General features: G+C 35.4%; 1 protein-coding gene across 1 annotated transcript; it reads left to right on the top strand.

Annotated features, from left to right (window-relative positions):
- The first annotated feature begins 78,636 nt into the window (after nucleotides 1-78,636).
- On the top strand, nucleotides 78,637-121,222 carry LOC105441859. Its single transcript, XM_011673409.2, has 5 exons — nucleotides 78,637-78,816; nucleotides 80,654-80,985; nucleotides 81,390-81,662; nucleotides 83,097-84,983; nucleotides 120,901-121,222. The coding sequence occupies exons 1-5, from the start codon at nucleotides 78,703-78,705 to the stop codon at nucleotides 121,220-121,222; spliced, it is 2,928 nt and encodes a 975-aa protein (XP_011671711.2). The 5' UTR covers nucleotides 78,637-78,702.
- Nucleotides 121,223-144,179: the final 22,957 nt, after the last annotated feature.

The following is a 144,179-nucleotide window of genomic DNA, read 5'->3' as shown; positions in this document are numbered from 1 at the left end:
AATACTCATAAGTATAAAACAGGAAGAAATTTGAATAAATTTGATAACGAAGCATTTAGAAGAGATATGAATAATATTGACTTTGATCCCGTGTACGAAATGCATGATCCAGAAGTAGCTTGCTTAGTTTTCCTCTCATTAATAATGAAGGTGGTTGATAAACAAGCACCTCTCAGAAAAACTAGAATTAAACAAAAAGTATCCCCTTGGATGACACCAAATATATCAAAATTGATTCGTTGCAGAGATCGCTCGAAAAGAAAGGCCAAAAGATCAAAAGAAATGGACGATTGGAATAATTATAAACAAGCTCGTAACGGCGTTACAGCTGAAATTCGTAGAGCGAAGCGTAATTTTATTTCAACAAAAATTGAATCAGCTGTACGAGATGTGAAAATGATTTGGAAGACATTGCACTATTTAATACCCGAAAAGAAAACTAAATCGCGAGCTACTTCCATAAAAGTAAATGATCGCTTTATTTGTGGACAAGAATTATCTAACTCTTTTAATGATTATTTTTCAACAATTGGTAAAACTTTACATGATACTTTTGTAAATAATGGGAATAATGCCAATCCAGTGACTCCCACTCCTAATGTAACTTCATTTGTATTTAATGATGTATCGACCATTGAAATTGAAAAAAATACTTCAGGCTCTCTCTGAAAATAAGGCAACTGGCCCGGATAACCTACCAGCAAAGCTCCTCAAATCCGTAGCTACTATTATTGCTTCCCCAGTAGCACACATACTTAATCAGTCTTTGCGTACGGACACTATACCCGGTCAATGGAAATGTGCACGAGTTACCCCTATATATAAAGGAGGTGAGAAGACATGCATGGAGAACTATCGACCGATTTCTGTCATACCTATCCTAGCCAAAATAATGGAAAGGGTAGCTTATAATCAATTATTTGAATATTTAACGGAAAATAATATATTATCTGATTGTCAATCGGGTTTTAGACCCATGCATTCTACACAAACGACCCTTTTGAACGTAACAGATAAATGGTTAAATGCAATAGATAAAGGCAATATTGTTGGTTTAGTTATGATCGATCTCAAAAAGGCGTTCGATACGGTCGATCATAGTATTTTAATAGAAAAATTAAAAATGTATAACTTTGGTCAATGCACTTTAAAATGGTTCACAAACTATTTTGATAGGAGAAAACAATTTACATCTGTAAACGGCTATACTTCCGATGAAAGGGAAATTACATGCGGGGTACCCCAAGGCTCGTTATTGGGCCCTCTATTATTCTCAATATTTGTAAATGATATGCCCCATAATGTGCACTCATGTGATATAGCATTATATGCCGACGACACATGTATTTTTACGTCATCAAAAAACCCAGTCGAAATTTGTAGCAAACTAAATGAAGATATTTCAAGTTTATCATGCTGGTTAAAAGATAATAAATTAATGGTTAACCCAAACAAATGTGAAGTAATGTTTATAGGCACTCAGCAGCGTTTGAAGAGATTACACGATATTATTGATGATTGTTATATGTATATAGATAATAACGAAATTAAAAGGGTCCAGTCATGTAAATATCTAGGTGTTGTCATTGATCAAAATATGTTATGAAAAAATCAAGTTGATCATGTAAAGAAAAAAGTAATTAAATGTATATATCTCTTAAAAAGATTGCGTCCATACATTAATCAGATCACTGCTTTGACCTTTTATAAATCAATTATTCAATGTCATTTTGATATTGTAGCGCAGTCTGGTCAAATGCTTTAAAGACTCACCTCAGTCAATTGCAAGTATTAAAAAATAGATCACTTCGTATTGTTATGAATGTTGATTATATGTATCCTTCAAATAATGTATATGATACCTTGAAATTAGATCGCTTAAATATACGATGGTCCAAACAATTAGCATGTGCTATGTATCGCTCTGTTCATAACATGTGTCAACCTTATCTTAGCAGTATCTTTGTAATTCTGGAATCAGTATATTGTACAAGGTCCGGTCCGCATCAATTAAGACTCACTCAACCGAAGACCAATTACGGGAAAAGATCTCTCTCTTATCGGGGGCCAAGATTTGGAATGAGCTGAATTACCCTATTTCCACCACTGTATCAATTGAAGCCTTTAAGCGTCACATAAATAGTAACCCCATCATCCTGACCATTCTTATATAGCAGACAGACTTAACTCCTATATTTAACAAATTAAGCTAAAAATACAAGAACCCCGGTTTTCTTTCTTTTCTTCTTATTCGTATTTTTTTTTTTTTTTTTTACTCCCTTATCCGTTTTTACCATGTAAGGACACGTTCCCCCTTTTGAAGTTGCTTTCCCCCATAGTGATGTTATTTTTGTTGTTGTAGATTTACTTTTTATATTATGTAAATTATATTTTGTGTGTATTCATTTGTCTATTCTTATGAGTAGCCCATATACATGTATTGATTATTTTGATTGTATGTTTTATCTTGGCCTGGACCCCTTTGAAAAACAGCTTGTAGCTGACAAGGGCAATCCATCCCATGAGTGGAGAATAAATAAATAAAAATAAAAAATGAAAAAACTCGGGGGTAGGATTTTTACGCCACGTGTTCGTGTAGTCCCATATACATCTTTCTGTGTACAATGTTTGTAACTTTACCAAGACCTGGCCAAATTTCTTATCATTTTGATGATTTCAGAACCTTGCAATACACTGAAATTCGTATATGCTAGATGATCAACCTTTTCTGGTCGATTCCACAACGTTTCTTTCACAATGCAATCGCATGACCAGAACTCAACTTCATCTTTAAGTTAAATCACTACGAGGTATTATGTCCGGGAGTTTTATTGGTATTGTCGTCGTTGTTGTTGTAATTGCCGTAGCTTTTCATTATCTTACCAAATCATAGAAACGTCATTACTGACATTTACTCTGAACAGTAGAGAAGATCTGTTCATTTTATATCTGAAAAGTACTCGTATGGAAAGCTTACAAATATATATATATATATATAAAAACTTACATATGTATATATATATATATATATACATATATATATATATTTATTTATGTCTTATAGTAGAGACGACGGCTTGAAGTAAATTAATCCTTCCTGGATAGGAATAATTAAAGTGGAAAGTTGGTAATAAATTCCCTTTAAAACCTTATTACTAAGGTTCCCATACTTTTGTGTTGTAAATACGGGATACATTTGGATTGGCTGTACATGCTTTTATAAATTACTATAAGAAGAACAAAAAGAACAAGAATACAAAGAGAAGAATTATGCAAATAATAAGAAGAACAAGAACTAGAAAAGAAAAGGAATAACAAGAAGAAAAAGAAGAAGAAGAAAAAAAAGAACAACAATAGAAAAAAGCAGAAGAAAAATAAAAAAGGTAAAGAAGAAGAAAAGGAAAATAATAATAAGAAGAAGAACAAAAAAAAAGAACAAGAAGAGAAAGAAGCAGAAGAAAAATAAGAAGGTGAAGAAAAGTTTTTTTTTTTTTTTACAACAATGTATCCCTAACCGTAGTTACAGTACAAGTAGTCGTAATTCTTAGAGGCTTCAATATTATTATGGATTTGGTTTTACACAAAAGCTTAGATGAGGTAATTGTTAATAAATATTTGTATGAAACCAAAGCTTGTCTACTGAATTACGTGTTACTTTCGAGTCTCCAAAAAGCAGTCGTAATTCTGATGAGCTTTCAATATTACTATGACAGGGATTTTACACGTAGGCCGGCTAGGTATGGATCTGAAGTGTTTAAAAAAAAATACATGTATGTATGAAACCGAAGCTTAGATGAGGTAATTGCTAATAAATATTTGTTTATGAAACCAAAGCTTGTCGATCTACTAAAAATCGTGTTACGTTCGAGCCTCCAAAATGTCTAGCTATTAGAAACGAATGAACTTTGTACTTGTTAACATTGCACAACATAATCTAGTTGAATTAGCACAAATCATAAACTGAACCCAATGAATAATGGCTTAGTAATGCAATCAAAACATGTTCGAACATACAAATAATCTTACTTGAACAGTAATCGAGCCTGGATCAACTATATTTATACGTTATGTTAGCATAATGCAATTATCCATTCTAAAATGGTAAGAACATGTTATTCAAAACAATAATACAATATACTTAAAGATGCAGTTGAGTTCTGGTCATGCGATTGCATTGTGAAGGAAACAGTTTGGAATAAATCAGAAAAGGTTGATCATGTGGTTTATAAGTATTGGTGTGTACTGCAAGGTCTTGGGGTCATCAAAATGATAGGAAATTCGGCCCAGTCTTGGTTAAGTTACAAGCACGTGCTGTACACATAAATATGTATATGGGACTACAAGAACATGTAGCATAAAAATCCGTCCCGATTTGTATGCTGTTACATGCCTTATTTAGAATATTTAGGCATTTGAAGAGCCTTGCTTTTCTGGGAACGTTTTTTTCTTCTGATGTTCTTCTACACTTGCATGAAATCAATGATAACGTTCACAAATTATATGTCACCTCTCCCCAGAACTCAAAATATTTTTTTGTAAGGTATTGAAAAAATGAGTGTCAAATTTGAAAGAACATAAGAATTAAATGACAAAATCATCTTTGTGTGATCAAAATCGGTTTAGAGACGGCTGAAATATAATGATTCCTAATACTTGTGTACCACCACAAATGAAAAATTTGAAAAAAACCGTTGACAAAAACGAAATTACGCCTTTTACGTCGTATTTCAGTCAATGCCGATGTTGGGTTTTTTGTTACCATTTTCGTGTTGCTTATATTACCTACAATTAGCCAGCTAATGTATTGTTATTTTTAATTCAAAAAATAATTAACGGTCACCGTGTTTTTTTGAAAGTGGAGCTGAATTGGTATGATCGGATTGGCAAAATTTCACACATTCTGGGGTCTAAAATTACCTTTATAGCAATTGTAGGTTCTAAAAGGGCACTATAAATGTCATAGATAAGAATAAGAACAATAATCATGCACTTTGAAGGCATTTGCGGTCTGAAAACAGGACTCAACTATCCCTTTAATGTTATGAACGTGACATACACATAGGATAGTGGTGCAGGTCTGATTATCATATTAAAGTAAATAAAAACAATCATTCCAGGTCCTAAATTTTTAAAGGGCTCAACATATTGATTGGTTTTCTTCAAATTAGAAATGATATTTTTTCTTTCTCTTAAAAATAAAATAAAGTTCTGGTCATGCGATTGCATTTTAAAACAAACGGTGTGGAATCGATCAGTAAAAGTTTATCATGTAGCATATACGTCTTGGTGTGTACTGCAAGGTTCTGGATTCATCAAAATGATAAGGAATTTCGCCCAGTCTTGATAAATTAACAAGCACTGTACACAGACGGATGTATATGGGAATACACGAACATCTGGTATAAATATGAGGCCCGATTTTCAAGCTGTCAGTTACATGTCATATTTAGAATGTGAAGGCATTTGAATAGTCATGCTTTTTAGGGAACATTTTTCTCTGATGTTCTTACACAGTTGCATGATAAAAATGAAAACGTCCACAAATTTATTTTCACCTCCCCCCTGAACTCAACCTACTCTTTCATTTCATCTAATGAAATGTAATCGCCCTGGAAACAAAACACAAAGGTTGGATCTTCGTCGATAATTCGTGGAAGAAATATTCCATATTTTCATCAGAAAACGGTGATTTTAAATCTCTAAACGCAATACCAAATTGAATACATGTTTGTTAAACCTTATTATCCCTCTTTTAAAACCCTTTCCAAAAGGCATTTACTTTTGATGAAAACAAAATAGACAGAGTTTGTAAAAAAAATGTTGCCCTTCCTACTTATGCATCTGGTATAGTATTAGTGTCTCTGAGTCTGGATCTCATAGTCAGGCGCGGATCCAGGATTTCTTAGGGGAGGGGGCCCAAATTTTTTTTTTATTTTGCTCCCGGAAATTTGAAAATCGCGCCGGCCGAAATGTCGCTCAGTGGGGGGGGGGGGGGGGGGGGGGGGGGGGGGGTACAGAGCACAATTTTTTTTTTTTTTTTTTTTTTGCTCCCGAAAATTTGAAAAACGCGCCGGCCAAAAATTCGCTCAGTGGGGGGGGGGGGGGGGGGGGGGGGGGGTAGTGAGCACATTTTTTTTTTTGATCCTCAAAAAATTTTCAATTTGCACCCCCCCCTTGAGCGCCAGGGGGGGGGCCCAACCCCAAAAAAGGTAAAAATCACGTGATTTTGCATGATTTTTTTCTCAAGGGGGGGGGGGGGCCGGGCCCCCCGGGCCCCCCCCCCCCTGGATCCGCCACTGCTCATAGTTCGCGGCACTGATGTCTTTTGGTTAGACATCTATCTCTATTTGACGTGTTTGCCACCTTCGATCTAGGTGAGGTAAATGGGTACCTTGCAGGAATTAATTTACTTGAATGCTAAACCGCCATAATAGCAGCAATCCTAAAGCCGGGGTAATAATTGTGGAGCGCCCGGAGTTTGACTGACATACAAGAACCCACTACCTTTAGTGTTTGTTCCCTCTCTCTTTCTTTCTCTTCACTTCTCTCTTTCTTTTTCTCCTCCCCTTCTTTTATAATTTCGGGTGTGTGTGTATATATATACATATATTTATTCACTTTGTTACAAATTGGTATGAAATGCATGTAAATTATTAATGTATATATAAGATGGTATTGTATATTACCTTTCAATACTTAGCACGAAGCATTTACATACAAAAAATCTTTCAATCATTCTATCAATCAAATTCATTTCCTAAATAATTGCAGAGCCCTCAGGAGCATTAGTATTAGTGCTCAGCATGTGTTAACAACAGTTAACTAAGACTAAATTATAAAATCATATTATTACTACACTGTAGCCCATGAAGTTGAACAAAGTTTTCTTTTACCTCTTTTCATGACATGATTGTGACAATATAATGTTTTCTCCTTAGATAAAGGTTTTATCTGCTCATAACTTTGTTGATCACTCGAAAGAGTCAAAGAGATTGCTTAAAAAAGTTGTGTGAAGAAAAATCTTGATGAATCAAGTATCAACCACCATTCTCGCAATCAACTTTTGAAAAGAGGAAAGAAACATTTTTCCAACGTATTATTATTAAACAAATTAATATGGATTTGTGTGTGTGATATATCCATAGGTCGGAAAGGGAACTCCTGAAACTGGCAGGTTACCTTCATGCAGACTCCTACACACGCAGGTCGTCATTAACGTAGAGGTTGGGTATATCGAACACGACAACATCAGAAGGCAACAAAAAAAATCATCATTTAAATATGCTAATTTCAAAATGTTAATGAAATGGAAAAGCAAAGAATATGGTAAAAAAAGTGAGAGACATTACATTTACAAATATATTCCAATCTCATCTCAAAAGCAATAACTGGGTTATTTTGAAAAGCAATGTGCATTGATGTTTTCCTCTGGAAAGCCCTTAAATTTCAATTAATGTAAAAAAGGTTATGACTGATCAGGTTTCGGGCAATTTCATGCCTAATTTGCATAAGTGTAATGTTTTAGCATAACCACCATTTTCTTCGGAACTGAGGTGAAGACGTTAGGCCTACAAATTGCCCGGCACTTAATTTGATTTATAATTACGCTTATGGATGATCTTTTATTTTATTTTAGCAAAGTCCATTTTGGGCGTATAGATTAAAGGAAATGCGGTATCACTCAACCCAGGTGATATAAACGGGTACCTGGCAGGAACTAATTCCTTGAAATACTGGAGCGCTGTATAAACGGCAGCTAGGCTAAAGCCGGGGTCATAATAAATGCGCCTCGGAATAGAATTATTCAGATAGACGGCGCTATAGAAATGCCTATTATTATTATTATCATTATTATCATACAATGATCGAATACAATTGCTGTTATTGAATATCCATGGGAAATATACAATCATTGTTGTAACTTGTTCATCCATTTTAAACTAAAGCTTTCAGTATACAAATAATGCACTGTTGCGGGTGTGTTAGGGTAGTTCCAGCGCACGAAGTTTAGTCAGTGCCCATAGTGACAGTGCACTGACTGGCTGGGTGTACTGGAACTGCCCTAACACACGAGCAATACATGTTAACAATATAGTCTAAATCTACAGTATTATATTTGACATCTAGATCTAAGTTAGATCTAACTAGATCTAGGCCTAGAATATTCTAACGTTATTATTATTATTATTATTACAACTATGGACAAATAAAAGTAGGCTCATTACGCAAAAGCTATATCGAAATTGTACGGTGGAAAAAATGAATGCACGCCCACGTGATGTCAATTGACCAATCGGATTGCTTAGATTCTAGAACCCGTTTCATAATACACATTGCCGTATTGCAAAGTGATTCAGTGAACAATAGCAGGACATTTTTATTTCTAGAGCATATCACGCGATGAGCTAAGAGACGCTCCGACCTTCACATGTCAGTGAAAAGACACAAAGGCCCGAATTCATATGACGAACGTGACACCTCCTTTGTGAATTCGGGCAATCTCGTTTGGTGCATTGGACCCTATAGCCGATGAAGAAAAAAAACAACGAAATTACAATTTACGAACTTGATTGTCTCTGCATACCGTGCAAATATAATACACTTCACTAAATTAAATCCTCTCTTTCTCGTCAATTTTCTTTCTCTAATTTTGTTTGCACACATTATTATTCTCTCTTTCTCTTCCTCTCTCTATCTTGTCTTTCTTTTCCTATCATGCTTGCTTTCTTCGTTTCTTCTTTTAACTTTACCTGTCTACTAATTATTCTTCTTCTCCTTCCTTTATCTCAATTTTTCTCATTTTCAACCTTAGTTTCCTTTTTTCTCTTTCTTTCCCGACAAATGTCTTTTGGCAAGACATTTGCCATGCTTGCCACACTTTACCCACGTGTCAGCTAAATGGGTACCTGGCAGGAATCGATTCCTTAAATGTTTAACCGCCATAATGGCAGCCATATGCTCAAGCTGGTATTAAAATGATAGTAAACCATACCTAACATCCTATACAAAATTCAATTCAATTCAATTTATTACAACCATAACAATATACGTATACAATAATTCATGAAAATATGAAAACTTGGGGTTAGGAGCCCCTAAAGAAGTTTGCATACAAACCTGTGGTTGGGAGCACCAACCATGACATATACATCGAGAAATTAACTAAAACAACATTAACGGGAAAACAAATATATACAAGAAAAAGATTACGAAGACCTATATGAGCATACGAAATTTACAGCAAAGCACCAGCAATAAACGCACATAGGACACGGCGTCGAGCGACACTCTGTCCCCATATGCGCCCATTGCTGGTGCTTATTGCTTTGCAGTATTACAAAACATAACAAAACATATGGAGCAAATTATTCACTATTTAATTGGACGAGGTTTTTATACTGCAAGAAAATTTCATTCTTCAAGAGTTTTTTAAATTTATCAAGAGATTTTACTTAGTTTAATATCATTGTCTAGGTCATTCCATAATTTAATTCCATTACAACGTAAGGAATTTTGACTAATTGTAGTTTTGGGAAGAAATTGATGAAGATCTGCGTATTGACGGGTGAAATATGAGTGATAGGAGGCATTTGTGCTAAAAAGATCATTGCAAATATCAGGCAAGGCGTTCGTATGATAATGATACATAGATATATAAGTATACATACGTACAAGGTCAGATAATTTCAATGTTATACATTCAAGGAATAAATTGCTCGTATGACTATTAAATGGTGCATTAAAAACTGTTCTTATTTTTTTCTTCTAAAGACCAAAAAGTCTATTCAAGTGTGTTTAAAATGTACCCCCCCCCCAAATCATACAACAGTAAGTAAGATGAGGCAAAAATCAAAGGGTTATATAATAAAATCATAACATGGTTAGGTAAAGTAAATTTAAATCTGCGGAGGACACCAGTAATTCTACATAAACGAGTACATAGATCATCAATATGTGGTTTCCAAGATACGAATTCATTTATTTTGACACCTAAGAAGTTGATATTAGATATTTGGGTAATAATCTTGTCATCCATAATGACTTGTGGAATATCTTTACCAGCCTTCTTTTGTTGGTGTTTTTAAAGAAAACATATTTAATTTTTTTCAAAATGTTAAGACAGTTTATTGCATTTCAACCAGGTAACAACATTTTGGAGTATCTCATTTAGCAGGTGAATTAATGTGCTGATTTCGGGGTTAGCAATAGTAATACTGGTGTCATCCGCAAAAAGTATGAAATTAAGAATAGAAGAACAATTTATAAAAATCATTAATATATAACACGAATAATAACAGGCGGAGAACAGACCCTTGCGGAACTCAGTATATCATGAAACTATTCAAAAGCATGACCTCTGATTCCATAATGTTCCATTTTAAAAAGTTTGTCATGGTCAACGGTGTCGAATACCTTTGAGAGATTTACAAATATACCAACAGTAAAATTACCCTTATCTATTTCTTGCATTAAGCGATCATACATAATGAAATATTGGCATGTATGTAGAGCATTTGTTACGAAAACCAAACATGACAATGGGGTTTAAAGATATAAAAAAACAGAAATCAATAACAATAGAAGGTACAGTAAACGACTAACACGAGTCAGAAATAAGTCCCAATCCCCCAACAAAAATGTGGAGGGACAAACAAAAGCAAAAGTCCGTTATACCTCAGAGATTAGCGGATGATGTGAACACACTCAAAAAACCTTACACGCATATGAACACACATACACGAAGAAAGTGCATACTACGAATATTTCATCAAGTGGTGTAAGACTTGAACACTTTAGTTTTATATTTGTTATATCTCGACAGAGAAAGGCAACTATTTATTTCAGATTTGAGGCTATTCCACAACCATGGACCACTTAATGTAAATGTGGTACGAGGAAGTTTATATGCTAATATGACTGGACTGCCTAGTACAGTATGGAACAAAATAACGATTTTCATGAAACAATCATCTACAAACTTAGACAGCAAATGCTTTATTTGCAGATGAAATTTTGAACACATTATGAGTGGGGAAAAAATTACAAATGTATTGAATGCAGGACGAGAATAAACATGATCCTCCTTCGCAATGCAACACAGGCGCTTTGTGTGTGTGTGTGTGTGTGGGGGGGGGGGGGCTGTGTTCCAAGTGCTGGAAAGTGTTGCGTGAGTTGCAACGCGATAATTCCCAATTACGGTGATATCTATTGTAAACTTTTTGCGCCTCTAAGGGAGGTTTTGTAATCATGTCCTAGTATTGAAATGATGGGTTTTCCCCAATTCTAAAAGTATATCATTTGTCCTAGTTATTACTTGATTTAGAGTTATAAAATGCTGAAAACCTACATCACTATGTGACAATAAAGATCAAATTTGCATACACATTATGATAATTATATTGATCCAGATTTGTTTTAAAGTTGAAATTTGTCTGCAGTGGCCTAACAAATGTTAACAGCATTGTAAAAACGATATATACGTACATTCAACATTATTATCATAAGTACAAAATTAAAGTTAGCGAATGAAATGGGAGAGAGGAAAACGGGAAAGAGAGCAGTAGGGAAGAGAGGAAGAGGGAATGATATGGACGGGGAACGCAGGAATATAAGCAGGGTGCCAGAAATATCCACATAGGTGGAAAGAGAGACAAAAGAAGAACTAGATTGCAGTTCAAAGCGAGAAAGAGTACATACCAACGTTTTAAGAAGAATTATAATAATTGAATAAAGTATAATCCATATTCCAATGTTTCCTTTTTCTGTGGACAATATTTTAGCAAGGAGTTGAGAGTATTAGTAGACATCTTGAATTATAACACAGCAATAAAACCTGGGTACATATGGTGTAAAAGGTAATTACAATAACAATAAAATGATTACAAAATAATAAGGATCGTAAGTTAAAAAAGGTGTGGAATTAAATCTTGTTGGCGATATATTCATTTGCAACAGTCAAGATGAAATTCAGTACCCTTTTGACACTTTAATAAAGACCATTTTTACATTATTGAAGCCAAACAAAACGCTCACTCTGGCACATACCCCCAAATGAAAATTAAGCTCTCTTAAAAAGAAAAAAAGAAATTGTTTTGCAATAATAATATGTAATACAATAATGATACTAATTCTCATTTTAATATAATGATTATACAAACAATGATAGTTATTGTTGTTTTAATAATAACAATAATAATGAAAGTAATAGACCAATCGCTACTAAACCGTCTGTAAAATATTATCCCTTCTTATTCCAAAAATAAAAATATATACATTTATGTATGATTGACATAAAAAAACATTCACACAAATACTCTACGCTAGAGAGACTAGGGATATACAGGAACGATTTAAAAACACCAAATAATTTAACTTTAAGAAAAAAATGAAACCTATTAGTCAATGTAAATTTTTTTTTTTACTATGGTAACAACATATCAAATAACAGAGCATTGACCCACCCGCCCTCTTTCTAGAACCGTAACTGATTCTTGCCATGCTTGATGTATTACTCACTGGAAGGAAAGAGATCATCAGCAAGACCAGTTTGTCCAGATTGCTCCAAAGCAGTCTTCAAAGCAATCTTCAAATCTTCTAGCTTGTTAGATGTCGTTGGATTCTTTCGCCAATCCCGGAGCATTTCCAAAGTTCCATTATATGTTATATTCTGGGTTTTGTGATTAGTTGCTATGTAATCAGAAATATCGTCCGGAGTAAATCCAAGTTTTTTTCCTAAGTTGTCGATCTCCAAGGTCTTGCGGACTCTCTTTGCAACTTCCTTTAACACGTCGTCGAAATCTTTGGTGTTCCTCGGAAGACCTGGTGACGGAAAATACATGAAATATCAAGAAAAAACAAAAATATAATTCATAAGTATATTTCTCTTCAGGTGACTATACTGTGAAAGAAAAGAACTGCCTGGAAATAATTGGGAAAGGATTGTGTAAAACATGAGAAGTGGTGTAAATTGTGAGACTTTGAAATCATTATAAATGATGAGAAATTTACTTGCTTAAAGTCTTACACACAGAACATTTCAAGAACAATTATTTTGCAAGGGGACGATTGTTCTATGACATTCTTCTCTTCTACTGGTTTCGAAGAAACGAAAACATGCTTCTCTTAGGAACCTTTTGCGGTCGATTTGATTTGAATTGATTTGATTATTTTTTCCCACTCAAATATTCACAATTTAAAATGACATATAAAATCCATACAATTTTACAATATATAAAATTGAACGAATGAATTATACAAGTAACGAAAAACTGATAGAAATACTGAAGTATGTACGTAAACAAATACGATTTCAGAGTCCATTTAAGTTTGAGAATAAGACAAAATATTTGTTATCGCTTGATTTAACTGAGAGGGGTAAACAAGGTAATCTCAGAACAGCTAGGCTTGTTGAGTGAGATTGCCATTATAATTAAGTACTAGACCATCGTCAGCGTGCATCAAATCCTGCACATGTCTGCTCCCAGATAGACCAAAGACGCGCTAACTCATCCACCCACGCCAGATCTCTGGGTCTCCCCGCCAAGTCCCATTCCGCATACATCTGTCTGCCGTTGCCAGGTCAAACACGCTCTAGATTTGTCCGACCTGGCATCCAGCAACATAAAGTTTTGTACACCGAACAAGCTCCAACAAAAGAAACACATAGGCGACCGAACCCGCGTGTGCGAAGACTCTCCGGGAACAAACACGCAGAAACCAGAAAACAAGCTGAAAATGGTCCAATGTAATTTTGTACAATCGTATAGCATTATGAGCGATAGAAAAACGAAACAGATGAAAAGAAAAGAAAAGAAAAGAAAAGAAATGGGAAAGCAGGATAGGGCTACATAACGGGTGATCTATTTGTAATTTCTTAGCGATGAAGAAAAAAACATAATCACTGAGAGGAATCGGAAGGCATAAGTAAAATAACAAGATAGAATGAGAAAGCAAATCTGTGCTTCGTGATAGATTTGCGTAATGAAGTTTGTTTGTGCATACTTAATTTATTTTGCGCAGATTGACGACTTAGGGTTGGAGCCCAGTTTGATTTCACTTGAAAAGAGTGAGATCTAGGGATCTCTTGACACAACAGATACTTGGGTGTTGTTTTAGGGGGGCAATTATCAATACAGCCTCAATAATTGAGGAAAGATGTTCTATTGCTAATAGATCTAGAACTTATATCAATAGGAATAAGGTCAGAAATACTTGATATCTTCTTCAGGGGCAACTTGGCATTCAACATTCTCTCCTCTTTTTGTTATTAATTCTATTGCAATGAAACAAATGTAAATTGTTATTCCCTCTCTTATTCTGGGCACCATAGATGCATTGATGAAAGTCGGTATTGAATTCCCTTTGAAACCCAATTACAAAAGTCCGGAATCCACTTCACTCTAAATACAAGAACATTTTTTTAAAGGCTGTACAGCCATTTAAAGGTTACTAAAAGGAGAAGAAAAGGAAAAACAAAAAATAAGAACAAAAAGAAAGAAAAAGAAAATGAGGAGGAACAAGAAGAAAGAAATGAGAAGAAGAAAAAGAAGAAGTAGAATTATATACTCAAAAGCATATTTACGTTCTTGTAATCAACATAGTGAATATTGAACTCACCTGCCATTAGAAATGGATGATGCCAACGGAATTACTTGGTAGAATCAATAGGCCCTGTAATAATAGAGAAAACCATTGTAGGCTACATTTCCAAATTGTAAATACCGGTTTGTGAATAGCGTTTTACATTGATTCGAAATTGATTCATTCACATATTAATTGTATTTGATAATAGTAGAAAGTAAAACGTTACGATGAATATAATTGGTGACTGTTTATTTGTATAGGTAACGCCAACAAAAATAGAAAACAAAAAATCATAGCCTTTAACATACCCTATTATTGAATGAAAACTGTTATCATGAAGGTCATGACAAGTGAATAATATATTACTAAGTTATCAATATTATGTATGTTCTATAGCTTACATGTTGTACAAACGTACATGCAACGATCCTATTCATATACAAGCATTACCGGATGAGGTAATGTAGACTACTAGAGATAGGACAAGTAAAAAAAAGGACAATATATCACAAATTCACAACTAAATTATGAAAATAATTTGATTTAAAGTCATTATCACTTACCGTAGTCACAGTTAAAGTAGTCGTATTTTTGATGAGCCTTCAATATTACTATAGCAGGAGTTTTACACGTAGGCCGGCTAGGTATGGATCCGAAGTTTTTTTTGTATAGCTATATGTATGTACTGAAGCGAAGCTTGTCTACTGAATCACGTGGTTCGTTCGAGCCGCTAAAAATTGCTACCTTTGTTAAACGTATGTACTTTGAACATGATGGAAATGCATAACAGCATTAAAGAGAAGGTTGAGTTCTGGGAAGAGGTGCAAAATAATTTGTGAGCGTCATCATTCTTATTATGCAAGTGTGAAGAACATCAGATAAGACATGTTCCCTGAAAAGCATGGCTCTTCAAATGCCTTTATATTCTAAATATGTCATGTAACATCGTAAAACTCGGGGGTAGGATTTTTACGCCACGTGTTCGTGTAGTCCCATATACATCTTTCTGTGTACAGTGTTTGTAACTTTACCAAGACCTGGCCAAATTTCTTATCATTTTGATGATTTCAGAACCTTGCAATACACACAAATTCGTATATGCTAGATGATCAACCTTTTCTGGTCGATTCCACACCGTTTCTTTCACAATGCAATCGCATGACCAGAACTCAACTTCATCTTTAAGTTAAATCACCACGAGGTATTATGTCCGGGAGTTTTATTGGTATTGTCGTCGTTGTTGTTGTAATTGCCGTAGCTTTTCATTATCTTACCAAATGATAGAAACGTCATTACTGACATATACTCTGAGTAGTAGAGTAGATCTGTTCATTTTATATCTGAAAAGTACTCGTATGGAAAGCTTATATATATATATATATATAAAACTCACATATGTGCATATATATATTCATGTCTTATAGTAGAGACGACGGCTTGAAGTAAATTAATCCTTCCTGGACAGGAATAATTAAAGTGGAAAGTTGGTAATAAATTCCCTTTAAAACCTTATTACTAAGGTTCCAATACTTTTTTGTTGTAAATACGGGATAAATTTGGATTGGCTGTACATGCCTTAATAAATTACTATAAGAAGAACAAGAAGAACAATAATAATACGAAGAGAAGAATTATACAACTAATAAGAAGAACAACTAGAAAAGAAAAGGAATAACTAGAAGAAAAAGAAGAAGAAGAAAAAAAGAACAACAATAGAAAGAAGCAGAAGAAAAATAAAAAGGTAAAGAAGAAGAAGAGGAAAATAATAATAATAAGAAGAACAAAAAAAGAACAAGAAGAGAAAGAAGCAGAAAAAAAATAAGAAGGTGAAGAAAAAGTGTTTTTTTTTTTTTTTTTTTACAACAATGTATCCCTAACCGTAGTTACAGTACAAGTAGTCGTAATTCTAAGAGGCTTCAATGTTATTATGGATTGGGTTTTACACGAAAGCTTAGATGAGGTAATTGTTAATAAATGTTTGTATGAAACCAAAGCTTGTCTACTGAATTACGTGTTACTTTCGAGTCTCCAAAAAGCAGTCGTAATTCTGATGAGCTTTCAATAGTACTATGACAGGGATTTTACACGTAGGCCGGCTAGGTATGGATCTGAAGTGGTTAAAAAAAATACATGTATGTATGAAACCGAAGCTTAGATGAGGTAATTGCTAATAAATATTTGTTTATGAAACCAAAGCTTGTCGATCTACTAAATCACGTGTTACGTTCGAGCCTCCAAAATGTCTAGCTATTAGAAACGAATGAACTTTGTACTTGGTAACATTGCACAACATAATCTAGTTGAATTAGCACAAATCATAAACTGAACCCAATGAATAATGGTTTAGTAATGCAATCAAAACATGTTCGAACATACAAATAATCTTACTTGAACAGCAATCGAACCTGGATCAACTATATTTATACGTTATGTTAGCATAATGCAATTATCCATTCTAAAAAGGTAAGAACATGTTATTAACAAAAATAATACAATATACTTAAAGATGAAGTTGAGTTCTGGTCATGCGATTGCATTGTGAAGGAAACAGTTTGGAATAAATCAGAAAAGGTTGATCATGTGGCATATAAGTATTAATGTGTACTGCAAGGTCTTGGAGTCATCAAAATGATAGGAAATTCGGCCCAGTCTTGGTAAAGTTACAAGCACGTGCTGTACACATAAATATGTATATGGGACTACAAGAACATGTGGCATAAAAATCCGTCCCGATTTGTATGCTGTTACATGCCTTATTTAGAATATTTAGGCATTTGAAGAGCCTTGCTTTTCAGGGAACGTTTTTTTTTCTTCTGATGTTCTTCTACACTTGCATAAAATCAATGATAACGTTCACAAATTATAGTCACCTCTCCCCAGAACTCAAAATTTGTTTTTGTGAGATAATGAAAAAATGAGTGTCAAATTTGAAAGAACATACCATTTAAATGACAAATTCATCTTTGTGTAATCAAAATCGGTTCTGGGACGGCTGTAATATAATGATTTCTAATACTTGTGTACCACCACAAATGAAAAATTTGAAAAAAACCGTTGACAAAAACGAAATTACGCCTTTTACGTCGTATTTCAGTCAATGCCGATGTTGGGTTTTGTGTTAGCATTTTCGTGTTGCTTATAATTAGCCAGCTAATGTATTGTTATTTTTAATAAAAAAATGAATTACCGGTCACCGTGTTTTTCGAAAGTGGATCTGAATTGGTATGATCGGATTGGCAAAAATTCACACATTCTGGGGTCTAAAATTACCTTTATAGCAATTATAGGTTCTAAAAGGGCACTATAAATGTCATAGATAAGAATAAGAACAATAATCATGCACTTTGAAGGCATTTGTGGTCTGAAAACAGGACTCAACTATCCCTTTAATGTTATGAACGTGACATACACATAGGATAGTGGTGCAGGTCTGATTATCATATTAAAACAAATAAAAACAATCATTCCAGGTCCTACATTTTTAAAGGGCTCAACATATTGATTGGTTTTCTTCAAATTAGAAATGATATTTTTTCTTTCTCTTAAAAATAAAATAAAGTTCTGGTCATGCGATTGCATTTTAAAACAAACGGTGTGGAATCGATCAGTAAAAGTTTATCATGTAGCACTGGCATATACGTCTTGGTGTGTACTGCAAGGTTCTGGATTCATCAAAATGATAAGGAATTTCGCCCAGTCTTGATAAATTAACAAGCACTGTACACAGACGGATGTATATGGGAATACACAAACATGTGGTATAAAAATGAGGCCCGATTTTCAAGCTGTCAGTTACATGTCATATTTAGAATGTGAAGGCATTTGAATAGTCATGCTTTTTAGGGAACGTTTTTCTCTGATATTCTTACACAGTTGCATGATAAAAATGAAAACGTCCATACATTTATTTTCACCTCCCCCCTGAACTCAGCCTACTCTTTCATTTCATCTAATGAAATGTAATCGCCCTGGAAACAAAACACAAAGGTTGGATCTTCGTCGATAATTCGTGGAAGAAATATCCCATATTTTCATCAGAAAACGGTGATTTTAAATCTCTAAATGCAAAACCAAATTGAATACATGTTCGTTAAACCTTATTACCCCTCTTTTAAAACCCTTTCCAAAAGGCATTTACTTTTGATGAAAACAAAATAGACAGAGTTTGTGAAAAACATTTTGCCCTTCCTACTTATGCATCTGGTATATTATTAGTGTCTCTGAGTCTGGATCTCATAGTTCGCGGCACTGATGTCTTTTGGTTAGACATCTATCTCTATTTGACGTGTTTGCCACCTTCGATCTAGGTGAGGTAAATGGGTACCTTGCAGGAATTAATTTACTTGAATGCTAAACCACCATAATAGCAGCAATGCTAAAGCTGGGGTAATAATTGTGGAGCGCCCGGAGTTTGACTGACATACAAGAACCCACTACCTTTAGTATTTGTTCCCTCTCTCTTTCTTTCTCTTCTCTTCTCTCTTCCTTTTTCCCCTCCCCTTCTTTTATAAATTCGGCTGTGTGTATATATATATATATATATATATATATATATATATATATATATATAATAATATACATATATTTATTCACTTTGTTACAAATTGGTATGAAATGCATGTAAATTATTAATGTATATATAAGATGGTATTGTATATTACCTTTCATTACTTAGCACGAAGCATTAACATAAAAAAATCTTTCAATCAATCTATCAATCAAATTCATTGCCTAAATAATTGCAGGGCCCTCAGGAGCATTAGTATTAGTGCTCAGCATGTGTTAACAACAGTTAACTAAGACTAAATTATAAAATCATATTATTACTACACTGTAGCCCATGAAGTTGAACAAAGTTTTCTTTTACCTCTTTTCATGACATGATTGTGACAATATAATGTTTTCTCCTTAGATAAAGGTTTTATCTGCTCATAACTTTGTTGATCACTCGAAAGAGTCAAAGAGATTTTTCAAAAAAGTTGTGTGAAGAAACAACTTTATCAATCAAGTATCAACCACCATTCTCGCAATCAACTTTTGAAAAGAGGAAAGAAACATTTTTCCAACGTATTATTATTAAACAAATTAATATGGATTTGTGTGTGTGATATATCCATAGGTCGGAAAGAGAACTCCTGAAACTGGCAGGTTACCTTCATGCAGACTCCTACACACGCAGGTCGTCATTAACTTAGAGGTTGGGTATATCAAACACGACAACATCAGAAGGGAAAAAAAAATCATCATTTAAATATGCTAATTTCAAAATGTTAATGAAATGGAAACGCAAAGAGGATGGTGAAAAAGTGAGAGACATTACATTTACAAATATATTCCAATCTCATCTCAAAAGCAATAACTGGGTTATTTTGAAAAGCAATGTGCATTAATGTTTTCCTCTGGAAAGCCCTTAAACTTCAATTAATGTAAAAAAAGGTTATGACTGATCAGGTTTCGGGCAATTTCATGCCTAATTTGCATTTGTGTAATGTTTTAGCATAACCACCATTTTCTTCAGAACTGAGGTGAAGACGCCTAAGTTAGGCCTACAAATTGCCCGGCACTTAATTGGATTTATAATTACGCTCATGGATGATCTTTTATTTTATTTTAGCAAAGTCCATTTTTGGGCGTATAGATTAAAGGAAATGCGGTATCACTCAACCCAGGTGATATAAACGGGTACCTGGCAGGAATTAATTCCTTGAAATACTGGAGCGCTGTATAAACGGCAGCTAGGCTAAAGCCGGGGTCATAATAAATGCGCCTCGGAATAGAATTATTCAGATAGACGGCGCTATAGAAATGCCTATTATTATTATTATCATTGTTATTATACAATGATCGAATACAATTGCTGTTATTGAATATCCATGGGTAATATACAATCATTGTTGTAACTTGTTCATCCATTTTAAACTAAAGCTCTCAGTATACAAATAATGCACTGTTGCGAGTGTGTTAGGGCAGTTCCAGCGCACGAAGTTTAGTCAGTGCCCATAGTGACAGTGCACTGACTAACCTAGGTGCACTGGAACTGCCCTAACACACGAACAATACATGTTAACAATATAGTCTAGATCTACAGTATAGATATATATGACATCTAGATCTAAGTTAGACCTAACTAGATCTAGGCCTAGAATATTCTAACGTTATTATTATTATTATTATTACAACTATGGACAAATTAAAGTAGGCTCATTACGCAAAAGCTATATCGGCGGAAATCGAGCATGTATTATTCATTTTTGATGGGAAATTGTACGGTGGAAAAAATGAATGCACGCCCACGTGATGTCAATTGACCAATCGGATTGCTTTGATTCTAGAACCCGTTTTATAATACACATTGCCGAATTGCAAAGTGATTCAGTGAACAATATCAGGACATTTTTATTTCTAAAGCATATCACGCGATGAGCTAAGAGACGCTCCGACCTTCACATGTCAGTGAAAAGACACAAAGGCCCAAATTCATATGACGAACGTGACACCTCCTTTGTGCATTCGGGCCATCTCGTTTGGTGCATTGGACCCTATAGCCGATGAAGAAAAAAAAATAACGAAATTACAATTTACGAACTTGATTGTCTCTGCATACCGTGCAAATATAATACACTTCACTAAATTAAATCCTCTCTTTCTCGTCAATTTTCTTTCTCCAATTTTGTTTGCAAACATTATTATTCTCTCTTTCTCTTCCTCTCTCTATCTTGTCTTTCTTTTCCTATCATGCTTGCTTTCTTCGTTTCTTCTGTTAACTTTACCTGTCTAGTAATTATTCTTCTTCTCCTTCCTTTATCTCAATTTTTCGCATTTTCAACCTTAGTTTCCTTTTTTCTCTTTCTTTCCCGACAAATGTCTTTTGGCAAGACATTTGCCGTGCTTACCACACTTTACCCACGCGTAAGCTTAATGGGTACCTGGCAGGAATCGATTCCTTGAATGCTTAACCGCCATAATGGCAGCCATATGCTCAAGCTGGTATTAAAATGATAGTAAACCATACCTAACAACCTATAAAAAATTCAATTCAATTCAATTTATTACAATTACAATATACGTGTACAATAATTCATGAAAATATGAAAACATGGGGTAATCAGCCCCTGAAGAAGTTTGCATACAAACCTGTGGTTGGGAGCATCAACCATGACATATATATCGAGAAATTAACTAAAACAACATTAACGGGAAAACAAATATATACAAGAAAAAGATTACGAAGACCTATATGAGCATACGAAATTTACAGCAAAGCACCAGCAATGAACGCACAAAAGACACGGCGTCGAGCGACACTTTGTCCCCATATTGGCCCGTTGCTGGTGCTTATTGCTTTGCAGTATTACAAAACATAACAAAACATATGGAGCAAATTATTCACTATTTAATTGGGAGAAAGGAGAAAGGAGACAAGCTGGATCCATCCAACTACAGAGCTATAACTCTACTCTCAATACCCGGGAAAGTTTTCTGTAGAATGGTCCTCATGAGAATCCAAGGAACTATCGAGAATCATCTGACGGAGGAACAATGTGGATTCAGAAGTCTTAGGGGCACCACAGATGCTGTGTTTGTCGTCAGACAGATCATCGAAAAGGCCAGAGAAAGAAGGATACCAATCCACCTGAACTTTGTTGACTTTAAAGCAGCATTTGATACCATATGGCGAGAAGCTCTTTGGAAATGTCTGCGTTCCATTGGAGTGGACAAGCCCTTAGTTGACCTCATAGAGAGCATGTACAAACAAACCAAATGCTCTGTTATGGTGAATGGAAAGATAACTGAATGGTTTGATGTCATAACTGGGGTAAGACAAGGCTGCCTCCTCTCTCCAAGTCTCTTCAACCTATTCCTGGAATATGTGATGAAGGACATCCAACAACTAGAAAGTGGAATACAGATGGGTGACATGCGTATCAACAACATCAGATATGCAGATGACACCACCCTGATGGAACTCATATTTGAAAACCTCCAAATCTCAACAAATGAACTGGAGAAGGCTTGTAGAAGATGGGGTATGAAAATCAATGCAACAAAATGCAAAGTCATGACAGAGGATCATCAAGATATTTCACTTAACAACACCAACATTGAGAAAGTGGAAAAATTTGTCTTTCTCGGCAGCACAGTTCCATCCATAGAAGAGGACGTGAAGAGACGTACACGACTGGCTGCTTGGGCATTCGGAAGACTGAAAAGTGCCATCTGGTCCAACCAAGATATTTCTAGGAGTCTCAAAGTCAGGATCTACAGAGCACTTATCCTCCCTATTGCCACATATGGAGCAGAATCCTGGACTCTCCGAAAATCTGATAGAAATAAGCTTGAAGTATTTGAAATGAGGTGTCTCCGGACCATCCTTGGAGTTCACCTAATGGACAAGATTAGGAACGAAGAGATCAGGCAGAGACTGAACATCCCAAGCACCATATGCGAGGAAATAACCAAACGTTGCTTGAAATGGTTTGGCCATGTTTTACGCATGCCGCATCACCGCCTACCATACCAAGCATTCCAAAATGACTTTAATGGACGCAGACCTCGGGGACGCCCTCCAAAGAGATGGAAGGACCAGGTTCAATACGATGTGGGATTATCCACACAAGAGGCAGAGCAACGAGCCCAGGACAGATCAGACTGGAACATGATTTCTCGTAGGGGAGCAAGGGGACACACCGTCCTATGCACCTAAGTCAAGTAAGTCAAGTAATTGGACAAGGTTTTTATACTGCAAGAAAATTTCATTCTTCAAGAGTTTTTTAAATTTATCAAGAGATTTTACTTAGTTTAAATATCATTGTCTAGGTCATTCCATAACTTAATTCCATTACAACGTAAGGAATTTTGATTAATTGTAGTTTTGGGAAGAAATTGATGAAGATCTGCGTATTGACGGGTGAAATATGAGTGATAGGAGGCATTTGTGCTAAAAAGATCATTGCAAATATCAGGCAAGGCGTTCGTATGATAATGATACATAGATATATAAGTATACTTACGTACAAGGTCAGAGAATTTCAATGTTATACATTCAAGGAATAAATTGCTCATATGACTATTAAATGGTGCATTAAAAACTGTTCTTATTTTTTTTCTGAGGAATAAAAAGTCTATTCAAGTGTGTTTAAAATGTACCCCCCCCCAATCATACAACAGTAAGTGAGATGAGGCAAAAATCAAAGGGTTATATAATGAAATCATAACATGGCTAGGTAAAGTAAATTTAAATCTGCGGAGGACACCAGTAATTCTACATAAACGAGTATATAGATCATTAATATGTGGTTTCCAAGATACGAATTCCTTTATTTTGACAGCTAAGAAGTTGATATTAGATATTTGGGTAATAATCTTGTCATCCATAATGACTTGTGGAATATCTTTACCAGCCTTCTTTTGTTGGTGTTTTTAAAGAGAACATATTTAATTTTTTCTAAATGTTAAGACAGTTTATTGCATTTCAACCAGGTAACAACATTATGGAGTATCTCATTTAATAGGTGAATTAATGTGCTGATTTTTCGGTTAGCAATAGTAATACTGGTATCATTCGCAAAAAGTATGAAATTAAGAATTGAAGAACAATTTATAAAAATCATTAATATATAACACGAATAATAACAGGCGGAGAACAGACCCTTGCGGAACTCGGTATATCATGAAACTAGTCAAAAACATGACCTCTGATTCCATAATGTTCCATTTGTTAAGAAGTATGTCATTTTCAACGGTGTCGAATCCCTGTGAGAGATTTAAAAATATACCAAACATGACAATGGGGTTTAAAGATATAAAAAACAGAAATCAATAACAATAGAAGGTACAGTAAACGACTAACAAGAGTCAGAAATGAGTCCCCATCCCCCAACAAAAATGTGGAGGGACAAACAAAGGCAAAAGTCCGTTATACCTCAGAGATTAACGGACGATGAGAACAAACTTAAACAACCTTACACGCATATAAACACACACACACAAAGAAAGTGCATACTACGAATATTTCATGAAGTGGTGTAAGAATTGAACACTTTAGTTTTATATTTTTTATATCTCGACAGAGAAAGGTAACTATTTATTTCAGATTTGAGGCTATTCCACAACCATGGACCACTTAATGTAATATGACTGGACTGCCTGGTACAGTATGGAACAAAATAACGATTTTCATGAAGCAATCAACTACAAACTTAGATAGCAAATGCTTTATTTGCAGATGAAATTTTGAACACATTATGAGTGGGGAAAAAATTACAAATGTATTGAATGCAGGACGAGAATAAACATGATCCTCATTCGCAATGCAACACAGGCGCTTTGTGTGTGTGTGTGTGTGTGTGGGGAGGGGGGGGGGCTGTGTTCCGAGTGCTGGAAAGTGTTGCGTGAGTTGCAACTCGATAATTCACAATTACTGTGATATCTATTGTACACTTTTTGCGCCTCTAAGGGAGGTTTTGTAATCATGTCCTAGTATTGAAATGATGGGTTTTCCCCAATTCTAAAAGTATATCATTTGTCCTAGTTATTACTTGATGTAGAGAAACAAAATGCTGAAAACCTACATCACTATGTGACAATAAAGATCAAATTGCATACACATTATGATAATTATATTGGTCCAGATTTGTTTTAAAGTTGAAATTTGTCTGCAGTGGCCTAACAAATGTTAACAGCATTGTAATAACGATATATACGTACATTCAACATTATTATCATAAGTACAAAATTAAAGTTAGCGAATGAAATGGGAGAAAGGAAAACGGGAAAGAGAGAAGTAGGGAAGAGAGGAAGAGGGAATGATATGGACGGGGAACGCAGGAATATAAGCAGGGTGCCAGAAATATCCACTTGGGTGGAAAGAGAGACAAAAGAAGAACTAGATTGCAGTTCAAAGCGAGAAAGAGTACATACCAACGTTTTAAGAAGAATGATAATAATTGAATAAAGAATAATCCATATTCTAATGTTTCCTTTTTTCTGTGGACAATATTTTAGCAAGGAGTTGAGAGTATTAGTAGACATCTTGGATTATAACACAGCAATAAAACCTGGGTACATATGGTGTAAAAGGTAATTACAATAACAATAAAATGATTACAAAATAATGAGGATCGTAAGTTAAAAAAGGCGTGTAATTAAATCTTGTTGGCGATATATTCATTTGCAACAGTCAAGATGAAATTCAGTACCCTTTTGACACTTTAATAAAGACCATTTTTACATTATTGAAGCCAAACAAAACGCTCACTCTGGCACATACCCCCAAATGAAAATTAAGCTCTCTTAAAAAGAAAGAAAGAAATTGTTTTGCAATAATAATATGTAATACAATAATGATACTAATTCTCATTTTAATATAATGATTATACAAACAATGATAGTCATTGTTGGTTTAATAATAACAATAATAATGAAAGTAATAGACCAATCGCTACTAAACCGTCTGTAAAATATTATCCCTTCTTATTCCAAAAATAAAAATATATACATTTATGTATGATTGACATAAAAAAACATTCACACAAATACTCTACGCTAGAGAGACTAGGGATATACAGGAACGATTTAAAAACACCAAATAATTTAACTTTAAGAAAAAAATGAAACCTATTAGTCAATGTAAAAAAAAACATTTACTATGGTAACAACATATCAAATAACAGAGCATTGACCCACCCGCCCTCTTTCTAGAACCGTAACTGATTCTTGCCATGCTTGATGTATTACTCACTGGAAGGAAAGAGATCATCAGCAAGACCAGTTTGTCCAGATTGCTCCAAAGCAGTCTTCAAAGCAATCTTCAAATCTTCTAGCTTGTTAGATGTCGTTGGATTCTTTCGCCAATCCCGGAGCATTTCCAAAGTTCCATTATATGTTATATTCTGGGTTTTGTGATTAGTTGCTATGTAATCAGAAATATCGTCCGGAGTAAATCCAAGTTTTTTTCCTAAGTTGTCGATCTCCAAGGTCTTGCGGACTCTCTTTGCAACTTCCTTTAACACGTCGTCGAAATCTTTGGTGTTCCTCGGAAGACCTGGTGACGGAAAATACATGAAATATCAAGAAAAAACAAAAATATAATTCATAAGTATATTTCTCTTCAGGTGACTATACTGTGAAAGAAAAGAACTGCCTGGAAATAATTGGGAAAGGATTGTGTAAAACATGAGAAGTGGTGTAAATTGTGAGACTTTGAAATCATTATAAATGATGAGAAATTTACTTGCTTAAAGTCTTACACACAGAACATTTCAAGAACAATTATTTTGCAAGGGGACGATTGTTCTATGACATTCTTCTCTTCTACTGGTTTCGAAGAAACGAAAACATGCTTCTCTTAGGAACCTTTTGCGGTCGATTTGATTTGAATTGATTTGATTATTTTTTCCCACTCAAATATTCACAATTTAAAATGACATATAAAATCCATACAATTTTACAATATATAAAATTGAACGAATGAATTATACAAGTAACGAAATACTGATAGAAATACTGAAGTATGTACGTAAACAAATACGATTTCAGAGTCCATTTAAGTTTGAGAATAAGACAAAATATTTGTTATCGCTTGATTTAACTGAGAGGGGTAAACAAGGTAATCTCAGAACAGCTAGGCTTGTTGAGTGAGATTGCCATTATAATTAAGTACTAGACCATCGTCAGCGTGCATCAAATCCTGCACATGTCTGCTCACAGATAGACCAAAGACGCGCTAACTCATCCACCCACGCCAGATCTCTGGGTCTCCCCGCCAAGTCCCATTCCGCATACATCTGTCTGCCGTTGCCAGGTCAAACACGCTCTAGGTTTGTCCGACCTAGCAACCAGCAACATAAAGTTTTGTACACCGAACAAGCTCCAACAAAAGAAACACATAGGCGACCGAACCCGCGTGTGCGAAGACTCTCCGGGAACAAACACGCAGAAACCAGAAAACAAGCTGAAAATGGTCCAATGTAATTTTGTACAATCGTATAGCATTATGAGCGATAGAAAAACGAAACAGATGAAAAGAAAAGAAAAGAAAAGAAAAGAAATGGGAAAGCAGGATAGGGCTACATAATGGGTGATCTATTTGTAATTTCTTAGCGATGAAGAAAAACAAAATCACTGAGAGGAATCGGAAGGCATAAGTAAAATAACCAGATATAATGAGAAAGCAAATCTGTGCTTCGTGATAGATTTGCGTAATGAAGTTTGTTTTTGCATACTTAATTTATTTTGCGCAGATTGACGACTTAGGGTTGGAGCCCAGTTTGACTTCACTTGAAAAGAGTGAGATCTAGGGATTTCTGGACACAACAGATACTTGGGTGTTGTTTTAGGGGGGGGGGGGCAATTATCAATACAGCCTCAATAATTGAGGAAAGATGTTCTATTGCTAATAGATCTAGAACTTATATCAATAGGAATAAGGTCAGAAATACTTGATGTCTTCTTCAGGGGCAACTTGGCATTCAACATTCTCTCCTCTTTTTGTTATTAATTCTATTGCAATGAAACAAATGTAAATTGTTATTCCCTCTCTTATTCTGGGCACCATAGATGCATTGATGAAAGTCGGTATTGAATTCCCTTTGAAACCCAATTACAAAAGTCCGGAATCCACTTCGCTCTAAATACAAGAACATTTTTTTAAAGGCTGTACAGCCATTTAAAGGTTACTAAAAGGAGAAGAAAAGGAAAAACAAAAAAATAAGAACAAAAAGAAAGAAAAAGAAAATGAGGAGGAACAAGAAGAAAGAAATGAGAAGAAGAAAAAGAAGAAGTAGAATTATATACTCAAAAGCATATTTACGTTCTTGTAATCAACATAGTGAATATTGAACTCACCTGCCATTAGAAATGGATGATGCCAACGGAATTACTTGGTAGAATCAATAGGCCCTGTAATAATAGAGAAAACCATTGTAGGCTACATTTCCAAATTGTAAATACCGGTTTGTGAATAGCGTTTTACATTGATTCGAAATTGATTCATTCACATATTAATTGTATTTGATAATAGTAGAAAGTAAAACGTTACGATGAATATAATTGGTGACTGTTTATTTGTATAGGTAACGCCAACAAAAATAGAAAACAAAAAATCATAGCCTTTAACATACCCTATTATTGAATGAAAACTGTTATCATGAAGGTCATGACTAGTGAATAATATATTACTAAGTTATCAATATTATGTATGTTCTATAGCTTACATGTTGTACAAACGTACATGCAACGATCCTATTCATATACAAGCATTACCGGATGAGGTAATGTAGACTACTAGAGATAGGACAAGTAAAAAAAAGGACAATATATCACAAATTCAACTAAATTATGAAAATAATTTGATTTAGAATCATTATCACTTACCGTAGTCACAGTCAAAGTAGACGTATTTTTGATGAGCCTTCAATATTACTATGGCAGGAGTTTTACACGTAGGCCGGCTAGGTATGGATCCGAAGTTTTTTGTGTATAGCTATATGTATGTACTGAAGCGAAGCTTGTCTACTGAATCACGTGGTTCGTTCGAGCCGCTAAAAATTGCTACCTTTGTTAAACGTATGTACTTTGAACATGATGGAAATGCATAACAGCATTAAAGAGAAGGTTGAGTTCTGGGAAGAGGTGCAAAATAATTTGTGAGCGTCATCATTCTTATTATGCAAGTGTGAAGAACATCAGATAAGACATGTTCCCTGAAAAGCATGGCTCTTCAAATGCCTTTATATTCTAAATATGTCATGTAACATCGTAAAACTCGGGGGTAGGATTTTTACGCCACGTGTTCGTGTAGTCCCATATACATCTTTCTGTGTACAGTGTTTGTAACTTTACCAAGACCTGGCCAAATTTCTTATCATTTTGATGATTTCAGAACCTTGCAATACACACAAATTCGTATATGCTAGATGATCAACCTTTTCTGGTCGATTCCACACCGTTTCTTTTACAATGCAATCGCATGACCAGAACTCAACTTCATCTTTAAGTTAAATCACCACGAGGTATTATGTCCGGGAGTTTTATTGGTATTGTCGTCGTTGTTGTTGTAATTGCCGTAGCTTTTCATTATCTTACCAAATGATAGAAACGTCATTACTGACATATACTCTGAGTAGTAGAGTAGATCTGTTCATTTTATATCTGAAAAGTACTCGTATGGAAAGCTTATATATATATATATATATATATAAAACTCACATATGTGCATATATATATTCATGTCTTATAGTAGAGACGACGGCTTGAAGTAAATTAATCCTTCCTGGACAGGAATAATTAAAGTGGAAAGTTGGTAATAAATTCCCTTTAAAACCTTATTACTAAGGTTCCAATACTTTTTGTTGTAAATACGGGATAAATTTGGATTGGCTGTACATGCCTTAATAAATTACTATAAGAAGAACAAGAAGAACAATAATAATACGAAGAGAAGAATTATACAACTAATAAGAAGAACAACTAGAAAAGAAAAGGAATAACTAGAAGAAAAAGAAGAAGAAGAAAAAAAGAACAACAATAGAAAGAAGCAGAAGAAAAATAAAAAGGTAAAGAAGAAGAAGAGGAAAATAATAATAATAAGAAGAACAAAAAAAGAACAAGAAGAGAAAGAAGCAGAAGAAAAATAAGAAGGTGAAGAAAAAGTGTTTTTTTTTTTTTTTTTTTACAACAATGTATCCCTAACCGTAGTTACAGTACAAGTAGTCGTAATTCTAAGAGGCTTCAATGTTATTATGGATTGGGTTTTACACGAAAGCTTAGATGAGGTAATTGTTAATAAATGTTTGTATGAAACCAAAGCTTGTCTACTGAATTACGTGTTACTTTCGAGTCTCCAAAAAGCAGTCGTAATTCTGATGAGCTTTCAATAGTACTATGACAGGGATTTTACACGTAGGCCGGCTAGGTATGGATCTGAAGTGGTTAAAAAAAAATACATGTATGTATGAAACCGAAGCTTAGATGAGGTAATTGCTAATAAATATTTGTTTATGAAACCAAAGCTTGTCGATCTACTAAATCACGTGTTACGTTCGAGCCTCCAAAATGTCTAGCTATTAGAAACGAATGAACTTTGTACTTGGTAACATTGCACAACATAATCTAGTTGAATTAGCACAAATCATAAACTGAACCCAATGAATAATGGTTTAGTAATGCAATCAAAACATGTTCGAACATACAAATAATCTTACTTGAACAGCAATCGAACCTGGATCAACTATATTTATACGTTATGTTAGCATAATGCAATTATCCATTCTAAAAAGGTAAGAACATGTTATTAACAAAAATAATACAATATACTTAAAGATGAAGTTGAGTTCTGGTCATGCGATTGCATTGTGAAGGAAACAGTTTGGAATAAATCAGAAAAGGTTGATCATGTGGCATATAAGTATTAATGTGTACTGCAAGGTCTTGGAGTCATCAAAATGATAGGAAATTCGGCCCAGTCTTGGTAAAGTTACAAGCACGTGCTGTACACATAAATATGTATATGGGACTACAAGAACATGTGGCATAAAAATCCGTCCCGATTTGTATGCTGTTACATGCCTTATTTAGAATATTTAGGCATTTGAAGAGCCTTGCTTTTCAGGGAACGTTTTTTTTTCTTCTGATGTTCTTCTACACTTGCATAAAATCAATGATAACGTTCACAAATTATAGTCACCTCTCCCCAGAACTCAAAATTTGTTTTGTGAGATAATGAAAAAATGAGTGTCAAATTTGAAAGAACATACCATTTAAATGACAAATTCATCTTTGTGTAATCAAAATCGGTTCTGAGACGGCTGTAATATAATGATTTCTAATACTTGTGTACCACCACAAATGAAAAATTTGAAAAAAACCGTTGACAAAAACGAAATTACGCCTTTTACGTCGTATTTCAGTCAATGCCGATGTTGGGTTTTGTGTTAGCATTTTCGTGTTGCTTATAATTAGCCAGCTAATGTATTGTTATTTTTAATAAAAAAATGAATTACCGGTCACCGTGTTTTTCGAAAGTGGATCTGAATTGGTATGATCGGATTGGCAAAATTTCACACATTCTGGGGTCTAAAATTACCTTTATAGCAAGTATAGGTTCTAAAAGGGCACTATAAATGTCATAGATAAGAATAAGAACAATAATCATGCACTTTGAAGGCATTTGTGGTCTGAAAACAGGACTCAACTATCCCTTTAATGTTATGAACGTGACATACACATAGGATAGTGGTGCAGGTCTGATTATCATATTAAAACAAATAAAAACAATCATTCCAGGTCCTACATTTTTAAAGGGCTCAACATATTGATTGGTTTTCTTCAAATTAGAAATGATATTTTTTCTTTCTCTTAAAAATAAAATAAAGTTCTGGTCATGCGATTGCATTTTAAAACAAACGGTGTGGAATCGATCAGTAAAAGTTTTTCATGTAGCACTGGCATATACGTCTTGGTGTGTACTGCAAGGTTCTGGATTCATCAAAATGATAAGGAATTTCGCCCAGTCTTGATAAATTAACAAGCACTGTACACAGACGGATGTATATGGGAATACACAAACATGTGGTATAAAAATGAGGCCCGATTTTCAAGCTGTCAGTTACATGTCATATTTAGAATGTGAAGGCATTTGAATAGTCATGCTTTTTAGGGAACGTTTTTCTCTGATGTTCTTACACAGTTGCATGATAAAAATGAAAACGTCCATACATTTATTTTCACCTCCCCCCTGAACTCAGCCTACTCTTTCATTTCATCTAATGAAATGTAATCGCCCTGGAAACAAAACACAAAGGTTGGATCTTCGTCGATAATTCGTGGAAGAAATATCCCATATTTTCATCAGAAAACGGTGATTTTAAATCTCTAAATGCAAAACCAAATTGAATACATGTTCGTTAAACCTTATTACCCCTCCTCTAAAACCCTTTCCAAAAGGCATTTACTTTTGATGAAAACAAAATAGACAGAGTTTGTGAAAAACATTTTGCCCTTCCTACTTATGCATCTGGTATATTATTAGTGTCTCTGAGTCTGGATCTCATAGTTCGCGGCACTGATGTCTTTTGGTTAGACATCTATCTCTATTTGACGTGTTTGCCACCTTCGATCTAGGTGAGGTAAATGGGTACCTTGCAGGAATTAATTTACTTGAATGCTAAACCACCATAATAGCAGCAATGCTAAAGCTGGGGTAATAATTGTGGAGCGCCCGGAGTTTGACTGACATACAAGAACCCACTACCTTTAGTATTTGTTCCCTCTCTCTTTCTTTCTCTTCTCTTCTCTCTTCCTTTTTCCCCTCCCCTTCTTTTATAAATTCGGCTGTGTGTATATATATAATAATATACATATATTTATTCACTTTGTTACAAATTGGTATGAAATGCATGTAAATTATTAATGTATATATAAGATGGTATTGTATATTACCTTTCATTACTTAGCACGAAGCATTAACATAAAAAAATCTTTCAATCAATCTATCAATCAAATTCATTGCCTAAATAATTGCAGGGCCCTCAGGAGCATTAGTATTAATGCTCAGCATGTGTTAACAACAGTTAACTAAGAATAAATTATAAAATCATATTATTACTACACTGTTGCCCATGAAGTTGAACAAAGATTTCTTTTACCTCTGTTCATGACATGATTGTGACAATATAATGTTTTCTCCTTAGATAAAGGTTTTATCTGCTCATAACTTTGTTGATCACTCGAAAGAGTCAAAGAGATTGCTTAAAAAAGTTGTGTGAAGAAAAATCTTGATGAATCAAGTATCAACCACCATTCTCGCAATCAACTTTTGAAAAGAGGAAAGAAACATTTTTCCAACGTATTATTATTAAACAAAATTAATATGGATTTGTGTGTGTGATATATCCATAGGTCGGAAAGGAAACTCCTGAAACTGGCAGGTTACCTTCATGCAGACTCCTACACACGCAGGTCGTCATTAACTTAGAGGTTGGGTGTATCAAACACGACAACATCAGAAGGCAAAAAAAAAATCATTATTTAAATATGCTAATTTCAAAATGTTAATGAAATGGAAACGCAAAGAGGATGGTAAAAAAGTGAGAGACATTACATTTACAAATATACTCCAATCTCATCTCAAAAGCAATAACTGGGTTATTTTGAAAAGCAATGTGCATTGATGTTTTCCTCTGGAAAGCCCTTAAACTTCAATTAATGTAAAAAAGGTTATGACTGATCAGGTTTCGGGCAATTTCATGCCTAATTTGCATAAGTGTAATGTTTTAGCATAACCACCATTTTCTTCGGAACTGAGGTGAAGACGCCTAAGTTAGGCCTAAAAATTGCCCGGCAGTTAATTGGATTTATAATTACGCTCATGGATGATCTTTTATTTTATTTTAGCAAAGTCCATTTTGGGTGTATAGATTAAAGGAAATGCGGTATCACTCAACCCAGGTGATATAAACGGGTACCTGGCAGGAACTAATTCCTTGAAATACTGGAGCGCTGTATAAACGGCAGCTAGGCTAAAGCCGGGGTCATAATAAATGCGCCTCGGAATAGAATTATTCAGATAGACGGCGCTATAGAAATGCCTATTATTATTATTATCATTATTATCATACAATGATCGAATACAATTGCTGTTATTGAATATCCATGGGAAATATACAATCATTGTTGTAACTTGTTCATCCATTTTAAACTAAAGCTTTCAGTATACAAATAATGCACTGTTGCGGGTGTGTTAGGGTAGTTCCAGCGCACGAAGTTTAGTCAGTGCCCATAGTGACAGTGCACTGACTAACCTGGGTGCACTGGAACTGCCCTAACACACGAGCAATACATGTTAACAATATAGTCTAGATCTACAGTATAGATATAATATATTATATGACATCTTGATCTAAGTTAGATCTAACTAGATCTAGGCCTAGAATATTCTAACGTTATTATTATTATTATTATTATTACAACTATGGACAAATTAAAGTAGGCTCATTACGCAAAAGCTATATCGGCGGAAATCGAGCATGTATTATTAATTTTTGATGGGAAATTGTACGGTGGAAAAAAATGAATGCACGCCCACGTGATGTCAATTGACCAATCGGATTGCTTAGATTCTAGAACCCGTTTTATAATACACATTGCCGAATTGCAAAGTGATTCAGTGAACAATAGCAGGACATTTGTATTTATAGAGCATATCACGCGATGAGCTAAGAGACGCTCCGACCTTCATATGTCAGTGAAAAGACACAAAGGCCCGAATTCATATGACGAACGTGACACCTCCTTTGTGAATTCGGGCCATCTCGTTTGGTGCATTGGACCCTATAGCCGATGAAGAAAAAAAAACAACGAAATTACAATTTACGAACTTGATTGTCTCTGCATACCGTGCAAATATAATACACTTCACTAAATTAAATCCTCTCTTTCTCGTCAATTTTCTTTCTCCAATTTTGTTTGCACACATTATTATTCTCTCTTTCTCTTCCTCTCTCTATCTTGTCTTTCTTTTCCTATCATGCTTGCTTTCTTCGTTTCTTCTGTTAACTTTACCTGTCTACTAATTATTCTTCTTCTCCTTCCTTTATCTCAATTTTTCGCATTTTCAACCTTAGTTTCCTTTTTTCTCTTTCTTTCCCGACAAATGTCTTTTGGCAAGACATTTGCCATGCTTGCCAATATGCTCAAGCTGGTATTAAAATGATAGTAAACCATACCTAACAACCTATAAAAAATTCAATTCAATTCAATTTATTACAACCATTACAATATACGTATACAATAATTCATGAAAATATGAAAACATGGGGTTATGAGCCCCTGAAGAAGTTTGCATACAAACCTGTGGTTTGGAGCATCAACCATGACATATATATCAAGAAATTAACTAAAACAACATTAACGGGAAAACAAATATATACAAGAAAAAGATTACGAAGACCTATATGAGCATACGAAATTTACAGCAAAGCACCAGCAATGAACGCACAAAGGACACGGCGTCGAGCGACACTCTGTCCCCATATGCGCCCGTTGCTGGTGCTTATTGCTTTGCAGTATTACAAAACATAACAAAACATATGGAGCAAATTATTCACTATTTAATTGGACGAGGTTTTTATACTGCAAGAACATTTCATTCTCCAAGAGTTTTTTAAATTTATCAAGAGATTTTACTTAGTTTAATATCATTGTCTAGGTCATTCCATAACTTAATTCCATTACAACGTAAGGAATTTTGACTAATTGTAGTTTTGGGTAGAAATTGATGAAGATCTGCGTATTGACGGGTGAAATATGAGTGATAGGAGGCATTTGTGCTAAAAAGATCATTGCAAATATCAGGCAAGGCGTTCGTATGATAATACATACGTACAAGGTCAGAGAATTTTAATGTTATACATTCAAGGAATAAATTGCTCGTATGACTATTAAATGGTGCATTAAAAACTGTTCTTATTTTTTTTCTTCTGAGGACCAAAAAGTCTATTTAAGTGTGTTTAAAATGTACCCCCCCAAAAAAAATCATACAACAGTAAGTGAGGCAAAAATCAAAGGGTTATATAATGAAATCATAACATGGCTAGGTAAAGTAAATTTAAATCTGCGGAGGACACCAGTAATTTTACATAAACGAGTACATAGATCATCAATATGTGGTTTCCAAGAAACGAATTCCTTTATTTTGACACCTAAGACGTTGATATTAGATATTTGGGTAATAATCTTGTCATCAATAATGACTTGTGGAATATCTTTACCAGCCTTCTTTTGTTGGTGTTTTTAAAGAGAACATATTTAATTTTTTCAAAATGTTAAGACAGTTTATTGCATTTCAACCAGGTAACAACATTATGGAGTATCTCATTTAACAGGTGAATTAATGTGCTGATTTTTGGGTTACCAATAGTAATACTGGTGTCATCCGCAAAAAGTATGAAATTAAGAATTGAAGAACAATTTATAAAAATCATTAATATATAACACGAATAATAACAGGAGGAGAACAGACCCTTGCGGAACTCAGTATATCATGAAACTAGTCAAAAGCATGACCTCTGATTCCATAATGTTCCATTTTTAAAGAAGTTTGTCATGGTCAATGGTGTCGATTACCTTTGAGAGATTTACAAATATACCAACAGTAAAATTACCCTTATCTATTTCTTGCATTAAGCGATCATACATAATGAAATATGTATGTAGAGCATTTGTTACGAAAACCAAACATGACAATGGGGTTTAAAGATATAAAAAAAACAGAAATCAATAACAATAGAAGGTACAGTAAACGACTAACAAGAGTCAGAAATGAGTCCCCATCCCCCAACAAAAATGTGGAGGGACAAACAAAGGCAAAAGTCCGTTATACCTCAGAGATTAGCGGATGATGTGAACACACTCAAACAACCTTACACGCATATAAACACACATACACGAAGAAAGTGCATACTACGAATATTTCATCAAGTGGTGTAAGACTTGAACACTTTAGTTTTATATTTTTTATATCTCGACAGAGAAAGTCAACTATTTATTTCAGATTTGAGGCTATTCCACAACCATGGACCACTTAATGTAATTGTGGTACGAGAAAGTTTATATGCTAATATGACTGGACTGCCTGGTACAGTATGGAACAAAATAACGATTTTCATGAAACAATCATCTACAAACTTAGACAGCAAATGCTTTATTTGCAGATGAAATTTTGAACACATTATGAGCGGGGAAAAAAATACAAATGTATTGAATGCAGGACGAGAATAAACATGATCCTCATTCGCAATGCAACACAGGCGCTTTGTGTGTGTGTGTTTGTGTGTGTGTGTGTGTGTGGGGGGGGGGGGGAGCTGTGTTCCGAGTGCTGGAAAGTGTTGCGTGAGTTGCAACGCGATAATTCCCTATTACTGTGATATCTATTGTAAACTTTTTGCGCCTCTAAGGGAGGTTTTGTAATCATGTCCTAGTATTGAAATGGTAGGTTTTCCCCAATTCTAAAAGTATATCATTTGTCCTAGTTATTACTTGATGTAGAGAAATAAAATGCTGAAAACCTACATCACTATGTGACAATAAAGATCAAATTTGCATACACATTATGATAATTATATTGGTCCAGATTTGTTTTAAAGTTGAAATTTGTCTGCAGTGGCCCAACAAATGTTAACAGCATTGTAATAACGATATACACGTACATTCAACATTATTATCATAAGTACAAAATTAAAGTTAGCGAATGGAATGGGAGAGAGGAAAACGGGAAAGAGAGAATTAGGGAAGAGAGGAAGAGGGAATGATATGGACGGGGAACGCAGGAATATAAGCAGGGTGCCAGAAATATCCACATGGGTGGAAAGAGAGACAAAAGAAGAACTAGATTGCAGTTCAAAGCGAGAAAGAGTACATACCAACGTTTTAAGAAGAATGATAATAATTGAATAAAGTATAATCCATATTCCAATGTTTCCTTTTTTATGTGGACAATATTTTAGCAAGGAGTTGAGAGTATTAGTAGACATCTTGGATAATAACACAGCAATAAAACCTGGGTACATATGGTGTAAAAGGTAATTACAATAACAATAAAATGATTACAAAATAATAAGAATCGTAAGTTAAAAAAGGTGTGGAATTAAATCTTGTTGGCGATATATTCATTTGTAAAAGTCAAGATGAAATTCAGTACCCTTTTGACACTTTAATAAAGACCATTTTTACATTATTGAAGCCAAACAAAACGCTCACTCTTGCACATACTCCCAAATGAAAATTAAGCTCTCTTAAAAAGAAAAAAAGATTTTTTTTTGCAATAAAAATATGTACTACAATAATGATACTAATTCTCATTTTAATATAATGATTATAAAACAATGATAGTTATTGTTGTTTTAATAATAACAATAACAATGAAAGTAATAGCCCAATCAGTACTAAACCGTCTGTAAAATGATATCCCTTCTTATTCCAAAAATGAAAATATATACATTTATGTATAATTGACATAAAAAAAAAACATTCACACAAATACTCTACGCTAGAGAGACTAGGGATATACAGGAACGATTTAAAAACACCAAATAATTGAACTTTAAGAAAAAAATGAAACCTATTAGTCAATGTAAACAAAAACATTTACTATGGTAACAACATATCAAATAACAGAGGATTGACCAACCCGCCCTCTTTCTAGAACCGTAACTGATTCTTGCCATGCTTTATGTACTACTCACTGGAAGAAAAGAGATCATCGGCAAGACGAGTTTGTCCAGATTGCTCCAAAGCAGTCTTCAAAGCAATCTTCAAATCTTCTAGCTTGTTAGATGTCGTTGGATTCTTTCGCCAATCCCGGAGCATTTCCAAAGTTCCATTATATGTTATATTCTGGGTTTTGTGATTAGTTGCTATGTAATCAGAAATATCGTCCGGAGTAAATCCAAGTTTTCTTCCTAAGTCGTCGATCTCCAAGGTCTTGCGGACTCTCTTTGCAACTTTCGTCAAAATGTCGTCGAAATTTTCGGTGTTCTTCGGAAGACCTGGTGACGGAAAATACATGAAATATCAAGAAAAAAACAAAAAAATAATTCCTAAGGAAAATTCTCTTCAGTTCATATATCGTGGAAAAAAAGAGGTGCCTGGAATTAATTGGGAAAGAATTGTGTAAAACAATTCCTTTCAGGGAACAATTCTTCTATGACATTCTTCTCTTTTAGATAAACTGGTTCCTTAGAAACGAAGGCGTGTTTCTTTTAGGAACCTTTTGTGGTTCAGCAAGTATCAGTACAAGTTTGAACGCAAAAGGACTCTTAGTGCATGGTTCTCCTACGAACCTCAACAATAAGGAAATAAATAGATCTAGAAATAATATTAGTACTTAAGGGCAGAAATACTTGATATCTTCTTTAGGGGCAACTTGGCATTCAACATTCTCCCCTCTTTTTGTTATTAATTCTATCGCAATGAAACAAATGTCAGTGTTTATTCCCTCTCTTATTCTGCGCATCATAGAGGTATTGGTGAACGTCGGTGGTGAATTCCCTTTAAAACCCAATTACAAAGGTCCGTAATCCACTCCGCTCTAAATACTGTACAAGAACATTTTTTAATAGGCTGTACAGGCATTTAGAGCTTACTAAAAGAAGAAGAAAAGGAAAAACAAAAGAGAAGAAAAAAAAGGAAGAAAAAGAAAATGAGGAAGAAGAAAAAAAAATGAGAAGAAGAAAAAGAAGAAGTAGAATTATATACTCAAAAGTATATTTACGTTCTCGTATACAGCATAATGAATATTGAACTCACCTGCCATTAGAAATGGATGATGCCAACGGAATTACTTGGTAGAATCAATAGGCCCTGTAATAATAGAGAAAACCATGTTAGTCTACATTTCCAGATTGTAAATACCGGTTTGTGAAAAGCGTTTCACGTTGATTCGAAACATATTATTTCACGTATTATTTGAATTTGATAATGCTTCAAATTGGAAAGTAAAATGGTACCATAAATCTAATGTCTGACTCGTTATCTGTTTTGCTTATGCCAACGAAAAATTGAAAAAAAATAATCATAGATTTTAAGATTATCAAAAGAATTATTAGTAAAAGAAATATTTTATCATGAAGGCCATGCCAAGTGAATAATCTATTACTAAGTTACCAATATTAAGTATGTTCTTCTTTTTTTTTTGATTGAGAAAGCATATAGCTCTCATTTATTTCTTCCAATATGTACAATTAAAAAACAAACAAGTTAACAGTATGTCATGCATAATTTCATGTTTCCATCAAGATAACAGAGTAATACCTACATAACAGCTAGTAATACAAATAAATGAAAGAAAAGGGTGTCCCGAAAAAAAGCCTCAGGGGCTTGTAAGGAGGGGATCACCAGAGTAAAAAAAAAAAAAAAAAAAAAAAAAAAAAAAAGCTTACATGTACAGGACGGACATGCAACGAACCTATTCATATACACGCATTACCCGATGCCGTAATGTAGGCAACCGGAGATAACACAAGGCAACACAGGAACAATCTTTTCATGGATTCACGACTATATTATGAAAATAGCTTGATTTACAATCAATATCACTTACCGTAGTCACAGTAAAAGTAGTCGTAATTCTGATGATCCTTCAATATTACTATGAAAGGGATTGTGCACGTACAGACCGGCTAGGTATGGATTCGAAATGTTCTTTTTATAGATACATGTATGTACTGAAGCAAAGCTTGTCTTCTGAATCACGTGGTTCGTTCGAGCCGCTAAAAATTGCTACCTTTGTTAAACGTATGCACTTTGAACATGATGAAAATGCATAACTTAATTAAGTTAATTCACCATGAGATATTATGTCCCGGAATTGTATTATTATCGTTTTCGTTGTAATTGTTGTTATTTGTTTATAATTTCCTAACAAATCATATCAACATCATAAACTGACATTATACTCTGAATAGTAGAGTAGGTCTGTTCATTATATCTGAAAAGTACTCGTATGGAAAGCTTACATAAATATTAATGTCTTATGGTAAAGACGACGGCTTGAATTAAATTAATCCTTCCTGGACAGGAATAATTAGAGTGCTTAGTAGAACGTTGGTAATAAATTCCCTTTAAAACCTCATTACATAGGTTCAGGAGCGGCGATCCCGGGGGGACGGGGGTACACGTCCCCCTTTCAACTTTTTAAGGGGGGGGGGTCGTCCCCCCCTGGAAATTTAAAAAAGTGCAAAACAAATTGTATATCATATACTGAATAATGACTGCAACACACTTTTAGGCTCCGGAGGGCCAAAGAGTGCAGCGTTTAGACTAATAAAATTGCACACAAAAAAATCGCTCGGTGGCAATGCTCCCTCGCATAACATCCTTGTAAAAAAAAAAAATCGCATTTCCTCCCCCCCCCCCCCGGTCATTAACAGAAATCGCCGCCCCTGCATAGGTTCCATTATTTTTGGGTTGTAAATACGGGACAAATTTTGGATTGGCTGTACATGCCTTTAGAGATTACTAGAAGAAAGGAAGAACAAGAATAAGAACATTAAACAAATGGAATGATAATAATAATGATAATCAGAAGAAGAAGAAGTAGAAGATGAAGAAGAAAAAGAAGAAAAAGAAGGGAAAGAAGAAGAAAAAATAAGAAGGTGAAGAAGAAGATAAAAAGAAGAAGAAAATAATTTGTTTTCAATCATTTTTCACTTACCGTAGTTATAATACAAGTATTCGTAATTATTATGAGCCTTCAATATTATATACAATGAACTAAACGAAAGCTTAGATGAGGTAATTGTCAATATATATATATATGCAACCAATGCTCGCCTACTGAATCACGTGCTGTGTTCAAGACTCCAAAAATTGCTGCCTATTATAAACGAATGAACTTTGAACTTGGTAAGAATGCACAGCATAATTTATTTCAAATTAGCATGACTCATCAACTCAAACCAATCTATAATGATTTATTGATGCAATCAAAACGTGTTCGAACGTACAAATAATCGTACATGAACAGCAGCCAAACCAGAATAGACTTTGTTTATATGTAATGTTGGCATAATACAATTATCCATTTAAAAAAAAACTGTATTAAAAACAAAAATACGTTATACTTAAAACGATTATAAAATGGCATTCCAAAGTTTTGTGGAAAGCCAAATTATTAAACAGTAATCTGATTAAGAATAAATTGCATTTTCACTAGTTTAAAAACTTATCAGTAGGGACTTAAATTGACAAATGTACAAGACGAAAAGACTATGACTATGACAGAAAACTAGTTTCATTCTCTTAATGATTAAAAGAGCAGAATCATTCAACTGTGATGACCTAAATTGATCAGGTAAGGTCTGGGCTTTTTGGGGAAGTGGTTATTCTTGTATTTGAATTGGTATTAGGTTGGAACATGGCGTAATGGTATTTTGATTTGTTTTGTAGGAGGAAGTCAGGTCTGGCAATCAGGGTGATTTATGAAAGATTCTGAAATGTTTCTTCATAGATTAACAATTATGTCCTCTAGGGGGAGTAAGTTGCTTACTGGACAAGCCTTTGAATGTGAAATGAAATTATGTTCTGAAATATTTCTGCACAATCTACGTTGTATCCTTTCGAGAATGTACGACTCAGGTACAATGAGCTATTACTGTTCCAAAATTCTATTTTGATTGGTGTTGTTGTTATCGTCGATATTGTTGATTTTGTTGTTGCTGTAGTTTATGATTATCTTAATCAATCATATTAATGTCATGAACGTGGCATACACTTACGACAGTAGTGTAGGTCTGTTAATTAAATAAAAAATACACATGGTTCAGCACATGCATATTAACTAATGGCTTTTTTAGTTACTGACGGCCTACTTTAAAACAATCTTTCCAGGACCTGGATTTTTGTATTCTTCAAAATAGAAATAATTGTATTTTTCTTTCTTAATGTCATCTTGTTCTAATGAAATGTAATCGCCCTGGAAACAATGTACATGGATTGCCTATTCGTCGACAATTCAAACAAGAAAAAAGCTCATATTTTCAACGAAAACTGGTCATTTTAAATGTCTCAACGCAATACCAATTAAATACATGTATGTTAAACCTTATATTCCCTTTTAAAACCCCTATCACAAGACATTTAATTTCATGCAACAAAAATGGACAGAGTTTGTGCACAACCATTTTGCCCTTTCTTCTTATGCATCTGGTATATTATTAATGTCTCTGAGTCTGGATCACATAGTTCGCGGCACTGATGTCTTTTGTTTAGACATCTATCTCTATTTGACATGTTTGTCACACTCGACCTAGGTGAGGTAAATGGTTATCTAGCAGGAATTGATTTCCTAGAATGCTAAGCTCCCATAAGGCCTAAAAAACATGTGGTATTGCCCTTTAGGTGCCAAAATATGGGTCTCTCGGTCGGAACTATTGTATACACCAGTCTTGTTCAGACGGGGTATTGCTAGTCGGTGTAAGTTAATCCCGGCATCATTAAATATCTAATGTATATTTCACTTACACCAATAGTTGACCACACGTTTTAGTACTCGGACCAATTTGAAACGAGTAACTTACTCAGAGACAGATACACAAACAAAATGGTATAAAAAGGACATTTGTATACAAAATAATGCATTAGCACCAATACCCAGAGTCACCCGGTTAAAACAACAGAATGTACGTCGTGCTGTGACCCGGTGAAACCAAATTGGCAAAACTCAGTGTATGGATGGCTCGTGAAAGGTCAGATATACTACTAGGTGTAAGTTGAGAGCATCCACACGGTCAACTTAAGCTAGGAGTAAAATAGGTCGGGGGTAAAGGTAGCTACACGTAGGTGTAGCTAACACGATCATCGTTCAGACGGTCACTACCCCCAACATTTACACCAACCTCGGCATATTTACCCCGAATAGCTAGCTCTTAACACGACCTTTACCCAATAGGGTAAATTACCTTCGTCTGAACAAGACTATTGTCTTTACTGCAAATTTATAATAGGGAACAATAGCGGGGAATTCCAATTTCTACTACATATCACGCTATGAGTAGTAGACAAGATTCTTGTCAAATTTATCGCTTTGATACAGCTTTAATAATCGCGCGTCCCAGCCCATTAGTAGCATGTAATAGAAGCACGCGCGTGTAATAATGTATGCATGTATTGTGTGTATGGCAAGCCGTTTTATCATTTATTCATATTTCTTGATATCAAGAAATCAATGCTTGATATCACGAAATTGAATTCTTGATATCAAGAAATAAATTCTTGATATCACGAATTGTCAAAGTGAATGATTTCGAACGCAAAAGTATTGCACGAATTCATCATGAGCGCGCCGTTTTAATATTTATTCCTGTTCCCTGATTTCGAAGGCAAAAGTTGTGCAGGAATTCATCCCGACCGCGCCGTTTGAACATTTATTCCTTTTTCTGATTTTGTGCTCAAAAGTTGTGCAAGAAATCATTACGAGATGTGTTGCGAACGCAAAAGTTGTGCAGGAATTCATCCTGACCGCGCACTTTTAATATTTATTCCTTTTTCTGATCTCGTGCTCAAAAGTTGTGCGATAAATCATTACGAGATGTGTTGCGAAGGCATATTTTTTGTTTTAAATGATATTTTATTTCCTTCCTCATAATTTCATATAACAAGAAATTCACATAACAAGAAATTATCAAAATAAGCAATATAAAACAAGATCTTTGATACAAGACATATCATGAGTTACATCAATCAATGAACATAGAACAAAATCTCAGATTCTACATGATTCTACATTTTTTTCTTGCATGTAACAGTGTATAATCAAAATAATAACACTCTCATACCAACAAACTCATGACACCCTCCCCCTCTAGCCCACCCACACAACACCCCCTTTCACACACACAAACACAAACACACACACAACACACACACACTGCATGCAACCTGTTTCGGAAATGTCCTTCCTCATACAATTCAAAAGAATCATCACAGTATGTTATAAAAAGCAAGATCTACGTACGATACAAAAACATTTCATGAATTAAAATGAACATAGAAAAATCTCAGATCATACATGTTTGTACATTTGTTCTTTCATGTAACAGTTAATAATATAGCTCCGGTTAGTCTCATTTGAGAACGCCCCCTATCGTCAGAGTCCAGCAGCCTTTAAACATGTTAGCCTATGGACTTTTACCGGAAAAAAAAAAATCGTTAAAAATTCACGAAAAGCACATCCACCCCGACGTACATGCACGTTGACACTAGCCCTTTCATTGGAACCCTCATGTCCCATTGAATTTTGCAAGTTCACCCACCGTACCTTGATCAAAATAGGTCGCAAGCTCGCCATTGAGTATATAACGCATGTGTAACAAGTCGAACTTTGGACGCAATTTACCACGCGAATGTAAGATTATAGGTCAGGCACACGAAGGATATGAAGCATGAATTATCATAGATCAGTTCTGCTTGGTTCATTATGTCCAACCCCCCACTGGAATTTTTTTCATTTAGTATAGGCAAATATTTTGCCGAGGTAAGCAAAAACATGAATATTCATGACACACCTTGGACTATTCGATTATTAACAGAGAGGTTTAATTGTGCACCACATCAAACTCCCCTACTTCCAGTCAAGTATTTCATTGTATTATGTAGTTTGGTAGGTTAATTTTAATAACTGTTTAATTATCAGATATCAATGATATTTTAAAGATATGGAAAAGGTTCTTGTATTTTATATTTAGCAAAGCAATCTCACATACAGAATCATTATCAAGTGTCGTCTGATCCGCCGTTTGCCGTCTGCTATATACGTTCTATAGACGGCGAACTAGCTACGTTTGTGCTGGCGAAAATGAGACAACCGGAGCAATATGGCAACAGTTGTGCAGGAATTCATCCTGACCGCGCCGTTTTTTTAAACATTTATTCCTATTCTGACTTCGTGCTCAAAAGTTGTGCAGGAAATCATTACGAGATGATTGCCAGTTTGAAGTGCATTAAATGTCTATGTGAATTTCCTTGTAGAAAATAGTTCTTTAGTACCGTTTAGACATGTTTTTAGTAAACAATGTTCTCATGCTGAAATTAAAAAAACAGGCATGTTTGTTTCTAGTTCAATTACTTGTAATGCATTATAATAAAAACGCATCTTTAAAAGATGTTAAACGGCAACATATCACGAAATCATTTCGTGATATGTTGCCATTTTACGTTTTTGAAAGACGCGTTTTTTGTATGTTTTATAGCAAGTAATTAAACTGGAAAAAATCACAACCAAGATTTTTATGGTAACATTACCCAATGATCTAAATAAACAGATCTTTAAACAGTATGAATTAAACAAATTCCACGAGGAGTATCACAGAGACAGTAAATGCACTGCAAACTGGTAACATGAATTCTTGCATTAGTTGAATTCTCGCGATAAACTAGTACGGAGGTAGATTTTCACCTTCGCCGTGATTGCAAACGATGGGATACAGGATACGCTATTCTGCAGTGATTTTCTTTCAATCCAGTATCATTTGTACGGTAAGAAACCAAAGTTTGTGATTGTGTATTTTTATGACGATCCTTCAAAAGATAAAGCTGATAATACGATGTAAAGTGGGGTAATGTTTAATGAGAGTTGTTCTTTTAGTGTGCATTTTGCGTCGACGGATTGCCTTTTTAAGCTGTTAAACACACAGCTGCATTATTATCCTGGCTGTGTATTAAAAGCTGTGCCATTGATTCTCAACATTTTACACCACTGTACTAAACTGAAGTGATATCCAATCAGTACTTTAGTGACAATTGATGACACCTAAATAGCAGTAAAATACAATTTTTTCAACTTACCGATGTTCTAAAGAATAATTTAAAAATTCAAATTTCAAGTCTACTGTCAAACCATGGACCTATTACGGATTGACATTCGTCGTTTTCTTAACGAATTCATTGTGATATCCTCCGTCAATGTCGTCTCAAAAATATTCCGTACATGTTTCTTCACTTTGATCTCACGAGGTCCAACGCCGAAAAGCCGGGACAGAATCAAGAGAGCGATTTTACACATGTTAATCTACATGCGCAGAAGATAATAACTCGCTCAAATCATGGAAAATCGATGTGCAGTTCTGGTTTATAATCGGAAATTGTTGTTCCGTCTACTGTATTTTATTTTGAAAAACATGTTGATATTACCAGATAGAGGTTACATTTGGATTTGTTGTGATTTAAAATCCCGTTTCCGCCAATTTCCTCATAATATTTCAAAGTTACAACGCACATATCTTATAAAGATCATGGCCTTATTATTGTTTTATAAGGTCATGGGTGTGAATCAGTAATAATACGTCACCAAAATCGTCTGCTTTTCAACTTTGCTGCTCGGCCGTCAGATGGTAAAACGGTCTAACTCGAAATTTTGACTTTTTGAGGTAAATTCACTTTCCGGGTAATGTGAGGGCGCTATTTCCAATGGTGCTATCGAGAAAATCCCATCATGTCTTCTCTTAGAGATAATTCCCGCTATCTTGGTACTTTTTTGTATTTTTCCTTCAGATTTGATGGTAAAACAGTCTATCTCTGAGTTAGCCAATTGCCGGTAATATCGTTTGGGGGTAAAACGATCTTTTACATAAACCTTTTAACCTTCTGAATTGAGATTTTTTAATCATCGCTGTCAGATGGTAAAAAGGTCTATCTTCGATTTAGTAGTATGGCAATAGTGTTTATGGTCTTTCTAGAAGATAGACTATTTTACCATTTTATGATGTGTAGTGGGAGTGTATTCATGTGCTGTGGTTAAACAGTCTATCTGCACAAAAATCTCGTTTATTTTATAATTAAAACCCCAAATAAGCACAAAATTCTTCAGTTAAAAATGGATTATACCCATCTCCTAAAAAAGCTGAAACCTCTAAACTTCAAAGTCATTTTTCTCAGAACAGCGATTTTCGAGTTAGACCGTTTTACCATCTGACGGCCGTGCTCCCCATTAAGGATGTGTTTATTTAAGACACACTCTTACGGAGCACACCATCCAAACAAAACCCAAGAGAGGGAAACTGCTCCTTTAAATTATCAATGACCGAAAATGCTTGAGCAGTCGTTATTGTTAAAACAGCTGAATGTTGTCATTACGATGCACATAATCAGAAGGCGGTGGATCTCATTGGATCAAAGAAAGAATCACGTCGAATGTCCATCCGTAATAGGTCCATGGTCAAACTTGCCGATCAGCCACATCGGCATGATTGTGTTTATGTGTGTATTAAAAGTGTATTGACTATTCATGTATGCAAATGCTGCCTATTAACACGTAGTGCAGTGCTAAAGGTCCATAGCATTAGCATCGACTCTCTATGCTTTGCTGGAGTGCTAAACACTCGTGTTTAGCACTCGGGTAGAAATTAACCACATGTACAGTAAAATTAGATTCATGTCTCAGGATATATGAATAAATACATACTTTATAATGGAATACTACAGGGGGATTCAAAAAAAAATTCCCACTTTTTAAAAGTTGTATTGTTTGAAGTTTGACTATCTAATCAGGGGTTTCATGATATATCTTGATAGAGTTATCCTCCCAGTACATTTAAGTACCATTTTCATTTGAATCTCTTCATGCATGACTGAACATCAGACAATCTTTACAAGACTGCCATATTTCACTTGCGCCAACTTACTGGGTGAGGAACAAAACAGTGCATTGAACAAAGACAGTCAGACAGAGAGACACACACACACACACACACACACAAACGCACACACACACAAAAACACACAGACAACACACACGGTTACAATTGTGTAATAATTTCTCCTTTTCTGATTAAGCATTGATTTTTATCAAGATCCCTGAATGTTTAAGTGGCATTTCCCTGTCAATCTTTCCCTTTAGTACACATTCACTACCCCCATCATATCATCATCATAATCTTAATCTTAATCATCATCTTTAACATCATCATCATCATCGTGAAGTGCACATGAATCCTCTCGACGTCTTGTGGGGGCACTTGAAGTCAAGGATCTTCAGCAGCCCACTTGTGAACATCAAGGAGCTTCGGAGGAGAATCGTGGACAAGACAGACGTGGTACGCCAAGATGGGGACATGATCCGGCGAGTTTTTCAAGGAATGCTTCACCGTGCACAACTGTGCATCAGGAGGAATGGTTGTGTAAGAATGGCATTAAATAGAGGGCCTAAAATACCACTTTTTTGGGCTATTACCCATTTCCACTTCGAAAATGTGTCTTTTTTCACAAGGTGTTACTATGGAATTACACAAGATATGCCATATCTTTTTTTGCCATCTTGTAGTCCTTTTTATCTCCACTCAGTATTTTTTTAAGGCTTAAGAATTGACCCAAGAGTTGCGATACAGTGGTTATTTCTGTGAAGAGAGACAAGCACCTTTTTAAAAAAATAGCTTTGTGCATAATTTTGCTTCTATAATTCATATATTTTAGCTTTATATTAATTGATAATTGGTTATATTTTCTGAGTAACATGTTGTCCTATCATCAGAAACAAAAAGAATCAAACATAGATAGTGATACAAACTTAACAAATATATTTGCCCACATTCCGATCATAAATTTTGTCAGGAATTTCCCGCAGTGTTCATAACGGTGTCTTGCCTGCTTTATAAACATGTTTTCAACGTTCTTATACACTTTGCTTAGTGTAACTACCCCCGGGGACTAGCTGGGGTATAACAATGTTCAGCTATTATACCAGTTTTTTGTGTGCAATTTAATGAATGGCATTTTTAATAGTCAGGTTGCTTAGTAAAATTATCGTTACCGGCCGGTTACAAGCGCCATTTTTGTTACAAGGCTTCCTTACGACCTACTAAATGATATAAGGGTAGGAGCCCCCGGAAAAAATTTCAAATAGGGGTGTGGTGGGCGGGGCCGTCGTCTCGGAGCCCCCAAATAAGAAATAAGGTTAAATAACATTAATTTGTTGTTGTACAAATGTAATTTTGTGTACAGGGCTTCCTAATAATAAGGTTAAATAACATTATTTTTTTGTTGTACAAATGTAATTTTGTGTACAGGGCTTCCTAAGGACTTACAAAACAATATCAAGATAGAAGCCCCCTGTACAAATTGCATGTAAGGGCGTGGTGAGCGGGGGCGTCGTTCCAGAGCCCCCAAATAAGAAATAAGGTAAATTAACATTGATTTGTTGTTGTAAAAATGCAATTTTGAGTACAGGGATTCCTTATGACCTTCTAAACGATGTGAGGGTAGGAGCCACCGGTATTATATTTATATATGTGTGAATGGGGGCGGGGCTTTGTGCCAGAGCCCCTATATTATATATATATAATGTAAGATCACATAGTATGTATTTGTACGACCGTCTGTTTTTGATATCAAGAATTTATTTCTTGATATCAAGAAGTAATTTTACGTTGTGAACCACTGGTAATTCTTGATATCAAGAATTGATTTCTTGATATCGAGAATCATGATTGAATGTTAAAATGGCTTGCCATACGTCCGATCTACATTCGCTCGTATCGCATGGATCATTGCATGTGTACAACAACCCCTACTCAGTGTTATTTAGGGTACGCGTATGCTTATTCCCTCTTTTTGAAAGCATCCCCTATCTGAGGACTGCCAACATTTCCGTAACCCCCTTTCGCGGGCTTTTCGCGGGCTTGTCCTGCCTTGGAGACTCCCCTCAATCCGGAAAAATGCTCATTGTACGTCCCTAAATTTGGAATAATTACTCAGGAGTCCAAAGAGATGAGAGAAAAAAGAAAAAACACCCCCTTTTTAAAGAAATCTCCGGGTGAAAAGTCAAATACCCCCCCTTTTTTTTTTACAATTCTCGGGCCGCACTTTGTCGCACGAAAAGTACCCCTCTACCAGACATTTTGGTAACACGCGCGGTATTCCTCCGTTCTCGGAATGGGGGGGGGGGGGGGGGGGACAACAACTACGAAGTCAGCCAAGGAAGTGAGCTACGATGAGCTAAGAGACGCTCCGACCTTCATATCATGTCAATGAAAAGACACCTTCTCTCGTTTGGTGTATTTGATCCTATTGCCAATGAAAATATAAAAAATATAATTTTCAAACTTTGTCGTCTCTGTAATCCGTGGAGATACACTTAACTAAATCAAATCCTCTCTTTGTCTTCGCTTTTAATTCTTTATCTTATTATTTTACACACAATTAGTATCTCTCTCTCTCTCTCTCTCTCCCTCCCTTCTTTTCTCTCAAACGAATATAACCATCATTACGATAGTGACTGATCATGAGCAGTAGCAAGCCAAATAATCAGCTTCAACGTAGAGGGCAATATTATAATTATGAACAATCATACTTTGATCAAGTCTGCCAAATACATGTACATACAAGAATGAGAATTAGAGATTCAAACTTTGTTAGTTTTGTGTTCTTTATTTCAAGGAAATTGGAAATAAAGAGTCACACCCTAAGGTTAATTATTTATCTGAAAACACAAAAATATTCAAAAACCTATTCTAGACTTTACTGCAGAAACTCAAAAGGATGAATGTTGCCTCGCATCGAACCCAAGCCCGGTATTTTCGGTCAGAAATTGATCAATATTTGCCACTCGATCTCTACCCTTGTGTACTATTATCATGATTATTATTATTATTATTGTCTTCATCATCACGAATATTTTCATCATCGATATTGTTCTTATTACTACATGACTTGTTATCACCAAGATAATGAGGAGATATGTAGAAAACATAACTTGACTTCGGGTTATAAACTAAAAACTCACGTTGTACTCTGCTGCCACTGTATGGCGTACAGGTCAAGTTCGAGTGCTTACTTTGCTTATAAACATGTTTGTTCAGTTGAGTTCCATCTGGTTCTATCCGGAAACAAATGAATCATTCAAATATAACATAGTAAGCTGTGAATTGCTTATGCATACGGTTCTACAGCAGCTTATGATAAAGTACATGTATATAGGCTAAGGAAACAGTTCCTCTATAATATTGCTCTACATGCAATTTCCAAATGTGAGAATTCCCACATTTGTGTGTATAGAAAAAAGTGTACGTTTGGACTTGTATTCTGCGATGCTGCATCGGTGTGTACAAGTTTAAGTTACATGTACGTGATAGAGGGGACGAGGGTAAGGAGGTAGCGAACCTAACCAGTCTCCCCAAAGCCCTTTGTCTTTCCACATGGATTGATTCGATTAATTGAATGGTTCATGCTTTTATTTATATTCCATGCACACACAAAAAGGGAAAACGAATTAGAGAGATAGTAGTAGTATGGAGTGAGATGTAACTAGTATTTTTCTTAAAGACATTCTAGGCATTTATGCGAGATGTTAAGGCGAACAACAATGATTTGTGTGGGTCATTGTTCATACTGCTGGAGAAAATAACGTTTCACTGCATTCCTGAAACAATATAAGCGGGCCTGTCCTTCAAATCATGTTGGCCCTGTTAAAGTGAAAATAATTACTTGCAGGTAAGGTTCTCAGGTTTGAAATGTGATAGGATCCCGCTTACCCAGTGGGGTTGCTGTGTAATTCGGTTTATTGTCTGAACATTGTTAAATCAATTCCGGTGACTCATCCCAACGAAGCTACAACAAAAAAAAATCCCCAAATATGAAATAACTGGTCACGTATCTTAAATTTTGTGTTCAAGTGAAAGAGTGTTTATGTATGTACTCGAAAGCCTGAATGACTTATAATTGATATGGCCCTTTTATGTCTCTGCCCCTTTTTATTAACATGCTGGCACAACTGATCCCAGTCAAAGTATTGAATACTCTTAATGGTAGTGTTGAGGATTCAATCCCCAGCCCCAGCATTAACTACCCATTTTTATCCAGACATTTATTCACATTCGTCACTCTCCACCCAGATGTATAATCATTATTTTTGTTTTTGTTGTTGTTGTAATTGTTGTTACCATTATTGTTATTGTTATCATCACTGTTATTATTATTTGTGTTATTGTTATCATTATTATCATTAACTATTAACGATAAACTGGATCAGAATCCCATATTCATAACTTATTACCCGAACCACAAAACCCCTAACCCAAAATACCACAGACTAAATAAACAACCACCCCTTTAAAAGACACTCTTCTGCTTAGAAAACCATATCATTTCAAATCAAATCAAAAGCTAAACGGAGTAAAATCTGATCTCTCTCTCTCACATACACACACATTATTATTGCTATCATTATCATCATGAATATATTCACCATCATTATTTTTCTAAATATAATCATGTAAAATTAAAAAAAAAGAAGTTGATTTTGAATTTAAACCCAAAATTCACGTTTTAAACTTTGCTGCCACTAAATGGCGTACAAGTCATGAGTGCTTATACTATAAACATGTTTGTCAATTGAGTTAAGGGAAATGTAGCCTTTCACGGTATCACATCAATGAAGACAATTTCACTGCATTACAGCATAATTCCTTGCGATAATTTCTCTTTAGACCACTTAAGTTATACAATTCATGTGGATGAACAAAATCTTTTGTTGTTTAAACAAATATTTCAACATTCTTATTTTGAGTGATATAAGGATTACATTCTTTGAAAGATAAAATATAATTTGTATTTAAAAGAGTCCTAAATGAAACTATATGATTTCAATTCTAGTGTGACAGAAAATCAAAGAAAATGTGTTCCTAATAACTAATATTCTTACAGTGAGCTCATAATTGAAAGAAGCTCCCAACAAATAACTTCAATGCTTGGAATAAAGAAATAAATCAACCCTATTGGTTGTATCATCTAGTATACACATTTCAGTTTTCAGAATTCAAATGCATTATTCAAATTGACATAGTTACGCAGCCTGCAGTCACAGAAATAAAGCATTGGTAGGTTCCAATCTACAAGGGCCTTTGTGTTGATATTATCATGTTTGCTTCGCATGCTCTTTCAGTCGGTTATTGATTGGACTTGAACAATCGTTTGTGAACAAGGAAGCTCTATGTAGCCTTTTGTATATTAAGCGTTACCCCCCACCCCCCCCCCCCCCAGCATGGCGCAGCTGGGGCATTAGTCCTCGTCTACAAGAGGAGGGTTTTCAACGTTATTTTATAGTCACGGCTTTGTATGCTCTTTCAGTCTGTTATTGATTGGACTTGAACAATCGTTTGCGAACAAAGATAGCGATCTATGTAGCCCTAGTGTATATTATGCGTTACTCCGCTCCCCAGTGGCGTAGCCAGGTGGACAAGGTTTATAGTCTAGAAGATGAGGTGTTTTCAACCTTTTTCTTAAAGTCACGACACCCTTTAATGCATTAAATAGCTTCGCGTTACTCCAATCCCAAATTCATTACAGAGGATTCTCTTTCCATCACTCTAGCAGTCATCATTTGCCATGTACAGAGGTATGCGTATTTCTGATTCTAACAAGACATTTTTGATATGGTTAAATATATATTTTGTAATCAAAACAATAGCTAGGATTTGCAATTATGTCTGCTGGCACCTCGCAGAACAATATACATGGATATAAAAAAAATCCTATATTCGGGCACATCGAAACGCGAATATGAGGATATCCGGCCATGTGATTGCCAAAATGTTGCAAGCAAGTGAAGCAAATGAGTGTGGCAAAAATGCAATTTCGATATGAAAGATATAATATATACTTATTTTGGTAACTCGCTGTCAAACAGAATTATTTTCGTTGCCCGCAAAAAGATGTATACATGCATTCTGCAGCCAACCTGTTTCGTAATGTTGTGAGTAAGCAAAGCGAGCGAAGAAGAAAGACCTTGTATTATCTTCTTACTTGCTACTTTCTCGTGAAACCACATACTCTCGTAGTTTCTAACCTTGGGTATTTAATCGTTGTGATTAGGTAAGCCCACCGATAAAGAACCAGTGAGGTATATACTATAACGCCTACGCATGCGGAAATCACCCGTTTTCTTGAAATAATTAAGTACATGTACGTCGTCTGAACAATTAAAAACAAGGTTTCCAATGTATGTATGTATGGGTGTATATGTAAGTGTGTGTTTGTGAGTACACATGTTTAAATATATGACCTACCCTTGACCTACGCCTTCCACATCGTATGGAAGATGTGTAATGGTTTCTCCTTGATCATGACCTCCAGCCAGATCTTCCTCTCTTCACCTCCCTGTTAGTGTTAACGTACACTATCTAACCATTTCTTGGCTAGTCTGCTCCGTAGTCTATCACCATGAATATTTGAAGTCAGTTAGAGTATCTTTTGGCAGCGTGATGGTGTCATCCTGTTAACGTGGCTAAAGAATCGCATATATAAATAAATATGTATATTCACATGTACATGTATACACATATAACTTCCCATCTATCTCTTTATTTTGTATTGATATTTCATGTAGAATGTGTACGTAGTTTGTATGTCTAATATGTCTGTTTTGTTATGGCGAACCTCCAAACCACAAAAGTCACTTTTAGGAATTGTCGCCTCTTTCCTAAATAACATATAGTAAATATATATTTTAGAGTAAAACATCAATACATATTATCTCCGTCTCTTTTCCCGGCTGATATGCATGAAAGATAAGATGACACAACGGAGGAGTGTTTATATGTGTGTGTGTGTGTGTGTGTGTGTGTGTGTGTTAGTGTGATCGTCTGCGAGAGAAAGAGAGAGAGAGAGAGAGAAAGAGAGAGGGAGAGAGGTGGTTAGGTAGTGAGATAGACTACAACACCTTTATATGTGGAATTCCCCAGTTTTCATGAAAAACATGCATTTCGTCTGAAATATGACAAACAAGGTCCCCAAGTCATTTTTGGCGTGGCTTGTTTCATTGTTTGAGAGGCACGATTATTACCAAAAGTGAACATGTAACCGTATTGCGCCCCGAGACCATGGAGATAGCAACGGTTTACGTTTTGTAGTTTGGGACTTTGTATTTAGGGGCACTTTTGATCACACAGCCAAAGTAGTTAGAGTCTGACTAAATTCATTCCATATGCCTCTTTATGTATGGGCACCTTTTTAATCGTTTATCTTACAATTTTTAATGACCCTCTGGGTAGGCAGGACAACCCCTCTCACCATTTCCCACGTAGAAGCCTCCTCGTCCCCAATAAGTCGCTAACTCTGCATTAATTAAAATAATTAATTAGAGTATTGTTCCTCGATATATAGGTCTTGTAATCACACATCTCTGTCTAAACTGTTTACAGCTCTTCTACAAGTTAAGTATGTTTAATTGTTGTACAAGACGGACATTGTGCTATTCAAGAACCCACTATCATTATTGTATGTTCTCTCTCTCTCTCTCTCTCTCTCTCTTTCTCTCTTCTCGTCTCTCTTCCTTTTCCTCCTCCCCTCTCTCTTATCTATTTGGGTGTTCACTATGCATGTTTATATATATTTGTTAATTTTTTTACAATTTGGATATTAAATGCATGTAAATATTAATGTACATACACAATTGTATTGGATTTGATCTTGTTATAACTTTACACGATGCATGTCCATCCTATGTCATTATCTGCGAAGCTGCCATGTTGTTTTTACTAAACAATGCCCTTTCAAGCAATATATCAATCAAGTTGATTGCCATAATGCGTGCGTTATAGTGGGCTAGTCAATTACTAAATGGCAGAGAAAATTAATCGACGTATAACAAATGGAATGCAATATCTATATTAAATATGTTATATTTCCATAACGTTTCCCAATATTGTCTCTCTATATTTCCGCTGATGTCATATACTGTATTTCTTCTTAAGATAAATTAAATATTTTTGAGTTATCAATTAATATGTGAATATCTGATAATTGAAGGTTAATTGTTCATTACATTAATAACATTTATTTAACATTATATAGGATCAACAAAATGTCAAGGTTTGTAAATAAAAGCCGGCTCGATCTGATGTTCTGAAGATTATATCCATACAATTTATTTAACATTATAGGATCAACAAATCCTTGAAATGCTAGAGCGCCGTATGGCAGCCGTGCTAAAGCCAGGGTAATAATCGGGAGCGCCAGAAGGGTCAAATCTGACTGACATGAGCGCTATACAAGAACCTAATGTTATTATCATTTTTAATGTATTTAAATAAAAGCCTTCATAATATTTGTATCAATTTTAAATTCAATTTCATTAAAATTCATTTCAATCCATTTCAGTTTGATTACTATTCAAGTATATTTTTTACACAATTCGATACAAAAAAACAATAAAACCTACCAAACAACCTATAAACATGACAATTTAGTAAAGGTGTAAAAAAAAATCACCAATAATAAAAGATAAAATACACAAAATTGCAATAGATAGAAATACCCCCCCCCCCTTAAAAAAAGAACATACCCATACAAAAAGGTGGGACAAGCAGAGGCCATAGGCATACCGCAGGCTTATCCCCGATTCATATAATACATAACGATACACCTCATAGAATAACGGGTAGTTTAAACACACACAAAAACTTATGCTCGCTCAAACACACAACAAGTACAGGGTATAGTACGAATAGTTCATCAAGCGGTGTAAAACTTGATCACTTAACTCTTGTATTATTTTTGTTAATCTCAACAGAGAAAGGCAACTCCTTATTTCCGACTGAATGCTATATATTCTACAACACTGGACCACCAAATGTGATTGTGGTACGAGAAAATTCGAACTAAAAAAAAAAAAGGGATGCTAAATAGACTCCCTGGTAGAGTATGGAAGAAAAGAATGATTCTCATTAAAATAATAATCTAAAAACGTCGACAGCATGTTTATTATTTGCAGATGACATTTTAAACGCATTATGAGTGCGGAAAAGGTATAACTGTATTAAATGCAGGATGAGCATAAACCTGATCTTCCTTCGCAATACAAAAAAAGGTCCTTTGTGTGTGATTTGTGTGTGCTTTGTGTGCTTTGTGTGTGTGTGTGCTTGTGTTATTGCAAAGTTGCAACGCGGGAATTCCCTATTACTGTGGTATCTATTGTAAACTTTTGGGCCCTCTAATGGAGGTTTTGTAAACATGTCCTAGTTATTGTAGTGGTTGGTTTTCCCAATTCTAAAAATACCCCATTTATCTCAGTTGTTACTTGATGTAAAGAAATATAATTTTGAAAACCTGCAGCAATATCTGACAATAAAGATCGCATTCGCATACACATTAAAATAATTATATTGCTCCAGACTTTAACAGCGTTTATTGAAATTAACCTCCAGTGGTTTAACACATGTAAACAGTATAATTGTAATAACGATATACATCCATTCAAAAATAATTATCAAAAATACCGATGTACCGATAGCGAGAGAAATTGGAGAGAGGAAGAGAGGAAGAGGGGAAGGATCATGGACGCATGAATATATTAGGCTGCCAGAAATGACCACATTTAGGTTGCGAGGGAGAAAAGAATAATAAGGTTGCAGATCAAAGCGAGATACAGTACATGTCATAGTTTTAATAATAACAATAAGTTAAAAAATGTAAATCTATATTCCGCTGTTTCCTTTTGTTTTCTTGAAAATATTTCAGCAAATAACTTAAATTTACAAAACAAATTAAATGAAAATTACGGTTAAACTAAATATGTAATAAGGAACAACAAGAAACGTGAAATGAATATTGCGCTTAATTTGGACGAATTGCTTAACTAACAATGTATAACAATAACATAATAATGAAAAATGAAAATGTAAATACAATAATTAAGTAACATTAATGAAAGTGCACTAATTATGTACGTTGGATAATGAATAAATTACAAGAAGATAGGACATGTGTTTATAAATACGGTATGATGATGGGGAATTACTTTGTGTTGAGTAGATAGGTCTGGCAGCTTTGGTTGCCAGCTGCTTGCGGGGAGCCTAATTCCCTCCTGTAGATTTGCGAGCGGTCTGCTTGGTGCGTGCCATAGTTGCTTGAGAGACAGTAGTTTACGTTTAAAAGTGTCAATAGTTGGGGATTCACGGACAGAGACAGGGAGATTATTTAAGAGGATAATAAGTATAATTATGATAATAAGGATAAAATTAATTTTACAAAGGAAACATAATAAATTAATAAGGGTGAAATCAAATTAATGTCAGTTCGGCATTAGATTCATTTGCAAAACGGTCAAGGTGAAATTCACAACCCTTTTTACACGTTATTAAAGTTACGTTTACGTTTACTTTCTTCTAGGTAAATAATTGCTAACAGTAAACTCTCACTCGGGCACATACCAAACCTTGCTCATTTTTATTTTGTTTAATTTGTTGTGATAATAATTAGTATTACAAAAATAATAATAATAATAATAATTTTGATGATTAAAATGAAAACGAGATAAGAATTCGTCACTGAAGACGAATGAGGTGGTCTGTATTATTTTTCTTTCTCCGAAGGAACTATAGTGTTAACGGTCAGATGAAGAGAGAGAGAGAGAGTAGTGGAGAGATATGGTAGTATATATATATATAGATAGATAAGGAGAGAGAGAGGGAGACGGGATATAGTCATATAAAAAAAATGAGCTAGAAAAGGGGATTAAAGAGGAATCAGAATGCAACTTAAAAGAAGGCAGGACAGTAAAGAAACATGGTAGAAGTGAAATAAGAATACAAGGGGCAAAGGGTAGAGCAAGAGAATAACTGGAAAATATAAACGGCTGGGAAGAAGACTAGCATCATAGAAATGGGACGATTTGCTATTGTAGCCTTTGGACATCTACCATATAGGTATAATACACGACAATGCATCATATTTCCCATAGGGTTGTACCAAACTATTGACATTCCTCTTCCATATAGATATAACACGCAAAAAGGCATTTTATTACATTGTTTGTGATTATATATGATACGTTATAGTACACGAATAAGATGATACAATCAAACAAATCAAATGAAAGCAACAAATAAAAAACAATAGAAAATTTGACCCACCGGGAATCGAACCGGGGTTACCGAAATAGAAGTCGAGTGCTTTAACCAATAGACCAAAATATGTTTCATGGACATTACATGCAAAGCTTTCAAACGGCCTTGGCATAGTCGTAATTTCAACATTTAATCTGATAAAAATGAGACGAATTTGCAATAGCTCATAGTCTCAGCTATAGAATACTAACATTTGGGAGCAAACAGAGTAAGAAACTAGAAATTTAATTCGTCATGGGGACGAATTAGGTGGTCTGTCTTCAATTCCTATGTTCATGCTCATCTTTAATTCAATATTTACTATATTGAAAAAGGGAGAAGTTATATAGACATGTAAACAATGATAATCATGATGATGATGATCTTGATAGTAATGGTGATGACGATGATGATGATCATGGTGATGTTGATGATCATTATCAACAGACCATTGATGACATCTGATTGAAAAAATGAGGGGACATTCAGATAGCGTATAGTCTCAGCTACAACATACTCAAAAATCAACAAAAATCAAGCTGAAATAACGGCGATATTGCTTGCAAAAAACATGAATGTAGAATCCAGATTTGAGAAAAAGTCATCTCCCTTAAGGATTACACGCAAAAAGTAATGGATCAAGTGATAATAGGGTTATAATAAAGTAAATATGGTTGTTTATTACATTATTTGCGATTCTACGTGTTTTAATATTCAAAGGAGTTGGTACAGTGAAAGGTCAAAAAGGAAAAAAAGTGAAGAAAAAAAAAATTGTTGGAGACGCCCGGACTCGAACCAGGGACCTCGAGGTCGGAAGTCAAGTGCGTTACCGATATACCAAAACATTTCCCTTAGAGATTACACGTAAACGGAAAATGGAATGATCAAATCCCACTTTGCAAGTGAGATATGAGCATGATCCCGGCATCTGATCGAAAAATGAAGGGCACATTGGTGATAGCTTATTGTCTCAGCTACAGCATACTCAAAGCTCAGCGTAAACAACGATAAAACGACGGAGATATTGCTCGCGGAAGACGAGAATGTAGAATCCAGTTTTGAGAAAAAGTCATGTCCCATAGAGAATGCACGCAAAATGTGAAAAATTGACATGCCTCCTTTAATCGCAAAAATACGCCATGATATTATTGTCAAAATGAATTATGGTGGTAACTGCATTTGTAGAGAATATTCTAAGGTAGAACATATCAAAATTTGAAAGAAAATTGATTAATATTTACAGAGATACAATCAATTTTCCAAAAATCTGCTGACGTCATAATATGCAAATTGATATTTTGAGTTCGGAGGCCATTATGATGACGTCATGAGTTAATTGAGGGTCAAATGAGACATGAAATCATATCTCCAACTCATGTTATTTCTAACCATGATATAAAAGTTTGGGTCAATGGACTATCTGAAGAGCTATTTTGATTTTTAAAATGGCATGTTTTTGATCAAATTTGCATTATATTGCCCATAGCAGCACGCGCGGATTTTTAACTTTGACGCGCGCTCACGGCCTTATGAAAGGTCAAGAGTAACTGAAATTATTGTAAATTGTCAATTACGGTAAAAGGAATCTAAATCATGTAACAAAAAAAAATTGAATTTGACCTTTTCCGCGCGCCATGAGCGCGCGCAACGCGCGCGGGGACACGTACGGACGGAAAATTTTGAAATGCTTAAAATGACCTGATTCGTACTTTCGTTTAATAGTTAAGTGATTTTGAGCATTTTAAAATTTTGACGCGCGCGTACGTGCGCGTCATGACCTTTATGTGACCTTTGATGACATGACTTGTTGACCCTTGACCTGAAGTATATATGATATTAATATGAATGACCTTTGATAATGCATCATGAAGATATGATGGATAATGTGATTCCACAAAATGGCGCCTGGATGACGTCACGATGACTTGATGACCTTGAAATTGTTCTTGTCACGTTTCATGACAATGACCTATCACTGTGTCAAAATTGAAAGAAATTAACAAAACCAATCTTGAGTTATCCTATGAACAAAAAAGTGTAGGAAATAAATAAAAATAAAGAATAAATAAATAAATAAATAATAATAAAGAAAATTCTGACGAAAACAATAGGTGATCTGTTTTCAACAGACCACCTAAAAAGCGAAATACTGCTAAAAGAACAATGTCATACAGATTCGTGATGTCAACGAGATTCACCTTCCATAGGCATAACACGTAAATTAAGAACATTTTTGACATGTCGCCTTTAATTGAAATTTTCACTATGAAAAAATGAGAAATGGTGACACCCATTCTTGTAGCGAATCGTCTTGGTTACAATGTATTAAAATGTGGAATAAAATCGATCAATCTTTTCAGAGACACAATCAATTTTCCATAAATATGCTGACGTCATAATATGCAAATTCGTTTCTTGAGTTCCAAGGCCATTATGAGGATGTCATGATATACTTATGGCCAAATGAGACATTAAACCCTATCTCAGCCTCATACTTTATCAAAATATGAAAAATTGGGGTCTCTAAGCATCCTAATGAGCTATAATGGATTTTGTATAGGCATGTTTTTTCCCCATATATGCTATGAATGAGAAAAGCTCGCGCGCACGGACATTTATCCTGAACGGACGCTCATTCCGTTATCAATTGTCATAAATAATGGAAATTCTTTTTGCCGAATTGATCGTGAGCCCGGCAGCCACTGAGCAGCGCCAGATCGACGTTGCTCTATCCCTTATTGTTGAACGCCAAACAAGGTAGCAGCAACCTCCCGTCTTTTAACATCTTTTGGTATCAGATTGTATGAAAAAGAATGTGAAATATTATGAAATTGTGAAAAGTAAAACAAATTGCATGCGCACTATCGCGTTTATTGACCTGAAATTGGCCGGACGGATAATGACCTTGATCATGATAAATATGAATGAGAGATATGATCATGAGTTGATTTTCAGAAAATTTGACAAAATATCGCCTGGATGACGTCATGAAGACCTTATGACCTTGATAAGGTTTTCTTTACGTTTCATGCCAATGACTTATGACTGTGCCAAAATTGCAAGATATTGACTAACTTGATCTTGAGTTATCCTCTAAATAAAAAAAGTGCGAAGAAATAAATAAAAAATAAAGAAATAATGAAATGATGATGATGATGAACAGCATTTGTATAGCGCCATTTATCTGCAAAAGCATTCAAAGGCGCCTGGCTCCCTCAATATGTCACATATTATTCGCAATGTTGACGAAATAAATAGGTGATCTGTCTGCCACATTTATCCATACTGTTTTCAAAATAATATCTCTTCTGGGTCCAAATAGACAAATATATATATATTTTTTACTAAATCACATCCACACAAACACTTAAAAAGAACGATTTCAAACACCAAATGATTGAACTTTAAGTAAAAATGAAACCTTTTTAACGATATATCACACAGATGTATTAACACATCACAAAAGGAGAATTATAGTTAAATATTTTCAAACACATGTATATTTGACTAATTCACACCCAAACAAACACATAACTCGTAATTCAACAGTGGTAAAACAAAACGACCAGAAACACCAAATGATTGAACTTTAAGAACAAAAATTAAGCCTATTTATCGGTATATCATATAAATGTATCCTAAAATAAAAAGGAGTATTATAGTACAACATTTTCAAACACCGATGCAGAGAAGAACAGAGGCTGATCTCGCCCTCGACCAGCTTCTACAGCAGCTAACTTTTTGCTATCATATTTTCATGTATTTACTGATTGAAGGTAAGAGCTCACCAGCAAGACGAATTTGTCCAGATTTCTCCAAAGCAGCCTTCAATGCTTCTTGCTGGGAAGATTCATTTGACTTTTTCCCCATAATAATATTAATAATAATAAACATTTATAATGCGCCATGTCTGTCAAAAAGTCCCATTCCCGGAGCATTTAAAGAATTCCTTCCCATGTTGCAATCTGGGTTGTGTGGTACTGCTAGGTTAGCGTATTCTCCTCAATTCGTCGTCGTAATCGTTATCTCCAGCAGACGGTGGAAGACCTGGCGACGGACATATTTGAAATATCAAGAAGTAACAAAACTCAAAATATGAATACTTAGTTCAGTTCTCCTCTTGTGGCTACATTGTGCAATAAAATAAGTGGCTGCCATCAATGGGGAAAAAATCGAGTAGTACATGAAAAAATGGTGTAAACTTCGAGGCTTTGAATTCATCAAAATTAAAGACAAATTGATTTATAATCTTGCTGAACGTCGTATGCATTGCACACAGAAATATATGTATCGGACTACAGGCATGTGTCATTAAACTTTGGTCCACGCAATTCACCTCTTTCTTGTCATATTTCGAATGGAGGAATATCTGAAAAGAAATTCTTTTAAGAGGGCATTTCTTCTTTACTTGAATCAAAATTCTTCTTTTTCAGATAAAACGGCTTCATTAGGGTTCTTGACATTATACATTGGATCTAGACGGAATGCCTTTTATAGAAACTTGTTAAGGTTATGCAAATATAAATAAAGATCAGACGGAAATGGGACTTATTGCTTTGATCAATAACTGATATACATACTTATAGAAAAAAAGACCAAACTACTTGTATATCTTGATATCTTTGTTAGTGGCGACTTATCTTCGAAATCATCTCTTTCTTGTTTTCTTATTCATTATATTAAAATAATGAAAATATGATTGTAGATTCGTATTTCCTATTTATATAGGATTAGAAGAAGTAGTGGTAGCAGTTACTATAGCAGAAGTAGTATTACCAGTATACGTGCTAGTTATAGCATTATGCGATTGCATTAATGGTTCGGTTACATCTGTAACATGATATAGGTTAGGGAATCCTGATTAACATGATTATGTAATTTTGCAAGATAAACCAGAATAGAAATAACGCTAAAAATGTTTCATGAGGGTAGATCTTCGATTCTTTAAATTGAATTTAGATATCATTACCCCGGCTTTAGCCCCGGTTAACCGAAACGCACATTGCATTCAAGGTAATTAATAATGTTCTCCCTGCAATCATATTATTAAGCGAAATATTATCTCCTAATTGTAATGCCTCAAGATGATGCAAATAAGTGTCCATGTTAAGTACTATATTATGATAAGGTTAAGTAATTTGATAATGTGTGTAAAACTGTTCTAAATGTGATCATGAAAATATTGCTTGATTAAAAGATGACAATATATGAAACAAGAGCCCAATATATCGAAAATTGCCCAAAATACACTCTTGTGAATAAGATTTTGACTCTTTGCCGTCAAATTACAGAGGGAAAATAATGGACAAATTGGGTAGATTAAATCATATAAACACAAAGTAATGCATTAATATCGTTATCAAAATCATTCGAAATCTTCTACGGTAAAAAGTTTAAACATATTGAATGCAGGATGATAATATTCCTTATCTTCCTTCGCAAATGCAACAAAGGTGCTTTGTGTGTTCGCTTTGTCTGTGTGTTGGTGTGGAACGGAGCAGTGTACGGTATGCGTCGTGTGTGTTATTGCACAGTTGCAACGCGGGAATTCCCAATTACTGTGGTATCTATTGTACACTTTTGGGCCCTCTAATGGAGGTTTTGTAAACATGTCCTAGTTATTGAAATGGTTGGTTTTCCCAATTCTAAAAATATCCCATTTATCCTATGTGTGGGATTGAGTAACTTTGTCTCAGATTCTGAAACAAAATTCCAGATTTAGCTCATGCTGCAATGATAATTATGAACCTTTAAGTCAATCAGGAACCCCATTACCTTTACAAGCCGATCGTAATTCTGATTATCAAGATATTTATGATTGGAAATCGAAAGAAAAAAAGTCGTTTTCCTAACGGTTTTTATACTAAACAGTACAGTCTACTCGGAGAAATGAGTAGGTTAAAACCGGTTACTCAAAGATTTTTTAATTTTCTTGAGGTACTTCACGGATCATTTTGAAGAGCAATTTTTTAGGGCTTCAATATTACACCATATCACATACACCGATAACACGTAGGGTCATGCATCTAATACAATTTAAAAAACCTGCAACACGATCTGACAACAAAGATAATAGACATGATCCTCATTCGCAATGCAACACAGGCGCTTTGTGTGTGTGTGTGTGTGTTTGTGTGTGTGTGTGTGTGTGTGTGTGTGGGGGGGGGGGGCTGTGTTCCGAGTGCTGGAAAGTGTTGCGTGAGTTGCAACGCGATAATTCCCTATTACTGTGATATCTATTGTAAACTTTTTGCGCCTCTAAGGGAGGTTTTGTAATCATGTCCTAGTATTGAAATGGTGGGTTTTCCCCAATTCTAAAAGTATATCATTTGTCCTAGTTATTACTTGATGTAGAGAAATAAAATGCTGAAAACCTACATCACTATGTGACAATAAAGATCAAATTTGCATACACATTATGATAATTATATTGGTCCAGATTTGTTTTAAAGTTGAAATTTGTCTGCAGTGGCCTAACAAATGTTAACAGCATTGTAATCACGATATATACGTACATTCAACATTATTATCATAAGTACAAAATTAAAGTTAGCGAATGAAATGGGAGAGAGGAAAACGGGAAAGAGAGAAGTAGGGAAGAGAGGAAGAGGGAATGATATGGACGGGGAACGCAGGAATATAAGCAGGGTGCCAGAAATATCCACATGGGTGGAAAGAGAGACAAAAGAAGAACTAGATTGCAGTTCAAAGCGAGAAAGAGTACATACCAACGTTTTAAGAAGAATGATAATAATTGAATAAAGTATAATCCATATTCCAATGTTTCCTTTTTATGTGGACAATATTTTAGCAAGGAGTTGAGAGTATTAGTAGACATCTTGGATAATAACACAGCAATAAAACCTGGGTACATATGGTGTAAAAGGTAATTACAATAACAATAAAATGATTACAAAATAATAAGAATCGTAATTTAAAAAAGGTGTGGAATTAAATCTTGTTGGCGATATATTCATTTGTAACCGTCAAGATGAAATTCAGTACCCTTTTGACACTTTAATAAAGACCATTTTTACATTATTGAAGCCAAACAAAACGCTCACTCTTGCAAATACCCCCAAATGAAAATTAAGCTCTCTTAAAAAGAAAAAAAGAAATTGTTTTGCAAGAAAAATATGTAATACAATAATGATACTAATTCTCATTTTAATATAATGATTATAAAACAATGATAGTTATTGTTGTTTTAATAATAACAATAACAATGAAAGTAATAGCCCAATCAGTACTAAACCGTCTGTAAAATGATATCCCTTCTTATTCCAAAAATGAAAATATATACATTTATGTATAATTGACATAAAAAAAAACATTCACACAAATACTCTACGCTAGAGAGACTAGGGATATACAGGAACGATTTAAAAACACCAAATAATTGAACTTTAAGAAAAAAATGAAACCTATTAGTCAATGTAAACAAAAACATTTACTATGGTAACAACATATCAAATAACAGAGCATTGACCAACCCGCCCTCTTTCTAGAACCGTAACTGATTCTTGCCATGCTTTATGTACTACTCACTGGAAGAAAAGAGATCATCGGCAAGACGAGTTTGTCCAGATTGCTCCAAAGCAGTCTTCAAAGCAATCTTCAAATCTTCTAGCTTGTTAGATGTCGTTGGATTCTTTCGCCAATCCCGGAGCATTTCCAAAGTTCCATTATATGTTATATTCTGGGTTTTGTGATTAGTTGCTATGTAATCAGAAATATCGTCCGGAGTAAATCCAAGTTTTCTTCCTAAGTCGTCGATCTCCAAGGGCTTGCGGACTCTCTTTGCAACTTTCTTCAAAATGTCGTCGAAATCTTCGGTGTTCTTCGGAAGACCTTGTGACGGAAAATACATGAAATATCAAGAAAAAAACAAAAAAATAATTCCTAAGGAAAATTCTCTTCAGTTCATATATCGTGGAAAAAAAGAGGTGCCTGGAATTAATTGGGAAAGAATTGTGTAAAACAATTCCTTTCAGGGAACAATTCTTCTATGACATTCTTCTCTTTTAGATAAACTGGTTCCTTAGAAACGAAGGCGTGTTTCTTTTAGGAACCTTTTGTGGTTCAGCAAGTATCAGTACAAGTTTGAACGCAAAAGGACTCTTAGTGCATGGTTCTCCTACGAACCTCAACAATAAGGAAATAAATAGATCTAGAACTAATATTAGTACTTAAGGGCAGAAATACTTGATATCTTCTTTAGGGGCAACTTGGCATTCAACATTCTCCCCTCTTTTTGTTATTAATTCTATCGCAATGAAACAAATGTCAGTGTTTATTCCCTCTCTTATTCTGCGCACCATAGAGGTATTGGTGAACGTCGGTGGTGAATTCCCTTTAAAACCCAATTACAAAGGTCCGGAATCCACTCCGCTCTAAATACTGTACAAGAACATTTTTTAATAGGCTGTACAGGCATTTAGAGCTTACTAAAAGAAGAAGAAAAGGAAAAACAAAAGAGAAGAAAAAAAAAAGGAAGAAAAAGAAAATGAGGAAGAAGAAAAAAAAATGAGAAGAAGAAAAAGAAGAAGTAGAATTATATACTCAAAAGTATATTTACGTTCTCGTATACAACATAATGAATTTTGAACTCACCTGCCATTAGAAATGGATGATGCCAACGGAATTACTTGGTAGAATCAATAGGCCCTGTAATAATAGAGAAAACCATGTTAGTCTACATTTCCAGATTGTAAATACCGGTTTGTGAAAAGTGTTTCACGTTGATTCGAAACATATTATTTCACGTATTATTTGAATTTGATAATGCTTCAAATTGGAAAGTAAAATGGTACCATAAATCTAATGTCTGACTCGTTATCTGTTTTGCTTATGCCAACGAAAAATTAAAAAAAATAATCATAGATTTTAAGATTATCAAAAGAATTATTAGTAAAAGAAATATTTTATCATGAAGGCCATGCCAAGTGAATAATCTATTACTAAGTTACCAATATTAAGTATGTTCTTCTTTTTTTTTTTGATTGAGAAAGCATATAGCTCTCATTTATTTCTTCCAATATGTACAATTAAAAAACAAACAAGTTAACAGTATGTCATGCATAATTTCATGTTTACATCAAGATAACAGAGTAATACATACATAACAGCTAGTAATACAAATAAATGAAAGAAAAGGGTGTCCCGAAAAAAAGCCTCAGGGGCTTGTAAGGAGGGGATCACCAGAGTAAAAAAAAAAAAAAAAAAAAAAAAGCTTACATGTACAGGACGGACATGCAACGAACCTATTCATATACACGCATTACCCGATGCCGTAATGTAGACAACCGGAGATAACACAAGGCAACACAGGAACAATCTTTTCATGGATTCACGACTATATTATGAAAATAATTTGATTTACAATCAATATCACTTACCGTAGTCACAGTAAAAGTAGTCGTAATTCTGATGATCCTTCAATATTACTATGAAAGGAATTGTGCACGTACAGGCCGGCTAGGTATGGATTCGAAATGTTTTTTTTTATAGATACATGTATGTACTGAAGCAAAGCTTGTCTTCTGAATCACGTGGTTCGTTCGAGCCGCTAAAAATTGCTGCCTTTGTTAAACGTATGCACTTTGAACATGATGAAAATGCATAACTTAATTAAGTTAATTCACCATGAGATATTATGTCCCGGAATTGTATTATTATCATTTTCGTTGTAATTGTTGTTATTCGTTTATAATTTCCTAACAAATCATATCAACATCATGAACTGACATTATACTCTGAATAGTAGAGTAGGTCTGTTCATTATATCTGAAAAGTACTCGTATGGAAAGCTTACATAAATATTAATGTCTTATGGTAAAGACGACGGCTTGAATTAAATTAATCCTTCCTGGACAGGAATAATTAGAGTGCTTAGTAGAACGTTGGTAATAAATTCCCTTTAAAACCTCATTACATAGGTTCAGGAGCGGCGATCCCGGGGGGACGGGGGTACACGTCCCCCTTTCAACTTTTTAAGGGGGGGGGGGGGGGTCGTCCCCCCTGGAAATTTAAAAAAGTGCAAAACAAATTGTATAGCATATACTGAATAATGACTGCAACACACTTTTAGGCTCCGGAGGGCCAAAGAGTGCAGCGTTTAGACTAATAAAATTGCACACAAAAAAATCGCTCGGTGGCTATGCTCCCTCGCATAACATCCTTGTAAAAAAAAAAAATCGCATTTCCTCCCCCCCCCCCCCCCCCGGTCATTAACAGAAATCGCCGCCCCTGCATAGGTTCCATTATTTGTGGGTTGTAAATACGGGACAAATTTTGGATTGGCTGTACATGCCTTTAGAGATTACTAGAAGAAAGGAAGAACAAGAATAAGAACATTAAACAAATGGAATGATAATAATAATGATAATCAGAAGAAGAAGAAGTAGAAGATGAAGAAGAAAAAGAAGAAAAAGAAGGGAAAGAAGAAGAAAAAATAAGAAGGTGAAGAAGAAGATAAAAAGAAGAAGAACAAATTGAAATAAAAAAAAGAAGAAAATAATTTGTTTTCAATCATTTATCACTTACCGTAGTTATAATACAAGTATTTGTAATTATTATGAGCCTTCAATATTATATACAATGAACTAAACGAAAGCTTAGATGAGGTAATTGTCAATATATATATATATATGCAACCAATGCTCGCCTACTGAATCACGTGCTATGTTCAAGACTCCACAAATTGCTGCCTATTATAAACGAATGAACTTTGAACTTGGTAAGAATGCACTGAAATATTTATTTCAAATTAGCATGACTCATCAACTCAAACCAATATATAATGATTTATTGATGCAATCAAAACGTGTTCGAACGTACAAATAATCGTACATGAACAGCAGCCAAACCAGAATAGACTATGTTTATATGTCATGTTGGCATAATACAATTATCCATTTAAAAAAAAAACTGTATTAAAAACAAAAATACGTTATACTTAAAACGATTATAAATTGCATTTTCACTAGTTTAAAAACTTATCAGTACGGACTTAAATTGATATTTGTACAAGACGAAAAGACTATGACTATGACAGAAAACTAGTTTCATTCTCTTAATGATTAAAATAGCAGAACCATTCAGCTGTGATGACCTTAATTGATCAGGTAAGGTCTGGGCTTTTTGGAGAAGTGGTTATTTTTGTATTTTAATAGGTATTAGGTTGGAACATGGCGTAATGGTGTTTTGATTTGTATTGTAGGAGGAAGTCAGGTCTGCCAAACAGGGTGATTTATGAAAGATTCTGAAATGTTTCTTCATAGATTAACAATCATTTCCTCTTGGGGGAGTTAGTTGCTTACTAATTTGTTTATAAACATTACAAAAACGGAACATGCATCATTAATCAACAATTAAGATTAGCATTGAAGAAAAAAGGACTGTGGGGAAGGCAAACAAATTATATTAGATGTAAGAATTTAAAATAAATTTCGGAGCTTGCGTTACAGTTTCAGTTTCAGTTTTATTTTTTATTTCCAACAGAACAGTAATTATGACAAGAAATCAGATATACAATGCAATATTCAATTATTTAATACATTTTACATGGTTTAAAGTTGTGAAATAGAAAGTATACATAATTATCCAATATAATGGGTTTTTTAATTCTTAAAAAAGATAAACCTGTGGAAATGGAGGGATCAACTGCAAAGCAGAGCTTGTAAATGTTGATCCCTCAAAATAATGACAAACATAATTTTTGTAACATGTAAATATAGCGACTTGAAAAAAATATATATACATAGATAACCAAAAAGTGGCAAAATAATAATACAATTATTTGATTTGCTTTGATTTGATTCGGTTTATTGAAATAAAAGAACATGCAGCTGGGAAGCTGAAATAATTCAATTTACAAAGTCAATATACAACACAATAAACGAACAAAATATGAATGACTAAAACGTACGACTATAAATTATGCAAAATGAGAATCAAATATTACATCAAAATCTAAATATATTACAAACATTAAATCAAAATCTAAATATATTACGATTATTACATCAAACTCGAGATATATTACAAGTATTACGATAAAATTCAAATATAATACAAATATTAAAAACATTAAAAACCTTAAAAAACCTTCTGTGTCATCAAAAAAAAAAAAGGGAGAGAGAGAGAGAGAGAAAGAGAAAGAGAAAAACGGAACTAGAAATATATTGTGTGAAGAAAGAAGAAAGAGGAAGAAGGTGATAATAGCTGAGGAAAGGGGTTAAGAAAAGAGAAAGAAAAAAGAAAAAGATGAGGATCTAAGAGAAGAGGAAGGAGAAGGGGTTTCACACAAAGCATGAGTAACATGATAAAGCACGAAATGTAACAACCTAAAAGTACAAGGATAATATTATCAAAAAGATATTGCACGAGGTAAAGTAATATGGGTGTATTACATTGAAGAACAATAAAATCAAAGTTATTAGAGGAAAGGTGCAATATGTCAACAACGTATTAAAGAGAATAATTATACAAGTAAAGAATTGAGAATACACAATAAGGCAATACACTTGCATGTAAACGGATAGTGATACACAGTAAAACTATTTGCTTATAAGGGGGAAGAAAGAAGAAAGAAAGAAAGACAAAAAAAAAGGAAAAAAGAAAATTGTGATGACCCTACTGACATTTCAAGGAATAGAGAAATCATGCATCTTATAAACGATAGAGAGGAAACAGATACGAATAGAAGAAGAGAGGGGAAGAGGGAAGACAAGAAAAAAGGGATTATAGAAAAGTGAAAAATAAGATCAAAGAACAGGGAATATCCATGATAAATAAATTTGCAAATTAAAGTGAACTGCATTATAGATAATCATTGAAGATCATTGCATTTTTACGTGTAATCTCAACAAAGTACCACAGCTATAAACAGTGAGAGAGATAAATAGATAAATAAATAGTTGATATAGCTGCATTACAATGACGAATTCAAAACTAATGGCATTCAAGGAAAAGAAAAATCATGCATCTTATAAACAATAGAGAGGAAACAGATACGAATAGAAGAAGAGAGGAGGAGAGGGAAGACAAGAATAAAGGTAGTGAAGATAGTGTAGAATAAGATCAAAGAACAGGGAATATCCATGATAAATAGGTTTGCATATTAAAATGAACTGTATTATAGATGATCATTGAAGATCATTGCATATTACGTGAAATCTCACAAAAGTAACACAGCTATGAACAGTGAGAAAGATAAATAGATAAATAAATAAGTTGATATACTGCATTACAATGAGGAATTCAAAAGGACTGACAGAGAAGGGATAGTTGATAGCCTATATCTCTGCGTTCTACAAAATGGAATGTCAAGACTTTGAGAGTTCCGAAGTTGTAATCGCGTACGGGACTGTGATTGTCTAGTAGGGGGCAAAAAGTTACGATAACGATCAGACTGGAGCAAACCTTCACCAAAACGAAGGAGAAGCTCATTCCTTCTTAGTTCCAAGGAAGTGAGTCCATACAGGATGAGTTGCTTACTATACGAGAGAACATTGGGGAAAGCTATGCAGCGGAGGACACGTTTTTGAACCCGCTCAAGTTCATCAACCTGAGCCTTGGTGAGACTTGATCCCCAGACAGGTGATCCAAACTCCAACAATGGACGAATATAGGACTTGTAGATGATCAATAAATCCTCTACATTAGCACCATTCTTTTTCAAGACGCTTAGGATGTACAATCTACGTGCAGCACGAGAGACCATGGTCTGGACTTGACGATCCCATTTAAGATTCGCTTGTATCACGATTCCAAGAAGAACTTGTGAGTCGACCCATTCTAAGCGACTTCCGTTGATGGTAAACGGTACTTTCGGTGGAGGATTTCTCAAGAAACTAAATCGCATGACTTTGCATTTCTCTGGTTTGGGCTTCATATCATTCACATTGCACCATTCACTCAGCGCATCGATGTGGGTTTGTAGGGAACTTTCTTGTGATTTATGAACAACTTCCAACATACTGAGGTCATCCACATACTTCCACCTATCCTCAGTAGTAAGGGCCGCATCGTTCACCATAACGAGGAAAATGATCGGACCCAATTTGGTCCCTTGGGGGACGCCGCAAGTGAGGTTCAACGATGTTGAGGTTTTACTCTGGTACCTCACTGTTTGAGAGCGATCGCTGAGAAAGCTGCACACAGTTGGTAGGATAGAGGCGTCTACACCTATTCCAATAAGCTTTTCAATTGCAATTCTGTGATTAACTAGATCAAAAGCCTTCATGAAGTCTACTGTGCAAAGGTTTACATGACATCCCTGTTTGTCAAGATTACTTTGGATGACGTCTAACATACTTATCAAATAATGATTAACAGAGCTACCTTTAATATTTCCGAATTGAGAAGGATCTATGTGGGATTTCAAATCTGACATTATCCAGTCCGCCAAAAAACTCTCAAAGACTCTAGCAAAAACAGAAGTGATGGATATCGGGCGGAGTTGAGAAAATTCAGATGCTCGAGGAACCTTCGGGATTGCACATACTGAGGCATTCTTCCATTTTCGGGGAAAGCATCCGGAGCGTAGACAATGGTTGAAGATCTTGGTAAGGGGCGCGGAAAGTTCTAAGGCAAACTCTTTAACTAAACGGACGGGAATATCATGCGGATGAGCGGCCTTCGAAGCATTGAGACGCTTGAGACGAGCATACACTTCATTATCCCGGATCACAGGGGGTGATGATGGCGCCGGAAGGTACGCAGGTAAAGTTGACAAATTCAAAGGAGGTAACTGCGTACATATACCAGTGAAATATGAATTCAAATCATCAGCTACTTGTTGAGGAGATTTTTCACTTGAAAATTTCAAAGGTTGTTTGGTGAAACCAACGAGAGAACGTATCTGGCGATGCCACTTTCCAGGTTCGGAGTGTTTCAGACATTCAATCTTATTTTTGTAGTAACTCGACTCGACTTATAAGTCCGTAATTTGACAACTTCTTACGATTGGGCTTCCTTGGACACAATATGGCGACTACTGCTTTGTTCAGCAAGCATAAAACAACAGAATTTACGCCGTGTAGTGACCCAGTGAAACCAAATTGGCAAAACTCAGTGTATGGATGGCTCGTAAAAGGTCAGATATACTACTAGGTGTAAGTTGAGAGCATCCACAAGGTCAACTTAAGCTATCCTCTAGTCGTGTTAGCGAGTTACTCCTGGATTTTCCTAGGATTAAAATAGGTCGGGGTTAAAGGTAGCTACATGTAGGCGTAGCTTACACGATCATCGTTCAGACGGTCACTACCCCCAACATTTACACCTACCCCGCCATATTGACCCCGAATAGGTCTTAACACGACCTTTACCCTATAGGGTAACTTGCCTTCGTCTGAACAAGACTATTGTCTTTACTGCAAATTTATAATAGGGAACAATACATATCACGCGATGAGTAGTAGACAAGATTCTTGTCTTTAATAATCGCGCATCCCAGCGCGTTAGTAGCATGTAATAGGAGCACGCGCGTGTAATAATGTATACATGTGTTGTGTGTACGTCCATATGGCAAGCCGTTTTATCATTTATTCATATTTCATGATATCAAGAAATCAATGCTTGATATCACGAAATTGAATTCTTGATATCAAGAATAAGATTTCTTGATATCAAGAATTAAATTCTTGATATCACGAATTTTTATAGTGAATGATTTCGAACGCAAAAGTATTGCACGAATTCATCCTGACCGCGCCGTTTTAACTTTTATTCCTTTTTTATGATTTCGTGCTCAAAAGTTGTGTAATAAATCATTAAGAGATGTGTTGCGAATGCAAAAGTTGGGCAGGAATCCATCCTGACCGCGCCGTTTTAACATTTATTCCTCTTCTGATTTCGTGCTAAAAAGTTGTGCAATAAATCATTACAAGATGTGTTACGAACGCATATTTTTTTTTGTTTTAAATGATTTTTGTTTTGTTTTAAATGATAAATGAGCATATAGCTCCGTTTAGTCTCATTTCAGAACGCCCCCTCTCGTCAGAGTCCAGCAGCCTATAAACATGTTAGCCTATGGACTTTGACCAAAAAAAAAAAAAAAAAAATCGTTAAAAATTTATTTTTTGTTTAAACGAAAAGCACATTCACCCCGACGTACGTTGACACGAGCTCTTTCATTGGAACCCTCATGTTCCATTGACTTTTGAAAGTTCACCCACCGTAATTTGATCAAAATAGGTCGCAAGCTCGCCATTGAGTATATAACGCATGTGTAACAAGACGAACTTTGGACGCAACTTACCACGCGATTGTAAGATTATAGGTCAAGCACACGAAGGATAAGAAACATGAATTATCACAGATCCGTTCTGCTTGGTTCATTATGTCCAATTTAGCCAGCCCCCCACCGTAATTTGTCCATTTAGTATAGGCAATTATTTTGCCGAGGTAAGCAAAAACATGAATATTCATGACACACCATGGACTATTCGATTATTAACAGAGGGGATTAATTGTGCACCACATCAAACTCCCCTACTTTCAGTCAAGTATTTCATTGTATTATGTAGTTTAGTAGGTTTATTTTACTAACTGTTTAATTATCAGATATCATTGGTAGTTCAAAGATATGGAAAGGTTCTTGTATTTTATATTTAGCAAAGCAATCTCACATACAACATCACTATCAAGTGTCGTCTGATCCGCCGATTGCCGTCTGCTATATACGTTCTATAGACGACGAACTACAATCTACATGTTAATAGGCAGCATTTAAATACATGAATAGTCAATACACTCAGAACACACAAATGCATACAATCATGCCGATGCGGCTGATCAACAAGTTTGAAAGTAGACTCATAATTTTAATTTTTAAATTATTCTTTCTAAAATCGGGAAGTTGAAAAAATTGTGTTTAACTGCTATTTAGGTTTCATCAATTGTCACTAAAGTACCGATCTTGAGTGAAATTACTTAAGTTTTGTACAATGGTGTTTGAAATGTTGAGAATCAAAAACACAACTTTTAATACACAGCCACGATAGCAATACAGCTATGTGTGATAGATTTGTCAATCTGGATATGGATATGATACTCTCATATTGATAAACTCAGCTTGAGCATCTACATGGATCTACATGATCTAGTGTTGAAGAAGTGGTAAGGGATCTTTTGTTACTATTATTCTTGTGGTCAGAAATTTAATTTTGATTGTCTTCTTCCTTTTATTTATCAGTTGCAGCTTCATCGAACAATTTAGCTGTTCATTCAAAAGATGACGTAGATGTTACGAGATAGCTCATTCACACTGGACAACAGAAGCGCTACGCGACTTTCTACAAGGAAATCGAAAGGGCATTATTGCATGGGTGTTCCCTGCCTTGACGCTTGGGGTAACTGTTCAAACGTCCGAGGTAGAGATCTAGGGCAGAGACATATAAAGAGCTTCTGGTCTACAATGACCAGATATTTCCTGACCCCATGAGTTAACTGGACAATGGATGGATTGGGGGTGGGGGAGAAAGGCATGCAGAATTGGCCGCCTACTATGTATAGAGACATTCATGTGAACCTATTGGATAAGGACCCTCCATCACTAAAGGGAAGAATAATGAGAGACTACAAAGAGGGTAAGGCATATATACGATATAGCCACAATCTGGGTGCAACTATTCTACCTACAGTGTTACGCATCTCTCCTGGAAACACAAAGTCATCTAATCAAATGTCTTGTGGCCTGAAATGTAGGACCATATGAGTTCTTCATCAGGCAGCAACTTCTGTTTGAATTTCATTTGTGTTGGCTGTGTAAGAATGGTAATAAAGGGCCCAAAATACCACTTTTTGGCTATTACCTATTTGCACTTCGAAAATGTGTCTTTTTTCACAAGGTGTTCCCATGGATTTACACAAGATATGCCATATCTTTTCATGCCATCTTGTAGTCCTTTTTTTTTATTTTTTTTTTTTTTTTTTTTATCTCCAATCAGTATTTGTTTACGGCTTGAGAATTGACCCAAGAGTTGCGATACAGTGGTTATTTCTGTGAAGAGAGACAAGCGCGCTTTTTTGAAAAACAGCTTTGTGCAAAATTCCGCTTCTATAATTCATATATTTTAGCATTATATTAATTGGTAATTGGTTATATTTTCTGAGTAACATGTTGTCCTTTCATCAGAAACAAACAAATCAAACAAAGATAGTGATACAAACTTTACAAAAATATATGCCCACATTCCGATCATAAATTTTGTCCGGAATTTCCTGTAGTGTCCGTAACGGTGTCATGCCTGCTTTATGAAAATGTTTTCAAAGTTCTTAAACACTTTGCTTACTACCTCCCGGGACTAGCTGTGGTGTAACAATGTTCAGCGATTATACCTGTTTTTTGTGTGCAATTTAATGAATGGCATTTAGTCTGGTGGCTTAGTGAAATTATCGTTACCGGTCGGATACAAGCGCCATTTTTTGTACAAGGCTCCTTAGGACCAGCCAAATGATATTAGGGTAGGAGCCCCCGGCAGCGATTTTTTTTTCCCAAACAGGTTTACCTATGAGAGTAAAATCCTGCCTCCTGATTGGTTCAGAGGTATACGCATCATGAATATTCATGAATGAGCTGAGATACTAGTAGTATTACGCATGCGCGTGACACAAGGCGAAGCTGCTCATGCAGCTCATCGAAAGTTTGAGTTCGTTGATGCAGCGCAGCTATAATATAGTACGTAGGCTATACACTGCATGCATGGATATGCATGCGCAGTGATTGGCTCTAAGTTATAACTTTTACATGAGCTATTGTATTAGTATTATGGCGGAGTCTACAAGTACAACTCTCTGCAATTTTGGTCGCTCTAAAGAAGAGAATACCGATTTCTTCTGCAAGAACCATACAAGTCTTTATGTAAGTACCACAATATTATTGTGAAATTGTAAATCGGCCCATCCCATACCGCCATAGGCATAGGCGAATTTAGTCTATGAATTATGGTGCAGCAGTTTGGTTAAAATTGTTTAGACCCTAGGGTCTAGGCCTAACTTAGATCTAGATCTAGGCTAGTAATACCGTACTACTGAAGTAGATCTAGGCTACTAGTACCTACCGTATAGGCCTAGATTTAGGTAACTAGCCTAGATCTAGATCTACTACAGTACTTTATTGTCTAGGGTTAATTGTTGTGTGTATGTATGAGTATGAGATAGTAATGTTACATGACGAAAACTCGTTGTGAAACCTCCATTTGACTTTCACCACTAGGCACTAGAGCTGAGATTGTGATAAGCCCGAACATGGCCGAAGTAAACACTAGCGCTGTAATCCACCCCCACCGAGACCTTGATGAGGTGATAGTGAGAGAGAGAGAGATAAGCATGATACTAGAGGGGGAAAGGAAGGGAGAAGGGAGAAAGAGACACATGCAGGGGTAATTGCTGCCAGAGTTAAAATTGTTGTTACAGTAGACCCTATATCGCCAATTATGGGTCATTTTGCTTCGTTCGAACTTTCATTTTGGTCTTCATCTAACTTATTAGTGACTTTTGGACATGAAAATATCTTAAAACAAGTAAAATACTTATTTCCTACTTCTCATTTCCTTTGAGGCAGAGCCCCAGTAAGAGTTTGTTTACACTAGTATTACGTAAGATGATGAAGAGTCCAGCTGCAATCCATTAATATTATCTTAATCTCTCACTCAAGAGCCTCAAGGCTCTGTCCAAGTTTTTAACGAAAGAAACGAAATGGGGTAGAGCATGGACCTACTACTATCACAAGTAGTAGTAGTCTAGTAGTAGGTCCATTTGATAGAGGCACCCCACCAGAAGCTCTCGTCTCTCAAAGTTTTAAAGCCCAAGTCCACTCCAAAAATAACTTACTTTCAATAGAAGCAGAAAAATCAGACTAATTAACCAATCAAAAAAGTCTGAGCAAAATCGGATAACTAATAAGAAAGTTATGAATTTTTAATGGCATTACAAACTTTGAAAATCACTAGACAAATTGGCAACTCACTCATGAGTCTGTGACGTCATGTCCTCACTATCCACTAATTATTTTCTTCATCTCCACCACATGCATACCAACTCATAAAGCTAGAACAGGTGGTATGTTCTCTTCTCATTTACATATTTCCACTTCTTACTTATCAATGGTTCTCTTCTCATTCATTTCACATCATTTGCATATTCATTTCGTCCATTCATCTCCACCACATGCATACCAACTCATAAAGCTAGAACAGGTGGTATGTTCTCTTCTCATTTACATATTTCAACTTCTTACTTATCAATGGTTCTCTTCTCCTTTTTCTTATGAATATTCATTTTTATTCATAAATCCTATTTTGCTATTGGTTGATAACGTATTTTTCATTTGAATATAATCTGCATGAAGCACATGTACAGCCTCATATAATAAAACTCATACAGAGCTGGACTGGACTAACACTGTGTAAGAGGTATTGATTTAGAGTTCTGTTGGCATGATAAGTTAGAGACTTAATAGGAGAGAGGATTTGTGAGTTTGGCAGTGATTTGTATGATTGGTGTTTAATTCAGTGATTGATTGGCAAGAGATTAACTGGTTTTAGACAATGTGAGAATCGATCTGCTAGTAGACCAAGTGGATACAAACCACAATTCATTTTATTCTCGCCAACTTCATCTGTGAAGCACAACTTTAGTCAACCATGACTCTTCATACAAAACAATTAAACATGTCTTACTTCTTTCTTAAATTACAGGAATCCCTTCCACCTGACTATGCCTACCACATTTGCAATTATCAAGAGGTTGCGGATGGCAAATATGAGGCAGAATTCAGAATTGACATTTCCAATGAAGATGATGCTAAACTGTGGCTAGAAAAATACCAACAGCTCACCAAAGTGACATTCCGTGTTGGAGCAACAAAGCTAAAAAATGGATGGGTGAATCTGTTCAAGGTTTTTTACCGTTGCCAACACAAGACTCTTCCTCGGTCTGAAACAGCAAGTCAGAAAATGTCGTCAAAGAACACGAATTGTCCAGCGAAGCTAGCTGTGACTGTTAAAAAGATTCCTGGGAAACTAAGCAGGTAAGTTTCAAAAATATAAGTTGGCAACATGATGAAAACAACAAAATCACTATTTAAAAATACAAATTGGCAACTTTTCGTTAAAAATTTGCTATAATCGTTCATGTTAATCTCATGTTATATCCATATTTAATTTTTTCAAAATATGAAAATAAACAAAATTAACGATTGTTGCCAATTTGAGGAGCAAAAGCAGATTAATCTAATTGACCTTATGAAAGCTGTGTATCTCTTTGGGTTAACACAATATGCCCCAAATGGTGGAGTTGGGCCCTTCCTGTATTCCAGTATTCAATTGTTTGGTTCAGTTTGTATTGAATAAAAATGCCAGGGGTTAAAAGTTATTGGTTACATTCGTTCTTCAAGATTATATTTTATTTTATATCTTTCATTGTCAATTTCAGAGCCAAAAGTAAGGATCTTCACTTGCCAGCCTATCAAACTGTTGTCAAGATCTCTCACACCCATAACCACATGAATGATAGTGCCGATACACTGAAGCACAGAGATGTCAGCAAGGAGACGATTGAGAAATTCAAAGACTTGTTCTCTAAAGGCCATTCACCTGCATCAGCTTTGAACACACACAAACTGGATCTGCAACTACAGTATGACCAAGATTATGTGTATGAAGCTGCTGACCGTGCAAACTGTCCAGACACACAATTCTGTCACAGGTGAGAATTCATATTATAGTCTTGCCCCCCCCCCCCCCAAAAAAAAAGATGTCATTTTTTATGCCCCCACCCATCGTAAGTGGTTGCCGGAGGGATTGTTTTATCGGGTCGTCCATCCGCCCTCCATCCCATTTTCGTTCTTGCGATAACTAAAGAACCGTTTGACTTTATCAACTTAAAACTTGGTCCAAGTATACATATAGGATTGACGATGATCTGATTAGTTTTTGGGGTGATAAGGTCAAAGATCACAGAGGTCATTATATACCTGAAAATATCTCGTTCTCGCGATAACTAAAGAACCATTTAAGGGATCATCTTCAAACTTGGCTCATGCATGTATGGGAGTGACTGTGCATCTGATAAGATTTGGGGGTCACAAGGTCAAAGGTCACACAGGTCAATATTTGAAAATTTAAGAAGTTAGGCGTGTAATATATTTCTGATCTGGCAATGGCGGAGGCATAAATTTTTGAATGCGCGCAGTCAAGAATCCATCTAGTTTTAATGGAAATCCATCAAGATACCCTCGATTTTGGACAACAAAACTATGCAGAGACTCATTATTGAGACTAGCTGGTTACAAGCAGTTAATAGATATATCCATGCAAAATGTCTGCTGTGCTGTCTCTACTCTGTTTAAGAGTGTGCTAGGAATTGTTCAAACCTGACTCTTACACTGGTGATACATGTCTGACATAGCAACTCCTATGTTGTACTGTAAACAGTTGAATAGCTCTGGCAAAGCTATTACATAACACCGTTGATTGATAGCTCACTAATGATTGACAGTTGATGTCACTGAAGGCATGAGATCTGGAGGTTTTTTAGGGACGGAGCTGAGCAGGTTAAAAGAATAATTGTTCAAAAATCCATGAAACATGTTTGGATATTTGAATAGCAAATATGAGTTGTATGCTTGCAACTTGCATTTTGGTTGCAGAGGCTTTTGAAAGTCCAATTGCGAGAACAAGGAAGAACATCCTGAAATGCAGAGAACCTCAAATACATGTAGCATCAATTAATATGTGTTCTCTGTAACATATGCAGACAAGATCTTTTGGCATTGTTGAATAAGTTTGATCTCATCATTCACAGGTCAATGGTCAAATTTTTTAATTTAACATATCAATTGGGGAGTTAAGGAATCAAAATATAACTTTAAAAATTGAATCTATGTAGAAAATTTCATGGCATTGCCCATTTAAGATTCATTAAACATAACTGACGAAATTTGGAATTAATGTGTATTTTCAAATAAATCCTCATTGTAATGCATTCTGTTGCCTATCATTGAAAAATTCTCTTGGTCGATCCTCTCAGTCATGCGTATGTCTGAATAACATCTTGTAGTAGGAAGATGTAAATTAGTATTCTAAAACATTTACCATGTTATAGTCACCATTTATCCATTTTTATATTTTTGTATTCCAGGTTGTACCGGAAGATCTTTGACAAGGCATATGGTGCTGCAAGTGGCGAGAAAATGTTGAGTGACCTTGAAGCTGCCATTGCAGGGTACAACAGTGAGGTGGGTGAAGTCTGTGCCAAGATCGATCAGGTCAACAACAAGATTGCCATCGCTCTATGTTCTCCGCTCATGAAACGTTGCAGTCAGAAGCATGAATACAGCAGAGAACTTGTCTTTATCGATGCTACGGGGGGTATGGATCGATATGACTGCAGGGTATTTATGCTCTTGACCCACAGTGCTGCTGGTGGTTTGCCCGTGGGATGCCTGATTGTGACCTCTGAGTCTAGGGACTGCATTACCCTGGCATTGAAACTGTACTTGGACATCATACCAAAAGATGCCTTTTTTGGCCGTGGTACACTTGGCCCTCGTGTTTTTTTGTCTGATGATAGCGAGGCAGAAAGGCAGAGCCTGGCAGCAGTTTTTCCAGACGCTACGTTAATTCTTTGTGTTTTCCACTTGCTGCAGGCGGTGTGGAGATTCCTGTGGGAAGGAAAGAATCAGATCAGGAAGGAGCATAGACCACAGCTGCTTTTTGCTGTCAAAAAGATGACATTCTCAATGTCTGAGAATACTCTTGAGGAAGCATATGAAGAGCTCCAGGGTAGTGACGTTGCTCGCCTCTATCCAAACTTCCTAGCACATGTTGAGAAACTGTATAGTCGCCGTCAAGCATGGGCTGTGTGCTATCGTCAAGACTTACCCACTCGGGGTAACAACACCAACAACTATGCCGAGGCGGCAATGAGAATTCTCAAGGATCAAATCTTTGAGCGAGTGAGAGCGTACAATGTTGTTCAGCTGTTTGACTTTCTTGTGACACGTGTCTCCAGTTACTACGAGCGTAGACTCACTGACTTGGCTAATGGGCGTGTTGATGTGACAGTTTCAAGAAAGTACCTCCCTGGTGGGTCATCGATTCCAGCCACCAGCATCACCAAGATTGGTGCCCATTGTTACGAGGTGAAGAGTGAGACGAAGGAGGAAACAAAATACAACGTGGATACAGAAATTGGAGTGTGCACATGCATTACAGGAATGAATGGCGCTCCCTGCAAGCACCAGTATGCCGTTGTGCGACATTTCAACGAGACCTCGCTGAATTTCTTGCCCCTCAGAGACCCTCACTTGCGGGAACACATGCTATTTCTGGCAACTGGTCAGAAGAATGTGAGACCAGGATGGTTCACATCCCTACCAATTGCAGGCTTGCCACTAGAAGAGGATCCTGGGGTACAGGTACCAGACCAGATGGGTAGTCTGAGTGATGATAATGTAGTTGAATCCGAGTGCCCTTCTGTTGCTTCAGTTGCAGCTCCGTCCAGCTCCAATGTGGCTGTGGAGTCTTTGAATGTTCAGAGGATGCTGCAGAATAAGTTTGATATGAGGGGCAGTGGTCCATTGCAGTCAAATGTTGATGGAGGTGAACCACCCTGCAATGATAAATTAGCCTCTTTGGAAGCTGCTATCAATGACTGTGCCAGTCAACTAATTGCAAAGCTCAAGCGCGATCCGGAAGAACTCAGTGAGCCTGTTGAATCCTATGTTAAACAGTTCAACTCCTTGAAAACAAATTCTGCCCTTGTTGGTGCCCTGAAGAACTTCGGTAAATACACTGGTGCTTCTCTGGATATGACCTCTTCAAAGAAAAAGAAACAGGCTCGAAGGAAGGGAGTGGCCATCAAAGTTCAGCCAGCTGCTGTTAGTCGACGTAAGACTGTTCTTGGGGGCCGCAGATGCCTTCACACTGGCCGAAAGCTAAGAGAATTGAAGAAGCGAAAGACAGTGGACAGTTCCCAGTTGATTCCAAAAAAGAAACCAAGGAAAGCACCCCATTCTCTCAGTCAGTGTGTAACAAACAATGAAGGGATTGGTCAAAATAAATCTTCAAAGTGGTAGTTAGTTACATGTATAGTCAGCTAGACAGTTAAAGATGAAGTTGAGTTCTGGTCATGCGATTGCACTGTGAAAGAAACGGTGTGGAACCAACCAGAAAAGGTTGATCATCTAGCATATAAGAATTTGTGTGTATTGCAAGGTTCTGGAATCATCAAAATGATAAGAAATTTGGCCAAGTCTTGGTAAATTATAAACACTTGCACAGAAAGATGTATATGGGACTACACGAACATGTGGCGTAAAAAGCCGCCCCCCCCCGATTTTTACGATGTTACATGCATATTTAGAATATGAAGGCATTTGAAGAGCCATGCTTTTCAGGGAACATGTCTTAAAGAGAAGGTTGAGTTCCGGGAAGAGGTGAAAAATAATTTGTGAGCGTAATAATTCTTATTATGCAAGTGTGGAAGATCATCAGATAAGACATGTTCCCTGAAAAGCATGGCTCTTCAAATGCCTTCATATTCTAAATATGTCAGTAACATCGTAAAACTCGGGGGGGGGTAGGATTTTGACGCCACGTGTTCGTGTAGTCCCATATACATCTTTCTGTGTACAGTGTTTGTAACTTTACCAAGACTTGGCCAAATTTCTTATCATTTTGATGATTCTAGAACCTTGCAATACACACAAATTCTTATATGCTAGATGATCAACCTTTTCTGGTCGATTCCACAATTTCACAATGCAATCGCATGACCGGAACTCAACTTCATCTTTAAATGATGTTCTGCACACTTGCATAATAAGAGTGAGTAATGCTCACAAATTATTTTTCACCTCTTCCCAGAACTCAACCTTCTCTTTAATTGAAACCCAGACAATCAGTGTGCTTTCAGTAAATAAAGAAGAACAAGAAGAGTTAGACAGTGAAAGTTTGAGCGAAAGCGGGCAATCTGTTCAAGAGTTTAAGTAAATCCTTATTACGGGGATCCTTGAATTGGCAACTTTGCCAGCATCTGTAATGTCATTGTGGACAACTCTCCATTCATTTTTTACACAGAATTTAACATTTTCTTCATTTTCAAAAAAAATATAGATTCTTTTAATTCAATCGGTTTGAGTATGACATGGCTAGATTGATTCTGCAAGCATTTTTGGAAAAATTATGTTGATTCCTGGCTTAGAATTTAATATAAATCAATTTAAAAAAAATGATGCACAAAATGAATGGAGACTTGTCCACAATAGCATCACAGATGCTGCCAAGCTAGTTAAACCAGGTATCCCAATAATAGGGATTTACTGAACCCTTGAAAATTTGATGATAACTCTTGAACAGATTGTCTGATTTTATTCAAACTTTCAAACTTTAATTCTTTCCGTGCTAAGAGACTTTACATTTTTAATTGAACATTACTCCACTTAGAAAGATGGATATATGGTCTGACATACATGTATATGACATATGATATATGACATAGTTTAGAGGATACATATAGTATTTTAAATATTTATAAGTCACTATAATTATGCTACCATTGGATTTGTTTTGTTTTTAGAAAACTGCAGATATTGGGAAAGGATCCATTCTTATTTTAGCATAAAACAATAGCAAATAAATGAGAAATGAAAATTGAAAGGTCAAGAGAGATTAAGCTCATTTCTATTTCAAAATAATTTTCATGCATGACATTGAATTAATGGAATTATTTTGTATCATTTGAAAGGGTAATAAATGTTTGTAGAACTTTTGTGTACAGCATATCTGTATAGAAATTACTGTTGGAGATTTACAGGCGTTCGAAAAGCAGGCACTGTACATGATTTGGTAGAATTTGGGAACAAGCAAAACCCCTTGGCACTGTAAGAGTTAAAGGAGAATGAAACCCTGGGGAAATATCTATTTTTAACGAACAGAGAAGATAGAGAGAGGCAATTAAAAAAAAAAGTTCCATCAAAATCGGTTACGAAATGAGAAAGTTATGAAAGTTTGAAAAGTTTTGCGAACCGCACTTTAGTTGTACAATTCTCAATATGTTTTGTACACAAAATTTCATATTTTCTCCATTATCTCTGAAGATGCTGCTTGTCATTTTGTGAACTCAACATACATGTATGTTATCAAATACATTTTCCCATGATATATATCTTGAGCTAAGAAGGAGACAAGCTGCACCTTCAGAGATAATTGGGAAAATATGAATTTTGTGTACAAAACATATGGAGCATTGTACTACTAAACCTGCCACTTTGAAGCAACATTGCATATTTGAGGATCGCCAAAGAAAGTAAATTGAGGCTTTTCAAACTTTCATAACTTTCTCATTTTGTAACCAATTTTGATGGAACTTTTAAAAATTGCTTATCTCTATCCTCTCTTTTCATTAAAGTGGATTTTCCCCAGGGTTTCATTTTCCTTAAATATTTCCCAAATTTGATTTGTGAGCACAAAAATACTTCAATCACAGGCATATAAACAATTTCTGTCAAGTAAATTGTACCAAGTTAGATTCGAAGTGAGCTAATCAAGTTATAGGCATAATGCTATGAAAATTGTTAAGAACTTATATGAGACACAAAATAGTCTTGTAGGGTAGAATGAAGGCACATTATAACTTTTGAAGGAAATAAATGGAGGCATGAGTGAATTTGCAAGTAAGATATTATCTCACGCATATAGTCATTTTAATGACTGATGATTTAATTGGCTAATTTAGATTTTAGTTCATTCAAGATAACTTTTGTTCATTTAAGAAAATGGTGACATTTTTCATAGATTTCAGTAAGTGTAATACATACTTGTAATTAGAATGTTCAATGTATTGACAAAGAAAGATTATTAATAGAACAAAATCTTGAAAATAATTTGGGTAAAAGTTCATACTACTTTTTTATGTGAAAGGTCATGCTAAATTCTTGCACATAGAGTGTTCATGTCTAATTTCGAATCTGAGAATAAATAGTGAGAGTTCAGGTTTTAATTAAAATTGGGATTTATTTTTTATTTTCATGCTTTGAAATTATCAGTATATAGTGTCAGTAGGTTATGTTATTATGTATTCTGAATTAGTCTCAAAAGCAGTGACACATGCATGCAATATATATGGAGTCTCAAATTTAGTTGACAGAGGCAGTGAAATAAATGTGTGTGGGGATTGTATCTTAATAACAGAAAGTGTAAAATCATATCCTGTGCATGTCATATCAAGTTTAAATTCATGAAAGTAGGTCAAAGGTTATGAACCTGCTGTTTGTATTTATTGTTGAAAGCTCAAATTAATGCAATGAAATGGATGTCCTTTAAATATTGTTTTGATTCTGATTTAAGTTAGATAATCTTGAGAAAAGAAGTTTGAAGATATAAAGATTGAAAAGGACTTAGTCAGATATTCATGTTTAAATAAGAGATGAATCAGTGTAATGTGCACTTGGTATGCATATTAATAATAAAAGCTTGTCTTTGTCATGTGTAGAGCCTGTATATATTACTTTATGTCCTTTGTTTTCTTTGGCCAGGTTCATCTGTCACAAAGGAACCAGAACCACTGATATGTTTGTTTGTTTTGTTTTATTTCCACTTTTTTCATATCAATACAAAGAAACATACAAATAAATATAATGAATAACATGTAAGTTTGACAAAATTTGTTTCTAGTTAAAATAAAAGTTTCATACAAAAGGAAAAAGCAGGAGACCACATGTCGTAAGCGTAAATGCTTGGACATATGACCGTGGCCTCTGCCGAGTTAACAAAATAAAAGAACAACCCATGCAACTGCATTGTATTCAATGTTAAATAACATATAAGTGAAGTGATTAAAAGTGAGCATGGCTGAATTAATTTTGAGTGAAAATAACAAAACAAATTTAGTGAAATATTTCGTGTTGAGAAGTGCATTTGTGCAAGGTGCAAAAATTAGCTTGGTGGAACAAAAAAGAGACTAATACCGTGATATTAATTGTGTGTTGGTTTCAGTTACAGGTGATAATATTAAATGTTTGTCAAGATATCATGCTCAGAGCAACACAGTGGCTTTGAACCACATCCAACCATCTCATGTCTGACCATCCTGATAAGATAATTCATACCCCTTGTGTGTGTCTATTGTGTATTCTTGACAGCTAGTGTGTGCATTTGTTGCTTATGTGTTTGTAAATACATGAGGGTGGGTGGGTGTGTGTTTATAGAGAGAGAGAGAGAGAGAGAGAGCGAGAGAGAGAGAGAGAGCGAGAGAGAGAAAGAGAGAGAGAGAGAGAAAGATAGTGTTTGTATGTATAGCCTATGTGTGAAATTGGAATATTAGTGTGTGTACTGTAAGTGAACTCTTTGAGAAAAAAATCCGCAGTGTAAAACTATATAAACCAAGCACCAGAATAACCAGAAATGTTCACAAACAGACCCCCCCCTTCCCCCAATAAAAATCCCCTCGCACGCACCACAGCTAGCTCACATACATTTTGTACACCTAAATGGCCAGCAAAACTGAAGTCCACGCGCATGCGTAATACATATACTAGGTACTGCAGCTCAGCCACAGTGCTGTGAACTCAGCTCGTGAATATTCATGACGCGTATACCTCTGAACCAATCAGGAGGCAGGATTTTACTCTCATAGGTAAACCTGTTTGGGAAAAAAAAATTCGCCCCCCGGCAACAATTTCAAATAGGGGTGTGGTGGGAGGGGGCGTCGTCTCGGAGCCGCAAAATAAGAAATAAGGTGAAATAACATTAATTTGTTGTTGTACAAATGTAATTTTGTGTACAGGGCTTCCTAAGGACTTACATAACAATATCAGGATAGAAGCCCCCCTGCAAAAAACTGCATGTAAGGGCGTGGTGGGCGGGGGCGTCGTTCCAGAGCCCCCAAATAAGAAATAAGGTAAATTAACATTGATTTGTTGTTTTAAAATGCAATTTTGGGTACAGGGATTCCTTATGACCTTCGGATGTGAGGGTAGGAGCCAATAAATCGTACCAAACAACCTTTAAACATGGCAATGCATATTTCATTTCATTTCATTTATTTTCCACATTAAAAACCAAAAAAATATACAAGGTAACATATTACATTGTACACATTTGACACATAGAGCAAGTGAAAACAAATACATAAGCATAAAAGAACAATGAAAAACTACATCAGTTAACAAAATAACATTAAAACATAAAGAGGTAAGTAATGTAGATGGGGCTAGAAAAAGCGATATCACAGGCTTGTCCCCGATTCATATAATACATAACGATACGCCGCAGAGAATAACGAATAGTTTAAAAACACACAAACACCCATATTACCAAACACACAAAAACGTGTGCGCTCACAAACACACAAAAATCATCGGGCATAATACGAATAGTTCATCAAGGGGTGTAAGACTTGATCACTTAAATGTTATATTATTTTTGTTAATTTCAACAGAGAAAGGCAACTCTTTATTTCAGACTCAATGCTATTCCACAACACTGGACCACCAATTGTGATTTTGGTACGAGAAGATTCATATTTAAAAATTGGTATGCTAACGTGACTGGTAGAGGATGGAACAAAATAACAATTGTTATGAAAACAATCATGTACATTCTTAGAAAGCATTTGTTTTATTAGCAGTTGACGCTTTCAAACACGTCATCATGAGTGGGGGAAAGGTATGAATGTATTGAATAAGGGATAGAAGTTGGGGAGGGGGATGTGTGCCGTGTGCTTAAATGTGTGTTGCGTGTGTTACTGATAAATTGCAACGACGGGATTTCCCTTACTGCGGTATCTATTATAAACTGTTGGCGACTCTAAGGGAGGTTTCGTAAACAAATCCATTTTATGGAATGGTTGTTTTTCACCAATTCTAAAATAAATCCAGCTGTCTTAGTTGTTACTACAAGTTGGAAAACGACATTATGAAAACTTACAGCACTTTGTGACACAACAAAACAATCAATTTCGCATACACATTACAATAAATAAATTGATCCAGACTTTAACCACGTTTATTGAAATTCGCCTCCAGTGGATTATCATATAAAACATAATTGTCATAACATTCAACATTATCATCATAAATACCCAAATTAAGATAGCGAGAGAAATGGGATAGAGAAAAATGGGAAGGAGAGAAAAAAAGGAAGAGTGGAAGAGTGGAAGGATATGAACGGGAAACGTAGTAGTTGAAGCACGCTGCCCAAAATAACCACATTTTGGGTGAAAGAGAGAGAAAAAAAGGAATTGTATCGCATTTCAACGCGAAAATTCAGAAATGCAAATGCGACTTAACTGTCTGTTAGAATGATTTTAAGGAAAACAGCTGCAGTCATCTAAAGTGACTAATAAGTGATTAATAAGCAGAAGAAAATTTGAATACGACAATATAAGCGTGGAAAAGGTATGAACGTATTGAATGAGGGATAAGAATATACCTGATCTTCTTTCGAAACACAACAAACTTTGTTATGTGTGTAATAGTTTTAATAATAATAATAACAATGATTATACAAAATTATGATCTATATTACAATGATTCCCTTTTTTCTATCGATAAGATTTCAGCAACGAATCGAGATTTTCGGTAGACATCTTGGAAGTAGAATAGCAAAAAATCCTGGGCACATGAAGTGTCAAACATAATAATAATAAGGAGAACGATATTTTCAAAAATGTGTGAGATAAATTAACACGTCTGTTCGGCCTCATATCAATTAACAAAACAGTCAATATGAAATGTATTACCCTTTTTAAACGTAATCATAGATCACATTCACTCGGGCACATATCAAACAATTAACACAATTTGTTTTTATTTTGTTTCAATGTATACCGTTTGTGATTGCAATAAGTATTGCATTGATGATAGTAGTAGTAGTGGTTATTTTACCTGACCACTCAGAAAGCATAAATGCTAGTTAGTAAGCAGCCAGAGGACCGACGGCTTTAGGTCCTCTCCGAGAGACCTGGTAATGAGGATTATAGCCTTACCAAAGGGCACTAGCGCATCGCCTTGGATTACAAGACTACTGCTCTACCAACTGAGCAATCGCGCCTCCTTTGAAAATAAATGCTATTAAAAAGGATGATAATACAAATTAAATTTGTATAGTAACCAAAATAATTAAATAATAATCATTTGTATGATGATAACAATAACAATGATAACTAGACTTTAATTTGTCGTTGAGACGAATCAGGTGATCCGTTATGTAATTTTAAGTCGTTCCTCTATTTAAAAAAATGTGATTATTTCAGAAGAAGAGTGCGCATTACAGCAAAGATTTTCTGAGACGGTCCATGCTGAGTCATGGAGGCTGTTCACACCGCAGTGAGATAGCGCGGTCTATCGTAGCACCCCCTTTTTTGAGAGGTCCTGTTGCCATGCCGCGTCACGTCATGAGGTCAGAGCGGTCATATCTGCTAACCCACGAAAAACAGCGCTATCTCTGCCGATGTGAACAGCCTCATGGATGTGAGGCGCGAGTCTAAGTCCGCATTGCAACGCTGTGTTGCAGCAAGGCTTTTCTGAGACGGTCCATGATGACACATGCATGACTGCGAGACGCGAGTCCAAACACCACGACTACGTAAACGAAACCCAATGCAATCAACACATGTCAGAATTCAAACACGCAGCACACATGACCACACATAATATACATGCACTGTACGAATGTGAATAGCATAAAAATGATGCACAGGTTTGAGTGCGTCGGGAGGAATTGTGTGCACAAGGTACCTTTGAATGGTTTTGGACCAAATTTGAAGGTACCGCGCGCACACAATTCTACCTACCCACGAATTACACCTGTGCATCATCTGTTTTATAAAATAAAAAAATTGTCAAAAATACAAAAGTCGCTTATTTTACCGATTTACCGGGTGCATTACAGAATCATGCTTTCCGGTAATTGCCGGACGCATGATTTTGACAGTATACCACTTTTATATCAGTACTTTTGTCAGACTATTTGTCATGTAAAGATATATGAGAGGTATTCATTTCATGTCAGAATTATATTCAATTACAATTTATTATGATTTACATTTGTCAAGGTCATTTTCACTCTTTACAATATTGGACATGTGATTACGTAATGAAGATGACGTTAAATCGAGATTACGTCCACAAACCGAATGTAGGGCAACACACGCACTAACTAACGGTCTTTATTAAAAGTCGTTACGACATTCCATTGGTTAGATATGATTGTCGAAAGACATGCATGAAAAACAACAAAATGGCGCCTGGATGGTCACGTGACTATTTTTTCGAAAATATCTGGACTTTATGTTCTGGACATTGACTTGACACATCATGTTAAAACATTTCTTTGATTTAGCTCTTTCCACTATTGAGATAATTACCGAACACATTTACATGAGATCGCTACGCAACGTATCACCTTATGATAGCCACGTTTATGCGTACTAAACTGTGTGTAAAAGAATATCCCTTCTAGGTCTAAACAGGCAAATATATACAAATATGAATATTTGAAATAAAAAACCCACAAAAACACTTTACTCGTCAGACAACAGTGATACAAAAAACGATTGAAAACACCAAATAACTAAACTTTAAGAAAGAGTTAAACCTAAAAGTCGATGTCAGAACATTTTACTATGCTAGAAATTTACCAAACACCATTGCAAACAAAAACAGAGCATGACCCTCCATCCCTCTGTCTAGAACTGCTACTGATTCCTGCCGTGCTTCATGTATTTACTGACTGGAAGGAAAGAGATCATCAGCGAGACGAATTTGTCCAGATTGCTCCAAAGCAGTCTTCAAAGTTCCTTGCTCGGTAGATTTATTTTGAACTTTTCGCCAATCCCGAAGCATTTGTAAAGTTCCTTCACATGTTGAATTCTGGGTTTTGTGATTAGTTGCTATGTAATCATAAATATCTTCCGGGGAAAATCCAAGATTCTTTCCTAATATGTCGATTTCTGAGTTCTGCCAGATGCGTTCGGCAACAACCCCCAAAATATCGTGGAAATCTTTAGTGGACGGTGGAAACCCTGGCGCCGGAAAAAAATAATATCAAGAAATACCGCAAATTATTACTAATTAGTTTAGTTCTCCTCTGGTGACTACAATGTGAAGAATTAAGAATACAAATTAATTCCAACTTTATCCTGAAACATTCTATTAGACTGATTATTGTTATGTGTAAAGAAAGTAGGCTATTATTTTGTTTTTGATGTTTAGTTCAAAATACAAACAGAGCAATCTGACATTTATATTTTATAATAGAGGCCAATTTTGAAGTTTACTTAAAGTTTTCATTTACCTTCATTATCATTTTGACTTGTTACTGTATTAGATTTAACCATCCCCATTAGCGTGGATGAACGCTTTTTTGTACATGCAGCCTCTAAAATAAATACAAGTGTATAAAAAAGACGCGCTCGTCTGCGGACCGACCTAACATTTTCAGCAAAAAAAAAAGATACTATTACTGTTTATATTTTATAAAACAAGATAAATGTCATACCTTCTTCATGTTTGGAACAGTTTTCTGTCGGCCCTTCAGTTGGTTTTGATGATTCTCCTAATGTTATTTAGAAACAAAAAGGAAATAACTTTGAATGAGTACACCACAGATATTCTGGACGATTTAGAATATTTTGAATAAATTTGAATATGTTATGAACCTGTACCTGACGTAATAATTCTTTTTTTCTCTGCTTCATCGAGAATATTCATCTAAAATTTGATCTAAATTCCTATATCAGATTTGAATATTGTAAAGCGTATGGATAATCTTATATTAATCATGGTATTGAGTTAAACAAAATATGACAACAAACTCAAAGTTTGATAACTAAAATATTATATTTAACATGGTATTGAGTTAAACAAAATACGACAACAAACTCAAAGTTTGATAACTAAAATATTATATTTAACATGGTGTTGAGTTAAACAAAATATGACAACAAATTCAAAGTTTTGATAACTAAATGTGAATATCTTCCGGGAAAAAAAAAAATTCTTTTCCAAATATGTCGATTTCTAAGTTCTACTAGACACGTTTTGCATCTACCACCAATATATCGTTTAAATCTTTAGTGGACGGTGGAAGACCACGCGACGAAAAATGCATGAAATATTAAGAAATACAGGAATAGTAGGTTCTCCTCTAGTGACTACAATGTGATAAAAAGTGATAAGAAATTTACACTTTAACCTGAAATATTCTATCAGACTGAATAACTTTATGTGTAATGAAAGTAGTTTATTATCTTGTTTTTGATATTCAGAATAACTAAAAAAAAAAAAAAAAAAGAAGAAAATACCAAAAAGAGGAATCTGACATTTGCATATCGTGGGGTACTAAACAGAGGCCAATTTTGAAAGTTTACATTAAGTTGTCATTAACCTTCATTCTCTTTTTCACTTGTTTTTAAAAAGAATGATCCTCATGGGCGTGGATGAAAACTTTTTTGTACATGCAGCCTTTATAATAAATACATTTGTTTACAAAAGAAGTGCTCGTCTGCGGACCTACCTAACAGTTTCAGCTAAAAGAAGATACTGAGAAAAAGGGAAAGTATATTCCCCCTTTTATCACTGTTTGTATTATATGAAACAAGATATATTTCTCACCTTCTTCATGTTTAGAACAGTTTTCCGTTGTCCATTCAGTTGGTTCAGAAGATTCTCCTAATGTTATTTAGAAACAAAAAGAAAGTAACTTTGAAGAAGTACTCTATAGATATTCTGAACGATTTCGAATATTTTGGATAAGTTTGAATATCTCATGAACCTGTACCTGACGTAATACATCTCTCGTATCTCTGCTTCATCGAGAATATTCATCTAAACTTTGATCTTAAATTCCTCCACCAGATTTAAATATTGTAAAGCGTAAGAATAACATAATTACGACAAAACACTCAAATACTTTTCGTTAAGTATGGAAACTAAGTATTCTTTGATAAAAATATAATTTATCAAAATATCCTGACGATTATTTTTGTTCTTGTTCGACTGACTGATCTTCTTAAGTTAAGAATGGCGCTCTTCTTTATTAAAACTGTTTTAAATAAACACATGTGCCACAAAAGTATTGCTTATCTTTGGACATTCCTAATATTGGGTCAGCAAAGCGATTTAGTTGCTTATTTTTTAATGAAAGCACCACATTTGGCAGACAGGTAGATCACAATATTTTGAGAAATCTGAATTTTGAGTCATCTCAAATTCGACCCGTGGAGACCGTTGTGCCAATCTTCTTAATGGAACCTCATGTTTCCTCGTTTACTTTGTCCAAATTGTTGTTGTTGTTGAAAATCCAACTTTATGAAGTTATAGTTATAGTAATTTACCGAGGGTAGCCTCCTCAGTGAGTAATTCTGTTCTCCCTGCGATCAGTTATTATCATGTTGACATATTATATTTATGCCTCAAGATAATGCAAATAACTTATAGGCCCTCATTTTAAGTACAAGATGATGATAAGGTTATGTTATTTGATAGTGGGTGTAAAACTGGTCTAAATGTGAATACTAATTTCATAACTTTCAGGAATAACTATCCAGTATTCATATTTGCGTGTTTTACACTTTAGTAGAATGACTGCAGTGTACTCACATTGGCTCATGTGCAGAAAACTTTCTTGAGCACCACCAAGTATTACATTTCTCGAATGTAGTAGAAATTAACTTTGTTCGTTCATTTTTTTATGAGCACATATACAATGATTCATCTCTGTGGGTATTTACGAATTTTGATAACAAAATGACCTCTGTGAAATCATGTCAAGATTGTACGAATAAGATAAATTGAAGCCATCGTATACCTCCTAAAGAAAAGAATTCACCTACAAAGGCCGCCAAACCAGAGTCACCCAGTGCCTTCACTAAATCGAATATTTGTTTCATTCTTTGGCTGTTTTTCCCCATTCAAAAAGCATGTGGTAGTTCTTTAGAAACTATCACTTTTCTTATTCATACCCAGAACATCTCGATCTTTGTTTGCCTTAATCCGAGTTTTAGACCTATCGTACATAAACTCCTGTCTACGGCCAAATCCTCTACCAATTCGCTAAATGGTTAGAGTAACATAGCGATGGCTGCTGATTTTACTTGTACTACTACTTTTACTACTCCTATTACTACTCATACTACTACTACTACTACTACTACTACTACTACTACTACTACCATAAACATCACTATTGATACTACTACTACTACTACTACTACTACTACTACTATGATTATTACTACTACTACTCCTACTGCTAATACTAAAACCATTACTGCTGCTGTTTCAGACCAAATGTATTGGGAATGAGCAAATAAGCAATTCACTATAGTATCTTCAATTACAAACATGTTATTTCCATCGTAATTCGAATTCTCGTAATTGTCTACATGAAACGCATCATTGATAACAACGAATCTCTTACCAATTACGGAAGTGCTTAGATATTGATCTGCAAGCTTTACAAAGTGAGCTTCTAATAGTGCCTTCCTCAAGGCCGCTTTTTCAGTTGAAAGTGTTTGCCTTTTTCGCCAAGTCCTGAGCAGATCCAATGTACCCATATAATTCCCTCCTTGATTGGCGTTATCTAAAATTTTGCGTCTAATATATTCATACTGAAATCCCAATCTCTTTCCTAGATCATCGATGTCTACTGGCTTGTATAGGGCCTCTGCTATTTCCTGCAAGATGTCGTCAAAATCGCTGTTGACCACGGAGCTCATTCTGTAAATAGTTTTTTAAACTGTCAGGATAAATATTTACAATAAATGAGGATGCTGCATAGCAGGTCAAAATGCTCGAATGTTCACGATTACGGCGTTCCCAATGATAACTTGTTCATGACATGATCATGAATAACAAAAACAGCTAAGATTACCTTGGTTCAATGATAACGTTAAACGTAGCTGTAAATCCCATATTATTAACATAATAACCTAACCATGACAAGCTTACTTCACAATTAAACGTTATCACATGATTTTATTTTATACGGTATAATTATTATAATATTATTTTTTCGTAAGATGTTTTTTCGTATACCCTGCATCTTCCAGTAATTTGATCTTGTCGTGGGCTATTATGTGACATTTGTTTATATACTCTGATAGGCCCATTTAAACAGCCTTAACACCATTTTGAAAAAAACATCAATTTTGGGTCTGTAATTTACGCTACTGGAAAATAATTGAAATTAAAAAAAAATAAACATATTAATCGATCTCATATACGATATGGTAACAATTTATCAAACATCATTGCAAACAAAAAACAGAGCATGACCCTCCATCCCTCTTTCTAGAACTGCTACTGATTCCTGCCGTGCTTCATGTACTTACTGACTGGAAGGAAAGAGATCATCAGCGAGACGAATTTGTCCAGATTGCTCCAAAGCAGTCTTCAAAGCTCCTTGCTCGGTAGATTTCTTTTGAACTTTTCCCCAATCCCGAAGCATTTGCAGAGTTCCTTCACATGTTGAATTCTGGGTTTTGTGATTAGTTGCTATGTAATCATGAATATCATCCGGGGAAAATCCAAGATTCCTTCCTAATATGTCGATTTCTGAGTTCTGCCAGATGCGTTCGGCAACTACCACCAATATATCGTGGAAATCTTTAGTGGACGGTGGAAGACCTGGAGCCGGAAAAGCAAAATATCAAGAAACTCGGCAAATTATTAATAACTAGTTTAGTTCTCCTCTGGTGAGTACAATGTGAAGCAAAAAGAAAATTATTTCACACTCTATCCTGAAATATTTTTTTCAGACTGAACATTGTTATGTGTAATGAAAGTAGGGTAATATTTTGGTTTTGATGCTCAGTAGAAAAATTTAAAAAAAATGCGAAAAGAGCAAAGGGACATTTATATTCCATTTAGTACCAAGTATTATAATGAATGATCCTCATACGTAAGGAGGAACGTTTTTATATATATGCAGCCTTTATATTAAATACAAGTGGTAACAAACATATTACCCGTTTGTGAAACGACCTAACAATTTCAGCTAAAAGAGGATACTAAGAAAAGAAGAAAGTGTTTTCCCCTTTTGATTACTATTCATATTTTATGAAACAAGATAAATCACTCACCTTCTTCATGTTTGGAACAGTTTTCTGTTGTCCCTTCAGTAAATTTAGAAGATTCTCCTAACGTTATTCAAAAATAAGGATACCTTTGATTGATTACACCATAGATATTCTGGACGATTTAGAATATTTTGGATAAGTTCGAATATCTTATGAACCTGTACTTTACAAATAATTCTTTTTTTCTCTGCTTCATCGAGAATATTCATCTGAAATTTGATCTAAATTCCTCTATCAGATTTGAATATTGTAAAGCGTATGGATAATCTTATATTAATCATGGTATTGAGTTAAACAAAATATGACAACAAACTCAAAGTTTGATAACTAAAATATTATATTTAACATGGTATTGAGTTAAACAAAATATGACAACAAACTCAAAGTTTGATAACTAAAATATTGTATTTAACATGGTGTTGAGTTAAACAAAATATGACAACAAATTCAAAGTTTGATAACTAAATATGAATATCTTCCGGGAAAAAAAAAATCATTCCCCCCCCCCCCTAATATGTCGATTTCTAAGTTCTACTAGAAACGTTTTGCATCTACCACCAATATATCGTTTAAATCTTTAGTGGACGGTGGAAGACCACGCGACGAAAAATGCATGAAATATCAAAAGATACAGGAATAGTTGGTTCTTCTCTAGTGACTACAATGTGATAAAAAAAGATAAGAAATTCACACTTTAACCTGAAATATTCTATCAGACTGAATAACTTTATGTGTAATGAAAGTAGTTTATTATCTTGTTTTTGATATTCAGTTTTACTAAAAAAAAAAAAAAAAAATAAACTAAAATACCAAAAAGAGGAATCTGACATTTACATATCGTGGGGGTACTAAACAGAGGCCAATTTTGAAAGTTTACAAAAAGTTGTCATTAACCTTCATTCTCTTTATCACTTGTTTTTAGAATGAATGATCCTCATGGGCGTGGATGAACACTTTTTTGTACATTATAATAAATACAAGTGTTTACAAAAGAAGTGCTCGTCTGCGGACCTACCTAACAGTTTCAGTTAAAAGAAGATACTGAGAAAAAGGGAAAGTATATTCCCCCTTTTATCACTGTTTGTATTATATGAAACAAGATAGATTTCTCACCTTCTTCATGTTTAGAACAGTTTTCCGTTGTCCCTTCAGTTGGTTCAGAAGATTCTCCTAATGCTATTTAGAACCAAAAAGGAAGTAACTTTGAAGGAGTACACTATAGATGTTCTGAACGATTTCGAATATTTTGGATAAGTTTGAATATCTCATGGACCTGTACCTGATGTAATACATCTCTCGTATCTCTGCTTCATCGAGAATATTCATCTAAACTTTGATCTTAAATTACTCCACCAGATTTAAATATTGTAAAGCGTCAGAATAACATAATTACGACAAAACACTCAAATACTTTTCGTTAAGTATGAAAACTAAGTATTCTTTGATAAAAATATAATTTATCAAAATATCCTGACGATTATTTTTGTTCTTGTTCGACTGACTGATCTTCTTAAGTTAAGAATGGCGCTCTTCTTTATTAAAACTGTTTTAAATAAACACATGTGCCACAAAAGTATTGCTTATCTTTGGACATTCCTAATATTGGGTCAGCAAAGCGATTTAGTTGCTTATTTTTTAATGAAAGCACCACATTTGGCAGACAGGTAGATCACAATATTTTGAGAAATCTGAATTTTGAGTCATCTCAAATTCGACCCGTGGAGACCGTTGTGCCAATCTTCTTAATGGAACCTCATGTTTCCTCGTTTACTTTGTCCAAATTGTTGTTGTTGTTGAAAATCCAACTTTATGAAGTTATAGTTATAGTAATTTACCCAGGGTAGCCTCCTCAATGAGTAATTCTCTTCTCCCTGCGATCAGTTATTATCATGTTGACATATTATATTTATGCCTCAAGATAATGCAAATAACTTATAGGCCCTCATTTTAAGTACAAGATGATGATAAGGTTATGTTATTTGATAGTGGGTGTAAAACTGGTCTAAATGTGAATACTAATTTCATAACTTTCAGGAATACTTTCTAGTATTCATATTTGCGTGTTTTACACTTTAGTATAATGACTGCAGTGTACTCACATTGGCTCATGTGCAGAAAACTTTCTTGAGCACCACCAAGTATTACATTTCTCGAATGTAGTAGAAATTAACTTTGTTCGTTCATTTTTTTATGAGCACATATACAATGATTCATCTCTGTGGGTATTTACAAATTTTGATAACAAAATGACCTCTGTGAAATCATGTCAAGATTGTACGAATAAGATAAATTGAAGCCATCGTACCTCCTACAGAAAAGAATTCACCTACAAAGGCCGCCAAACCAGAGTCACCCAGTGCCTTCACTAAATCGAATATTTGTTTCATTCTTTGGCTGTTTTTCCCCAATCAAAAAGCATGTGGTAGTTCTTTAGAAACTATCACTTTTCTTATTCATACCCAGAACATCTCGATCTTTGTTTGCCTGAATCCGAGTTTTAGACCTATCGTACATATACTCCTGTCTACGGCCAAATCCTCTACCAATTCGCTAAATGGTTAGACTAACATAGCGATGGCTGCTGATTTTACTTGTACTACTACTTTTACTACTCCTATTACTACGCATACTACTACTACTACCATAAAAATCACTATTGATACTACTACTACTACTACTACTACTACTACTACTATGATTATTACTACTACTACTTCTACTGCTAATACTAAAACCATTACTGCTGCTGTTTCAGACCAAATGTTTTGGGAATGAGCAAAGAAGCAATTCACTATAGTATCTTCAATCACAAATATGTTATTTCCATCGTAATTCGAATTCTCGTAATTTTCTACACGAAACGCATCATTGATAACAACGAATCTCTTACCCATTACGGAAGTGCTTAGATATTGATCTGCAAGCTGTACAAAGTGAGCTTCTAATAGTGCCTTCCTCAAGGCCGCTTTTTCAGTTGAAAGTGTTTGCCTTTTTCGCCAAGTCCTGAGCAGATCCAACGTACCCATATAATTCCCTCCTTGATTGGCGTTATCCAAAATTTTGCGACTAATATATGCGTACTGAAATCCCAAGGTCCTTCCTAGATAATCGATGTCTACTTGCTTGTATAGGGCCTTTGCTATTTCCTGCAAAATGTCGTCAAAATCGCTGTTGACCACGGAGCTCATTCTGTAAATAGTTTTTTAAACTGTCAGGATAAATATTTACAATAAATGAGGATGCTGCGTAGCAGGTCAAAATGCTCGAATGGTCACGATTACGGCGTTCTCAATGATAACTTGTTCATGACATGATCACGAATAACAACAACAGCTGAGTTACCTTGGTTCAATAATAACATTAAACGTAACTGTAAATCCCATATTATTAACATAATAACCTAACCATGACAAGCTTACTTCACAATTAAACGTTATCACATGATTTATTTTATACGGTATAGTTATTATAATATTATTTTTTCGTAAGATGTTTTTTCGTATACCCTGCATCTTCCAGTAATTTGATCTTGTCGTGGGCTATTATGTGACATTTGTTTATATACTCTGATAGGCCCATTTAAACAGCCCAAACATCATTTTAAAAAACCCATCAATTTTGGGTCTGCCATTTACGCTACTGGAAAATAATTGAAATTAAAAAAAAATAAACATATTAATCGATCTCATATACGATATGGTAACAATTTATCAAACACCATTGCAAACAAAAACAGAGCATGACCCTCCATCCCTCTTTCTAGAACTGCTACTGATTCCTGCCGTGCTTCATGTACTTACTGACTGGAAGGAAAGAGATCATCAGCGAGACGAATTTGTCCAGATTGCTCCAAAGCAGTCTTCAAAGCTCCTTGCTCGGTAGATTTCTTTTGAACTTTTCCCCAATCCCGAAGCATTTGTAGAGTTCCTTCACATGTTGAATTCTGGTTTTTGTGATTAGTTGCTATGTAATCATGAATATCATCCGGGGAAAATCCAAGATTCCTTCCTAATATGTCGATTTCTGAGTTCTGCCAGATGCGTTCGGCAACTACCACCAAAATATCGTGGAAATCTTTTGTGGACGGTGGAAGACCTGGCGACGGAAATACATGAAATATCAAGAAATAACGCAAGCTATGATTTTAAGATTATAGGTCAAGCACACGAAGGATAAGAAGCATAAATTATGATAGATCACTTCTGCTTGGTTCATTATGTACATTTCATCCAACCCATCACCGTAATTATTCCATTTAGTAAAAGCAAACAATTTGCCGAGGTAAGCAAAAACACGAATATTCATGAACAATACAGCATTTTAGTACGTAACGTATAGCGAATGGGTATGGGCGATGATCCGTCCAGGAGGTAGAGGTCAGTGGTTTGTGCTGGCAATGTTTCAGCGAGCGAAAATGAGACAATCGGAGCAATATGTATGCTGAGCGCCTAGCTAGAAGGCAGAAGGTTCCATTATTATAAGTCATTGGTATGACTCGGCCGGGGTTCGACCCCATGACCTCCCGTTCATGAGGCAGGCGCTCTAACTACTGAGCCACTATGCCCAGTAGTGTCCATGGGGGACAATTGTCCTCGGGGGGAGGGGGTAATTGTCCTCGGGGGTAGTTGTCCTCAGGGGGTTGTTTTCCTTGGGGGGTAATTGTCCTTAGGGGCTTATTGTCCGCGGGGGATAGTTGTCCTCGGGGGGAAATTCTCCGGGGGGTAATTGTCCTTGGGGGGTAATTGTCCTTGGGGGGGGGGAATTGTCCTCGGGGGGTAATTCTACGGGGGAATTTTTCGGGGGGTAATCGTCTTACGGGGGTTGTTTTCCGGGGGTGATTGCCCAGGGGGTAATTGTCCCATTATTAGAGTGAATGATCCTCATAAGCGTGGAGGAATGCTCTTTTGTATATGCAGCCTTTATAATAAATACAAGTGGTAACAAACGTATTAGCCGTTTGTGAAACGACCTAAGGTTTCAGCTATTAAAAAAAAGATACTAAGAAAAAAGAATGTGTTTTCCCCCTTTTATCACTGTTTGTATTTTATGAAACAAGATAAATTTCTCACCTTCTTCATGATTTGAACAGTTTTCTGTTGGCCCCTCAGTTGGTTTTGAAGATTCTTCTAATATAATTTGTTTGTAAAGGAAGTAACTTTGAATGGTTACACCATAGATATTCTGGACGAGTTCGACTATTTTAAATAAGTTCGAATATGTTATTAGTTATGACCCTGTACTTGACGTAATAATTCTCTTGTATCTCTGCTCCATCGAGAATATTCATCTAAACTTTGATCTAAATTCCTCCACCAGATTTTAATATTGTGAAGCGTAAGAATAATAAATGACAAAACACTCAAATTCTTTTCGTTAAGTACGAGAACTGAGTATCCTTTGTTAAAAAGTATCTTTTTTTCAAAATATCATGACATGCATTTTTTGTGCTGTTCGGCTGACTGATTTTGTTAAAGGTATTACAAAGTTTTGGTATCAGATCATGAATTTGCATATGCATATGCATATATTAAACTCTTTATGTTGTTTAGCTCCCTCTCAAGGTCAAGATATTTATTAAGCTATACAAAAATGTTTCTTGACTACAATCGACCAATTTGCTATTCCCGTTTAGAAATTATATATCACAACTACATATTCTGAGATTTTCATGGTCGCAGCTACCATTGTATGGCCGTAGGCGCTATTTGAAATTTATCAAAATTTACCGGGAGCACCGGTAAATATTTATATTCAATTTTTCTTGAAAGCAGAAGGGTTTTAGGGGCTATATTTTGTAGTGCTTATACTATATCCATAGCGGCATCCAAATATATCAACATTGTTAAGAATCACTATCCAACAAATTTTCATTTGTATTACCTTTAAGATAAGAATTACGCTCTTCTTTATACTGCTTTAAATAAACAGATGTGCAAATAAAAGTATCGCTTGTCTTTGGACATTCTAATAGGGGGTCAGCATAGCGATTTAGTTGCTTATTTTTTTTTGAAAACTAAAACCATTGCTGCTGCTTTATCAGACAAAAGGTATTGGGAATTAGTGAATTAGCAATAAACAATAGTATATTCAATTGCAAAAATGTTGCTTTTATTGTAATTCGATTTATCTTAATTTTCTACATGAAACGCATCATTGAACCATTGAATACAACAAATCTCTTACCAGTTACGGAAATGCTTAAATATCGGTCTGCAAGGTATAGAAGTTGAGCTTTTAATAGTGCGTCCCTCAATGCCGTCTTTTCCGTCAAAGGTGTTTGTCTCTTACGCCACTTCCTAAGCAAATCCAATGTTCCCATATAACTTCCTCCTTGTTCGGTGTTATCTTTAATCGTGCGAGCAGTATCTGCGGGCCCGAATCCCAAGGCTTTTCCTAGATCATCGATGTCTGATGCGTTGTATAGGGCCCTGGCTATTTCCCTCAATATGTCGTCAAAATCGACGTTGACCACGGAGCTCATTCTGTATATGGTTATTTAAATAGTCAGGATAAAAATTTACAATACATGATGATGATGATGATAATTTTTTTTCTCATGCAAAACATAATACAAGAATATATTTTTTATTTTATAAACGTAATGCTTCGTGGGAGAATTTCAATAGTTTAAAAATATTTGTGGCTTACACCCAGAAAATAAGATCGATTGATTGATCTGTAATTGAAAAACAAGTCAGAAAAAATCTTGGAACCAGCGGGATTTGAATTACAAATCAATCAATCGATCTCACACTAAATACTTACAAGTTTTAAATGGTCTTTTTCTGCACTCGCAATAAAATTATTTATCATGTGCTTTCTGGCTCAATGTGGTGTACTACAAGTTTTGTGTACATTGTTTGTATCAAAATGTATCCTTGTAACACCAAAGAGTGTTTCTATTGACAGCGAAAGGGATAACCACAGCATACTTATATACTCACATATTATAGCGGTCGACATATCTTAGATACTTAGACACTCTGTGATCTATCTGTATATCTTGTAAGGAGTATATAATAGTTAGGCTAGCGGAGTTAACCATCTCCCACTAGCTAGCACGATAGCGCTACCAAGAACTACGATATCACTTCTACTTTCTAAGATTACGTTCTTTACATGCCGTGTGAGTCAAAAAAGTTTACAACTCGAGAATTGATAATTATTAAACAAAATCATCTATGCACAGTAAATCCTTATACATCTCATGAAAGAGTGTTTTATTCTAAACAAATGTTGTGTGTGACTTTGCTTCTGCAAAAAGCATATACAATGCATCTCTTTGATACATTCAATTCATTCTCTTATTGTAATACTTTTGTGCAAGTCGATTTTTGAACTCTCGCAAAATGCCTCATGTTCATCCAAGAGTTAACACATCCCTTGAAAAATAACACACACGAATGATACGAAATAAATTAGGATAAAACACCTGATGTGTTCACGCTTGGATGAACAGGAGGCATTTTCTGCGAGAGTGCAAAAATCGACTTGCGCAAAAATGTTGGAGTGAGAGAATAAATTGAATGTATCAAATGAGATGCATTGTATATGTTTTACGCAATTTGGATATTAGAAAGACACTGCTAACGTCTAAATTTCACAGATGGGACATACATCACATATTCATAATTCCTGCAAAGTTCAACATAGTTTGATGTTGTCTACAAAATGGACGCAGTATCTTTAAGAACCGAAATCACAGAACATATTAGTATTTACAAACTTACCTGACCTATTCCTTGTCTATATATAAAACACTAGGCTTCTGCAGTCAACCTTTGACATGCATACATGCATGCATACACATGTCAACCTTGTACATGCATAGAAGTCTGTACTTGATACAGAGCGGTTTTTCTTTGTTTATATCGCAGTCTCACATATACTGAGTGTAAGCGAGTAGCGAGCAGTAGAGGGTAGTAGACGAACAGGTTGTAGACCAAAACGGCAATTCCCCGTCCTGGCTGTGACGCCTCACATTGTGATGGCAGCAAGAGGGGGTGCTGTTTCTTTCATAAGCCGGTCAGATTGCATCTCGTTAAATACGGCTCTATAAAGGGTTTTGAATGAGAACATATTTTCAAAATAAAAAAAGGATATCTAAGTTCTTTAGTTAACAAAAAGCAAATAACATTTTTGATTATAACAAAATATAATAAGGACTGCTCTCCTCAAACTATTGTCTAAGGCTTCAATTGTTATGTTCTATTCTTAATAGTCTCTTTCTTTATAGGCATCCCGGGTTTGTTGATAATAAAATGGCAAAATATATTGTCACCTGATTCTGCCTCCTAATTCCGGCAGGCGTGATTCAACATAATCATTTTCCTGATTAATACAGTATGTAAGGAGAGGAGGAAGGGGGGGGGGGGCTCAGATAATACTGGGGCGGGCTTGACCCCAAAAGCGCCCCTTTCCCTCTAAAACGAATTTGCTTAATCTCTATAACTGATACATTTTGATGCTTTATATAAATCTAACCATTGCACATCTTAACATATCTTAAGATATTGCGTCAGGTAAATAGCTCCTTGTAGGCTTCTAAAGGCATCGGGATAATTGAATGTTTTTCGAGTAATCACTTGGTCTTATTTACCACACCGGACTTATGCTGAAGGGGGGGGGGTACTGGGAACACGCATAATCGTACCCTAAATAACACTATGTAGGGGTCCGGGAGCAAAAGCCCCCCCCCCCCCCAAAAAAAAAAAAAAAAAAAAAAAAAAAAATCATCGGTGTTTGCTCACTCCGATTTGTGAGGAGTAGTGCGCATGCACGACTAGTCGCTCATCTGCATGCGATTACACGGAAGCGAAGAGAGTCACATGACCGCAGCCCGGATATTTACCAATGTGTCAAAAGTGGGCATTTTCCTAGCACAATTCGGTTACATTTCTGCCGGCGTTTCATAATACCACACTCGCAAGGAAGATTTTTTGATTTCGGTTTATCGTCGTGTTTGCCTAGCAACTACCAACGAAACACCGTGAGGAAAAATCTAGAATCGTTTTCTTGCACTGTAAATGCAAATGAACAAGCAAATCTTTTCCTCCTTCCCAACACTTGCACCCCAATAATAAAAAAGGGCCTTTTCTTAGGACCCAATCGATAGTACAGGAATGATAACCGCCCCCTGCCTTAACCATTTTAAGAGTATATTTAAAGATACCTCTTCAGCTTACCTAAAATCATGGAATATCGAGTCAAATTAAAAGCTACACGCAGTAAAATCTCTCTAATAACGTCTATTTTCGGATCTCTTTTTCCAACACCCCCACAATCACACGCACTTATAATTATTTTCGCGCATTCTTGTCTCATCATGCTGATACGTACGAAGAAGAACACAAATCTAATTTCTCTTTCAAATGTTGTATTCTCATTAAACAGCGTCAAGTGCAAAAACAGATCCATCCTTGTACACGAACATGAAATTAGCATTTTTCAAGAATATGTATAATATTAACATTCTGATGAATGTTTTCTGAAAATGAATTATCTAGGTAAGCAAATGTTGCGTTCTAAAAATTAAAAGTGAATGAGTTGTATTGATTTATTCACTTAATGACATTATAAATCCACTTTGCGATCATCAATATATCATTAAGATGCAGGCAACATGGGCTTCAAAGATGTATGATCAGTCCTAGATTACAGGAGTTACCACAGTTATCATGGTTACACGTACGTCATTAAATAATAAATCATTATTCTCACGATAACTTCATGAAAAGAGGAAAAAGAAATTATTCAAACTTCGTGGGCAACAGCGTATATTATTATCATCAACGTTAATATGGATTTGTGTGTGTAAAGTATCTTTAGGTCGGACCGAATCGTCATTGAAAAGTTTCTCCTGAAACTGGCAGGTTGCCTACATGCAGACTATTACAGTGAGGTCGCCACTAACTTAGGGGTCGGGTATACCGAACACAACAACTTCAGGAGGCAAAATGCATACTCATTGAAAATGCTAAGTTTGGAATGTTAATGATATGAAAACGCAAAGAAGATGGTGGAAAAGTGATTGATCGTGATGTGGCTGTACATGAAGCTGGTTCTTGAGGACATGCGTACACACATATCTAACTGTTGAATCAACAAGATTATGAAAAAGAAGCTCGATCTCAAGACCGTCGGAAAAAAAATCATCCTGAATGGAATTTTAATAGGCTTTGTCCATCACCCATTGGAATGTATTAACAGTGCTGCCCAATGACGAATACGTTTTGTCACACGATTTCAGGGGGATAAACGATGAATTGTTGAAAATATTTGTGATCATCTTAACAGGGTTTATATAAAATATGAGTAGGTAATCCCCTTGCATCCTCATTGTACACAGACAGCTTGGACCATTATGATCATAAATGTATAAGCATGCAAAGTTTCTTTTAATAACAAGTAACAATAATCGTTCAAACGTTGTGTGCTTTTTACTCAATGTTTGCCCACAACTTTTAATGTGATGTCTTTATGGATATAAGCTTGTACTAGGTTGTCGTTGAGTTCAAATTGTTGTGTTCATAAGTGTAACGGATGATGATTGATTGACTTCAGTGGACTCTGAAACTCGATGATAGCTCACAAAAGATGTTTACCCGTCTGAAGGGGAATACCATCCTTTTATTGCTGTCATGAGAGACTGAGTAACAAAGCTGTATTCAACTATAGGTGCTATCTTGCTTTCACACGATCTAGTTGATACATGTCGTATGAAACACGTTTTTTGAAAATTGGCTGGGAAAACCCACTATCCATATCAAATAACCTAGTTGCTAATTGAGACCTCGGAGCCTGCAAGCATGTAAATATTATTGTAGAACTAACCGCATAATATACTGTACAACCATCATGCGATCAAATTTTTAAAGAATTGGCAATAATAGATATGGAAATCTAGACCAAAACATTATATTCCTAATTTAGGTTCTAGATTATGATAAGGATCCCCAAAATAATAATTTTACTGCATTTAAGCCTTCTAAACAAAATTCAAGGCAAATCGGTTTCAAAATCTAACACATTCCCATTACTGGTTCGACATCACTACGATTCTGAGCCGCTTTTGTTTTTCTTCCTACGAAAAAGCTTTAAATCGCTTGACATAATTAATATACACTGTCGCTCATATAGGTGGAATATTTTTGTTTTACCCCAATGTATGGAATTATTTTAAAATGAATTTAAAAATAATAGATCTAGATAAAAGTATACATTCTCACATTTTATTGAATAATAATGTGACAATGTGTGTTTTGCGTGACTGCTAAGGCATGTGTATGCTTCTATGCTTATCGAATAGAGGACCTACGCCCTTAAGTCATAAATGACAGTAATGAGGATTAATGCCCCACATAAGGGCACTAATATAACACATCGACACGGTTTTGATCCTGGGGCCTCACAGTTACGAGGCCATTGCTTTGTCACAGAACCATGACTGTACGCAGCGGGGGCTAGGGTAGGGGGCAGTTTCCATAAATATACAAAAACACAGAAAATGCAATAAATTTTCAATAATTTATTGCATTTTACCCCGGTTCCTAACATAACAAAATCCTCTGTGTGCCCCTGCCTTGAGCCATAATGCATGGCCATCCATAGGATTTGTTTATGTTGGGGACCGGGGTAAACTGCAATAAATTATTGAAAATTTATTGCATTTTCTGTGTTTTTGTATATTTATGGAAACTGCCCCCTACCCTAGCCCCCGCTGCGTACAGTCATGGTTCAGTGACAAAGCAATGGCCTCGTAACTGTGAGGCCCCATGATCAAAACTGTGTCGATGTGCTATATTAGTGCCCTTTTGTGTGGCATTAATCCTCATTACTGTCATTTATGACTTAAGGGCGTAGGTCCCCTATTTGATAAGCATAGTAGCATACACATGCTTTAGCAGTCACGCAAAACACACATTGTCACATTATTATTCAATAAAATCTGAGAATGTATAATATTTTCTAGATCTATTATTTTTAAATTATTTTTAAAATAATTCCATAAATTGGGGTAAAACAAAAATATTCCAACTTTATGAGCGACAGTGTAATGTTAGTTATTTGTCTATTTAGATCCTCTATCATTAAGATTCTACATACTTGAATATTAATATCAGATGTTGTAAGTTGCAATTTTTTTCCAATAACAAACAAAGTTGGATTGTAGTCCGATCATATAGAAAACAGTTTGGCTTTTGGCGAGTTTTGGGGGAAAATGCTCCTCGTCGCTTTAATCCTACAAAAGCCGGGCTATTTGAGGTCTTAATACGGTCGGGGGAGGGGGGGGGGGGGGTGGGCATTATGCCCCCCTAAGATCTCGGTCGTGAAACGGCTGATCGCCGTGAAAATTTGCACGCATGTCAAGTGAAGTGTATAAAATACTATGGTAAATTAATTATTTTGAAAAACTCTCTCACTTGCATATTTATGGTAATTTATGCAAAAAAGATCATAACATTCACCTTTTTACCCATAAATCATATATTTAAGCATTCTTTTTCATGACATGTAGGCTATTCGTTAAACCATTTGAAACAATAATACGACAAAAAAATTGGAAGAGCTAGGTTATTCCTTATGTAATCTCTCGTTTTAATAATTTCTTATTTATTTCATTGTTTGTTTACTTATTCATTTTATTGTTTTTGTTGTTTTATTTTATTTCTGAATACAACTCAACTGTTTTGACTCCCAAAACAAACACCTAACCTTTAAACAAGACCTACTACCCAATGTTTTTATCTCTTTTTAGGAAAAATATTATTTCCATATGTTTTGTACACAAATCACGAAAATTAGCGATTTTCGGGCCGACATGCAAAGACACAAGGTCACGTGACTTTGATACTGTACGTCTGATTTTCAAAACAAATTGTTTTAAAAGATGCGCAAGACTCGAAATAGAAAAATCTGAAAAATTTCGGAGGAGGGGGGCATAATGGTCCCCCGGCCTTATTTTTTATTTATTTATTTATTTAAAATGGTTTATTTCATTAAAAACATTTGCGGCCCGAGAGCCGAATTGCAGTTTCTTTTACAAAGTATACATCAGTGACAAAGTAAAATTACACGTAAGACATTATGCATGGTAGCATTATGGTAGTAAAATTGGAATTCTTTTGTACATATGATATATAATTGTGCTTCAACGACCTTGGCAAATTGCTTGATACATATACAGAAATTCGAATTGTATTACCATATTGGCAATAAAATTATATATTAAACTTATACAATATATGAATAGTAATACATTTTTGATATTCAAAAGAATTAAATGTTTTGGTTGGAAAATGCATAGCCAGATGGGTAAGGTATGGTTATGGTGTTTTCTTCAATAACAGAAACAGAGACAACAACAGAAACCAAATCCAGGAATTATAAAGTCAAATAGATGCTCCAATGATTTAAACAGATTATACAAATTATACATTGTAGGTAAAATGCAGAACATTTTGTATTTGGGCCAATTTAGTAAAAGGTACATGTAGAATATTGCATAAAAAGAAGATAAGTTTCGCATAACAACATCGGTAAAAGGTTGCCATTGTAATATTCGATATAAAGTGTATCATCTTGGGAATCGTTAAAAAGTCAAACAGGATTTTGTACAATTAAATCTGATTTAGTTAAAAAAGTAAAATTCTATAACATTATTAAAAAATGCAATCACATGTCACCCTTTTTTTTAGGAAGTTATATCAGAGAAATAGAGAGAGAGAGATAGAGAAAGAGAGAAAGAAGGAGAGTGAGAAAAGGGAGAGAGAGAGAGGGGAGGGTGGGAGAGAGATAGGGAGAGAAAGAGAGATAGAGAGAGAGAGAGAAGAGAGAGAGAGAGAGAGAGAGAGGAGAGAGAGAGAGAGGAGAGAGAGAAAGAGAGGGAGGGGAGACAAAGAGTGAGAGTAACAAGACAGAGAGCTAGAGAACAAGAAAGCCATGAAGTGGGTCTCCCCGCTCCGCAGCACAGCACTGAAAGAGAGGAGAAAATAGGGATATTGAGAGAGTGAAAGTAGTAGAGAACAATGAATGTGCTCGTCGAAGGTGAAACTGGTAATTATTCAGTACTATGAGCGTTTAACAATCTGACTAGATATGGCAACGGACTGTTTCTATACCGTGTCGTTTTGCATGACATTTCAGTGAGCTTGCTTTTATTTCTCAGATTTCGAGAATGGGAGTCCCCACGTGTTTAGGGCAGCCAATGACTAAACTTTGACCCATGCTCGAGCAGCTTCTTTGCAAATTTGAGGCACAGACATTCTCTGCGGTCACTCAAAGAGGACACTTTACACAGTTGAAGAGCGTTTTGATACGAGACAAAACGTGGCCCTAACATGAGGCGGCACGCTCGCTTAGGGTTAATTAGGGGCACGTTTAATGATAATCGGAAAATAGGAGTCTTATCGAAATGGATATACTTATTAGAAAAGAAAAGGAGCACGCGTCAAAGTACAAAAAGTAACTATCAGAGGTTAAAATGGGGCACTTCTAAGACCTGAAAAGAGGCACTTACCAGGTATGAAAAAGGGCACTTATGAGAATAAAAAAGGGTCACTGATAATAAAAGCAAAAATGTGATTTGTTGAAAGAAACGGGGTACCTATCAGATGTGAATACGCAAATTTATCGGAGGTGAAGGGGGCTTTCATGAGAATGAGGAAGTGGCTTTTATTAAAAGGATCCGGTAACTTTGTATCAGGTCCTTAAAACAAATCCTTGATTTAGCTCATGATATTCATGCTTGGAAATCGATATCAAATTTTGGGCTGATATTTCTCAGTTTTGAATGCTTAATACATTTTTTTTTAACGGTTTAACAAAACAACTTTTTTAAAAAGCTGACCGTCGTTTTCCAAAAAATTGGGTCGGACGCAAAAGGCAATACAACATTTTGTTGTTGTTAGCCCTCATACACATTTAGTGAAATGTCAATGAATAACACCTAAATATATTACATTTTACGTTTCAAAAGTTTAATTATCAGAAGTTAGAAGAAAATGAAAAGAAAAATAGAGCAAGTTGATATGGAGTAGAGATAGAGAAGAATGGGGAGAAATAAATAAAGAATCTAAATAGAGAAAGGAGGAGTGGGACAAGAGAGTGGAAGGTGACAGAGAGATCGCGAAGAGGTAGAAGAACACTCATATAATTCAGTCCTGTACATGTATTTACATTTAATTCCCCATAATGACTTAAGGTATAATAATCTTGCTGAATTACCTCACTTTTCTCACGTAATTACTGCAGTGAGAAAAAAAATTGCTAACGAATCGATAATTCGTTATATTTGTATTTCCCTTGTCAATCTTCACGTTCCTTTATACACTTTCCTGTCAGGTGCTGACACTAGAATAGTGAACCACTCAACCACTGCAACAAACGAAACGATTACTTTTTGAGGTCTTCAAGTAAGACTTAAGTACAATACACGTTTCATACGTATTGACTATCAGTATTTTATTAATTTTACATTCACCTGCATTAGTCATTAAATGTATAATTATCATAAAACCTCTAAAAATTAAAACATTTTTGTATTATATCTATTTCCATTATCATCGCATCATGCACGAGGCTAACAAGTCAATAACTATAATTGATACACAAATTGACAAGATAAACAATAAAAATATAACTAAAATATAAATTTTATAATTCCTTGACATTCTTTCTGTAAAAAATCATGCAGTGTTTGTATTTTAAATGTAAACATTAGCACCAATGGAAATTGCCCGGAATAATACTTACATAAACAAACGTATTACTGAGAAAAGTATTCGCTCCTGTGATTTCATAAGACAAATGCAATAGTGGTGGCAATTGCTTGCTTCCTAGCCGGTCATTCAACACATGCTCCAGCGACAATTAACAAATCTTTTTTAAGTGACTTGTTATGAATTATTTATTTTATCTGTTACGACTACTTATATTTCAATATTGAGAATGCGAGTTACCCCCATCAATTGTTGCCAGGTAGGACAAACATTATGGCCCGAATTCACAAAGGAGGTTTGTTGAAATACCTAGGTTTATGTGCGTCATATTGAATTGAATTGAATTGAACTTTATTTCATTCATCATAAAAACATCATAACAAACATATAAAATACAAAACATAGCGTACAAGTTAAAGAGAAACATTTACAATACAATACAACAACAAAAATATATATGAATGTGGAAAAAGCTAGAAAAGCCAAAGGCTTTATTGGTGCTGCCACCGAAACAGTAATAAAGTATAATACAGTAATATATTGTTGACGCACATAAACGTAGTTTTGTCTACAAACATCCTTTGTGAATTAGGGCCTATGGATTGCTCTACCTAGCAACACGGAATGTGTCCAATTCGCATGTTGGCTATTGAAATACCATTATTTGAAACAGGTAAATTACATAATTTTTAACATAGCACTTAACAAAGCTTTATGTCAAATATTTGACCTTATATTTTACTACCATTGTTACGGGCTTTATTTAAGGTTATTGGGGTTCAGTAAATAGTGTTTGGTCTAGGATTAAGTTCAGAATTCGGTTAGTGTAAAGAAAGCATTTGTCGTACACTCTCTTTGCCATGACTAGTTCATGTATTTAGATACAAGTTCACCAAGATCTGCTTTCATCAAAGCTGCATCGAGATCCTCCATGGATCTACCCTTGTTTTTCCATTCTTGCAATAATTCTACGAAAGCAGCCCTGAAGTCATTTGACCTTTTCTTCAATATCTGCTCTACGTAGTTGTAGGGGAATCCTAAGACGCTGCCCAGCCTGCCGTATTTCCCATCAGGTAAAAGTCTGGATAAGTTGTAGATCGCTTCATCCGTTATTTCTCTTCTGTTTGACATGATACAATATATTAACATACCTGAATTTAATAACTTGAATGAATAAAGACAGATTATTCTGTAAAAGTTAGATAATCTAAGGGATTCAATAATGTATTGATATTCGCGTGAGTTAAAGCAAAGAAGAGAAATTATACACGTGACAAAAGAGGGATACTTCTGGTAGGTAAGGCATCTCAATATAATGTACATCTATATTGATGTCCCTTTTGCAGCCAATCATCAAATTCTGTGGAACTTTGCAGGAATTGTGAATATGTCAAGTATGTAATATCTGTGAAATTGAAGCATTAGCAGTGTCCTAGTATTTAAATTATGCAAGGAAGCCAGGTTACTTTGTAGACTTCACTTGTATACATGATTAAGTGTATTAGGTGACGGACTGACATCTTTTATTCTTTGTTGATAATATACATTAAATGAGTAGTAACAGGTACATTAGCATATTTTGTCTACATCAACAATCCACTATTTGTACAGGCCAAAATCAAATTGATTGAATCTTTGTAAAAGGGGGGGGGGGGGGGGGGTTTAGTAAGAGGAATTTTTTTCTTTGGTCTCCAAAATTTGAAAAATTGACATTTTTCTCCGTTGGGGGGGGGGGGGTGGTAAGGTCAACTTTTTTAGGTCAGCCATTGGTATAATTATTATTATTATTATTTTTTTTTAAATTATATTTTGTTTTACCAAAGGGGGAAGGGGGGTTTAACCCCCAACCCCCCCCCCCCCCCTCCCCTGCGTACGCGCCTGGTTGTATGCCTATGTTTGAAGCTCACCTGCTAATGCTGGTTGGGGCTGACATGGCAGCCGATGAAGAGCCAGTGGCTGTTTCTTGTTGTTGCCCTGGAAAAAAGGGGAACAATTCGGTTTCGCCACATGAAACGTTCTGGTGTATAATAGATACAAATGTTTACTATGCTCACGACATGTAACACAATGATTTTTTCATTCATTTTCAGTTTCTTGTACAGGTCAAAACTCATTGTCATTATTCTGACCTTAAAGACATAGACCAGTTCTGGCCATGCGATTGCATTGTGAAAGAAACGTTGTGGAATCGATCAAAAAAGGTTGATTATCTAGTATCGGTGTGTACTGCAAGGTTCTGGAATCATCAAAATGATAAGAAATTTGACCCAGTCTTGGTAAAGTTACAAGCACTGTACTTCCTATATTTATCCAGTCCAGATAGATATACTAATTTACCAACTATATCAATTAGCAGGCCGTTTCCTGGCCGTTGCGCTACCCTCCGCAACTAAAATCTTACTTTGAATAAACTATGAACACATGTAACAAACATCAAAAGCTGATGTTTGGATACAATTTTGATTGAATATATAATTTGAATATTAGGAGATTGATTTGTATTTTCCCCTTATTATAATTGTTTCTATCGCACATCTCAAACTGACCGCTTAGTTCTATTCTCCAAAATCTCCAAAACTACTATTCAATTCCAATTTCTGCTATTTACTTTTCTTGTTTGCTTCATTTAAACAGACATGCCAGTGACACCTGAGTTAACATATTGCAATTTATCGAGCTTAATTTTAAGTTTATGCATTGTCATCAATAATCTTTTATTTTTATTTGTTATAATTATGATTATGTATAATATTTAAGGCATCACCTGATACATTTCCTGGAGTCGGAAGAAAAGACTTACGGGTTATAGGAATTTTACATTCCTTTTTTTTTCTTCCCGGCAACTTCGGGAGGTGCAGCAGGGGAAGCCAATTTTATTCTGTCATACTTTGTATCGTATGTGCCATTCTATTGTACCTTGTATTGTATGTTTGAAATAAATAATAATAATAATATTTTTTTTTTATCATCACGTATTAGTCAAAACATGTTCTTTCACATGATTGGTAATAAGAGCTTCCATTTCATTTTTTGAGCGGGGGGCGTTTCCAAAACTGGCCTTTACCTCTAACGAAAGTAATTTATTCATGACCATAATCTGCTTCGCAACCTGTCAGCACTTTTCTCCATTTCTGTATGAAATGCATTTTTTAAAAGCATCTACTCAAACAAAATTGCCACATGCTAAATTTAGCTCACCGGGATTGGAAGAGCTTAGATATTCATCTGCCAGGTTAACAAATCCAGCTCTCAATAGTGCCGACCTCAATTCCGCCTTTTCTGTCAACGTTGTTTGTCCTTTTTGCCACGTCCTGAGCATATCCAATGTTCCCATATAACTCCCTCCTTGTTGGGCGTTTGCGTTAATGTAACGACGAATAGATGAGGGCTGAAGTCCCAATGCAACTCCGAGATTATCAATCTCTATATCTGTACATAGGGCCTTAGCTATTTCTTTCAAGATGCCGTCGAAATCGACATTGACCATGGAGCTCATTCTACATTTATTTATTCAAATAGTAAAGATAAAAAAAATAACATTAAATGAAAATGCTCCGTAAAATGTAAAACAGAACGAATGTTGTCATATAGGGCTTACTCAATGTCAGCATGTTTACGACATAATAACAAATTACGGCAGAAGCAGCAGCATGAACAATAACAACACCATTTTCGTTAATATAAAAATACGTCAAAAGTTGAGCAAAAATTACCAACGTCAGCTTCATACGAAAAACAGCACGTAATTGTAAGGTGTTGAGTAGAAAATTAAAAAAAGGAAACAACAACTGCACAACCACAATTACAAAAGAAAGCCCCAATACAAAAATTAATAAAATTAACAGGAGGAGATCACACAAAATATAAGTGGCATACAAATATTTTAGATGAATTTATATTCAGTAATATGGGTCTTTGATCTATATTGAAGTTTTGGTGCACGAGAAGAGATAAGGCCAAACCCCAGTAAAAAACAAATGCATTTTAAAAATATGCCATTTCGCATGTTGCATCAGGGGAACTTTACACTAGATACTACAGAGATTAAAAATTGTCTTTTAGTAAACTCACAATAAAATTCTTTCCATGTACTTTCTGGCTTAATTTAGTACAGTACAGAACTTTAAAAAAAAAATTATCCTTGTGACAGCAAGGAATGTTTTGACAGCGAAAAGGTTAACCAGAGCATACTTGTACTAACATATAGTTGTATACATATCTTAGACACTGTGTTATCTATCTGTATAAATTTTAATGTGTATAAATGGCTCAGGCTACCAAAGTTAAAGGAAATACAAGTTTGGGTATCGGGTCATGAATTTGGTTCAAACGAACATATTTGAAGCATATGCTTTCCTTCAATATTCAATAATCGTTGGCCGTTGAAATAGAGCCGAAAGTGATGAAAATGTAATAATAAACTCTTTATGTTGCATAGCTCCCTCTCAAAATTTAAAACATTAACAAATCCGCTGTACGGCCATGCATTATGGCTAGAGGCATGGGCACACAGAAGATTTGTTTCTGTTGGGGACCGGGGAGTAATTCAATGAATTATTGATAATTTATTGCATTTTCTTTTTTTATATTTTTATTTGTGGGAACTGCCCTCTACCCTAGCCCCCGCTTCGTAAAGTCATGGTTCAGTGGCAAAGCAATGGCCTCGTAACTGTGAGGCCTCAGGATAAAAAAATACGTGTCCATGTGCTATATTAGTGCCCTTTTGTGGGGCATTTATCCTCATTACTATCATTTATGACTTAAGGGCGTAGTTGATAAGCATAGTAGCATACACATGCTTTAGAAGTCACGCAGACTAAACAATGGCAAATTATTATTCAATAAAATCTGAGAATGTATACTATTATATAGATCTATTAGGAATAAATCAATGTCAAAATAATACCATAAATTGGGGTAAAAAAATATTCCAACTATATGAGCGACAGTGTATATAAGTACGGTATATCTACAGTGCGTCCCAGAAAAAACGAAACCGAGAACTATCGATGTTTTATAATATCTTAGTCACAGTTATAATCAATAAATGACACATATTTGGAAAGCTTAGATCCTCTTCTTTTATTTGATGCAACTCATATGATGCATGAGTGATTTAGATGAATATGAAGAGAGGGAACCAAAAAGTCATTCGGCGGGCGGTATCTGAATTTCAAAGAGAAAATTACATTTCTAAAAAGTTGAGTTTTTGCCCTTTCATATGACACCTCAATCGTGAAAATGAGCAAGGAATGACAAAATTCTGTTTGTTTAAAGTAGTGCTTGCATTTCCATAATTTTATCAAACGAATTCGTTTTCACTGGCTCCCTGCCGTAGCAACAAGCAGAATGGACGACAGACTTAACTCCGTTTCGTTGACAATCAGCCATGCATGAAGTCTTTCGTCTACGGCTGAATGTCAACGAAACGGAGTTAAGTCTTTTGTTAAATCCGTTTGCTGCTACAGCAGAAAGCCAGTGAAAACGAATTCGTTTTAAAATAAAATAAAATTTATTCCTAACTCATTTCTCCTGACTGAGGTGTCATATGTAAGGGCAGAAACTCAACTTTCTAGAAATGTGTTTTTCTTTTTGAAATTCAGATACCGTCCGCCAAATTACTTTTTGTTATCCTGTCTTCAAATTCATTTTAATCACTCATGCGTGAAATATGGATTATACGAGTTGTATCAAATGAAAGAGGAGGATCTAAGCTTTCCAAATATGTGTCACTTATCAATTATAATTGTGATTGAGTTAAGATAAAACATCGATAATTGTCGGTTTCGTTTTTTCTGGGACGCACTGTATATATATATATATACATATATATATTGGATAAGGCAGACTAATGGAACATGGTTGCAACTCCGAGTTTCACGCCTTGCGAGCTATCATCAGGCAACTGGTAGCATGATTACTCTACAATCTACATATACAATACAATACAAAACAATAAGATTTACTCATGGGTGAAGGGGCTATTGTAATTGGCCAGGTACTGCGATGGAATTTCACGAAGGAGCGCCCGACAAGGAGAAAGCAAAACCAGAAACGAAACATTATCTGGTTCAACCCTCCATTAAGCAAAAAACGTCGCAACCAACATCGGCAGATCGTTCCTGAGGCTTGTTGATAAGCACTTCCCATGATGGCAAGCTGAGGTACGGCAACCATCTACAGTCCTTCCGACATGAGAAGCACAAAAACAGCACAGAACTCTCCAAACACATTTGGCAACTCAAACACCAAAGCACCCCATTCACCATCGAGTGGTCGATCTCCAGCAAGGCCCATGCGTACTCCAGCGAAACAAAGAAATGCAACCTGTGCCTAACTGAGAAGCTTGCCATCATCAACGCCAAGAAACAGTCACTCCTGAACAAAGGACCAGAACTCATCTCCAAATGCCGCCATGAAAACAAATTCTACCTCTGCAACTTCAAAAGAGACTATACTTAATTAAATATATATATATTTATGTACCAGCACCTTGGTGAAGACTATTTTGCGATACCCCCTCCCATGTTTAAAATTCCATCGCAGTACCTGAGCAATTACAATAGCCCCTTCACCCATGAGTAAATCTTATTGTTTTGTATTGTATTGTATTAGTTAAAGGTAAAGACCAGTTATGGTCATGCGATTGCATTGTGAAAGAAACGTTGTGGAATCGATCAGAAAAGGTTGATCATCTAGCATCTAGCATCTGCAAGGTTCTGGAATCATCAAAATGATAAGAAATTTGGCCCATTCTTCGTAAAGTTACAAGCACTATACACAGAAAGATGTATATGGGACTACCCTATATCTCTCATAGACCATGAGAGAAACAAATTTACCAAATATATGAATTAGTAAGTGGTTTTCCGGCAAATTTGTTATCATCATGTATTAGTCAAAACATATTCTTTCACATGATTGGTAATGAGAGCTTCCATTTCATTTTTTGAAATTGGGGCGTTTCCAATACTGGTCTTTACCTTTAAGCCTTATTTTGAACGTATTGTAGATTGTAGAGTAATCATGCTACCAGTTGCCTGATGAACGCTTGCAAGGCGTGAAACTCGGAGTTGCAACCATGTTCCATTAGTCTGCCTTATCCAATATATATTTTGCTCTGCCCATAAGCATTGAGCACTGTACGAGGAATAGACCAAATCTAAGTATATATATATATATACGTATATATATATTGGATAAGGACCAAATCTAAGTATATATATATATATGTATATACATATATACTGTATATTTCTTTGTGTATGTATGTGTGTGAGGGTTTTGCTAGTGTTTAGAGGTTTGTGTGTATTTGTTTGAGTGTGTGTATTTGTGAGTGTTGTAGTGCCTATACATGGTATTCTCTGGCGATAAATGTTATCTTGTAATTTATCAGGAGATATCCCCTTGAAGGAAAAACGCGTACGATGCCTTGTTCACTACGTTCACTACGCAGTATATGAAAACGCTGTACCTCATCACGTTACGGTGTCTCACGGTAGAGGATGGGAGCGAGACTGAACTATCAACTGTGGAAAGCAAGAAACGTTACACTTGTTATCAATAAAAAGTTGAATGAGTCGGTTTGTGTATTTAATCATAGATCACATAACTCATTTATGTATCACATAATAATTATCTACTTCCGTTCAATGAAATGAATACTGAAAATACAAAGAAAAATAGATTTTGGATATTCTTATGATGCTTATGGAAGATGCAAGAAGAGCGATAAGGTAATATGATTGACGACCGAACATGATATAATGGGTACTAGCCTATTCATGCACTAAAGTAGAATTGAAAAATGTAATAATATATTATTAGTAAGACTTTAGATATAAATGTGGAATATAAAATCAAATATACAAATATATATATATATGTATATACATGTAACATTCCAGACGACAATTTACTGTCAACAAAATGATGAATTGACCTCTAATTAAAGTCAGAGCTACGTCTATTTTATACCGATTATACGACCTACATGTATGATCCAGTGGCAATTCCTGTGAGCCAATTTCAAATCACACCCTTGACCTACCCTTCACCCTAAATATCAGGAAACCAATGAAATCCAAGTCAAAACCCTCTTTCTGACGAAATGACGTCCGGAGCAAACGTCGGGACATATTTAGAGACTGTAATGTATTAAATATACCTTGAGTGAGTAGGGTCACCTCCTCTTTGTTTTCATCTCTTCCGGAGGGTCGTCGACCTTAAAAACAAAAGTACATCAGCATTAACATTTCATATCTGTATTGCAGCTTCAAATTGAGTTTGGTTTCGTTATTAAAACTTTTAAAAAATATTTTTAAAAACGCATGTAGGCACACTGATTTTTTTCTTTTACTTCTACAAAATACTTCTCCCCGTCCCTATATTTCAAAATGGCTGACGGAAAATACCCTAATATATGAACAAAAAGTAATACACACAGATCAAGATTTAAAAGTAGATGTTTTAGGGCTAAATAAACTCTTAAAGATAAAGTTGAGTTCAGGTCATGCGATCGCATTGTGAAAGAAACGGTGTGGAATTGATCACAAATGGTTGATCATGTAGCATATAAGTATTGGTGTGTACTGCAAGGTTCTTGAGTCATCAAAATGGTGGTAAATCTGGCCAAGTCTTGAAAGAGTAAGACGTACTGTACATGGTAAAGCTACATTTGATTTTACAAGCATGTGGCATAAATATCCTGCCTCATTTTTAAGCTGTTATTTGTCATATTTAGAGTATGAAGGCACTTGACGAGCCATGCTTTTGAGTGAAGATTTCTTCTCTCATGTTTTTCCACACTTGCATAATGATAACGCTCACAAATTATATTTACCTCTCTCCAGAACTCAATCTTCTTTTAAAATGAGTTTTGTTAATTTTACCCAATAAAGGTCCTTTCGGATGTAAAAGGCAAACCGTCTGAAACAAGTGGTAAGAACCACCGCGTCAAAAAATGTAAGTGATTGGTAACTACGGGCAAAAAAAGGTGTAGGCGAGGCAAATAGGGTAAGACGTGAGAACACGCCAAATTAATTTAATGGGTACTAGCCTATTAATGCACTAAAATAGCATTGACAAAATTAATGATATATTATTGTTAAGACTTTAGGTATAAATGTAGAATTTAAAATAAAATATACACATATACGTATATATATATATATATATCAATATAACGTTCCAGACGACAATTTACTGTCAACAAAATGATGAATAAACCTCTAAATAAAGTCAGAGCTACGTCTATTTTATACCGATTATACGACCTACATGTATGATCCAGTGGCAATTCCTGTGAGCCAATTTCAAATCACACCCTTGACCTACCCTTAACCCTAAATATCAGGAAACCAATGAAATCCAAGTCAAAACTCTCTTTCTGACGAAATGACGTCCGGAGCAAACGTCGGGACATATTTAGAGACTGCAATGTATTAAATATACCTTGATTGAGTAGGGTCACCTCCTCTTTGTTTTCATCTCTTCCGGAGGGTCGTCGACCTTAAAAACAAAAGCACATCAGCATTAACATTTCATATCTGTATTGCAGCTTCAAATAGAGTTTGGTTTCGTGATTAAAACTTTTAAAAAATATTTTAAAAAAACGCATGTAGGCACATTAATTTTCTTCTTTTACTTCTACAAAAAACTACTCCCCGTCTCTATATATCAAAATGGCTGACGGAAAATACCCTAATATATGAAAAAGCGGTAAAATTTATCCAATATTGGGTAGAATTCTATCAATCAAAACGTGTTTTCGAGTACTTGTCAGCATATTTCATATGTAAACTTGCCTGTTGCTTTCGAACGATAGAGGAAACGTGTGATGATCGTGAGGGAGATGCCAGCAATGGCTACAAACAGCACCATGCGTATTGTCATCCAGTCGATTTGACTACCCGTCACATTTTTTCCAGTTGTGTTTGGTACATCTAAGGCAGGACGATAAGTTGAAAGAAAAGTAATATCTGACTTTATAAGGAAGACTAAATCTAAGAACGATAACCATGTGAGTGTTATTTTCTGAAGAGATCTATCTGTTCAACATCTTCATGACTTGTGTAAATAACAACAAAAACAACAAAAATAATGATGATAATGATCATAAATAACAACAGTGATAGAATAATAACAGTTATGATACTACTTATAATAGTTATATTAATGATAGTGATATTTATGATAACAATGAAAATATGATAATAAAGTTTCATTTTAAAGCAAAAGGGATACAACGGAACATTTCGCCTAATCCTCAGCTATACAGCTATTAAAAAACTAAATGCAATTTCATACTTACATATTTCTACAGTTGTCGTTGGGTATCACAGGCATGATGGCTTATCCAGCCTAGCAACATATTTTCTATTGTGCAATTCGCTTTCCGGCTTCTGGGATGCAACCTATACATGTTGGGTGGGTGGATTGGCCGCGGGGATATTGTATACATTTGGTTTTGGTACATTGCGAGTGTTGGCTTGTTTGAAATAGATTAGTTGATTATTTGATTCCATTATTGTGTGTTTATATTTTTACTAAAGTATCATGTAATTTCTAATTGGTTTCTATTCAAAATTGTGGTTGCTAAATAATTTTATCATAACTTTAATTCTGACTTTATAATATATACATAAATATACATATTATGTATGATAAATTTATTTTGATGTTTAAGTGTAAGCTTTTGATATTCAGGACCAGGATGTAAACCAGTCTTTTCCGATCTTGTTATCCTGATGAACTATGTTCAAATAAATCAAATATATAAACCAATCAATTAATTCCTATAAAAAAGAAAATATACTATGCTGTAATATTTATAACATTAACATCTATTTTATGATATGTATTATAAAAATAGTGCATCTTTTCAATGCGCAAATACAGTACAATAGTTATCCGATTGTCCTATATGGGCATACTGCACACAGTTTAATCTCCCTGTTCCACACTGTATTTATCGTGAGATAGTTTTACCAAAGGCTTCATTATTGTTTTCCGTGCTAGATGAAATATAAAGATGTTAGGAAGTTGCCATGGATAGGAAATGGGTAATTTGGCAAAGCCCTTCATCATGTCGCACAATCAATCCATTTCATATCGACACACAAAGCGAAGCAAGGTTGATACATTTCGAACCTTCCCGGATTCTTATTTAAAACCTGAGTGGAGAGTGGCAAATGTAGATTAATGTCTTTCCAAAGGACTTTTGGATTGAGAGTCAAGTGAATGAACCTATATGCCACAGCACCTACACACAATTGTACGTATCATTCAGAAAGGTGGTTTTATAATACTGCTACTCCACATGATTTAGCGAATTTCCCTGTCATTTCCTAACAATCCCTGGTAAATAAGCTATACCATACTGCTTACGTAATACGTACTACACCCACGTCCGCAACCTAGAGACTTTAGCCCGCACGGACACTTAGTCAATTCAAGCCAATCCAATTATTAATTGTAACATAACTTTGTTATTCCTAGGTCATTTTACCTGATTGAGGTGTCGTATGAAAGTGCAAAAATTGAACTTTCTAGAAATGTATTTTCTTTCTTGAAATTCAGATACCGCCCGCCAAATGACCTTTTGGTTTCCTCTCTTCAAATTGCTTTTAATCACTCATGCGTTTCCAAATGTGTGTCATTTATTAATTATAATTGTAATTAAGTTATGATAAAACATCGATGGATGTTGGTTTCATTTTTTCTGGGACGCACTGTACATACAAGTATGTAGGTATGTTTACATATTGCGTCTCAATACAAGTTAAACAGAGATTGACAGAATCATTTATTTAGTTTCCTCTTGTTATACATGAATGTATATATATATATATATATATCATTTATTTGCCTAAACTTTCTTTCTCCCTCTGGTCATCTCGCTTTATATTGCATGACATTACAACTTACATTTTCTAAATAAAGCAATACAAATCCCATAATCTACATACATAATTTCCATGCACGATACCTTAGTGTGATTCAACCATGGTCTCGCCGTAGGCACATTCTTTATTTGAGTATTAAAACAAAATTACATCCATGCATAAACTAAGCATGTCTCTGTCAGGTGTGTGTCAATGTCATGAGTAGTTGCAATAGAGATCCTACATAGACCATGCAATCTACATAGTTTCATGCACTCTAATATAGCACTACAAGTGACAAGGGTAAGTTCCCGTAAAATAAATCAGCCCAGGTTTTTAACTCTTCGCTTGGCGCCAACGTAAGTTGCCGAACAAGCGTTATGAAACCAGCCCCTTTCCGATTAATTAATTTTACTTACCCTGTAAATCTGCCATGTCTGCCATAGATGATAACTCCGTGTATTAATATCTTAATATCAAGGGAACGTTTCACGAAACCGTCACAAGTACAAGTTCACCGTCCTCCAGTTGAATAGCGTGTTAACTTTATATACGCGCGTTTCAATGGGTTGTTGGCGAACCACATATGGCTGCATTGCCTTGCTCATATTCATGCAGGTACGGGCATAACGAGTCGATCATGATATAGTTGCATACTCCTTACACGGAAATTCCACATGAAAAGCTCGCACCACAATACCTAATTAGAAATGAATCATAATTTGCCATGCCAATTCATATCGTCTACCACCATTTACACTACTTATTGGTGTTGCTGTTTTTGTTGGGTTTATTGGCGCTATCCAATTATCATACTTATCGAATTACAATACTTAATCTGCTATGGTGATTATTTAAAAAAGCCTTGACATTGTTTAAAAACAGTGGCACAAAAGCATTATGGGCTCTTGGAAGAGGTGACAAATAATTTGCGGGCGTTATCATTGTTGTTATGGAAGTGTGGAAGGACATCAGATTCAAAACTTTCCCTGAAAAGCATGGCTCTTCAAATGCTTATATATTCTGAATATTGCATGTAACCCAGCGAGTGACAACATAAACATTGGGACGGATTTTTATGTCACATGTTCGTGTAGCCCCATATACATCTTTCTGTATACAGTGCTTGTAACTTTACCGAGACTGGGCTAAATTTCTCATCATTTTGATAATTCCAGAACCTTGCAGTACACACCAATACGTATATGCCAAATAATAAACACTTTCTGATCGATTTCACACCTTTTCTTTCACAATGCAATTGCATGACCTGAAGTCAAATGTATGTTTAAAGTTAAGGAATCTGCATGAAGACAACCTGCAAGTTTCAGTTCCGTGATGATTCAGTCCGACCTTATATCATACACAAAACAATCCTAATGAACTTCAATAATGATATACGCTTTTGTCCGTGAAGTTGAAGTTGAAATTCGATAAAGGCTAACAAAAAATATATACTCGTCTAAAGGGAAATATCATCATTGTATTTGCTTGCAGTCTTAGCAGAATAAAAAAAAACAGACGTTTAAAAAATTGCATTTGTGATCTTGCTTTCTCACGATTTCGATGAATACATTTCGTAAAAACGATAATTTCAGAGTTGGTAATATTTCGTTTCGTATTAAAGGTCTTTTCAATCTTTCTTGATTAGAATGTGATTAAAATCCATTCAGGATTGTTTTTCTTCTTTCTGAGATGCACACTACGACTTTATATTTACCATTAATATGAATATGCCAAATGCACATGAATATTCAGATCATCACAATAAATCGCAAAGTATGGTGCTTAAGCAGACTAAGCACTTTACTGTATAATAGGTAATGCCTAACAAACTTTAGTGCAATTTCTCGACCAAATTAGATAGGCGTAATTTGTTGTCCTATCACGATCACACTTTACTTCAACTTTAAGCAGGAGTCGCCAAAGTTGGGCCTAAAAACTGCCCCGCAAGTAATTAGATGTATAATCCATCTCATTCAAAGATTTTGGCAAACAATCTATTTTTAGTTTAGAGGCAACGCGTTATCATACAATGATCGAATACAATTGATGTTAAAGAATACCCATTTGAAAATATGCAATCATTGTTAAAACTTGTTCATCCATCATGAACCAATGCTTTCAGTACACATGTGGTAGTGCAAAATGATTTAGGGAACAATAGTTGGGAATCCAATTTCTACAGCATATCACGCGATAAACTGAGAGATGCTCCGACCTTCACATGTTAGTGAAAAGTCTCTCTCATTTGGTATATTGTCAAAGTTAATATAGGTAATATAATTTACGAACTTTATTTTCTCAGTGTACCGTGGAGATAACTATGATACACTTCACTAAATCAACTTCTCCCTTTCTCTTCAATTTTCTTTCTCTATCCTATTTTTCCCACATAATTATTATATATATATCTCTCTCTCTATCCCTTGTCTTTCTTTTCTATCATGCTTGCTTTCTGCGTTTCTCCTCTACCTGTACCTGTCTTCTAAATAATCTCTTTCTCTTCCTTTTTCTCTTTCTTTCCTAACAATTTTTTTTTTTGGCAAGACTTGTCACACTCGACACATGTGAGGTAAATGGGTACCTGGCAGGACCCACAGAGTATGACAATTTATCTTGGTTTAAAATAATGATAGGAATTTACACAGACAAGTGAGCTAGGATTGCAATAATGTACCTTCATTGAGGAAACATTTACATTAGGAAAGGCATTATTTCATGATGAAAGAGTTATAACAATGGAGAGATATGACTAACACATTTGTATGAATCAAATTTCAGATTGAACCTGCATTGCTGTATCCAGGGTATCTTCATGGTTTTGCTGGTTCTGTCGTCGATGGTGTCAGGGGCTTTTTAGGCCACAGTTAGCAATGTGCGTTCGCTTTGTAACTTTCATATGAGCAATGGAATACAGTCAATGGTAATAATGTTACATCTTCTTTTGTATTGTAATCGCACCGTATAATAATAATAATAATAATAATAATAATAATAATAGTGGGTTCTTGTATAGCGCTAATGTCAGTCAGATTTGACCCTCCTGGCGCTCCCGATTATAATTATCTATACTGATTGATAAAACACAAACGACTAATATAACCATCATTACGATAGTGACTGATCATGAGCAGTAGCAAGCCAAATAATCAGCTTCAACGTAGAGGGCAATATTATAATTATGGACAAGCATACTTTGATCAAGTCTGCCAAATACATGTACATACAAGAATGAGAATCACAGATTCAAACGTTGTAAGTGTTGATTTTTTGAAGGAAATCGGAAATAAAGAATCATTCCCTAAGGTCAATCCATTATCAAAACATATGGACAAATTTTACAAAAATCTATTCTAGACTTCATTCGAAGTAAAACAAAAATGGATTTTGCCTCGCATCAAACCCCAGCCTGGCATTTTTTCGTCAAAAATTGGTCAACATTTGCCACTCGATCTCTACCCTTGTGTACTATTATCATTATTATTATTATTGTCTTCATCATCGATACTTTTTATTATTACTAAATAACTAGTTATCATCAATATGATAAGGAGAAATGTAGAAAAGAGAACTTGATTTCGGGTTATAAACTAAAAACTTCACGTTGTACTCTGCTGCCACTGTATGGCTTACAAGTCACGACTGAGTGCTTACTTTACTTATAAACATGTTTGTTCAGTCATGGACCCTACTATACGAGTTGTAGTAGGGTCCATGGTTCAGTTGAGTTCTATTCGGATACAAATGCATCATTCAATTCAAACATAGTGAACTGTGAATTGCTTATGCATACGATCCTACAGCAGCTTATGATTAAGTACATGTATATTTCAAATTAAGGAAACAGTTCCTCTATCGTTTAACATTGTTAGATCTGAGATGCACGGCCATACGTGTTATCAGTGTCTGTAATATGGTATAACATTGAAGCCCTAAACACATCGCGCTTCAAGTGCCTCAAACAAGTTTACCGGTTTTACCATACTCGTTTTCCCCAATAGACTGTAGTGTTATGAAAACCGTTTGGCAATTAAACGCAAAATTTGGCTTCGGTTTCCAATCATAAATATCTTGATAATCAGACAGGCGATCGAATGGTAAAAGGCATGGGGTTCCTGATTGACCTAAAGGTTTATAATTATCATTGCATCATGAGCTAGCATGAGCTAAATCCAGGATTTAGTTTCATAATCTGAGACAATGTTACCGGATCCCTTTAAGGAAACCTTTCCTCCATTAGGACAATGTACACGCATTTGGTACTCATACACACCAATGCAGCGTTGCAGAATACGAGACCAAACGTACACTATTTTCTATACACACAAATGTGGGAATTCCCACTTTGGGAATTGCACATTTGTATTTAAAATTGCAAAGTGGATGAGTGTGACATGATCATAGAAGTTGCGAACCTGACTAGTCTCCCCCGAAGCCCCTGGTGTTTCTACAGGGATTGATTCGATTGATTGAATGATTCATGCTTTTATTTATATTCCATGCACACACAAAAAGGGAAACGAATTAGAGAGATAGTAGTAGTATGGAGGGAGATGTAACTAGTACATTCTGTAGACATTATAGGCATGGGTGCAAGATGTAAAAGCGAACAAAATAATTTGACAAAAATAATCATTGCAATTAAAGAGCTGTCTAAAGGTCATCGTTCATACTGCTGTAGAAAATCACATTTAAGTGCATTCCTGAAATAAGTTGCTCTCTTTTTGAAATCATTTGGGGCCTGTTAAAGTGGAAACATTACTAGCAAGTAGGGTTCTCAATTTTGGAAGGTGAAAAGAGCCGGCAGCTTACCTGGTGGGGTAGCTGTGTAATTTGGTATTTTTTCTAAACATTGTTACAACAACTCTAGGTAACTCATCCTTACTGAGCGAAAACATACAAATCCCCAAATTATGGGAAAACAGGTCACGTATCTTTTACATTTTGTTAGAGTAAAAGAGTGTATATGTGTGTCAGCTGGCGACAGGGGAGGGGCCAAAGAGGGGGCCGGATTTGTGAGAGAATATTTAGCGGCGAAACAGCCAGCCGGTGAATAAGCGGGAGAGGGGGGAAGGGGCACAATTTGTTTTGGTTTTGTTTTTCCTCCCGAAAATGTGAAAATTGCGCCGGCCGATTATTCGCTCAGTGGGCAGGGAGGGGGGGGGGGGGGGGGGGAGGGGCACAATTTGTTTTGGTTTTGTTTTTCCTCCCGAAAATGTGAAAATTGCGCCGGCCGATTATTCGCTCAGTGGGCAGGGAGGGGGGGGGGGGCTGGGGGGGGGGGGGGGAGTAGGGGGGGGGGGGTTGGGAGGGGGGGGGGGGGTGTGAGTACTAATCTTCTTTTTTTGGGCCCTCGAAAAAAATATCGCACGCCCCCCCCCCCCCCCCCCCCCCCCCCCCCCCCCCCCCCCCCCCCCCCTCTCCTTGAGCGCCAGGTGAGGGGGCCCATCTTAACAAAATTTTAACGTAAAATTAACATGTTTTTAACTGCATTTTTTCCCCAGGGAGGAGGCCCGGGCCCCCAGGCTCCCCTGGATCCGCCACTGATGTGTGTGCTCAAAAGCCTGAATGACTTATAATACGTATGGCTTCTTTCTGCCTCAGTCCTTTTTTGGTAACAAGTTGGCACAACTGACACCAGTAAATACATTGAATACTCTCAATCCTAAGGTTGATGATTTCAACCGCAGCCCTGGGTTTTTCATTTACACATTTCCGTGTAAAGTGCAAGTTACTTTTAGCAGCTTTCTGTAGAAAGTACAAATCAGAATGTCATAAGCATTTCATGATAAAAAATGGCAAGAAAATAGTATAGGTCATCCCCCCAAAATGGGTAACACTACATATTCGCCAATTATACTGGTATACACCAATATACAGTGACTTCTGTTATACTCATTAAAATTTCTGTTGTGCGAATGTTTACTTCCTCATCCATGTTCAGAAAAAAAATGATAAGGCCATATGAATTCAGATTTTTTTTCTTTCTCTAACCAAATACAAGTGCATCATTCAAAATGTACACAGTTATACAGCCTGTAGTCAGAGACAGGCGCGTACGCAGACGGGGGTGGGGGTAACCTTAATCTTGCTGGAAGTCATATGCACTGCACAGAGTAACATGTGTATTACACTACAATTGTGGAATTGAAGTTTGGTCCACAAATTTTACCTCTTTCTTGTCCTATTGCAAATATGTGAACAATTAAAAAAAAACAATCCTTTACAGGGTCATGCCGTTTTTACTTCACTTCATTTCTTCACTTTCAGCTAAAACGGCTTAATCAGGGTTGTTGACATTGCGTCGTTCTAGGAACATGATAGCATCGGTAAATATTACACTAAAATGGGCTCGTAGTAGCACAATGGTTATTTCAAGAACCCAAATATTTGAGGAAAGAGGTTTAATACAAAATATTGCTTATATCTAGAAATGACATACAATCTTATATAAATAAGACCGAATTGCCTCTACATTTTAATCTTTTAGTTCGGTTCTAGTTATATAAATAAGCATATACATTTATAAATCTAATTATAACTTGTCATTCGTTGGAATAATGGAGGTGTCGTGGTCTAATGGATATGTCGCTGGAATGTGAATCACATGGTTAACGGTTCGAGTCCCTTTTAAGCACTATAATATAATATTGAAGAATGTGTAGTAAGAAATGCCTTGAATGCAATGAGCGTCTTATTTGGCCTCTACATATTACACTAAAATGGGCTCGTAGTAGCACAATGGTTATTTCAAGAACCCAAATATTTGAGGAAAGAGGTTTAATACAAAATATTGCTTATATCTAGAAATGATATACAATCTTATATAAATAAGACCGAATTGCCTCTACATTTTAATCTTTTAGTTCGGTTCTAGTTATATAAATAAGCATATACATTTATAAATCTAATTATAACTTGTCATTCGTTGGAATAATGGAGGTGTCGTGGTCTAATGGATATGTCGCTGGAATGTGAATCACATGGTTAACGGTTCGAGTCCCTTTTAAGCACTATAATATAATATCGAAGAATGTGTAGTAAGAAATGCCTTGAATGCAATGAGCGTCTTATGTCATTGTACTTAAGCAAAGGCCGGAATAATCTTTTGAGTGCTAGGCCCTCAGGAAGAACAGTATAACTAATGATGAGGCTACCCTTACTAACCAAGACATAGTATCATTATTTATTTGTGTATAATATTATTTTCAGTGTTAGTAGAAGTGGAAGTATTTTTTAATAATATTATTATAATTATAATGGTAATGATGATGATGAAGTTGATTATTATTAATATTCTTATTATTCGTATTATTATCACTATTATTATTAAGTATTATTAAAAGTATGATCAGTAATACGATTACAAAATGAACCAGCTAATCTTCCCCTTCTTCCAAAGATTTGATCCACCCCCCCCCCCCCCCTGAAACGGGGCTCTCTCGTGGTCCCCAAATAAATGATATCACAGATACAATAATCGGCCCTTGTCTTCACCGTTTTAAAAATTAACAACAAAAAACATCTTTTCTGCCTACATAAACATGATTACACCAAATCGCATCAACAAACAAAAAATATACGTTGTAAAGTCTCTCACAGTCTCTCCTCGGATCACTCTCTCACTCCCCCTCTCTCTCTCTCTTTCTCTCTCTCCCTCCCTCTCTCTCCCCACACACTCCAAGTCGCATACATGTCTCATGCTGATACTTAACATGAAGAACAAAAAGGAAATGTCCAAACTACTTTTTCAAGTGTTATATTCTTATTAAAAAACATTACATTTACAAAAAGATTCATTGTTATACATGAACGTATAATAATAATAATAATATGAATCTTAAAACATATAACAAAGAAATTCTGACAAATTTTCTACAACCAGATTATCTAGGTAAGTCTACTTCGCGCTCTAAAATATATAAGTTATATGAGTTGTATTGTTTTAATGACACGCTACTTATATCATCGAGATGCAGGAAAAAACACATTTTAAAGTTGTTTAATCAGTACTTTAATTACAAAAGTTACCAGAGTTTTCATGGTTACATGTCCAACTCAAAAAACGCACTTTAAAACAAGTGACACCACGTTAGACGTATATATCACTACATTAGTAGAAAAACGATGAAGAATAACGGGCGAGATATGTATATACAATTACATCAAAAGCTAACACAAGAATATAAAGTAATGTAAATTGTGCCTACAGCAAAGGTTAATAAATGCCTATTTCAAATTAATGAAAATATGTAAATTTACATCATATTACATGGATTCAAAACATATCAAAGAAACCACATATGAAGCGGATGATAGTATCACTATTCCTGATTAGCTGGGCCAGGCTCGGAGCACGGGAGCAGAGACAAATATTTGGTTCGGAGAAAGAGTTTGACTTTTGCAAGGAAATCTTAATGATCCACAGGCACGTAGCCAGAGTTTGATATTGGGGGGGGGGGGGGACACATACACGTAATCGATCGAGGAAAAAAAAGGGGTCTAAAAAAGTTCAACCGATCATGGATTTTTTTATTTTATTTTTTATTATTATTTTTTTTTTGGGGGGGGGCTCGTGCCCACCCCCCCCCCCCGTGGCTACGTGTCATTGATCGAGGATCTGTGTAGTCAAATTAATAATATAATATAAACTATTTAAAAATGTTTACCAAGTGCGAGCTTATATCCGTAACGACAGAACATTCAAGGTTGTGGGCTTCATTTGGTAAAAGGACACACAGTTTGAAGCATTTATGTTACACGTTATTTAATGAAACCTATATAGCATGCATTAAACATTTGTGAGCATTTAGTCCACGCTTTCTATGTACCATGAAATATAATTCTGAATGTAAATATGAAGATACATATGGCGTATAATTATTTAATGTTTCACCTCTGGAATAACAGTCAATTGGAATGTTATGAATAAATGAATGTGTTAGTTGCCATGGGATTGGCAACATTATAGTTGTGGTTTAAAGACATGTGCTGCAGCTTTTCGTGTAGAATCATAACTAAATCACAGCGTGGAAAAGCAATACGAAAATATACACACAGCATTAAAAGCAATGCATGGCAACTGTTTTGATTCAGAAAACGAGGCCTTGAACAGTGGACGAGAAAATTTAGTACTAAGGGAAGAGTAAACTAAAAATGGATGAAATAGGCGAGCGAAATACATAAATTATATTAAAAAATAGCGAATCATCAGTGGCAAATGTGGATTACCGGTAGTGCCAGAAGTCCAACACTGATGTTTTACTATAACCATGTCGACGAGACCGCAAAGACTTTCGACAATTCAGCTAAAGGGTAAATTCAATATCGCATGGTTTATCCCACTGAAATCCGGTTCGAATTACGTAATATGCCACTGGCAGTAATGTCCACACATTTCAATAGGTGATGGACTAAGTCTTCTGAAAATCCCTTCGGCTGATTTGTCAATATAGTCTTTGGAATCACGTTTATTATATATACATTTTTGGATACCATGAAATAGTTACTCATCTTTGTACGAAAGCCCCCCACAACCAGCGTCATCTAGAGCTTTATCAAGATCTCTCACTTTTCCACCATCCTTTTTGCGTCTCCAATTCATTAACATCTCAAAATTAGCATCTCTTAATGCTGCTGCATTTTGCCTCTTGATATTGCTATATTCGGCGTAGCTAACCCCTAATTTAATGGCGACCCTAGTGTAGTAGTCTGTAGGAAGGCAACCTGCTAGATTATTAAGTTCACCATCCGTGACGATTCGGTCCATTCTATGAGTAAATGACACACAAAACAAAACAAAATTCTTGTTAACCTTGTTAATGATAATTTTTTAATGACATGATTTAATAATTTGGTCATATTTAACCGAGGTATTCTCACGAGTATTAATACTAAGCTTCCTTAGGGCACTGGTGTCATTAATACCCCAGCTTTGCTAGGTACACATTCTATACACCTGGGTCGAGAGAGGCAGATTTGGGCCAAATAGCGAGCAAGGATAAAACCCTATATTTCCTTTATGAGAGTCAAGATCCTTGCCCAATGCAGGTCTCCTACATACACTGTTGGTCATAATGGTGGAACATTTATTTTTACCCCAATTTATTGAATGATTTTGACAATGATTTATTCCTATCAGATCTAGATAATAGTATGCATTCTCAGATTGTATTGAATGACAATTGGGGAGTGTTTGTTTTGCGTGACTGCTTAAGCATGTGTGTGCTACAATGCTAATCAACTAGGGGACTATTTGACCTTATATTTTACTACCATCGTTACGGGCTTTATTTCAGGTTATTAAGGGTTAGGTATATAGTGTTTGGTCTAGGATTAGAGTTCAGAATTCGTTTAGTGTAAAACAGCATTTTTCGTACACTCTCTTTGCCATGACTAGTTCTTGTATTTAGGTACAAATTCGCCAAGGTCTGCTGTCATCAAAGCTGTATCGAGATCCTCCATAGGTCTACCCTTGTTTTTCCACTCGTGGTGTCATTTGACCTCTTCTTCAATATCTTATCTGAGTAGGTGTAGGGGAATCCTAAGACGCCAACCAGCCTGCTGTATTTCCCTTTAGGTAAAAGTCTGGATTTTTAAATTAAGTAGATCTCCGCATCCTTTATTTCTATTCTGTTTGACATGATTAAATATATTAACATACCTGAATTGAATAACTTGAATGAATAAAGACAGATTATTCTGTAAAAGTTAGATAATCTAAGGGATTAAATAATTTATTGATATTCGCGTGAGTTAAAACAAAGAAAAGAAAGTATACACGTGAGAAAGAGGGGTACTTTATTGGTACTATCATGATTGCACTGGCTTCTCGGAGTTAAGGCATTTGAATATAATGTACATCTATATTTATGTCCTTTGGCAGCCAACATCAAATTCTGTAGAACTTTGCAGGAATTGTGAATAGTATGTCGTATCTGTGAAATTGAAACGTTAGGAGTGTCCTATTATTCAAATTATGCTAGGAAACCTGTTTACTTTCTAGACTTCACTATCAGACACTATTGAGTGACTAACTGACTTCTTTTTTCTTTGCTGATAATATATATTAAATGAGCAGTAACAGATATATGAGCATTTGTCTACATCAATAACCCATGACTTCTACAGGGCCAAAATTAAATTGATTGAATCTTTTTGGAGCAGAAAACGTAAGACAATTAGGTACAAGGGTCTGAACATTAGATTATTTACTGAGGTGATTGCAATCACTTAAGTCGATTCAACAACTAATGGTTGTTATTTTCCCATTGAAAGCCATTTCAGACCCTATCGTTTTTACTAAAGTAGTAGTGTCTTTCAAATTCCGTTGGAATTTAGCCTTTTCATTTTGGGGCCTGCAAATGGGACATAGTACCTTTAAAGATTGAAGGTTGAGTCTGCTTTATTCGATCAAATCTCCGCGTCAGGTGGGGATGTTGTATTACACGAACATTCGTGAAAACATACCCCCATATTTAGGGAATATCAGGTATATTTTGTAAAGGTTGTAAAGGTTGTATGCATATGTGTGAAGCTTACCTGCTAGTGCTGGTTGGTGCTGACATGGCAGCCGATGAAGGGCCAGTGGCTGTTCCTTGTTGTTGTCCTGAAAAAGGGGAACAATTCGGTTTCGCCACATGAAACGTTATGGTGTATAATACAATACAAATGTTCACTATGCTCATGACATGTACCACAATGATCTTTCGTTCATTTTCAGTACCTGGTACAGGTCAAAACTGATTGTCATTATTCTAACCTTAGTGAAAGTAATCTATTCCTGATCATGATCTTCTTCGAAACCTTTCAGCACTTTTCTTCTTTTCTGTATGAAATGCATTTTTTTTAAAGCATCTACTCCACAAATATTGCCACATGCTAATTTTGGCTTACCGGGATTGGAAGAGCTTAGATATTCATCTGCCAGGTTAACAAATCCAGTTCTCAATAGTGCCGACCTCAATTCCGCCTTTTCCGTCAACGTTGTTTGTCCTTTTCGCCATGTCCTGAGCATATCCAATGTTCCCATATAACTCCCTCCTTGTTGGGCGTTTGCGTTAATGTAACGACGAATATCTGAGGGCTGAAGTCCCAATGCAACTCCTAGATTATCAATCTCTGTATCTGTACATAGGGCCTTAGCTATTTCTTTCAAGATGCCGCCGAAATCGACATAGACCATGGAGCTCATTCTACATTTATTTATTCAAATAGAAAAGATTAAAAAAAAAAAATTAAATGAAAATGCTCCGTAAAATGTAAAACAGAACGAATGTTGTCATATAGGGCTTACTCAATGCAGCATGTTTACGACATAATAACAAATTACGGCAGAAGCAGCAGCATGAACAATAACAACACCATTTTCATTATAAAAATACGTCAAAAGTTGAGAGAAAATTACCAACTTCAGCTTCATACGAAAAATAGCACGTAATTGTAAGGTGGTGAGTAGAAAAGAAAAAAAGGAAACAACAACTGCACAACCACAATTACAAAGGGAAGCACCAATAAAAAAAATAGTAAAATTAACAGGAGGAGATCACACAAAATATAAGTGCCATAAACATATTTTAGATGAATTTATATTCAGGAATATGGGTCTTTTATCTATATATTGAAGTTTTGGTGCACGAGAAGAGATAAGGCCAAACCCCAGTAAAAAACAAATGCATTTAAAAATATGCCATTTCGCATGTTGCATCATGGGAACATTACACTAGATACTAAAGAGATTACAAATTGTCTTTTAGTAAACTCACAATAACATTCTTTCTATGTACTTTCTGGCTCAATTTAGTAAAATACAGAACTTAAACAAAATAATTATCCTTGTGACAACAAGGAATGTTTGACAGCGAAAAGGTTAACCAGAGCATACTTGTACTAACATATAGTTGTATACATATCTTAGACACTGTGTGATCTATCTGTAGAACTTTTAATGAGTATAAATGGCTAAGGCTACCGAAGTGAAAGGAAATACAAGTTTGGGTATCGGGTCATGAATTTGGTTCAAACGAACATATTTGAAGCATATGCTTTCCTACAATATTCAATAATCGTTGGCTGTTGAAATAGAGCGGAAAGTGATGAAAATGTAATAATAAACTCTTTATGTTGCATAGCTCCCTCTGAAAATTGATATTACTTCAGCGTTAAAACAATCCTTTTTTCTAAAATCGACCGATTTTCTATCCCCGTTTGGAAATTATATATTACAACTGCATATTCCGAGATTTTTATGATCGCAGCTACCATTGAATGGCCGTAGCCGCGAGTTGACATTTATCGAAAGCATCGATCGATTTTTATATTTAATTTCTCGAAAGCAGAAGTGCTTCAGGGGCTACATTTTCTAGTGCTCATAATACCTCCACAGGGGCATCCACATGTATACAAATTTGAAAGAATACATTTCGCAAAACTTTGCATTACAATCCGATCTTATCTAATGTAGGATGTACCTAGTCGATATCATCTTGAATGGCACATGCTTAATTCTAGTAAATGAGTCAAGATGTTTTGATGTCAGAGGACATGGCTCGTATTGAGCTAGAGCTACAATACTGATCAGTGAGGCCTTTCCTTGTTCTCTACATCTTCATGCTTTCATTGGTTCAGCAAGATTGAGTTTGTTGGTAATCTGTTCATCGGTTCTAATGTGATCACGAGCTAGTTTTGTATACATAATGACCCATGTGACCTTTGAAATTTGACTTAGTAACACCAACATTCAATCAGTTCCTTAGCTCTGCAAGATACATACATGACCTCCCCCCCCCCCCCCCCACTCCGGGGTCAGAATGACCCCATGCGTGTTACCAAAATGTCCGGTAAAGGGGTACTTTTCGTGCGACAAAGTCCGGGCCGAGAATTGTAAAAAAAGGGGTGTATTTACTTTTCACCCGGAGATTTCTTTAAAAAGGGGGTGTTTTTTCTTTTTTTCTCTCATCTCTTTGGACTCCTGAGAAATTATTCCGAATTTAGGGGGGTATATTGAGCATTTTTCATGATTTAGGGGGGTCTCCAAGGCAGGAAAAGCTCGCAAAAAGCCCGCGAAAGGGAGGTTCGAAAATGTTGGCAGTCCTCAGATAGGGGGTGCTTTCAAAAAGAGGGAACGAGCATATGCGTACCCTAAATTTCACTGAGTGTGGGGGGGGGGGCGGGACATGACCTAAATTTGGCGGGAATCCATCAATCGGTTCTTAAATTAACATGATCAAGAGCGCGGGACAAACGAACGGAACGGACAAACTGAGAAAAAAATGATGCCTCGGGCTACTTCGTTGCATTGGCATAAAAAAGTACAATGTAAACACAACGGCACGCCATAACATCTTACGCTACTACTTCTATTAATACTACTACTTCTACCACTTCTAATAAGACTACTAATACTACTACTTCTACTCTTAACGTTAATACTGATATTACCACTAGTGGCCAGATATGAAAGAAAACACAATGGATTGATAATAATATTAATAATAGGCATTTCTATAGCGCCGTCTATCTAGAAATTCTATTCCGAGGCGCATTTATTATTACCCTGGCTTTACACTCTAAAAATAGAGTGCAACATTTTGCTGTGCAAAATCGCTGTTTAAAAACGTTGGGTAAAGTATTACCCAACCTTGTGCTAAACACGAAGTCTCTCTGAAATTTAATTACACTTGCCATAGTGTCATATCAAAATTCGACTGAGCGCATTACCAGGGTAAGAAAGTAACGATGCAGATTAGTATTTTTGACACCTAAACGTTGGTATTATGACACAACTGATGTTACAAACTATGTTTGAAGCGCTAGCGTGGTTGGTCGTTCCGAATCAGCTGTTCATCGACTACGTAATCGTGTTCAAGATCGACAATAAATGGACGACTTTGTTCGAAATAGACTACGATCATGCACTTGTTTCTTTCCGCAGCATTTATTTGCATGAATGCATGTAAATCTTCTCAATATGGACATGAAATTCCACATAATTCTGGACAACAAACTGTGTAACACGTATAACATGCACCTTTGCAGCAAACTCCTCGGACAAATTATCTATTTCACCCAAATCTGTGTAAATTTAAAAAAAGGTTGGATCAAAATTTTACCCAACTTTTGGATAAAAAATTATACAACAACAAAGTAAACGAGTACCCAGGATGAGTTGGGTAAGAATTACCCAACGTTTTGTCAAAAAGGGGACATGGTTGTCGTTGGGTAAAATTTTACCTTTTACATTGGGTCAAATATATTGCACATCAGTTGGGTAAAATATTAAACATTTGATGGGTAAATATTTACCCAACCACCCCTGTGTAAAATTTTACCCAACAAACATGCATGTTCCCTTTTTACCCTCGTAAAGTGTAAAATTTTACCCAATATTGGGTATCTTTTTTTTAGAGTGTAGCCTACCTGCCATTACAGCGCTCCAGTATTTTAAGGAATTAATTCCTGCCAGGTACCCATTACATCACCTGGGTTGAGTGTCGCAAATGTAGATCAATGTCTTGCCAAAGGACATTAGTGCCGCGGCGGGACTCGAACCGCGGACCTTGTGATCGATAGTCCGGTGACGTATCCACTCGACCACGACACCTCTACAAATGGGTAACTTTGCCTCAGGTTATTAAAAAAATCATAGACTTAGCTCATGCTGCAATCATAATTAAAAACCTTTAGGTCATACATGAACCCCGTGACTTTTACAAGCTATTCGCTATTCTGATAATCAAGATATCTATGATTGGAATTAGAAATGTCAGAATCCGTTTTCCTAACGGTTTTTTTTTTATAACACTACAGTCTATTGGGAAAGATGATTATCATAATGCTAAATCCGGTCACTTAGAGATTTTTATTTTTTGAGGGCACTTTATGATCATTTTGGAGCTCCATTTTGTTAGGGTTTCAATATTACTCCACATCACAGACACTGATACCACGTAGGGCCATGCATCTCAGATTTAACATAGTTAAACGATGACTTTAAGCCTGGCAAATGATGGGACTCGGCCAGGTCGATTCCGCACAGTTGAAGTCCTGTAGTATTAAGCATGGGACCTCTAGGAGCCCCCGTCCCTTGTTCACGCACATACATTGATACCAAGCATTACAACCAATGTTAATGTTGAAAAATCTATCTTTTCCACCGGGTAATATGTATAAATATATATATTAGATAGCTTCGACAGATACCGTGATGTGATTGGTCCAGAACTCGTCACGTGACATCGACTGCGAGGATCGTAATTGTTCTATTTTCCCGGCCGGTCACTTTTGATGGTTATATTCACCAGCAAATGAAATGAATATATTTTTAATCAAAGTATCTCAGTATCTGTCTTAGCTATCAAACATATATATACACTGTCGCTCATATAGTTTGAATATTTAAAATAAACCTTTAAAAAACAAAGAAAATGCAATACATTATCAATAATTCATTGAATCCCCCCCCCCGGTCCCCAACATTAGAAAATCCTCTGTACGGCCATGCATTATGGCTCAAGGCATGGGCACACAGAAGATTTGTTTCTGTTGGGGACCGGGGGGTAATTCAATGAATTATTGATAATTTATTGCGTTTTTTATTTTTTTTTATTTATTTGTGGGAACTGCCCCCTACCCTAGCCCCCGCTTCGTACAGTCATGGTTCAGTGGCAAAGCAATGGCCTCGTAACTGTGAGGCCTCAGGATAAAAACCGTGTCGATGTGCTATATTAGTGCCCTTTTGTGGGGCATTTATCCTCATTACTATCATTTATGACTTAAGGGCGTAGTTGATAAGCATAGTAGCACACACATGGTTTAGCAGTCACGCAAAACAAACATTGGCACATTATTTTTTAATAAAATCTGAGAATGTATACTATTATATAGATCTATTAGGAATAAATCATTGTCAAAATAATTCCATAAAGTGGAGTAAAAAAAAATATTCTAAATATATGAGCGACAGTGTATTATAAGTACGATATATATCTACAGTGCGTCCTAGAGAAAACGAAACCGAGAACTATCGATGTTTTATAATATTTTAGTCACATTTATAATTAACAAATGACACATTTTTGGAAAGCTTAGATCCTCTTCTTTCATTTGATGCAACTCATATGATGCATATTTCATACATGGGTGATTTAGATGAATATGAAGAGAGGGAACAAAAAAGACATTTGGCGGGCGGTATCTGAATTTCAAAGAGAAAATTACATTTCTAAAAAGTTGAGTTTGTGCCCTTTCATATGACACCTCAATCGTGAAAATGAGCAAGGAATGACAAAGTTCTGTTTGTTTAAAGTAGTGCTTACATTTCCATAATTTTATCAAACGAATTCGTTTTCACTGGCTCCCTGCAGTAGCAACAAGCAGAATTGACAACAGACTTAACTCCGTTTCGTTGACAATCAGCCATGCATGAAGTCTTTCGTCTACGGCTGAATGTCAACGAAACGGAGTTAAGTCTTTTGTTAATTCCGTTTGCTGCTACAGCAGACAGCCAGTGAAAACGAATTCGTTTAATAAAA

This window comes from Strongylocentrotus purpuratus, unplaced genomic scaffold (assembly GCF_000002235.5).
Source record: "Strongylocentrotus purpuratus isolate Spur 01 unplaced genomic scaffold, Spur_5.0 spur5_scaffold_1, whole genome shotgun sequence".
NCBI classification, from domain to species: Eukaryota; Metazoa; Echinodermata; class Echinoidea; order Camarodonta; family Strongylocentrotidae; genus Strongylocentrotus; species Strongylocentrotus purpuratus.
This window is presented reverse-complemented; position numbering and strand designations above follow the sequence as displayed.

Coding starts and splice junctions, on each gene's coding strand:
- LOC105441859 (XM_011673409.2), top strand. CDS start 78,703: ATGAGCTATTGTATTAGTATTATGGCGGAGTCTACAAGTACAACTCTC. Junction 78,817..80,653: donor AGAACCATACAAGTCTTTAT/GTAAGTACCACA, acceptor CTTAAATTACAG/GAATCCCTTCCACCTGACTA. Junction 84,984..120,900: donor GCACCCCATTCTCTCAGTCA/GTGTGTAACAAA, acceptor CTTGTTGATAAG/CACTTCCCATGATGGCAAGC.